The sequence below is a fragment of the Manduca sexta genome, chromosome 26 (assembly GCF_014839805.1).
Source record: "Manduca sexta isolate Smith_Timp_Sample1 chromosome 26, JHU_Msex_v1.0, whole genome shotgun sequence".
Lineage (NCBI taxonomy): Eukaryota > Metazoa > Arthropoda > Insecta > Lepidoptera > Sphingidae > Manduca > Manduca sexta.
Window position 1 is genome coordinate 12,204,234 of NC_051140.1, and position 144,179 is coordinate 12,348,412.

Genomic DNA, 144,179 nt, shown 5'->3' on the forward strand with positions numbered 1-144,179 from the left:
TTATGGTTATTGCTGCTTCTCTCATTCAGTAATAGCCTATGCATGAAACTATATACAAATTGTACTCATTGGTGCTCGTTGAAATGTTCGTAATTCCCAGATGTCTATGGATATGAATATCCATCATATTACTATTATCTATGTATTAATACTTTAAGAGAAAAGATTGTACCCATTTTTAAGTAGGTACATTTTGCGCACGGAGGAGTGTGAGATTTGGTATAAATTAATTGTATATTATAGAGAGTGAGCGTGGAAATACAAAATTTATGTATATTATGTCATACAAATATATTATTAATTCAGACGATCGAATTTGGACCACGGAACGATCTTAAGCTTTACCTACTGAAATGAAATGAATTCTTTCATGTCGGTTTCGAATTTAATCAATTTATTTATTTATATTTTGAAATTATTTACGTTTGAAATGTTATTGTCAATATGAGAAGCACGGTGTATTATTGGTTGGTGTGGTATTGGTACTATTGTGAACCTTACCTTACCTTGAACACAGATCTTTTATAATAGGTAGATAGTACAAAATTATAAGCAATCAATGTAACATAATATTATTTTTAATCTTAAGTGTTGTTTGAAGATACATAATTCCGACTGTGTGCTTTTGTGGATAAATATAGCCTTTATAGATATAAATGTATCAATATATTATATACTATATTTATCCAGAAAATTGACTGCCTCGGTGGCGTAGTTGTAATTGTACATGGTACAAATACGAATACCGCGCTGAGGTCCTGGGTTCGAATCCTGGGTCGGGCCAAAGTAATTGTGACTAGGTTTTTCCATCTTAAAAATTACTCAGTCGCAGCTCGGAGTCAGGAAGCTGGCGGTGCGATACCCCGTGCCTCGGATAGCACGTAAAGCCGTTGGTCCTGCGCCTGATCTCTCTCCGGTAATGTCAGTTCGCCGTCTCGCCGAACTATGAGAGTGGCGGAACAGAGAGTGCACCTGTGTATTGCGCACACATTTGTGCACTATAATATATCCTGCGTACCTGGCTGATCTCCATTGAGATTGGCCGCCGGGGTCGAAATTCCGCTAGGAGGAGTTTATCCAGAAAAGATAATGCTTTGCTCTTACTATTAATTAATATTTACAAACAGCTGAATATTTGGAAAACAAGCGCACTAGTCCTCATAATGAAGATTTAATTTATTTCGCTTCTCATGGTCTCACCAATTACCGGTTGTTGAAAATTGCGCTGGCCAATAAGTAATATTATTCAGTCAGTGCGCTCCAGTGGTTGTACAATCCTGTACTTGGTTATATATTATATTAAAAAAATATAAAAAAATCCTACCCAGTTTGGCAGCTGTAGTATTGAAATTTATAAGGTCAATAGGTTTTTTAAATTCAAAATGTCTTTCGCTGCTCTCCAGTTAAAGATTAGTGTTGTTTTCGCCTTGTTTTTATTCATTGCGAATATATTTTGCTGATTATTCATTGAATGGCTTGACGAGTGAAATAAATTAATTCAACGTTGACGACATCTCCAAAGGTGTTTATAGCTTTAGGTAAAAAGACTAGTCATATTTATATTTACTAATATCATACATAGAGTCCCGACCTAAATATAAAAATAAGTACAGGTAATCTAGAAATAATTGTGTTTACATTGTTATCTTATTCTAGCGGTTATACTGTATGTCTTATATGCATGTTAATGTAGGGTTTATTATTCGTATATATAATTATTGTAATGACAAAAAAAGAAAAAGTTGATAAATAAATTATTTAAGACAATTTTATTTATAATCACACCCCCTTAATCAAAGACGTTATTTATCTAAGGACGGAGCATTGCTGTTATAAGAAGTCTATTTCTCAGCTTTGTTTATCTGACAGCCTTAGATAAATAACGCCTATGAATAAGTGCGTTAGTATTTATAAAGCATTATGCTTCAAACAGGAATATAAACAACAAAATCTATATTTTCAACATAATTTTCTAGAAAAAAACTTATGAATCAGAATTGTTGATAAAAAAAACGGATTGCACATAATTTATTAGTAAATTATTATTTTTCTTGTAAGTCCAAAAATTAAGATAATATTAAACCGTTTAATAGAGAAGAATGAAGAAGTCAGAAACTGCTAAAAAGATTTAGTAGGATTTTTGGTAGACACATTGACTACACCTTGGATTTGTTTCTTTATGTCCTGGAAAAGTAAATTACACAGACGGAGCTGTGAGCAGTACTGTAAATAATTGGGCAATAGATTGGTTAGGTAGAAACAACTTTTATGCTTCATTTATCCGCAAATAGAGCTGCATATTTCAAAAGGTAAGCCTGCACCGGGTCCTTCTCCGATCGGTGTTTCTGGCTGGTAACCGTTTTCATCAGCTACGTAGTGCACTGTGTACTCCTCTCCGTCAGGTGCCACCCACGAGAAGCTGCCCCTTACTACATAGATTTCGTTTTCGGTGCCTGCGTTCTTTAATTCTCCTTCTTGCTCCTGCTGTGTTCCATCAGATTGCTCAAAACTGAAAGGTCAAAATAAAATTTAATTAGCATTAATTTAATAGGATATGGGATATCTTCTTGGTAACTTCAGACTTCCAAGATTGTATATTGTCAATTTTAGTATGCAGGATAAGCTACGGATTTAGGCAGATCAAAGAAGCTCGTCGTATTTTGATCGTATAACGATGTATTTTTTACTATTAATTATTTATTATCTGATTTTAAACGTTTTTAGCTAAAAAATTGCATGGATGAGCCGGTTTGTTCATGGTAGTGCCATTTTGGCACAAGAATTCTACGTTAAATGACAGCTTGCTGTTTAGATTTTGAACGATGAGACTGCTGGAGGTCCAGTTCTGTTTATATTCGTTTTTTTTTTAAATCAGCAGTGCATCCATCACATTTCTAATATTGTGAGTGTTTATGGAGAGTTAACGTCTCATTACATTGGTGTCATTTGGGTGTAAGCCCGTGCAGTTGTAAAAAAATAAAAAGTAATAGAACAATATTTTTTTTTTAACCCAAATTACCAAAGGTTAGCGTCAACTCACAAAAACATCGAAGTGAAAATGTGAAATAAAAATTTTGCGAAAAATTGATTCCATAAAATGGCCAACCATCCCGCAAATTGCCATTTTAAAAAAATATGTATGAGAAAGTTGACATGACTAGTTTTTTTTATTTTTTGAACGTTTAATATTTAATTATAATTGCGTTTTTGATAATTCATAATTGTAGTTTTCATTTCATTCCTTCTGAAATCTAACACGATTCAATCAGGTTTATTTAGTCAAAACTACAAAATAGCAGATGTTATAAATTGCCATTTTGTAAGCACAATGCACCTATTTTCATAATCTTATAGTTTACAAGCATTTATACGACCAAAATCAAAAATATCGTCATTATTCTGGAATAAAAAAGGGATAATTGAACTGTATTCTCTGTTCACCATAAATTCAATTAACGGGAATGGTATTACTAACTCTCAGAAATACGATATAATTAAATGTGTCATGAAAATTATCTATGCACAGGATGCTGCAAAATAAAGGTATTAATTATTAATCCTAACCACAAAGCATGTAATTAGCTGATTATCAGTTATTAGAAGAGGTGAACACAAACATAAGTCATGATTACAATACTCTATTGAATTAATATATTTCGGTTTCGAAATAATTTTCTGTTTGAAAACTAATATTTTTGCTGTGGCTAGTCACGTGTGTTAATTATTGGTACTACATAATATTATATATTAACCTTTTTTCCTGGATATAGGATCACATAAATTTTTTCTTCGCTTTCTATATAATTGATAAGTCAATATTTATAGCCTTTTTTAAGCTATTGAGTAAATATCTGACTTTAACATTTATTTAATGTAAAGGTAAAAACTATAAACAGATTTAGATGAGATTTGGTATACTGATAAACGATATCCGGGATTAATATACAAGAAATATCTACCCCAAATCGTGGGATTTTTATGAGAAAGGTATTTCATTTTGGAGGAGTAGCGAACTGTGTGTAGAAAATATGGATGGATCAATTATTCTTTGCCAAAACGTGTCCCCGATAATAAAAATTCGACAAACCGCAAATTTCTTAAACTATACACTGTTTTTATACAACATCTATTATATGTATTATAAAACAAATTGCCATTTTCTGTCTGTATGTATTTTATCGATTTTCTCAAAATCTACTAAACGGAATTTTTGGAAATTTTGTATGGAGGTAGTTAAAGACCCTGGAAAGGTTATAGACTACTTTTTATCCCGGGAAAATATATAGCAGGACTTTTATCTCGGAAAACTCCTTTACGCGGGCGAAGCATAAACATTACAACACATGCATTTACTTGTATGTCCTTATTCATTTAATCAAAACAAAAAATCGGTCCCAGGGGACGCTATTTGTACTCAGGTTTCACATTCTCTATGATATCTGCCTAATCTAAATCTATCGTATTTAACAAAAAAGTTTATTGCGTAGAGAAGAATGTTTATGCACCCATATAAAGATGAATAACATTTGAGGTTCAGGAATCCAACCAAACATGTTATAACGATAGTTCATATAATGGAACCGATGCCACAATGTCAAAGCCTGATACAAAAATATTTATTCTTAGATAACCGATGTCTAAAAATGTGTACCGATACACATTCTGGAATATTCGATTGTCACAATTCATGCAGTTAGTTTCTAATTGGTGCGTCAATAGCCATGTCGTAGACGGATAGATTTAAGTTATTATATACATAAACTCATGCCGTTTATCCCCGAAGGGGTAGGCAGTGGCGTAACGGCGCATAAGTGGTCCCATGATGTTATGGGGACGAGCCTATGACCTAATTGGGTACAAATCTTAAACTTCTGGCTGATACTGCGTAGAAAACAATAATATAATTTAGCCCGACCCGGGAATCAAACCCGAGACTTCAGTATGGCAGTCGGTTTTACACTAAAATAATGTTTATTTTTTATAAGACCGTGAACTAAGTTAAATGTTTTCTGCAATATATGATGTGCAGACTGGAATGTAGGGTACAATAGAGTTTATGGGATAAAAAAATATTTCTGAGACAAAAAATATATTAGCCATCAGCGAAAATATACCTTCTTATTGGAGAGAGATTCTTCAGAATCAGATCAGTGGCTTCAAAGATTGTCCTGAACGTCTTAAAATTTAAACGAATCAATAATTACACAAATGCGCTACTGGATCCGTGAGAAATAATTTCAACTGGAATATTCGTAATATCTTTTACCTGTAGCGGTGTTTTCCAGGTCCGATGTATTCATTCTCATAAATCAGTACTTGCACATTTTCGGGGTCAGAATATTGGCTTGGAATTGGTGATGTCAACACCGTCGCCACTAAGCAAAATAATAATAACGCCACCTGAAACCATTAATATGTATTGTTTAGATAAGTATATGTTATAATAATAAATAGTTTATTTCAGAAAAATATAATCGAACGGCACCACACAGAATGGACACAAAATTATAAGCACTACAGATCTCCTGGTTCCTGAACTGGTTTAACCTGTAATTTGGGAGTTAGTGTTCCTCCGACCTTTAGTTATACTTTACATATACTATATGGTTATGTATTATTCTATTTAATATAGCGTATCATAAACGAAAGGTGCATGTCGCATATCATTATTATGGTAAAAGGACGACAAAAATGTATTATCTATGTAAAAACAAAATAGTTTTTATGCAAATATCGTTAGTATAAACACTGAGAACATCACTTAGCAACAAAATGGCGTGGCATGGCGTTGTGTGATTATTACTAAATCAATTAATGTCAATCGGCTCGAAGTAAAACAGCACACTACGATCTTAGAAGAAAAAAAATATTGATTACATTTATTAAAGGCTACTGTCGCCACAAATAAATTTGAAAGAAATGACTGTAGTTTACTGATGGTATGGTTTCTAGGCACTACTTAGTAAGTTATTATAAAATCAGAAAATATGACGTTGCTTAATATGATGACTATTTTTACGATTTATACAGTCACGTAGTATTATAGTCCATTTATCTTGACATCTAAAACAAAATAAATCTAGCATTTAATACCGATGTTGTTAAAGAATATTTTAGATAATTACAAGAATGTAAAAAGGATAATAATATTATGAATATATTAATAACATTATGCTTGATTATGTATACATAACAATGAAAGCAATTACCAACAGTTAACTAACACACATATTTGTACGATTAATGGCATAATTGTTTCGGTTTGTAGTAATATAAATTATTAAGGAAATACCTTCGCTGCTAAACACTGAAATCAGTTGCACTATTAATAAACCATTATAATATGAAACTCACCAACTTCATTTTCGGATGAAATGTTTCCTCTATGAAGGAATATAGATGAATGACTCTACGAAATAAATATCTCACTTATATTCCATGACAAACTATGTATATTTGAGCGTCTTTTATATTATAATAGGAATGGTATGAGTGAAGGTAATCTGGTTTGACATAATAAAAATAAAAGAAATGTTATTCTAATGATACCTATATTTGATGATTTAGAAATATTTCATCGAACAGCTTTCTGCAATGGACGTTTTAATTTACTATTTTTAAATATTTCTCTAGTATTTGCCGGAAAACGAGCGATGGAACTTCTGATAGTTTCCCGATTTGATGTTTACAGCACAAAAACATCCAGCATAACGGAGGAACGTCGCCAAACCGCACTAGACCAGTGTGATAGACTAGGGCCTAAGCCCTCTCAGTAGTATGGCAGGCCCGTACCTAGAAGTGGGCAATATATAATACTAGCTTTTGTTCGCGGCTCCGCCCGCGTGGTGAAGTTTTTCCGGGCTAAAGTTTTCAGTTATGAAAGTCACGCTATATACTTTCCCGGGATAGAATGTTGTCAATGTCCTTTTCAGAGTCTCAAACTATCTCCATACTAAAATTTCTAGAAATCCGTTGAGTAGTTTTTGAGTTTACCGCGTTCAGTCAGGCAGACAAACGTGTCTGGGTTCTATGTTTAATAATATATTTTCTTGAATTTTTTAAGAGAAATAAATCCTGTCATACGTAATTGTTGCATAACTTTAAACGTTTATGCATAACATATTCTCTAAAAAAAAAAAATTCCACGTTTTTGCAACATTTATCATTACTGTTCCGCTCCCATTGGCCATTAGGCTATAGGATATATAGCGTGATTCTATATATCCTATAGCCTTCTTCAATATATAGGCTATCTAACACTCAAATAATTTTTCAATTCGAACCGGTAGTTCCTGAGATTAGCGCGTTATAAAAACAAATAAACAAACTCTTCAGCTTTATATAACAGTGTAGATAAGGCTGGTATTATAGGTATTACTATAAACAGTTACCGCTTTATAATTATGGCTATTGCTGCTTCTCTCATTCAGTTACAGCCTATGTATGAAACTACATACAAATTATACTCATTGGTGCTCGTTGAAATGTTCGTAATGCCCAGATGTGTATGGATATGAATATCTATCATATTACTATTATCTATGTATTAATACTTTAAGAGAAAAAGTTGTACCCCTTTTTAAGTAGGTACATTTTGCGCACGGAGGAGTGTGAGATTTGGCATAAATTAATTGCATATTATAGAGAGTGAGCGTGGAAATACAAAATTTATGTATATTATGTCATACAAATATATTATTAATTAAGACGGTCGAATTTGGACCACGGAACGATCTAAAGCTTTACCTACTGAAATGAAATGAATTCTTTCATGTCGGTTTCGAATTTAATCAATTTATTTATTTATATTTTGAAATTATTTACGTTTGAAATGTTATTGTTAATATGAAAAGCACGGTGTATTATGCATCAAAGAATAAGCTTTGGTACTATTGTGAACCTTACCCTACTTACCTTGAACACAGATCTTTTATAATAGGTAGATAGTACAAAAATTATAAGCAATGAATGTAACATAATATTATTTTTAATCCAAAGTGTTGCTTGATGATTCAAAACTCCAACTGTCTGCTTTTGTGGATAAATATAGCCTTTATAGATATTTATTTATTTATTTATTTATCAAATTTACCAAAAATACAATTTTCCTTATGAACTAAGACAAATAACTTCGGTGGTAACATACTAATAATATTAAATTGAGATCATAAGACAAAAACAATACCTCGGCCCCTACACTAGGCACAGCCTGTATCGTAGGCGACTGATTTACATACCTAATTTAATGGAACTATATTGATATATATGGATGGCGATGAGACGAAGGGATCGGCCTTCTCGCTAGTACAGAAGGGATCGTTCGGTTCGCAAACGAAACACTTTTACATTTGCCCTCTATGTATAAAAATAAAAGGTAATCTACGTAATTGAATGAATAAGCGTTTTTTTTTTAAATTAGTAAGTAATGAATACTAACTAATATGAGTTATAGGTACAACTCTTTAAGACCGAGGTGTATTGAAACACCTATATTTTGGGTCCCCTTCGGAGGGGCTGGTTCGTCGCGAGCGTTAGTTTGCAGCCGTATAATTATTTAGGAGGTTCACGGAAGTGCACGCCTTACCTGTACGATTTTTCATCAGGCGGCGCACGCGGTCCCGGCGATGGCGTCGCTGTCGATCACGACGCGCACGCGAAAAGGGCTTGAAACACTTCAAATCACGTCACCAACAGTACATGCAAAAGCGTTCGGTCTCAAAGAGTTATTTGCGTATAAAAGCGAGCGTTATTTATTTATTTATTTAAGGACCTCCAACAAAGGATACACGGCATATAATAAATATAATGTCGTAATATTGGTATAATTAACAATGTGACGTGCTTCTTCAATTAAAGGAGACCACAGCATGCAAATTTATGTATTAATACAGCGGCAAATATAAAAATATTTGTTACTAATAAAATTTAGAATAACAAACAAAAGGGATAAAACATAATAAGAAGTGACAAAACATAAAATAAAATGTGATTAATTATAATTATTAATTGTGAGTACGTAACAGTTGCAGGACTTGTTTCCTGTACTTAGAAATGTCCGTGATATCAAGGTCATGCGTTTTTGCAAGAGCATTATACTGCCTACAGAGCCTTGGCACAGCAGCGAAGTGACCTAAGTTAGTTTTAGATAAGGGGATACTTAAAAGATTATATACGCTTTTTCATGGAATTCGAGCTGGGGCGTTAATACTCAGGACACTTACAAGCTTATTGCAGTCTAACTTACCATTAAACATCTTTTGCAAAAATAATAGATCAATCATCTTTCTGCGTGCGTCTAAGGTACTTATATTGTAGTACTTCAGGCGATCTGAGTAATGAGGTATTTCTGCGACTAATTGATCCCCATAAGAGAGGTGATATAGAAATCGTCTTTGCACACTTTCCAAACGTTTTATATAGACGTCATAGTGAGGGTTCCACACTACACTGGCATATTCTAGGATAGGAAGCACTAAAGCGTTATAAAGTATTATTTTTGTTTTAGTTTCTTTAAATTCCTTACTATTGCGTATAACAAATCCGAGACTTTTAAATGCTTTCGAAGTTATGTTTAAAATATGTGTATCGAATTTCAATTTGCTATCAATCAAGATACCGAGATCGCGAATTGTGTCTACCTGTGTAATTTCCTGACCGTGGATGTAATACTTATTAGATTTAGTAATTTTGTTGCGCGTAAACTGGATGTAATAACACTTACTGATATTTAGGGACATTCTATTATTATTGCACCAGTCGTTCATTCTATTTAGGTCGTCTTGTAACTGGACAGTATCTAAATTTGATTTAATCGGTTTCATTATTTTAACATCATCGGCATATAGATAAAATCTGGAGTATTTAAAACAGCATGTGATGTCATTAATAAAAGCATTAAAAAGAATGGGTCCCAAATGTGACCCCTGCGGAACTCCAGATGTGGCCCGGAATGAATTAGAGGTATAACCGTTTACTACAACTCGAGAGAGCCTGTTTCTTAGGTAAGACGTGAACCATTGTAATAGTTTACCGCCTATGCCGAGTCCAGAAAGTTTATTAATTAGAATAGAATGGTCCACTTTACCAAATGCTTTACTGAAGTCCGTATATACGGCATCTACAGGGATACCCTTATCTACAGACTCCGTTAAAGCTGAAGTGTAGCACGTAAGATTGGTTGTGGTCGACCTCGATTTAATAAATCCGTGCTGGTAGTCAGATATGTATTGTTTGAGATGCCAGGTTAGTCTTCTTGTTATTAGTTTTTCAAGAACTTTACCAAATATTATTAAGATCGATATAGGTCGATAATTAGAAACAATTTGCCTATCACCAGACTTGAAAATTGGAACCACTAAGGCTTCCTTCCACTCATCGGGGAAGATTCCTTCTGCAAGAGATCTATTAAATATTGATAGTAAAGGGGGAGTTAATGATTTCGCACATGTTTTAATAAAAATTGGGGGTATGTTGTCACAACCGGCGCCTTTTTTTGCGTCCAACGACTTCAGAGCCTTATGCACTTCGTCGTAACTTAAAGTAATTGTGCAAAGAGTGAATGAAGTTCTGTCACAATGTAAATGTACTGAATTACTATTATTATAAGGTAAAATGTTATATACTTCTGAGAAGTTTTCAGCAAATAGATTACAGATATCATGCCCAATTGACGCAATTTTTTCTTTATAAACCATTTTAGCTGGATAGGCACTAGAGTTTTTTCGCTTATTTTTAATAAAACTCCAAAATAGTTTTGAATTTTTAGATACTGCATACTCAATAGTACTTATGTAATCGTTATAACAGGTGATTTGAAGCCTATTGCATCTTTCACGTAGAATTTCGAATGATAATCGGTCTAAAGGATTATTATATTTTTTTATTTTGCGATGGTAATGGTGTTTCTCTTTGTATAAACGTATGAGATCGTGAGTGAACCAGGATGGATAGTTTTTACTACATGTGCGTTGGAATTGTTTTTTTTATTACTTTATGCAAGACATCATAAAATTTGGCAACCATGTTATTAGTAGTGGCACATCCCTTGAATTCTATTTCCCAGTTTATTGAATCAAGTAGTTGTTGAGTTTTTTCATAATCCGCAGAAAAGTAATTTGGTCTGATTTTGTATGCTTCAGGGGAAAGTGTATTGTCTTTGTAAATTTCTAGATTAAACTCCAGCGAAGGATGCAATAGGTCCTCATTAATTAAACTGTTAGTTGGGTGTATAAGATTTGTAATGGTTTGTGTACTGAGCACTAGATCTAACATTTTATGTTTGTTGTTTAATATATTATTATATTGATAGATATTATTAAATGCAACAAAATCAATCAAGGATTTAGCAGCTTCATTGTTTCCGAGTTGTTGGTGTAAACGAGAGCTATTGTTATTATTTGTGGACGTCCAACTTATACTACTTAGATTAAAGTCTCCAACTATAACGCTCATTCCGTCCTTATCAATATCTTTTTGTGCAGAATTTATGAACATTTGAAGACTATCCAAGACTACAGGTGGAGGGAAATATATTGCACACAAGTGGATTTTTTGTTTCATTTGTCCTTTAGATATTTCAATGCAAACCCATAAATCCTCACAGCGACTTTCGAAGGAGGTTAACCTATAAGAGGTTAGGTGTTTCAATACAGCGATAAGGACTCCCCCTCCATCTTTTCGATGGCTATTAAAGGTAGTCTCACGATCACGCCTGTATACAATATAATTGTCACTAAACAGCTCGGAATCGTAAACGCCACCATTTAGCCAAGTCTCTGTAAGCATAATAACGTCATAATTATGTAAAAGAACATTATGATAAAACAATGTAGTTTTTGTTTTTAGACCACGGACATTCTGGTAATATATTTTAAGTGATGGATTGAATGTGACTAAAGATATTACATAATAGCCTGCGTATTAGCAATAATATATGTTTTTAACGTTTAAGTAAGTGATTTTAACACAAGATAACTGTTAACAATTAAGCGTTCAGATTTTTCATCTCTTCTTATGTAGATGCGTCCATTGCGCACCCAAACAAATTTGTATCCCAGTTCTTTGGCGCGTAGCCGTGTTGCAGCGTGAAGTGACTTGTTTTCGCTTGATAGGTGTTTTACTAAGTAAATCGGCTGTGGTTTGGCAGTAGCAATCCTAAGGTGACTAGTATTCAGTTTATCGGATTTCTTGTTCTTGTTAAATTTTATTGTAGCAGCAAGGAAACCATCTCGCTGTCGTGGTTGCTAAATTGAATGAGAACAGATCGTGGTCTCTTTCCATGGGGATCTTTTTTAGCCAGGCGCATACACTGAGGTACATTTGAGTCCTTTAGTGGATAATCAATAATGTTTGCTAGCTGGAGCACAGTGTTGAATAAATTTTCTGACTTGTTTTCCGGCAGGTTTTGTAGTTAAATATTATTAGCCCTGTTATATTGTTCCATTAAGGTTATCCGTTTGTTCAGATCATTTAGAGAATTTTGCATGGCAGTGTTATCCTTCTCTAATTTTTTTATCCTCTCCGATTTTTCTTCGATGGATGCTCTCATGTCTTCATATTTTTCATTAAAAAAGTTTAGGGATGTTTGAAATCCTGATATAAGGTCATTGATTTTAGTTAATTGTGTGCTAAGTACCTCCTGCAATAATAATTCCAGTTCCTGTCTGATAACAACGCGCAGAGTGCCGGCAGTTATAACAGAATCATCTTTAAATGAATACTCTTGTTCAATGTTTGGCCGCATACTGCGGTTGGTGGCATTATTTTCTTGCAGTGCAATCTGTGACCGTCGAGATTCGTCGATAGGGATACTATCATTAGAATGCGTGGAGGGGCGTATGGGTGTATTTGTATTATCGCTTTTTGGTTGTTTACAATGACAACCCGGGCATTTCCAATTGTCTCTTTGATTACTCTTCATGGATTTAAAATGTTTTTCCGTTATATTAGCGCAGAGTAAATCAAACCATAGTTGACATCCCATACATTGTAGGCATTGCCTGTTTTTTATAACATTCAAGCAACCCGCACAATTGTGAGGCATTGTTTTCGTCGTAGTTAGTAGATGTGATCAAACTCTCAAGGAGCTTAAAGCAGTGCAACCAGCGGTATGTGTATAGAAATGTAAAATTGCGCTCGCGTTTTGGAAGCGCTGAGTCACGTAACACACACGTTAGGTTATTTATTTTATCACTTGTAAGTTTTGAATATTCGGTTCAACAATTAAACACTCCAGTTCACTTTAACACTAATATGATTATAAAACAAACATTTCACACTTTTATGAATTCCAATCCAATCCAATTTATTTTATTTGGCTGTATCGTTTATACGATAATTATGCCAATGTCAAGTTTGAAAAGCATTGTCATTGGTAGAAGACACACGTGCTATATGTCAAAAAAGGTCTTAGGCCGGGTGAATATGAAAACAATGATAACATATACGAATGAAATAAAAAAGCAAAAGAAAAACCTTGAATAGGAATAATTACTAAATTGAAAGTTCTTAGTAAAACTAAAATAATAATGTTAATTATATCAACCGTGAGAACTTTTATGAATTATATAATATTATCTATTTGTTCATGGGGCTGTCAGCGATGACAGCGACGTTGACGTTATCATCACTTCATGTGTATTTTGCGTATTTTTTGACAGCCAAAGCAATGGCTGCGGCGGCGGCGAGTAGCGAATAGCGATGTTAATATGGCGCCCGCGCGCATGGTTCTGCCCGGGGCGCGTGCGACAGATAGGGTAGGCGTGCGAGTGTGAGGGAGAAGGGTGCGGAAATAGGAAAGACAAGGAAATAGGGAACAGACTGCCAACTAATAATCGCGACTTAAATTATAAAAAATGTGAAGTCATCATGGCGGAACCAAGGTCAATAGGTTTTTTTAAATTCAAAATGTCTTTCGCTGCTCTCCAGTTAAAGATTACTGTTGTTTTCGCCTTGTTTTTTAACCGACTTCAAAAAAAGGAGGAGGTTATCAATTCGACGTGAATTTTTTTTTTGTATGTTTGTTACCTCAGAACTCGCTCATTTATGAACCGATTTGGAAAATTCTTTTTTTATTCGAAAGATTTTCTCTCCAGATTGGTCCCATAAAATTTTTTTCAAGATCGCTTCGGTAGTTTGGTTTTAAAATAAAAAAAACTAGAATAATTATGTCGTCCAAGAAAACGAAATCGCAAATTTTGCTTTCCTGTGACGTATTTAGTTATGTTTTTGAATTGAGTCTGGTTGACTGTACTTCTCACATACTTATACATATAGCATAACATCTTTTCCCCGTGTCAGGGGTAGGCAGAAGCGTCACATTTCATCGCGATAGTCGTACTGTGTATGAAACATATCAGTTGTGTTTTTGGGTTGGGTTTAATTGACTCTACTTCTTACATACATACATATATGTATATAGCATCACACCTTTTCCCCTTTTTAGGGGTAGGCAGAGATGTAACACCACAGCGCGATAGTTGTAGTATGATCGAAATATATCAGTTGTGTTTTTGCGTTAGGTTTGCTTGAATCTACTTCTTACATACATATATATAGCATCACATCTTTTCCCCTTTTCAGGGGTAGGCAGAGGTGTAACATTGAGCGCGATAGTCGTACTGCGTGCGAAACACATTAGTTGTGTTCTTGTGTTGGGTTTAGTGGACTCTACTTCTTACATACATACATACATACATACATATAGCATCACACCTTTTCCCCTTTTCAGGGGTAGGCAGAGGTGTTACCCCACAGCGCGATAGTTGTACTGTAAGCCAAATATATCAATTGTGTTTTTGCGTTAGGTTTCCTCGAATCTACTTCTTACATAAATATATATAGCATCACACCTTTTCCCCGTGTAAGGGGTAGGCAGAGGCGTATAATTTCATCGCGATAGTCGTACTGCGTGCGAAACACATTAGTTGTGTTTTTGCGTTGGGTTTAGTTGACTCCACTTTTTACATACATACATATATGTAGCATCACACCTTTTACCCTTTTCAGGGGTAGGCAGAGGTGTAACATTTCAGCGCGATAATCGTACTGCGAGCGAAACACATTAGTTGTGTTTTTGCGTTGGGTTTAGTTGACTCTACTTCTTACATACATACATATATATAGCATCACACCTTTTCCTCTTTTCAGGGATAGGCAGAGGTGTAACACCACAGCGCGATAGTTGTACTGTGAGCCAAATAATATCAGTTGTGTTTTTGCGTTAGGTTTGCTCGAATCTACTTCTTACATACATATATATAGCATCACACCTTTTCCCCTTTTCAGTGGTACACAGAGGTGTAACTCCTCAGCGCGATAGTCGTATCGAGAGCGAAACACAACTATGCCATTGAGACGGTCTATTTTTTACTAACACAAAAGCAAAAATAAGAATAATTTTAACAAAAATTAAACCGCCTTCAAAACCACTCAAAACCAAAAATAATTTCACATAACAAGTATATATTGGATACCAATTTTGGAGTCGGTGCCTAATTAAAATTGCTAGTTAAGCTAGATAAATACATTAACGAATATACGAAAACAATGTGCTGCTAGCGTACAAAGTCAGCAAGTCAGATCGTCACCGGAGATAAACACATCGCCGTAGCACAGCAAATGGAAGCTATTAAGGAAATATTTAAATTTGTGAACTGTACACTACCCAAATTCTTCCCCTGATACATATAGCTGGTCAAATGTGGGTGTATTACACTCCCTGCCTCGAAAAAAGAGGAAATAAAAAGATGAAACACCATACATGTGCTTGGTATTACACCTTTCACTGTGTATGTTTGTTAGTAGTACACGCAAACCTACTCTATTTTATTGATTTGAAAGAAATTTAGCTCATAGATGGACTATGCAACAAATATAGCTAACTAGCAATTTTAATTAGGCACCGACTCCAAAATTGGTATCCAATATATACTTGTTATGTGAAATTATTTTTTGGTTTTGAGTGGTTTTTGAAGGCGGTTTAATTTTTTGTTAAAATTATATTTATTATAATTATATTCATTGCGAATATATTTTGCTGATTATTCATTGAATGGCTCGACGAGTGAAATAAATTAATTCAACGTGGACGACATCTCCAAAGGTGTTTATAACTTTAGGTAAAAAGACTAGTCATATTTATATTTACTAATATCATATATAAAGTCCCGACCTTAATATAAAAATAAGTACAGGTAGTCAAGAAATAATTGTGTTTACATTATTATCTTATTCTAGCGGTTATACTGTAAGTCTTATATGCATGTTAAATGTAGGGTTTATCATTCGTATACATACTTATTGTAACGACAAAAAAATAAAAAGTTAATAAATAAATTATTTAAAAAAAATTTATTTATAATCACACCCCCTTATTCATAGACGTTATTTATCTAAGGACGGAGCAAACTTATGAATCAGAATAGTTGATAAAAAAACGGATTGCACATAATTTATTAGTAAATTATTATTTTTCTTGTAAGTCCAAAAATTAGGATAATATTAAACCGTTTAATAGATAAGAATGAAGAAGTCAGAAACTGCTAAAAAGATTTAGTAGGATTTTTGGTAGACACATTGACTACATCTTGGATTTGTTTCTTTATGTCCTGGAAAAGTAGGTACATAGTCGGATTTCTACATCGGGAAAAGTATATTACCCAGACGGAGCCGTGAGCTATACTATAAATAACTGGGTAATAGATTGGTTAGGTGGTAACAACTGTTATGCTTCATTTATCCGAGAATACCGCTAAATACTTCATAAGGTAAGCCTGTTCCGGGCCCTTCTCCGATCGGTGTTTCTGGCTGGTAACCGTTTTCATCAGCTACGTAGTGCACTGTGTACTCCTCTCCGTCAGGTGCCACCCACGAGAAGCTGCCCCTTACTACATAGATTTCGTTTTCGGTGCCTGCGTTCTTTAATTTTCCTTCTTGCTCCTGCTGTGTTCCATCAGATTGCTCAAAACTGAAAGGTCAAAATAAAATTTTATTAGCATTAATTTAATAGGATATGGGCGCGACTCTTCTTGGTAACTTCAGACTTTCAAGATTGGATATTGTCAACTTTGGTATGCAGGATAAGCTACGGATTTAGGCAGATCAAAGAAGCGCGTCGTATTTTGATCGTATAACGATGTATTTTTTACTATTAATTATTTATTATCTGATTTTAAATGCTTTTAGCTAAAAATTTGCTTGGATGAGCCGGTTTGTTCATGGTAGTTCCATTTTGGCACAAGAATTCTACGTTAAATGACAGCTTGCTGTTTAGATTTTGTACGATGAGACTGCCGGAGGCCCAGTTCTGTTTATATTCGTTTTTTTTAAAGTCAGCAGTGCATCCATGACATTTCTAATATTGTGAGTGTTTATGGAGAGGGAACGTCTCACTACATTGGTGTCATTTGGGTGTTTGCCCATGCAGTTGTAAAAAAATAAAAAGTAATAGAACAATATTTTTTTTTTAACCCAAATTACCAAAGGTTAGCGTCAACTCACAGAAAAATCGAAGTGAAAATGTGAAATAAAAATTTTGCGAAAAATTAATTCCATAAAATGGCCAACCGTCCCGCAAATTGCCATTTTAAAAAAATATGTATGAGAAAGTTGATATGACTAGTTTTTTTTTATTTTTTGAACGTTTAATATTTAATTATAATTGCGTTTTTGATAATTCATAATTGTAGTTTTCATTTCATTCCTTCTTAAATCTAACACGATTCAATCAGGTTTGTTTAGTCAAAACTACAAAATAGCAGATGTTATAAATTGCCATTTTGTATGCATAATGCACCTATTTTCATAATCTCAGTTTACAAGCATTTATACGACCAAAATCAAAAATATCGTCATTATTCTGGAATAAAAAAGGGATCATGGAACTGTATTCTCTGTTCACCATGAATTTGATTAACGGGAATGGTATTACTAACTCTCAGAAATACGATATAATTAAATGTGTAAGGAAAATTATGTATGCACACGGGATGCTGCAAAATAAAGGTATTAATTATTAATCCTAACCACAAAGCATGTAATTAGCTGATTATCAGTTATTAGAAGAGGTGAACACAAACATAAGTCATGATTACAATACGTTATTGAATTAATATATTTCGATTTCGAAATAATTTTATGGTTGAAAACTAATACTTTTGCTGTAGCTAGTCATGTTTAAGTTAAATATCGGTACTACATAATGTTATATATTAAAATTAACCTTTTTTCCTGGATATAGGATCACATGAATTTTTTCTTCGCTTTCTATATAATTGATAAGTCAATACTTATAGCCTTTTTTAAGCTATTGTGTAAATATCTGACTTTAACATTTATTTAATGTAAAGGTAAAAACTATAAACAGATTTAGATGAGATTTGGTATACTGATAAACGATATCCGGGATTAATATACAAGAAATATCTACTCCAAAACGTGGGATTTTTATGAGAAAGGTATTTCATTTTGGAGGAGTAGCGAGCTGTGTGTAGAAAATATGGATGGATCAATTATTCTTTGCCAAAACGTGTCCCCGATAATAAAAATTCGAAAAAACGCAAATTTCTTAAACTATACACTGTTTTTATACAACATCTATTATACATATGTATTATAAAACAAATTGCCATTTTCTGTCTGTATGTATTTTATCGATTTTCTCAAAATCTACTAAACGGATTTTTTGGAAATTTTGTATGGAGGTAGTTAAAGACCCTGAAAAGGTTATAGACTACTTTTTATCCCGGGAAAATATATAGCAGGACTTTTATCTCGGAAAACTCCTTTACGCGGGCGAAGCATAAACATTACAACACATGCATTTACTTGTATGTCCATATTAATTTAATCAAAACAAAAAATCGGTACCCAGGGAACGCTATTTGTACTCAGGTTTCACATTCTCTATGATATCTGCCTAATCAAAATCTATTGTATTTAACAAAAAAATTGATTGTGTAGAGAAGAATGTTTATGCACCCATATATTTAAGATGGATATCATTTAAGGTTCAGGAATCCAACCAAACATGTTATAACGATAGTTCATATAATGGAACCGATGCCACAATGTCAAAGCCTGATACGAAATTATTTATTCTTAGGTAATCGATGTCGAAAAATGTGTACCGATACACATTCTGAAATATTGGATTGTCACAATTCATACAGGTAGTTTCTAATTGATGCGTCAATAGCCATGTCGTAGACGGATACATTTTAAGTTATTATATACATAAACTCATGCCGTTTATCCCCGAAGGGGTAGGCAGTGGCGTAACGGCGCATAAGTGGTCCCATGATGTTATGGGGGCGAGCCTATGGCCATATTAGGTACAAATTCTAAACTTCTGGCTGATACTGCGTAGAAAACAATAATATAATTTAGCCCGACCCGGGAATCAAACCCGAGACTTCAGTATGGCAGTCGCTTTTATACGTACATATGTTAAATCTTAAATAATGTTTATTTTTTATTAAGAACGTGAACTAAGTCAAATCGTTTCTGCAATATATGATGTGCAGGGGCCTTATTCTCCATCCCGCACGTTATTTAAACAGTGGGTAACAAGCACGTAACACAACGCATCATGTTTAGGACTATAGAAATTTGGCTTACAGAATACCATTCCACGCACATTTCTCGAAGATAACATGACACGGCCGCGTTACGCGTTTACACTATCGTAGAGAATAAGGGCCCAGATTGGAATGTAGGGTACACTAGAGTTTATGGGAGAAACATTTATTTGTGGGACAAAAAATATACTAGCCATCAGCGAAAATATACCTTCTTATTGGAGATAGATTCTTCAGAATCAGATTAGTGGCTTCAATGATTGTCTTGAACGTCTTAAAATTTAAACGAATCAATAATTACACAAATGCGCCATTGGATCCGTGAGAAATAATTTCAACTGGAATATTCGTAATATCTTTTACCTGTAGCGGTGTTTTCCAGGTCCGATGTATTCATTCTCATAAATCAGTACTTGCACATTTTCGGGGTCAGAATATTGGCTTGGAATTGGTGATGTCAACACCGTCGCCACTAAGCAAAATAATAATAACGCCACCTGAAACCATTAATATGTACTGTTTAGATAAGTATATGTTATAATAATAAATAGTTTATTTCAGAAAAATATAATCGAACGGCACCACACAGAATGGACACAAAATGATAAGCACTACAGATCTACTGGTTCCTGAACTAGTTTAACTTGTATTTTGGGAGTTAGTGTTCCTTCGAGCATTAGTTATATTCTACATATTCCATATGGTTATGTATTGTTCTATTTAATATAGCGTATAATAAACGAAAAGTGCATGTCGCATATCATTATTATGGTAAGAGGACGAAGAAAACCTATTATCTATATGAAAACAAAATAGTTTTTTATGCAAATATCGTTAATATAAACACTGAGAACATCACTTAGCAACAAAATAGCGTGGCATGGCGTTGTGTGATTATTACTAAATCAATTAATGTCAATCGGCTCACAGTTAAATTGAAGATTGAAGTAAAACAGCACACTATGATCTTACAAGAAAAAAATATTGATTACATTTATTAAAGGCTACTCTCGCCACAAATAAATTTGAAAGAGATTACTGTAGTTTACTGATGGTATAGTTTCTGGGCACTACTTAGTAAGTTATTTTAAAATCAGAAAATATGACGTTGCTTAATATGATGACTATTTTTACGATGTATAACAGTCACGTAGTATTATAGTCAATTTATCTTGAGGTCTAAAATAAAATAAATCTAGCATTTAATACCGATGTTGCTAAAGAATATTTTAGATAATTACAAGAATGTAAAAAGATTAATAATATTATGAGTATATTAATAACATTATGCTTGATTATGTATACATAACAATGAAAGCAATTACCAACAGTTAACTAACACACATATTTGTACGATTAATGGCATAATTGTTTCGATTTGTAGTTATATAAATTATTAAGGAAATACCTTCGCTGCTAAACACTGAAATCAGTTGCACTATTAATAAACCATTATAATATGAAACTCACCAACTTCATTTTTGGATGAAATGTTTCCTCTATGAAGGAATATAGATGAATGACTCTACGAAATAAATATCTCACTTATATTCCATGACAAACTATGTATATTTGAGCGTCTTTTATATTATAATAGGAATGGTATGAGTGAAGGTAATCTGGTTTGAAATAGTAAAAATAAAAGAAATGTTATTCTAATGATACCTATATTTGATGATTTGGAAACATTTCATCGACCAGTTTGACGGAATGGACGTTTTAATTTACTATTTTTAAATATTTCTCTAGTATTTGCCGGAAAACGAGCGATGGAACTTCTGATAGTTTCCCGATTTGATGTTTACAGCACAAAAACATCCAGCATAACGGAGGAACGTCGCCAAACCGCACTAGACCAGTGTGATAGACTAGGGCCTAAGCCCTCTCAGTAGTATGGCAGGCCCGTACCTAGACGTGGGCAATATATAATACTAGCGTTTGTTCGCGGCTCCGCCCGCGTGGTGAAGTTTTTCCGGGCTAAAGTTTTCAGTTATGAAAGTCACGTTATATACTTTCCCGGGATAGAAAATTGTCAATGTCCTTTTCAGAGTCTCAAACTATCTCCATACCAAAATTTCTAGAAATCCGTTGAGTAGTTTTTGAGTTTACCGCGTTCAGTCAGGCAGACAAATGTGTCTGGGGTCTATGTTTAATAATATATTTTCTTGAATTTTTTAAGAGAATTAAAACCCGTCATACCTAATTGTTGCATAACTTTAAACGTTTATGCATAACAAATTCTCTAAAAAAAAAACCACGTTGTTGCAACATTTATCATTACTGTTCCGCTCCCATTGGCCATTAGGCTATAGGATATATAGCGTGATGCTATATATCCTATAGCCTTCTTCAATATATAGGCTATCCAACACTAAAATAATTTTTCAATTAGTACCGGTAGTTCCTGAGACTAGCGCGTTAAAAAAACAAATAAACAAACTCTTCAGCTTTATATAAAAGTATAGATTTATAATTTTTTTTTTAGGGGAACAACCCTGTCATACAATATTGTTGCATAAATTTAACCTTTTATGCAGCGCACCCAACGGAAGCTCTCAAAAGTAATAAATTTTCCCCGTTTTTGCACCATTTTTTATTACTGCTCCGCTCCCTTTGGTCATAGCGTGATGATATATAGCTTATAGCTTTCCAAGAACAAAGGGCTATCCAACACTAAAAGAATTTTCCAAGTCGAACCAGTAGTTCCTGAGATTAGCGCGCTAAAAAAAACGAATAAACAAACTCTTCAGCTTTATATAACAGTATAGATAAGGCTGGTATTATAGGTATTACTATAAACAGTTACCGCTTTATAATTATGGCGATTGCTGCTTCTCTCATTCAGTAACGGCCTATGTATGAAACTATATACGGATGAACTATATATGGATATGAATATCCATCATATTACTATTATCCATGTATCAATACTTTAAGTAAGTACATTATGTGCACGGAGGAGTGTGAGATTTGGCATAAATGCCGTCCATCCTGGGGATCAACCGAAGATGTGCAAGGATCGTACAGAAACGCACTAAAAAGTGCGTGCTTTAAGGACGGACAATAGCTTTACATACTGAAATGAAATGAATACCTTTATTCGAATGTCTTTTTTTTTTTTTTTTTTTTTTTTGGAGTGTCTCTACGTTTGTTAGCCTGGCAGGGCCGGCTTTTACAAACACACCGGACTTTCGGGTGAATGCTTTAGGCACTCGAACCCTTAAATTAAGTGACCATGCTGAGGGCGACCCTCTAAAGGGTCACGGCCTCGGCTCAGGACGGTCACTGAGAGATGATGTTTGGGGACATCAGCGATTAGGGGGTTTACGCGAGGTGCACGGAGCGACCTACACAGTCTACCTAATCGTCTTCGCCGGCGCGCGGGCCGACGGAACTAATCGAAGGGTCGGGAGGACGGGGAACGCGGCGAGGTCCTCGGCGGCGAGGACGGAACTGCGGTCGTGTGGAGTGTAGGAGCTTTAAGTGCTCGTGCTTTCGGCGGATGGCCAGAGTTATATCGTCCTCTGGATCTGTAAGGACAGAACGTGGACGCCTCCATTTCGCGCGGTCGAAAGGAGTGTATATGGACACGGACCTAATGAGCGGGTTCGGATGATTGACCGCCCGATCGAAATAGCGTCTGCTGGACATGTGCATGAAATGCCTGATGGTCGGCATATCGGTGTCCACGTGGAGGTTGCGATTGCGAACGTACCACGGGGCACCGAGTGCACGTCTTAGGAATTGATTTTGTAAAACCTGCATACGCTAAAGACGAGCAGGCGGTATGTGCGCGAACGCGGGCGACGCGTATGTCATTATCGGCCTAATACACGAGGTAAAGATCCGAATTTTGTTGCGGGTGGACAATTTGCTATTTTTGTTTATGAGCCAGTGCAGCTGGCTCATCGCGAGTGCGGCTCGCGCGCGTACCGCATTAACATGTGGGACGAAGGTCAGCTTCTGATCAAGTAGCACGCCTAAATACTTGACCTTCCTAGTCCAAGGAATGGCCTGTCCTGACATGACTATAGAAGCGAGAGGCGCTTGTACTCTGGTATGCCGAGTGAAGACTATAGCCTGACTTTTAGCGGGATTTATGGTGATGCGCCATCTGCGACACCACGCACCGAATAGGTCGGCTGCGGATTGCAAAATGTGCACCAACTTGTCGGGGTTTCTATGTGAAGCATAGATTGCTGTATCGTCAGCGAAAAGCGCCAGATGGGCGTCTTCGAAGGATGGAATATCGCTTGTGTAAAGCGAGAATAGAAAGGGAGAGAGAGCGGAGCCTTGCGGGACTCCGGCAGAGATGGTGTGTCGGGAAGAGAGGGTTCCCTCCACTCGATATTTGAATCCGCGATTCGACAAAAAGTCTCGTGTGATGTGCACGAGCTGTGTGGGCACATTGAGAGTGTACAGCCTAAAAAGTAAGCCGTTGTGCCACACTTTGTCGAATGCTTTTTCAACATCGAAAAATATCGCGCCGGTAGGACGGTCGTACCTACGCTTAGTATATACATGCTCCGTGATGCGGAGGACCTGATGCACGCAATTGTGCCTACTTCGGAAACCAAACTGTTCCGGAGGGAGCAGATTGTGGAGATGGGCTACTATTTTAAGACGGTCGAGGACGATCCGTTCATAAAGTTTCCCTAACGAACTGAGTAAGCTAATCGGCCTATAAGCGGTCGGTGAGGATGCGGGTTTTCCCGGCTTGTGGATACCTATGACTACTGCTTCTTTCCAGGCCTCAGGAAATATGCAGTTCTGAAAGGCTGCGTTGAAGATTGCAGCTAATATTTTGACTAAATGCTCCGGTAGCATTTTTAATAACCTGTTCGGGATTCCGTCAGCCCCGGGGGCTTTACGTCTTTTGAGTGCCTTGATCAGAAGGATGACTTCTTCGGTCGTCACCGGAGCGAGGGGATCGAGCGGCGGCGAGTCGACATCCGGGCCGACGACAACGATTGGATTTAAGTTTAACGGACGCGGGACTAAGTAGAGGCGGAGGGGTCGCGTTCCTACTTTCGACGTAAGTGTCCACCGCAACGACGATGTCGTTTTCTACGGGCGTATCTGTCAGGGAACATTGAGACTCCAGGCTGGAGGCCAAGAGCTCCGCTTTCTCGTCGTCATCAAACGCCGGGCGTTGATTCGGGCGATCGAGCGGAGGCATGGAGACTACATCCTTTCTCTTGAAGGAACGAACCAGTTGCCAAAAGGCCGTGTGGGTCGGTTTGATTTCCGACAAACGTCTCTCCCATCCCGAATCGACGGCGCCTTGTATGCGACGTTTGGCCTCGCGTTGGAGGAAACGCGCAAGACGTCGTCGTTTCGGGACGGGCCGAGTCGCGCAGGCTTTGAGTGCCGCGTTTCGCCTCCTCACCACCTCCCGCACGTCTTCGGGAAGGCGCCAGTGGTCGTGAACGGCCGCTGGCACCCTCTCGGAGCTTTCGCTGAGGGCGTGTTGCAGGTGGTCGGTGAAGGAGCGAATCGCACCGGTCGTTTCCTCACGAGAAACAATGTTGCTCGGAATCGCGTCGAGATCAGGGGATGAGGTGTCTGCGAGCTTGGTGCCTAGGAGGCGCCAATTCGTTTTCACCGTCATCGGACCGTTAGAGGCGTTAGGACCTGTGCCTGGGGGGTCGGTTTGGGGAACTAACTCTATGAGCACAGGTCTATGATCTGAATTTAACTCTTGTACCACCTGCAGGGAACGCACGCGGAGGCATACGTTCCTTACAAGCGCTATGTCGAGAATGTCGGGTCTATAAGAATCGTCTTGGTCGGGATAGTGAGTTGGCTCAGAAGAAGCCAAGATGCACATGTCTATATCTTCAAGACAACTCTCGAGGACTGTACGCCGACTGTTAGTCGAGTTGCAGCCCCAGAGAGTGTTCTTGGCGTTGAGGTCGCCCTCCAGAAGGACGGACTCCCCCATGCTGAGTAGGGTACGGATATCATTGGAGTGAAGCTCCTTAGTGGGTGAAAGGTAGGCCGAGATCAGAGTGATCGCCGGATGTCCTGTCATCGAAAGCCTACAGACTGAGACCTCAATGTTCCTTAGGTTATCGGGGGGATCGAGAGGTATGCAATGCAGGGACCTCTTATAATAAATGAGAGTGCCACCGAGAGGGCCACTGCTACGATCGTTTCGCACCAGATTGAAGTGCGCGAGGTTGGGACTACGATGAGCGGGTTTGAGAAACGTTTCCTGGAGGAGGAGAACGTCAAGATTATGATCGCGGACAAAATGTAGGAGTTCGGCCCGTTGGCCTTTAATACCATTCAGGTTGAAAAAACCCACTCTGAGGGAGCGGGGTTTGGACCGCGATGAGGGATTTCCGTTAGGTGAAGCCATTACGGAGCGAAAATTGTTTTCATCGTCAGCGAGATGATCCTACGCTGGATTTGGATGACCTCGGTACAGAGAACATCATTGGGGTGCCCTAATGCCCTGATGCGGGCGAGGAGGCTATCTAGCTGCCCATAGAGGGAGAGAATCTCTGGCGAGCAGATCGCGAAGGAGTCGATCGGCGCCGAGTACGTCGCCGCCACTTTCGGGTCGGAAGTGGACTGGGTCGCCTTGCGAGGGGCGACTTTGGGAGCCGGAGGGGCTGAGGGACGACCAGCTGGAGCGGAGGTCGCAGATGTTTTGGCTGGGGTGGCGGGAGAGACTCCGGGAGAAACTCCGCCCTGGGCCTGGGAACGCGTGGCGGTGCGTACCGTGGTGGGAAACCACGGATTACTCACCGGGGCAGGGGCCAAAATGAATTTTTCGGCCTGAGGGGCCTTTTGCGCCTTAAGGGCCTGCTTGGCTTGGAAAGCCTTACTGTAAGATTTTTTGGGTGCCCGGGGGCACCCACGGTAGTTGGCCGGATGGCCAGACTGTCTACAATTAGTGCACGAAGGCGGCTCCGTGCACAGGTTGCGGTCTTTGGGTCGCGGGCACTCTGGCGTGCCGTGCTCGCCGAGGCACTTAACGCACCTAGCGGGGAGCCTGCAACCACGCGAATTGTGGCCGTACTTTTGGCAGTTGTGACACTGCCCTACGTCGCCTTTCTTGTGGGGGGACTCGATGGTGAAGCCACCGAGCCCTGAGATGTCGCGGATCTCATAGAGAGCCCTAACGTCGTCGGGGGACTTGAGGATTGCCAGGACCAACTCGTATTGGATGCCTGGTTTCGTCGCGCGTGAATGGCTGTGCAAGCGGTGCACTTCTAGGGCGGTGATGCCCGTGGCCTGTAGGCCTTGTTTGACCTCATCGGTCAACATTTGCAGCGGGATACCGCGAATGACGTATCTATACCGGCGCTCATCCGGGAGCGCGTAGGTGAAGTAGTGATACTTCATCTTATCAAAATACGAGGTCATTGACCTGTGGTCCGCGATCGAAGCGGCCTGTAGGGACAACAGCTGTTGAGCTCCGTTCCAGCTGTTCGAGGTGATGGCGATGTGTTGGCGACCCAACTCATCGAAGAAATCGTTGATTGTGATGCCTGCAGTGAGCTGCAGGTTCACACGCGGGGGTTTTTTAGGCCCCTTGGGAGGCGATGACGTTGTCGGCGTCGCCGAATTGGCGGGCTTAGAGGCCGCGGGACGCGCTGAAGGCGCGGGTTTAGACTGCGCGGGCGCAGAGGGCGCGGGGGGCGCGGAAGGCGCAGAGGCGTCGGAGCTCTTCTGCTTCTTCCTCCTACCGTTCCTCACAGTCGTGAAGCCGTCGTCGTCGGGGTCCGACAACGCGGCTTCCGACTGCGTAGGGTCGGAGGAGGCCGAGACAGGGCGCTTCGACGCCGCGTATTGGAGCTGGGGCGAGCCCGGATCTGAGTCCATGGGGGCGGCGGGCGCGACGGCGCCGGACGCGCCCTCGGGTGCACTCGGTGCGACCGAGGGCTCGGCCGGCCCCGACGCGATCGTCACCCCCGCGGAGCTCAGGATGGAAAGGACGGCGCCGCGGAACTCGTCGTCCGTTTTCAGTAGCACCAAAAAGGAGCGCATCATCTCTTTTTTCGAGTTGAGTGCCTCCTTTTCGGTGCCTTGGTCGGTCTCCATTGGTCTGGAATCGGCCATTATACGGTCGATGCCAAACCACTGGATACTAATAGATTGGATGGGGGCCGCAAGTGTGTTCGGGACCCGGTGCGTTCCGCCTGGGAAGAACACACAAGAACCAGGCGGCTATCGCATTTGGTTCGGCGCGGAATGCGACGCGAGATGGACAAGAAACACGTGATTTTACGTCCCCGGGTGGGTGTGCCCGGGGTTGTGTGCGTGTGTTGACCCTCCCCGCCGGGAATAGGCGAGGGGGGATGTACTTATAATTAGGTGTGCCCTAAGCTGGTACCCCTTTGCCAATCTTAATGTGCAAAGGGTTCCTAACAATCCGTGTAACGTAAACGGTATTGGGCCTTTTTAGGGGTCCGCACGCTCAACCGTTACACGGGATGGAATGTAAGGAAAGGTAGGGTCGGGAAGGAGATATGCGGGGGAAACTGTGGTGTGTCTCCACAGCTTCCTTATCCGCACCCGTCCGGCTTCGCTTTAGCCCTGAGGGGGCGCAGCGCGGGCCGGGTCACCGCTAGCTCGGCTTGTTAACACCGTTACGTTTACCACCGAGCTAGCCCTGAAGGGGCAAAATTGTCGTAGAAACGATATTCGGGTAGGACCCTGTCCTGAAAAGGACGCGGCCGGACCCAATAAACGGACTCAGGTAGCAAAAGGGACAATGCCCCTATTGTTACCGTCGTCCTTGGCGGCAGCGAGAACGCTGCGGTCGTTCTGAGCAGATTTCTCGGAACTGAACAATGGCTTACCGAGCAGGTACTCGGTAAGTCAAAGGGACCGTTCGAGGCGGCTGCTCAGAGCGGAATGTTCGAATGTCTGTTTCGAATATATTTATATATCGATGGGTCCTATGTATATGGGCCAAACTAACAATTTGGCCATTTTGACTTTTTTATGGTAAACGCATTTTATCGATATAATGAATCAAGTGAGCTATTAAAAAAATGGATTTTTGCATAGAAACACGATTTTTTATTACAGTATAACGGCATATGTAACATAAATTTAAACGTACAAGGTCCTAAGAGTAGTTACAGACTTATACGCGGGGAGTTCCCGCGCGTTTGTTTACGGTTGGGACCAATCAGCTGGTTTGACATTATACGTTGAACGGAACAACGGCCGCACTGTGATGAATACAAATCTAATTGTTGTGTTTTTGCGTTACAATTTAGTTTAATAAGTAAAAGATGGCATCCAATTATCATGTTAAGTTGAGTAGGAGTCGGAATTTTGTGAATTTGGCATTGATGCAGAAAGGATAAAAGTGTGCTGGACCACATCAAGTCCTTTGGACCGGTTGATTCACATTATTGTCGTAAAGACAGTAATAAACTTTATTTAGATGGCTCTTTAAGTTTTATCCGAATGTTCATGTTATGCAAAGAATGGTATGATTCAACTAAATATGGTAGTAAATGTGAGTCGTTACGGCAATACAGGGATATAGTGAAAAAAAATATTAATTTATCATTTCACCAGCCAAAAAAATACCAATTCCATAGTTGTCATTCTTTTAAAAACGGTCCTGTGACTCCTGAGAATAAAATATTTTATGATAATCATATACTTTGCAAAAATCAGGTTAGATCTTTAAAGGAAAAGGATAAACGTGATTCACAAAATGATACGAAAATATTCTGCGCTACTTTTGATTTGCAAAAAGTGTTGTCCCCAATTGGTGAAATTAGTCTATTTTATTACAGCAAAAGGTTGAAAGTACATAACTTATCAGTCTTCGATATTAGTAAGTTAATTGGTACCTGTTACTTATGGAATGAACAAATTGCAATGAAGGGATCGAACCAAATAGCGAGCTGTATTTATAATATTATTACATTGAAAAGTCAAGAAGGTTGTGACGATTTCAGATTTTGGTCAGACAATTGCACTGGCCAAAACCGAAACAGGATTATGTTATTTATGTATCTATACGCTGCTAAACAGTTTAATTTGAATGTAAACCACACTTTTCTTGAAGTAGGCCACACGCAGAATGAAGGCGCCTCCATACATGCCACCATTGAAAAAGCTTCAAAATATAAGAATATTTATACACCCTCTGAGTGGAGCTCATTGATTCGATGGGCGAAATCAAAAGGAAGTCCTTATAACGTCATAGACGTAGTTCAGAATATGATTTATGACTTCAAAAAGATGCAGACAAATACTCAGTTTAACTGGACTAAAAACTCAGAAGGACAAAAAATTCTTTGGTTTAAAATAAAACAAATTCGTAAGCCGAGACGAACCATACGTTTTATACTATAAATATAATTTAGGTAGTGAAGATGCTATTGAAAATTATATTAATATCTTAGAACACCCAGTACAAACAAGAAGACAAATTGCCGATAGACCAACTGATATTTCTCTGCAACTATGTTACAATCAGCTATTACCAATATAACCTTCCAAGAAGAAAGACTTGCTTGATTTATGTCGAAAAAATATTATCCCACCGGTATACCATAGTTATTATGAAAATTTAATAGCAACTAATGACATTGTGACTATTAATGAAAGCGATAATGAAAAAAGTACTAACACAAAAAAGCAAAAAATAAAAATAATTTTAACAAAAAATTAAACCGCCTTCAAAAACCACTAAAAACCAAAAAATAATTTCACATTACAGGTATATATTGGATACCAATTTTGGAGTCGGTGCCTAATTGAAATTGCTTATTTGATTGAAATTATTTTTTGGTTTTTAGTGTTTTTGAAGGCGGTTTAAATTTTTGTTAAAATTTTTTATTTAGGAGTAGGTACTCATTCAATATAGTGAAGGAATAGTGGTGTGTTACGTATTAAATTGATTTATAAAGACAAAATGCGTCCAAAGTATGTACTTTAATTTGGTAATTTTTTAATAGTTAAAGGTAATTTTGCAAAATGTAGTGTGATAAAACCTTTTCACGCAGAGGAAGGAGGTGGCACTACTTGACTGAAACTTCATCTCAAATTAAAACATAGAGGTTTTCCGAACACCCATGTCCCCAAATTAGTTCATCGATAATTATTAATTATAATCGACGATGACGACGAAGGATAGTTAGTAATCGTCGCCCTACTGTATTACATAATATTTTTATTTTACTTTAATCTAATATCCGTACCCGAAACTATCTGAAACTAACGGATAATCCGGAATAATTACATATCCTTAACCGTATCCGAAACCGATATAATTTTATTCCGATATCCATATCCGAAATTTCATATCCATAACATCCCTGGATCAAAATACCTATGAGTAGATACTTATCGCTGAAAATGGCGATATCGCTGAATGCATTATGTTCAGACGACGAACTTCATAAAATGACATGGGCATACAGCGCCTTTATTGCTTTAGCTGAAGAGGGGTTAAAATAATTTGCAATAATAAAAACGCCGCTGAAGTTATTAACATTGTATAACATTCGTCGGTTAGCACTATATTGAAGCTTATAACATATTTATGGCAATTACAATTAATATAAATTTCACGTATAATATCTATTTTTCTTAAACTACTAACTTTAAGATGCTATGGAAGAAGAGCTTAAGGCATTTGAGGAGAATGATGCTTGGACAGCGGTGAGTCAAGTATCTCCAGGCAAGACATTAGTGCAGTGTAAATGGGTATACAAAAGAAAGTTAGATAGTGACAACAGTGTACGTTATCATGCTCGTTTAGTGGCAAAGGGTTTCACCCAAAAACCAGGACAAGATTATATTGCTTTTTTAAACGGTGTTTTGAAAGAAGAAATTTATATGGTTCATCCAGACGTTGGCTCAGATAATAAAAATAATGGCAAAATTGTTAAATTAAACAAAGCAGTGTATGGTTTAAAACAGTCATCTAGATTATGGTACGAAAAAGTTGATAAATGTTTAACTGAATTAGGTTTTAATAGAAGTTACATTGAACCATGTGTATTTACAAAATTTTATGATGATGATAAGATTATTATAGCACTGTGTGTAGACGATTTCTTTGTGTATTCAAATAGTAAATTAGAAACAGATAATTTAACATCCATACTAAGTTCCAAGTTTAATATAAAAGATCTTGGGCAAGTTAAACAATGCTTGGGAATGAGAGTAAAGTTTGATAATAATAATAATAATGCTTGTACTTTAGATCAGGAACAATATATAGACCAGTTGTTAATTAAATACAACATGGTAAATTGTAAAGAGGCTAATACATCTATGGAATCTAAACTAAATATTGATAAAAATGACTATGTGTATGAAGGTAATGTACCTTATCAACAATGAATAGGTAACCTTATGTATTTGTCTGTTTTGACTAGGCCGGATATAGGCTATAGCGTTAGTTTCTTAAGCCAATATAATACCTGTCATACTAGCACTCACTGGAATTATGCTAAACGCATTCAAAATTATTGTATTCATTCATATTATTATTATATATTCATAAAAATTACTGTATAAAGTATGTAAAAGGAAAATCTGAGTTGTCAGGATTTGTTGATGCTGACTGGGCAAATAGTATAGATAGAAAATCATATACAGGCTATTGTTTTATCATGTCGGGTAGTGTTATATCTTGGAAAAGTAGAAAGCAGAGGACTGTTGCTCTTTCCAGCATGGTAGCTGAATTCATGTCAATGGCAGAGGCTTGTAAAGAGTTAATGTATTTGAGACTTTTGCTGTCAGAAATTACTAATCAAGATGTACAACCTGTTACCTTATACAATGATAGACAGAGTGCACAAAATTTTGTTGTTAATAATATTTTACATAGGAGAAGTAAGCATATTGATATTCGTTATAATTTTTTAAAAGAAGCTGTGAGTTATAATCTAATAGATATTAAATATATGCCTTCTGACCAAGTGCCAGCTAATGTTCTAACAAAGGCACTTGGTGTGTGTGATACAGCATTATCAATTTATTGGGGTTATGGGACTTGTTAAGTTATAAAGTTATGTTATATCATGGTTTCATGTGATGTATTGGGGATGTTGAAATTGATTTTTGTAACATCAAATGAAACATGTAATGCCATCTGTCGAAAACAATGTTAAATAGTAATCGAAACGAAGTGCATAATTCATTCGATCTTTGGTTCATTAGGTCATCATTCGGAAAGATTGTATGCTTCTTTTTAATTGTTTTTTTTTTTTATAAATTATAGAGTTCACTGTTCGTCGCCATGCAAAAAACAACGCGTTTTATTACTTTCGATAAAATTGTGACGCGACTCTGCTCATCTTAAGTTAGTTTAGCTTAACTTGTGTAGGTAAGGTATTTTTCATACTTCTGTACAGACCGTAAACTATATAAATTAAACCGTGTACTATGTATAATTTTCTCAGCCAAGTTGAGCTAAACAAACTTAGCCTAGTCTTTGGTCTGCAACCGGCATTTATATAATTATGACCTCATCCTTAGACGCAAGAAAAACTAACAACATTTAATTTTTAACCAACTATCTAAAAAAATATTTAAATTATTAAAGGCGAATCAATTAACCAAATGTATTTACACCTATTAAAGTAAAGCCATAAGTGAATAACAAGTTTGATGTGAACGAGTGTCTTTGTATAAATATGGCCTTTATGTTGCGCTTTATGCATCACAACATTAAATTTATTAATTTGAAATACTAAACACCTAGTATAAAATGACAAAAGGATACGTGTTTTTTTTTAATACGAACTTTAACCTTAAGGTATCTTGATTTGCGAACATAATTTTCTTTTTATGGCATCGTTAAAACCTAGACAGTGTACAAGAAACACGTTTTGTCAAATACCAGAAACTTTTGCATAGAATATTTAATATTATATTTTTAAACGTGGTCGGAAAAGTAACGATACTGCACCTCATCATAAGTCGAATGGAGTCCAATAGAATGTCGACTGATGAGAGATGATTACCCCTCAGCAGTCGGTCCGGTCGGCTTGGCGGACGCCCGAAGGTCAACATCAAATCCAGACGGCTCAACATAATCGCTCGCCCCCCACGAAGGCTGGGCGGTAGTAATAAGGTATTTTCTCCACAAAACCAAAATAAAGTGGGAACATAAGTTACCTTTCATCCAGATAAAAGTGCGGGTCCCGAAGGATAGAAATTGATTTACATAATCTAAATTAACGCCCTCCTTTACATGCGTCTCTAGAGGGACGTCCCCCCTCCCAAGTTGAAAAGCTACGAGTTAAACTTTTAACAATACATCGATAAAAACTGCATTCAATTCCATGCAGTAGTTTTTGCGTGATGCGTATACAAAAATACCGATAGACAAAAATTCTAAAACTATTGTTTTAGTTTCTGCTTCTCTAATAAAGACCCCCACGTCAGTTCTTCTCCAATATCTATAATGTAGATCATCAGCCTATTACAATTGTTTTATGTGTAAAAATGCCAGCACCAAAAAACTATATTTATTTGTTTTTTCTTTTTTTTTTATATGAGTTGAAAGAAGTTTTGTGGTGAGTTTTACATAAAAGATAAATTCACATAAAAGCAATTTTTCAGCTGTTGATGGAACTTTTTCGTTACGGCTTAGAAGGACGTATTTATAATTGATATGGGAAGTTTATTTATTTTAAACTCAGCATGTTCGTAACAGACGTTTCCATTTTTAAAACAATTATGGTTTTAAAGATACTTTGCTTGTTTGTAATAATTACTAATATTTGCACTATAACTATTGACGTATATTCTACTAATAGACACGAACGTCCATAATATAAAGTATTTGTTCGAAATCTGGAGTTAGAGCTAAAGATCGCTGCAGCGCTAAAACATCCATCATCGTGTAACCAAACTTTTTTAAAAACATGCAGTGTTAAAGTGCTCTAAATAAAGAATATTCACAACAATAACATGCATAGAAGGAGTGTAAATAATTCGCATATACTTATCCTATTTTTTCAAATAGGCCAAAACCGTTGAAAAGAACGAGATAATATTATGTTGCTAAGATCGGCTTGTCGTCCACCGCGTTCACCTCTCTGATGCCGAATTAAAAAGCAAATTAATGTCAAATGTTACAACTTGTCAACGCGCAAACCAAATCTAATTACGTCAGTGTCAGAAGGAATCGCAATACAATTAAATTTCTTGCTGTGAAAGATGGTTTACACTCAAATATAGCTCTGGTTTCCTAGAACAGCGGTACCGTCATAAAGCGGCAGTAATACAGCGGTGAATGACGTCACTAGAACGTTGTCTATATCCTTCTATCCTTGTTATTGTTCTGAGAGAGAATAAGTACAATGACAACTAAAACGTCATATAGATTTTACTTCGCAATAGTGACATAATATTTGTACCTACACATATTCATACTCTATTTAGTAGTGAAATAAGTAATAATGGTAAAGTAGAAGAAAAAAATGAATGGATATGTGTTTAATTTACCTCAAATAGAATATGTTAACATAAAACAAATAATCAATAACAAGCGTATATATTAAACAAAAATCGTCAAAACTAAAACACATGTTACGCGCCGCTATCCTAGCCGATGACATCGGGCGTTTCCGGAAGTATTCGGCTGCGCGGGCAGGCTGGCAGAAGAGAAGATATGTCACGCGGCGACTATTCTATTTTTATTCTCTCTGGCTGGACGTTGTCAAAAGAATGTCTAAAATTGTATTCTGTAATTATTTTGCTAATATAATGTTTACTGTAAAAAGAGCGTTTAACACACAGTTGTTCTATATTTTAATGAAATCTTTACTGTTCTCTAAATTGAGGAGATTAAAGGTCAATGATCACAATCCGATTACCAGTTTCGGAGATATGTCTGGAAAAACATAAATACATACATATTACATAGCTATGACTTTTTTATATTTATTTAGAAGCTCTACTAGACTATTATATGCAAATATTTTGCAGTTTTATTAATATTATAAACGTACGACGACATTACGAATCGAATTTATAACTCCCTTTTTAAGTTGGATAAAAATATCAAACTGGTTAAACTATAAAAAAATTAAAACCTTTCTAAAATCACCACGTTAAATCTGTTTTCAGTCGCATATTTTAGGTACAACCAGTTTCATAATGGAACATCTTTTTTTTTTTTTTTGTTTTCGCCGAGAAAGTGTCTTATGACTACCGCTCAGCCTTCGTGGGGGGCGACTGATCGGTTATGTTGGGGTCACCGTGCCTTACGACCCGGTATTGCGCCGCCCGGATTTGATGTCGACCTTCAGGCGACCGCCGGGCCGAGTCCCTAACCTATATACAACGCACGGCATACCAACTAAAACTCCGCGGTGGCCCTCTTCGGCCATTAGGGACGACTGCGAGCTTCCTCTGACGGAAATGTCTAAGTCTACTTCCACAACCGCCCCTGCGCGGTGCCGCCTTTATTTTTTTTGTTTCGCGGAGAAAGTCCCTTATTACTACCACCCAGCCTTCGTGGGGCGCGGTGCCGCCTAGTGCGGCCCGACTTCTATGGGGGGAGGGGCTCAGGAGCCCCCGCGCACCGAAGGACGCCCTCGGCGTCTACGGCAGCATGAGGCCAACTGCACACTGCCATCCATCACGGGGGTCAGCCGAAAATTGTGCAAAGACGCACAAAAATGCACTAGGGCGGACAGCCCCCTGCTGCCCGCCGACGACTCCCATCGTGGCCCCTATTAGTCGCCTTTTACGACAGGCAGGGGATACCGTGGTGAAATTCTCCAAACGCCCCCAATCCACAGGGCGGGAGACGCTGGTCAGTCGTCCACCCGGCGCCTCCTACGTCTCCTCTGACGACGGGAGGGATCCTCTCTCTCCCGATCCCTCTCGGCACTCTCCTTTTGCGAGAGGACCACCTCGCAGAAGTGGGCCACCGCACGCCAGGCCTCCCGGCTGCTGACCACGGAAGCGATCACAGCCGGCAGCGAGAGATCTCCTCTGACGACTGAAACGAGAGCGCTGCGCTCCTCGTCCCAGGCTGGGCAAGACTCCAACGTATGTTGGGCCGTATCGCGCGGGCAGTTGTCACAATGGTGACACACGGCAGACTCCTCTACCCCTACTATATGACACAGATACTCACCGAAGCAGCCATGCCCGGTGAGTACCTGCGTCAGGCGAAATGTTGCCACACCGCAAAGACAGAACGCACTGTCGCGACAGTCCGGAGCCCCGCTGGCGGGGCCTCCAGCCTGAGACGCCACTCCTCCACGGCGGCTTGCCGTAGAGAGGCCTTCATGGCCTCCACCTCCTCAGGGATAATGGAACATCTGCATATTTTGACTGTATGTAAAATATGACTCAATTGACAACTAGTCCATTGAAAAGTTACATTTGGGGTTGCGTTTTTTAGAGGACGCAATTTTATTTTTTTGAAGTGTAGGGGGGGGGGGGGGGGGTCAGTCTAAAGCTAAAACCAAGTTTGTGGGATCGCCGCCCTTGTCCCACGGCCGCCATCTTGAAAATACGGGTTGAAATGGTTTTTACGATGTATCTCTTAAACTATTTATCTGACAAAAAAAATGTATAAACATTTTTTGTTGCAAATTAAATTCTCTACAACTTTGGTCTAGTAACTTTTGTCGTAGAACTATAAATAAAAAGTTATAAGCGAAAATGTTAAGAAATTCCATGTTAAGCAATGTCCATTGCAACGTCATCAGAACGTGTGTTTATAAGGTTCATAATACTTTTTTTGTACTCTCATTAATACGCAAATACCCAAGGGACCATTAGGGAACAAAAGAACATCTGCCTGCTATTATTATTATTATTTCTAACCTCTCTTATTGTAAGAATAGCTGATAATATTGTGTTGAAGTTGTCTTTCAACTTATATCTTTTAGTTGTGCTACATATTTCTGTACTTGCGGATGTATTTTATTCTGTTTTTAATTGTGAAGACGATTTCGAATGATTTTAGACACGATTTTAACTTTAGTGAAAACTACTTATTTTTATATTAACTTTTAAAAGTCTTTTAAGTTGAACGACAACTTCAACACAATATTATCAGCTATTCTTACAATAAGAGAGGTTAGAAATAATAATAATAATAGCAGGCAGATGTTCTTTCGTTCCCTAATGGTCCCTTGGGTATTTGGGTATTAATGAGAGTACAAAAAAGTATTATGAACCTTATAAACACACGTTCTGATGACGTTTCAATGTACATTGCTTAAAATTGAATTTCTTAACATTTTCGCTTATAACTTTTTATTTATAGTTCTACGACAAAAGTTACTAGACTAAAGTTGTAGAGAATTTAATTTGCAACAAAAATGTTTATACATTTTTTTTGTCAGATAAATAGTTTAAGAGATACATCGTAAAAACCATTTCAACCCCTATTTTCAAGATGGCGGCCGTGGGACAAGGGTGGCAACCCCACAAACTTGGTTTTAGCTTTGATTGAACCCCCATACACTTCAAAAAAATAAAATTGCGTCCTCTAAAAAACGCAAGGTAAGGCCTAAAAAATGTAACATTTCAATGGACTAAACTTTAACTCGACTAATTAACGATTTTTACAGTCGCTATGGTAACTAATGTGGGGGTCTTTTAATATCTTGTCTCTATCAATATATAAAGCAGAAGAATTTGGTTATTTGAACGCGCTTATCTCAGGAACCGCTAAACTGAATTCAAATATTTTTTTCATTAATAGGAATCTACATGACCCGTGAGTGCTATTGGCTACTTTTTGTGTCGGCAAAATATCGATCCCGGTAAAACTTTTTCACGCGCTTGGTGCTTAAAATGCTAGTGATGCTAGTGAATATGTTGTATTAAAATGTCTTTAGTGTAAACAGTTGTCGTAGCATCCAGCCACGTGACCAATATCAGCTAATTACGGTGTTACTTCTTGCAAAAATATATTAAATATGGAAAATTTGCAAAAGAGAAATTGCTTCTATTTTCATCAATTAAAATGCAATATTATAACTTAATAATTATTGTAATGACAAAAAAATAAAAAAGTTAATAAGTAATTTATTTTAGACAATTTTATTTATATTCTTAGTATTTATAAAACATTATGCTTTAAACAGGATCATAAACAAGAAAATCTATATTTTCAACATAATTGTCTAGAAAAAAACTTATGAATTATAATGGTTGATAAAAAAAAATGGAATGCACATAATTTATTGGCAAATTCCGAAAAATTACTGATAATATTTAACCGTTTCATACAAAAGAATGAAGAAGTCAGAAACTGCTCAATAGATTTAGAAGGAATTTGGTAGACAGATTGGTTACATCTTGGATTTGCTACTTTATGTCCTGGAAAAGTAGGTATTTAGTCGGACTTCTACATCAGATAAAGTAATTTACACAGACGGAGTCGTGAGCAATACTATAAATAATTAGGTTAGGTGGTAACAACTGTTATGTTTCATTTATCCTAAAACAGACGTCAATATAGGAAACAAGTCTGATCCAGGCCTTTTTCCGATCGGTGTTTCTAGACTAGAGGCTCTAGATACAGCAGGTAGGATTGATCTGCCCTCTTTTTTCAGTTCTGGCTGGTAACCGTTTTCATCAGCTACGTAGTGCACTGTGTACTTCACTCCGTCAGGTCCCACCCACGAGAAGCTGCCTCTTACTACATAGATTTCGTCTTCAGTGCCTGCGTTCTTTAATTCTCCTTCTTGCTCCTGCTGTGTTCCATCAGATTGCCCAAAACTGAAAGGTCAAAATGAAATTTAATTAGCATTAATTTAAGAGAATATCGGCGCGACTCCTTTTGGTAACTTCAGATTTTCAAGATTATGCATTTTCAATTTTGGTATGTAGGATAAGCTACGGGATTTAGGCAGGTCAAAGACGCTCGTCGAATTCTGGTCGTATAACGATGTATTTTTTACTATTAATTATTTATTATCTGACTTTAAATGTTTTATAGTTAAAAAATTGCTTCAATGGGCCTATTTGTCTACGGTAGTGCTATTTTGGCACAAGAATTCTACGTTAAATGACGGCTTGCTATTAAGATTCGTACGGTGAGACTGCCGGAGATCCAGTTCTCTTTATATTCGTTTCATTTAAGACCAGCAGAGCATCCATGACATTTCTAATATTGTGAGTGTTTATGGAGAGTAAATATCTCATTACATTGGTGTCATTTGGGTGTAAGCCCATGCAGTTGTAAGAAATAAAAAGTAATAGAACAATATTTTATTTTTGAACCCAAATTACCAAAGGCTAGCGTCAGCCCTCAGAGAAATTGAAGTAAAAAGGTGAAATGAAACATTAAGTGAAAAATTAATTCCATAAACTGGCCAACTGTCCCGCAAATTACAATTTAAAAAAATAAGTATGTATTCGAATGATGGTTGATATTACATTTTTTTGAGTTTTTGAACGTTTAATGTTTAATGATAAGTGACTCCAAAATTGGTATTCGGTACATACCTGTTATGTGAAATTATATTTCGGTTTCGAAATAATTTTATATTTGAAAACTAGTATTTTTGCTGTGGTTCATCATGTGTAAGTTAAATATTGGTACTAAGTACATAATATTATATATAAACCATTTTTCCTGGTTATGGGATCACATAATTTTTTTATTCGCTTTCTATATAATTGATAAGTTAATACTTATAGCCTTTTTTCAGTTATTGAGTAGATATCTGACTTTAACAATTATTTAATGTAAAGGAAAAAACTACAAACAGATTTAGATGAGATTTGGTATACCGATAAACTATATTCGGGATTAATATACAAGAAATATCTACTCCAAACAAGTATACAATGGGGTTTTTATGAGAAAGGTATTTCATTTTGACGGAGTAGCGAGCTGTGTGTAGCAAATAATATGGATGGATCAATTATTCTTTGCCAATATGTGTCCGATAATAAAAAATCGAAAAAACGGCAAATTTCTTAAACTATACACTGCTTTTATACAACATCTATACATATTATAAAACAAATTCCTATTTTCTGTCTGTATGTATTTTATCGATCTTTTCAAAATCTACTAAACGGATTTTTATGAAATTTTGTATGGAGATAGTTTAAGACTCTGGAAAGTTAAGGCTACTTTTTATCCCGGTGATAATATATTACAGGATTTTTATCTCGGCAAACTCCTCTATGTTGAAGGTTTTATATATATTATATCAATTTAGCTGGCTGATATTGTAAATGTCATTGTAGTTTCTATAGCGATGGAAAATAACGAGAACAAAAATTGTGTTATTGTTATACATACGATGTAGTGTAAACTCTGCTAATAGTAAATAAACTATTCAGTTTATAAATTCTAAGGGCGTTGTTACTCTACTACATATCCCAAGTTTAACACTTTACGCGGGTGAAGTCTCAAGCAAAAGCTAGTTTTAGAATAAACATTGCAACACATGCATTTGCTTGTATATCCTAATTCATTTACTCAAAATAAAAGTTGATTGCGTACAGAAGAATGTTGATCCATCTATATAAAGATGAATAACATTTGAGGTTCAGGAATCCATCCAAACATGTTATAACAATAGTTCATATAATGGAACCGATTCCGCAATGTCAAAGCCTTATACAAAATTATTTATTCTTAGTTAACCGATCTCCATAATATTGCATAATAACGAGTCGAACTATGTTTAAAAATGTGTACTGATAAACATTCTGGAATATTCGATTGTCACGATTCATACAAGTAGTTTCTAATTGGTGCGTCAATAGCCATGTCGTAGACGGATAGATTTAAGTTATTATATACATAAACTCATGCCGTTTATCCCCGAAGGGGTAGGCAGTGGCGCAACGGCGCATAAGTGGTCCCATGATGTTATGGGGGCGAGCCTATGGCCTAATTGGGTATAAATCCTAAACTTATGGCTGATACTGCGTAGAAAACAATAATATAATTTAGCCCGACCCGGGAATCAAACCCGAGACTTCAGTATGGCAGTCGGTTTTACACGTACATATGTTAAATCTTAAATAATGTTTATTTTTTATAAGACCGTGAACTAAGTTAAATCTTTTCTGCAATATATGATGTGCAGACTGGAATGTAGGGTACACTAGAGTTTATGGGATAAAATTTTATTTGCGAGACAAAAAATATACTAGCTATCAGCGAAAATATATCTTCTTATTGGAGATAGATTCTTCAGAATCAGATCAGTGGCTTCAAAGATTGTCCTGAACGTCTTAAAATTTAAACGAATCATTAATTACACAAATGCGCCATTGGATCCGTGAGAAATAATTTCAACTGGAATTTTCGTAATATCTTTTACCTGTAGCGGTGTTTTCCAGGTGCGATGTATTCATTTTCATACTTCAGTACTTGCACATTTTCGGAGTCAGAATATTGGCCTGGAATTGGTGATGTCAACACCGTCGCCACTAAGCAAAATAATAATAACGCCACCTGAAACCATTAATATGTATTGTTTAGATAAGTATATGTTATAATAATAAATAGTTTATTTCAGAAAAATATAATCGAACGGCACCACACAGAATGGACACAAAATGATAAGCACTACAGATCTCCTGGTTCCTGAACTAGTTTAACTTGTATTTTGGGAGTTAGTGTTCCTTCGAGCATTAGTTATATTCTACATATTCCATATGGTTATGTATTGTTCTATTTAATATAGCGTATCATAAACGAAAGGTGCATGTCGCGCCAACTGACGTATTAATATCATTATTATGGTAAGAGGACGACGAAAGCGTAATATCTATATAAAAACAAAATAGTTTTTTTATGCAAATATCGTTAATATAAACACTGAGAACATCACTTAGCAACAAAATAGCGTGGCATGGCGTTGTGTGATTATTACTAAATCAATTAATGTCAATCGGCTCACAGTTAAATTGAAGATTGAAGTAAAACAGCACACTATGATCTTACAAGAAAAAAATATTGATTACATTTATTAAAGGCTACTCTCGCCACAAATAAATTTGAAAGAGATTACTGTAGTTTACTGATGGTATGGTTTCTAGGCACTACTTAGTAAGTTATTTTAAAATCAGAAAATATGACGTTGCTTAATATGATGACTATTTTTACGATGTATAACAGTCACGTAGTAATATAGTCAATTTATCTTGAGGTCTAAAATAAAATAAATCTAGCATTTAATACCGATGTTGCTAAAGAATATTTTAGATAATTACAAGAATGTAAAAAGATTAATAATATTATGAGTATATTAATAACATTATGCTTGATTATGTATACATAACAATGAAAGCAATTACCAACAGTTAACTACATATTTGTACGATTAATGGCATAATTGTTTCGATTTGTAGTAATATAAATTATTAAGGAAATACCTTCGCTGCTAAACACTGAAATCAGTTGCACTATTAATAAACCATTATAATATGAAACTCACCAACTTCATTTTCGGATGAAATGTTTCCTCTATGAAGGAATATAGATGAATGACTCTACGAAATAAATATCTCACTTATATTCCATGACAAACTATGTATATTTGAGCGTCTTTTATATTATAATAGAAATGGTACGAGTGAAGGTAATCTGGTTTGACATAGTAAAAATAAAAGAAATGTTATTCTAAAGATACCTATATTTGATGATTTGGAAACATTTCATCGACCAGTTTCACGGAATGGACGTTTTAATTTACTATTTTTAAATATTTCTATAGCAGTGGCCATTAAACGAGCGATGGAACTCCAGGGGTCTTATTCTCTATCCCGCACGTTATTTTGACAGTGCGTAACAAGCGCGTAACACAACCCATCATGTTTAGTACTATAGAAATTTGGCTTACAGAATACCATTCCACACACATTTCTCGAAGATAACATGACACGGCCGCGTTACGCGTTTACACTATCATACAGAATAAGGGCCCTGATAATTCCACGATTTGATGTCTACATCACGTAAACATCCAGCATAACGGAGGAACGTCGCCAAACCGCACTAGACCAGTGTGATAGACTAGGGCCTAAGCCCTCTCAGTAGTATGGCAGGCCCGTACCTAGAAGTGGGCAATATATAATACTAGCTTTTGCCCGCGGCTCCGCCCGCGTGATGAAGTTTTTCCGGGCTAAAGTTTTCAGTTATGAAAGTCACGCTATATACTTTCCCGGGATAGAATGTTGTCAATGTCCTTTTCAGAGTCTCAAACTATCTCCATACCAAAATTTATAGAAATCCGTTGGGTAGTTTTTGAGTTTACCGCGTTCAGTCAGGCAGACAAATGTGTCTGGGGTCTATGTTTAATAATATATTTTCTTGAATTTTTTAAGAGAATTAAAACCCGTCATACCTAATTGTTGCATAACTTTAAACGTTTATGCATAACAAATTCTCTAAAAAAAAAATCCACGTTGTTGCAACATTTATCATTACTGTTCCGCTCCCATTGGTCATAGCGTGATGCTATATATCCTATAGCGTTCTTCAATATATAGGCTATCCAACACTAAAATAATTTTTCAATTAGTACCGGTAGTTCCTGAGACTAGCGCGTTAAAAAAACAAATAAACAATCTCTTCAGCTTTATATAAAAGTATAGATTTATAAATTTTTTTTTAGGGGAACTACCCTGTCATACAAAATTGTTGCATAAATTTAACCTTTTATGCAGCGCACCCAACGGAAGCTCTCAAAAGTAATAAATTTTCCCCGTTTTTGCAACATTTTTTATTACTGCTCCGCTCCCTTTGGTCATAGCGTGATGATATATAGCTTATAGCTTTCCAAGAACAAAGGGCTATCCAACACTAAAAGAATTTTCCAATTCGAACCAGTAGTTCCTGAGATTAGCGCGCTAAAAAAACGAATAAACAAACTCTTCAGCTTTATATATAACAGTATAGATAAGGCTGGTATTATAGGTATTACTATAAACAGTTACCGCTTTATAATTATGGCGATTGCTGCTTCTCTCATTCAGTAACAGCCTATGTATGAAACTATATACGGATGAACTATATATGGATATGAATATCCATCATATTACTATTATCCATGTATCAATACTTTAAGTAAGTACATTATGTGCACGGAGGAGTGTGAGATTTGGCATAAATGCCGTCCATCCTGGGGATCAACCGAAGATGTGCAAGGGGCGTACAGAAACGCACTAAAAAGTGCGTGCTTTAAGGACGGACAATAGCTTTACATACTGAAATGAAATTAATTCGAATGTCTGTTTCGAATATATTTATTTATGTATCGCAATTATTTACGTTTGATATGTTATTGTCAATATCAGAAGCGCGGTGTATTTGTTTATTCGTCAAAGAATAAGCTTTGGTGTTGTTATGTGACCTTGAACACAGATCTTTTATAATAGGTAAATAGTTTAAAATTACAAGCAATCATTGTAACATATTATTTTTAAACCTCACTAAGTGTTACTTGCAGCTTTACTCGAGTGAAACCTTTTTTGAAATAAAACCACGACTGTGTACTTTTGTGGATAAATATAGTCTTTATGGTAATCGAGGGCAAGGTGTATTTTAGTATAAAATTTACGTTCTGCCGATTTTGCGTTTACTTGTAACAAAAATGTTACATTTCGTATTTATAATATTAGTAAGACATAAGTTTTAAGACGGTATTCTATAATTGAACATAGCGACGTACTTTATGCAGTATACAAACAGCTGAACAGTTGAAAAACAAGTGCGCTAGTCCTCATAATGGAGGTTTAATTTTTTTACGCTTCTCATGGTCTCACTAATTACTGGTTGTTGAAAATTGCTCTGACCAATAAGTAATATTATTTAGTCAGTGCGCTCCAGTGGTTGTGCGATCCTGTAGTTGGTTATATATTATATTTAAAAAATATACAAAATTTCTATCCAGTTTGGCAGTTGTAGTATTGAAATTTATAAGGTCAATAGGTTTTTTTTATTCATAATGTCTTTCGCTGCTCTCCAGCTAAAGATTTGTGTTGTTTTTACTTGTTTTTCATTAATTGCCAATACATTTGCTGATCGTTCATTGGATGGCTCGACGAGTGAAATAAATGAATTCAACGTTGACGACATCTCCAAAGGTGTTTATAGCTTTAGGTAAAAAGTCTAGTCATATTTATATTTACTAATATCATATAATATAGGAATGCTTGTTTTGGCCAGAACCTTGATAAGCGTTTCCTTTCTTTTATACGATTTATTTATTTATTGGTAAAGGATTGCTATTAGTGTTTACAATATTTTTTAAAAAACTACACGTATATTCAGCTTCTTCCGTAATTGTAACTCTAATTACGAGTAACCACAACATCAGGCGAACTACAAATATCAAAACAATACAATACACTGTTATCATTATTAGTCAACACAGTTGAAGAAGGTGTTTAAAAGTATATTAAAATCAATTTCAGTATGATAAAGAGTTTGTGTAATAGTACTTTAAGATAATAATGTAATTCTACATAAGTCTATATATACTACTTATATAAGTAATTTCTTTTGAGTTTTTAAACGTATCTATGCTAATGTAGAACAATAAAATAACGCTTAGGTAGGGTGGCCATCACTTAAATTGCAGATGCCGGATAAGCACGGCAATAATCCCGGATATTTGGCCGAAACATGGGTTTTTCCCCGGACACCTTCGAATAACTATTTTTTGCAACGCGCAGGGGCACAGATGGGGGCGTTCGATAGTCGATTATTTTGACGTGCCTTCTTGAATGCGGGTTATTATGAGTGAATTTTAACTAAGATTTATTTCAATTTATCGCTTATCTATAAAAGAATTTTGTGAAGAAGTGTCCAGGTTCCACCCGGACACTTTTTAAAAACCCCTGCCGGACGGCCTTCAAACTAGGACAAATCCGGGGAATTCAGCACGGATGGCAGCCCTACCCTAAGGTCAAACATCACGTTTCCCGTACGTTTATGTAGTATACTAAGTACACTTTTTCAAGATAATTGTATCAAGTTTTGTTTGTAAGCCAATGAAATCAATCATGAATATAATTTCAAACAATAAAATCTAAACTTCTCCAGATTTATCTGTGTTGATGAGCACTAAATAATTGGTCTTGTTAGAGTTGCACTTGATGGAAAATTAACATTATTGTTGTGCGAATATGTAAATATGTTAAATTAAATTATCATTTTCTAGCATTCATATGTCGTATTGACCAATACTGAGATTATTATTATTTAAAAAATAGTTATCCCTATATTATCGAGTCACTTAGCTTTGATCGTATAAAAAAAATAATTAAACTATAATATTTAACAACATTAATGTAGTCGACCTAATGTTTACCAAACATTATGTAGGATGTACTATTATTATATTTGCAGATTTATAACTCCAGACAACATACAAAGACAAGAAAATGGATATCTCGATGATGAAGGGAATTTAGTCATGGACGGTCACTATTCCTATACAGACCCTGACGGAAAAGAGCATTATGTGTCTTATCACGCAGACAAAAACGGTTACCGTACAATCAAAATACCTGTGAGTAGATAGGTACTTATCGTTGAAAATCTATGCATTATGTTCAGACGACGAACTTCATTAAACGACATGGGCATACAGCAGCACCTTACTGCTTTAGCTGAAGAGGGGTTAAAATAATCCGCAATCATAAAAAAGCGGCTGAAGTTATTAACAAAGGTCACATTCGTCGGTTAACAGTTTATTCATACTTATAACATATTTATGGCAATTACAATTAATATAAATTTTATGTATAATATCTATTTTTTTAAACTACTAACTATAAACATCCACTTAAGTTACTGTAGGTATTTTGTACTTTTTTCTGATTGGGAATTACCATGATATATTTAAACTATTAACTAAGCACTCTTTTATTATTAAACGCATTTAAATATTTTAATGTATATTTTCTTGCAGGAACCATCCATAGTTGTGGCTGCCTCAATTGATCCTAATATCGTAGCGTCGTTGCTTGGTTAACGAGAGTGCGAAAATGTTGGCTCATCAATCGCAGTTTCCTGTACGGATTTTTGGATTATTACGTCATAATTCATGTTAATTAATATACATGTGTTATATATTGTTACATTATATAGTATATTACTAAATATAATAAAGAAAATATAACTAGGTACAGAATATTATAAAACCGTTCATAAGAATTGCAACTAATATATTAAATACTAGCTTTTCCTCGCAGCTCCGTCCGCGCGAAAAAGTTTTCTACGATAAATGTCCCGCTACTTATTGCTCCCGGATGAAATAGGCCCTATATTGTAAGACAGACTACCAAAGTATTTTTTGCCCATGCCCTCGATTTTGTTCAATGCAAGGAAAAGAAAGCCTGAGGGTCTCCAAGTATTCTAATTAATATTATTATGAATGTGAATTTGTTTATTTGTTACGCCTTCGCATCTTTACTGCTCTAAACATGAAATTTTGGAAACTCGATGTCAGAGACACATAAGGTGACTTTCATTCAGTATAAAGTGCTGTACCCGAGGGCAAGACATTAATTGCCATGCTATCCAGATAGGCGCACCTCCCACCTTGAAAAGTAAGAAGTTAGACTTTTAGCCAGTAGTTCCAGGCAGTAGCTTTGGTACGTACTAAAATACTGACAGGCAAATAAAAATTCGAAAATTATCGTTTTGGCTTCTGCTTCTCCAATAAAGACCCCCCATAACAGTTGATCTTAAATATCTGTAATGCAAAGGCATCGGCCTATTACAATTGTATTATATTATAGTAAATGAAGGGCTGAAGGAAGTTTCGTGGTGAGTTTAAGATTTGATAAATTCATAAAAATAAACTACTGAATTTGTGGACGGTACTTTTTCATTTCGGCTCAGAAGAACTTACTTATGGTAGGTACTACTGGTGGTAGATCTCGCATATGTGAGAGTCTAGGTAGGTACCACCGCAATGTCTATTTCTGCCGCCAACAGCAGTGTATTATGATCTGGTTTGAAGGACATTGTAGCCAGTGTAACTACTGGACATGATAAGACTAACATCTCATGTCTCAAGATGGCAAGCACAGTGAAATATCAAACAATACTTTCATCAGGCGAACGGCAAGCACGTCGCGTCATTCAAAGCAATAAAAAAAAGTGTAATTTAAACGTATTTATAATGTACATTTATTTTATACTCAACATGTTTGTAACAGACGTTTCCATTTAAAACAATGATGATTTTAAGAATAGTTTGTTTGTTTGTAATAATGTTTGCACGTATAGCTTTATATCGCAATATCGACAAATGTTTCCCATTTAGCTAATTCTGGTGGCTTTCTCTGTGCATGGGTATTTGGGCTTAGTAAATATAAAGTCACATCTTAACATGATATGTAATCTGCAATATAAAACAAAAATACCCAATGTGGGTTCGACAATTTCTAATAAAAATATTATAATATAACATGTAAGGTCAGTGTCAGTCCAAGACCAGGTTTAATTTACCTTATAAAACGTAGAAGTAAGTGCGAATAATATATTTTAGATGATTCCAAATTTTTTAAACTTTTTTTATGATTATAATTTGTAAAACTTGTAAATGAGATCTCCTAATTCAGTGGTTCTCAAACTTTTTAAATGACGGAACCCTTTTGGGAAGCAAAATACTTGATGGAACCCTACAATAAAACAATTGTTTTTATAAGTGTATTTTTTATTAATCAGCATAATAAAAGTACAATGTAACAGTTACTAATTATTAATGAGAGAGGTGTATTGATTTTTTTTTCTAAATTCTTGCGGAACCCCGACAGAGGTATCACGGAACCCTAGGGTTCCGCGGAACACACTTAGAGTATAGCTGTCCTATTTGCACACTACTTACATTATATTAATTTTATATATGGATATGTTTTAGAATTTATGTGTTGTATTACAAAATTGTCTTACTAATATTACAATCTATGAACGCAGAAGCTTTTGAAAATATATGGGTGTTTGTTAGAAGTACACACAGAAACCGCTAGACAGATTTGAATAAATTTTAAAATAACAATATACATAATATAAGCTATCTATTCGAGAAATTAATTTGCTCCCGTAAGTTATATTTGAATTTTTTATAATGATTTTTGAAGAAATGCCGTCATTTTGGCATTTGGCAGGTTTGTCTAAAAAAGTCACAAAAGTTAAATGCAAAAATTGTGTATAAAAAATCTATTGGTCATGTCGCAACAATGGTTTGGCTATTTTTTCCTAAGAAAGAAGCCACAATACTTAAAGGCAACTAATATAGTTTGGTAGGTTTGCTGGTGTACTAGTCAATTTTGGTTGGTGTGCTTTGGGTAGAACATGGTAATCGGTGTTATCAGCGTAGTAGGCCACCTCGTATTCTACTCCGTCCGGTGCCACCCACAAGAACGTGCCTGATACTCTATAAAACACCTTGTTGCCAAAATATAGTAATCCCCTTCTTTGATACTGCTTTGTTCCGTCAGACAGCTCAAATCAGGAACATGAAAGAAGTACAAAGTTTACATTAACACTGCAATTGTTTACATCGTGTTAAGAAAAAAAATCCTTGGTCTACAACCGTCATTAATATAATTATGAACTCGTTCTTAGGCGCAAGAAAAACATCATTTAGTTTTTAACCAACTATCTAAAAACTTGGAGGCAAATACTCAATTCATGTGATTTTATGATTATTTTCTTAATATATCGTAGACTTCATTCAGATCACAGGCTACTGACGCGCGTCGAATGTTCCAGATCTTTTTCAAATTACCCAGAAAACCCTAAAACACGTTAAACCCGTCGAAAGCACGTGCTCAATTAAACGGTTGTATGGCAAATTAATTATTTTAAAGCACGCCTTAACGCGCGTTAGCAACTATTTGGCGCTAATAAAACATATGTTAAAACGCGCGTTAAGCTCTAAGCATAGCCTTAAGTTTTATATTTTAATTTATTTTAAATTTAAATAATTGATCAATAATTATATTTAAATTATTAAAGGCGAATCAATTAATCGAGAAAATGTATCTATACCTATTAAAGTAAAGCCAAGAGTGATTAACACGTTTGACGTGAACGAGTGTCTTTGCATAAATATGGCCTTTATGTTGCGCTTTATGCATCACAACATTATCTATTAATTTGAAATATCAAATAGCTAGTATAAAATGACAAAAGGTTACGAGTTTTTTTTTTAATACGATCTTTAACCTTTAACATAATTTACTTATTGTAGCATCGTTAAAACCCAGACAGTGTACAAGAAACGGGTTTTGTCAAATACCAGAAACTTTTACATACAATATTTTTTTTTTTATTACCTGACTTACGTTTGTTAGCCTGGCAGGGCCGGCTTATACAAACACACCGGTCTTGCGGGTGAGTGCTTTAGGCACTACGAGCCCTTAAGTGACCATGCTGAGGGCGACCCTCTAAAGGGTCACGGCCTCGGCTCAGGACGGCCACTGAGAGAAGATGTTTTGGGGACATCAACGATTATGGACAACGCGAAAGGTGCGCAAACGACCTAACTGTCTAACATGATTACATCGGCGCCCGGGCCGGAATTATCAGAAGGGTCAGGAGGACGGGGGACGCGGCGAGGTCCTCGACGGCGAGGACGGAGCAGCGGTCGTGTGGAGTGTTTGAGCTTTTTGAGCAGCTCGTGCTTTCGACGGATTGCCAGAGTTATATCGTCCTCTGGGTCTGATAGAACTGAACGCGGTCTTCTCCATTTCGCGCGATCGAATGGAGTGAATTTGGAATTTAATCTGATTAGCGGATTCGGGTGATTGACCGCCTTATCGAAATAGCGTCTGCTGGCCATGTGCATAAAGTGCCTGATGGTCGGCATATCGGTGTCCACGTGGAGGTTGCGATTGCGAACGTACCACGGGGCACCGAGTGCACGTCTGAGAAATTTGTTTTGTAACACCTGCAGATGCTTAAGTCGAGCAGGCGGTACATGCGCGAACGCGGGGGACGCGTACGTCATGATCGGTCTAACGCACGTAGTAAAGATCCTAATCTTGTTGCGATTAGACATCATACTATTTTCGTTCAAGAGCCATTGAAGCTGGCCCATCGCGAATGCGGCTCGCGCGCGTACCGCATTTACGTGTGGGACGAAGGTCAACCTCTGATCAAGGTACACACCCATTTGACCTTACTGGTCCAAGGGATGATCTGGCCAGACAATCTAACTGAAGCGTTAGGCGCTTCTTTCTGAAACTTCCTATAGAAAAGGATAGCTTGACTTTTGGAGGAGTTGACTGTGATGCGCCATTTGCGAAACCACTCGCCGAGTTGGTCGGCGGCGGCCTACAAAATGCGCATCACATGTTCCGGTTCTCTACGTGAAGCGTAGATCGCCGTGTCGTCCGCGAAGAGCGCCAGATGGGCGTCTTTGTATTTAGGAATGTCGCTAGTATATAGCGAGAAGAGAAAAGGTGATAGCGCGGAGCCTTGCTGGACTCCGGCCGAGATGGTATGACGAGTGGAAAGGGTGCCCTCGACGCGATATTTGAAACCGCGATTCGACAAAAATTCTCGTATGATGTGCACGAGCTGTGTGGGCACGTTGAGAGTGTACAGCTTGTACAACAAGCCGTTGTGCCACACTTTGTCGAATGCTTTCTCAACATGGAAGAAGAGAGCATCGGTATAAAATCCTAGCTTAAATTTAGAATAGACATGCTCCGTGATGCGGAGTATCTGATGCACGCAACTGTGCCTATTTCGGAAGCCAAACTGTTCCGGAGGGAGTAGATTGTGAGAATGAGCTACTATTTTGAGACGGTCGAGGACGATCCGCTCATAAAGTTTCCCTATCGTACTGAGAAGGCTAATGGGCCTATAAGAGGCCGGTTCTGACGCGGGTTTACCCGGCTTGTGAATACCTATCACGACTGCTTCTTTCCAGGCCTCAGGAAAGTAGCAGTTCTGGAATGCTGCATTGAGGATGTCAGCATGAATCTTGACCAGATGCCCCGGTAGCATTTTCAGTAACCTAGTGGGGATACCGTCAGCCTCGGGGGCTTTTCGCCTATTTAGTGCCTTGATCAGAGCGACGACTTCTTCAATCGTCACCGGCGCGAGGGAGTCGAGAGGCGCGTCGACGTCCGGGTCGATTGTTTGGAACGGTCGCGGAATAGGCGGTGGAAGGATCGCGTTCCTACTTTCGACGAATGTGTCTACCGCAACAAGATGATCGTGGTCTACGTGGGTAGATGCGAGCGAGCTTTGAGACTGCAGGGTGGAAGCTAATAATTCCGCTTTCTCGTCGTCGTCAAACGCGGGGCGTTGATTCGGACCACTGAGCGGAGGAAAAGAGGCCACATCCTTTCTCTTGAAAGAGCGGACCAGCTTCCAAAAAGCCGTGTGGGTCGGTTTGATTTCCGACAAGTGCTGTTCCCACCTCGAATCGACGGCCTCTTGTATGCGACGTCTGGCCTCACGTTGGAGGTAACGCGCAAGACGCCGTCGATCCGGGGAGGGATCAGATACGCAGGCTTTTAGTGCTGCGTTTCGCCTCCTCAGCACCCACCTCACGTCATCGGGCAGTTGTCCTTGCCCGTTGCCGGTCTCGGGCACCCTCTCGGAGCTTTCGCCCAAGACGTGGTGGAGATGGTTGGTGAAGGAGCGAATCGCGCCGGTCGTTTCCTCGCGAGTCACGATGTTGGGCGGAATAGAAGAGAGATCATTAGATGAAGTGTCGGCGAGTTTGGTGCTCAAGAGCCGCCAATTCGTCGACATTTTCACCTGATCGTTAGGACCTGTGTCAGAGGACCGTTATGGGGGGCTAGATCTAGGATCACAGGTCTGTGGTCAGAGTCTAACTCGTGTAACACTCGCAGGGAACGCACGTTGAGACACACGTTCCTTACGAGTGCTATATCTAAAATGTCTGGTCTGTAGCTATCGTCTATGAAGCTATAGTGGGTGGGTTCAGAAGGAACCAGAATACTCATGTCAATTTCGTCAAGACAGCTCTCGAGTGCCGCACCCCTACCATTGGTACAGTTGCAGTTCCAGAGAGTGTTCTTGGCGTTAAGGTCGCCCGCCAGAAGGACGGACTCCCCCATGCTGAGTAGGGTTACAAGTTCGTTGGAGTGAAGCTCCTTACTGGGTGAGAGATAGGCCGAGATCAAAGTGATCGGCGGGTGTCCTGTCATAGAAAGCCTGCACACCGAAGCCTCAATGTTGCTCACGCTTTCGGGGGGGTCGAGAGGTATGCAATGCAGGGACCTTTTGTAATAAATGAGAGTGCCTCCTTTAGGGCCTTTGGTGCGATCGTTTCGCACGAGATTAAAATTGGGAAGTTTGGGACTGCGTTGGGAGGGTTTTAGGAACGTTTCCTGGAGGAGGAAGACGTCCAATTTATGATCACGAACAAAATCCGAGAGTTTGGCTCGTTGGCCTCGTAAACCATTAAGGTTGAAAAAGCCCACTCTGAGGGAGCGGGGCTTGAGTCGCGATGGGTTATTTCCGTCTGGTGAAGCCATTACGGAGAGAAAATAGAGTCCAGCGTGAGCTGGAAGATGCGCTGTTGGGCGTTGTATATTTGGGCGAGAAGGTTGGAGTCCGAATGACTCAGTGCCTTCATTTTAGACGCGCAGTATGGATCAGCCCGTGAAGATGGATGATCTCTGGAGAAGCCAGAGAGAAGGCGAAATGAGGCGAAGAAGCCGCGCCGCTAGACGCCGGAGTCGCCGCCACCTGGGGTTTGGATGGTGAGGGAGCCTTCGACTTGACCAACTTGGAAGAGGTAGCCTTGGAGGTCGAGGGCGTTGGAACGGGAGCAGGATCAGAGGCCGCTGCTGCTGGTGTGGCCAGGGTGGCGGGAGATCCTCCGGGAGAACCACCGCCCTGGGCCTGGGAACGCGAGTCGGCGCGTACCGCGGTGGGAAACCACGGATTACGTACCGGGGCTGGGGCCAAAATGAATTTTTCGGCCTGAGGGGCCTTCGCCTTAGGGGCCTGATTGGCTCTAGGAGCCCTAAATTGGGACTTATACTTGGGTGCCCGTGGGCACCCCCGGTAATTGGCCGGATGGCCAGATTGCCGGCAGTTTGTGCACGAAGGCGGCTCCGTGCACTGAGACCTATTTTTGGGGCGTGGGCACTCTGACGTGCCGTGTTCGCCGAGGCACTTGACGCACCTGGCGGGGAGGCGACAGCCACGCGAACTGTGGCCGTATTTCTGGCAGTTGTGACACTGCGTGACCTCGTTTGTCTTATGTGGGGTCTCGACGGTGAAGCCGCCGAGGCCCGAGATATCGCGCATCTCGTACAAAGCTTTCACGTCATCGGGGGTGGCTAGGATAGCCAGGACCATCTCGTATTGGATGCCTGGTCGTGAAACACGCGATTTGCGGTGCATCCGGTGCACCTCTAGGGCTGTGATGCCCTTGGCCTTTAGTCCTTGTTGGACCTCTATTACATACAATATTTATTATTATCTTTTTATACGTGTTCGGCAAAGTCACCACTCTACAACTGATCGTAATAGTCCAATAGTCCGACTGACGAGAGATGATTACCCCTCGGCAGTCGGTCCGGTCAGCCTGGCGGTCGCCCGAAGGTCAACATCAAATCCGGGCGGCTCAACGCCGCGCCGGGTCGTAAGGCACGGCGACGCCAACATAACCGCTCGTCCCCCTCGAAGGCTGGGCGGTAGTAATAAGGTTCTTTCTTCATGAAACCAAAATATAGGGGTGCGTAAGGTACCTTTCATCCAGATGAAAGTACTGGTCCCGGAGGATAGAAATTGATTTACACAATGTACATTAACACTCTCCTTTACATGTTGTCATGCCTCTCTAGAGGGACCCTCCCCCCTCAAGTTGAAAAGCAACGAGACTTTTAACAATACATCGATGAAAACTGTATTTAATTCCATGCACTAGGTTTTGCATGATGCGTATACAAAAATACAGATAGACAAAAATTCTAAAAGTATTTTTTTAGTTTCTGCGTCTGCAATAAAGACCTCTACACTAGTTCTTCTCCAATATCTATAATACAGAGCACCAGCCTATTACAATTGTGTTACATGTAAAAATGCCAGCAACAAAAAAAAAAAACTATTTTGCTTTTTTTTATATGGGTTGAAAGAAGTTTTGTAGTGAGTTGTGGATTAGATAAATACTCAAAAGTCAACTATTTCAGCTGTTATCGGAACTTTTTTGGAAGTTAAATGGCAACTAAAAGTCCATAAGCCTCAGAACTTATAAGCACTCTAGATTTTACACCGCAAAAGTGACATAGTATTCGTACCAACACATATTCATACTCTATTTAGTAGTGAAATAAGAAAATATGATAAAGTAGAAAAGTAAATTAAAATGAATGGATATGTGTTTAATTTACCTCAAATCGAATATGTTAACATAAAATAAAAAAATAATAATAAGTGTATATATTAAACAAAAATCGTCATTTGATTTGTAAATGAAATCTTTACTGTTTTACAAAACACAACGGGAGCGAGAATAAATAAAATCTCTGAAGACGTTTTAAACTGCCACATCAGAGTCGAATTTTTTTCCTTGTAAAAATGTATCCAACTTAGGGAAAAAGTTGTAATGTATTGGAGCAAGGTCCGGGGAGTTCGGTGGTGGATGTCACAAACGTTTTAATTGCAGCTCCTCTAGTTTAGCGGCCTTCTGTAACGAATAGTATGGTCTAGCGTTGTCATGAAGCAGCAGTGGCCTAGAATGATTGACTAGCCTCGGTTATTTAGGTGCTAGTTCCTCTTGATGGAGGAACTTGCACAGGTTTGCAGTTGTTGACAAAAGATATCTGCCGTAATCTTTGGCCTGATTTTAGAAAGCTGTAGTGAATGACACCAGCACTAGTCCACCAAACACTCACAAGTAATTTTTATTTGAGTTAATTTTTACTTGGGGCAGGATTTGGTTGGTTCTTCAGGATTCTGTCACGGCGACGAGCGGTTCTGATTATCGTACAGGATTCACTTTTCATCACAGGTAATGATTCGATTTAAAATCCCTCCACTATTGTGTCGGTTGAGCAATGTAACGCAGCATTCGACGCGTGTTTGCTGGTTTGATATTCAATTCGTGCGGTACCCAACTTTCCCACCTTTCAAGCTTTTTTACTTCCCGATTTGTTTCAAGCGGATTAAAACAGTTTTATCTCTCATACAGAATCCTGCAGCTAACTTTGAAGTGGTTTGTGTTGGATCCGCTATCACAATAGCCTTTAATTCATAATTATGCACCTTGGTGTCCGATCGTCCATGCGGCTTGTTCTGAACGCCGAAATTTCCAGAACGAAAACGTTGGAACCAAACACGTGCTTACTGTGTTTTCTTTTGCGACACCAGCGCCACACATCATGATCACACGTACACATCGTTAATCCTTCAAGCTGTTTCTACAGCACTGGTGCCATAGTGGAACTCATATTCATCAATATAGCGATATTTCGTTTTCCATTGTGCGATATGAAAGATGCCAAAAAAAAGGATCGGGAAAAAACACATAAATGCCTATTTTCGCAACCCAAATTTAACGATCCAGAGCACGCATCGCAGGTCAGAATGAGTCGAATGGTGCCCTTTTAAATCGTTATGAAATGTGACAGGGGTTGATTTGGGCGTTAAATTGGCTTGTGTAATTGTTTAGATTGCCAAAGCGACCATTGTCGAAAGCGTTGAATTGGTCAATTTCCAGAGCAATAGTGGCGCCATCTATCATTTCATCGAGGAAGTATTAGAAAAGGAGGGAGGTTGACAGCTGTCAAGGACCGGCCGAATGACGAGGGCTCAGTCTTGTTCCGACGCCCGAACCGATCATATTGTGTATTCCGCTAGTGTCTCTATGCAGTAAATTGTTAATGAAGTAAATAAGTGGTTCAATAACTGAATAACTGCCTGAATAAATAAAGATAGACTGGTGATGCTTCACAGGTCATGTAAAAAGTATTTTTTTTTTACTTCGACATATCTTTTAACATTAATTAAGTACCTATTATATTACTTATGCTTCACCTTATTTCAGAACATAATATTATGCAGGAGGTAGACAAGTACCAGGACCTCATAATAAATATTATTATTCTAACACAATACCACGATTATCTTACTAATATTATAATCTAAGAATGAGAAAGTGTTTGAACATTTTTTGAGTGTTTGTTAGAAGTAAACGCAAAAACCGCTAGACGGATTTGAATAAAGTTTAGCACATCCACACAGAGACACCATGTCGTGAAATAACATAATATAAGCTACTTTTTATCCTAGAAACTAATTTGCACCGTATGATATATTTGATTTATTTATAATGATGTTAAGGGATACCGTCTTTTCAACATGAGACAGTTTAACCTCTCTTTCTTCTTTTAAAAATGGCTCCACCGTTTCATCAGTGATTTTGCTAATGTCGAGTGGCTAGGAGTTTAAAATATTGACGAAAATTTATTAAAATAACTTTCGACCCTAAAAAGGCACTAACGACAAAGAGTAATAGGGATAACACATATGACATTAGTGTAGACTGTAGAACCAAGTACACGCAATTACAGGAGTGGACAGCATAAATAAGAAAATAAACACGAAATAACTAGGAACATAGATTTTTTTTTTTTTAATATTATATTTGGGATTTGGCCCGAGGTTGTCGAAGGTTGTTGACGTGTTCTTGACGGTCTCGGTAAAGTTATTGTCTTTCCATTTTCTATCCACTTTTTTTTTCTTTTTTGTTCGCTTCATTTGGTAAGTCACCTTTTGAATATTTCCTTGTTATTTGTTTGTTTGTCCCCTTTCTAATATGGAAGTTTGTGAGGAACAGCCTCCTGATCGAGAGGGGAGGTGGGCAGCCCTGGGAAACCCTGCGATCGTTGCTTCCATATCCTCTAAAACACTTGTTAAGAAAGCTTCTAGACGACCAAATAAAGATTTTGGTATATCTAATATTACTTCAAAAAAGAACATCTCACCCGCTTTGTCTATCAAAGTTTGTTATAATATTCCACGAATTCAATGACATTTTTTTTATTCTAATTTAGATGAATCTGACTCCTTCATTTAGCCTCTTAAGTTGGTTAGAATATTGTTTTAAGAAAATTTCCGTGATATTGTTCAGAGGAACCTTAAACCGATGGGTCGTGGTAAGATTTCGGCTCTGTTCAACTCTGCTGAATCGGCCAATGATTTGATGAACTCCCAGTTAATCTCCGTTAACAAATGAACTGCCTAAATTCCAAAATACCATATATCGCGTATGGGTATTGTCAAAAACATTCCTACGGATTGGTCTATGGACGAATTTATATCGGGGTTGCCCTAACCACTGTGGTAAAGTTATTAAAGTCCATTATCTTAATGAATGTTTAGCCTCAAAAACGGCCACATAAAATTAAAATTCAAAAATTGTGTAGAAAAAATCTATTGGTTAGGTTGCAACAATGGTTTAGCTATTTTTAACCTAAAGAAGAAGCCACGATATCATAAGGTGCACCAATTGCTCTATCTAGTCCAACGTTGGGTGATATAATATGGTAACCAGTGTCATCAGCGTAGTAGGCCACCTCGTATTCTACTCCGTCTGGTGCCACCCACGAGAATGTGCCTGATACTCTATAAATCACCTTGTTGCCAAGATTCTGTAATCCCCCTCTTTGATGCTGCTTCGTTCCGTCAGACAGCTCAAATCTGGAACATGAAAAAAGAACAAAGTTTATATTAGCACTGCTGTTTTTTACATTTTATTAGTATTAACTGGCTTTAGATCTCTCATATGTGAGAGACCGCCTGGGTAGGTACCTACCCACCACAATATACCACCGCAATATCTATTTCTGCCGCCAAGTAGCAGTGTTTTGTGTTCCGGTTTAAAGGACATTATAGCCAGTGTAACTACTGGACATAATAAGACACACATGTCTCAGGATAGCGAGCGCAGCGGAATGCCAAAGATTACTTTGTAATTCAATGTGTTGAATGATTTTTTTACTGTTTATGGGCGGTCGTATCGCTTACTATCAGTCGAACGGCAAGTCGTCTTGTTATGCAAACCAATAATAAGAAAAATGAAAAAAATATGTACTAAAATTATTAATTATAATTAGACTTCAATTCTCTCATTGCACATGTATATTCGTAGAAAAATCTAGCCTACCGGAATATTTATTATATAATACTTACACAATCGCCTTTACTGTCAAAAATTTATCAGATCTCAATTAAAACCAAGCACTAGGAGGCTATCTACAAATTAACGTAATGTACCTCTACGTACACGATATTAGAAAATATAAAAAAAAATATGCGATTCTAATTATGAAAATTCCTTCTAATATTGAATATGCGCTATATATTTTACCCGTATTTGTATTTTACATTCTCGAAGATTTTGTTTTCATACTTCACCAGTTGCACATTGTCGGCATTATAAGGTTTGTTTGTAACAGGTGCTGCGAATACTACCGACGCTATGCACCATAGTAGTAGCGGCACCTGAAACCATTATAATAACTATTCACTACCATGACCTGTTAACACAACCATTTGTACATTCTAATTGGGAGTGGAACCGTTTGCAGAGACGAAGGTCATGGGTTCGAACTTAGCACTCGAGCGACGCACGTCCAACCGCTTCTAAACTGAAGAAAAACATCGCGATCTACTCGGCACACTTAAAGACTATAAAAAATATAAAACTCACTAATCTCATGTTTGGATGTAATGTTACCTCGATGGAGGAATATTGGCGAATGGTCTCACGAAATACACAATATCTCGCTTATATTCTATATCAAGACTTATTATGTAGGTACTACGTATTATTATATCTAAACATTTAAATAGGAACTTGAGAACCAGTTTAGATGATCCGGCTTAATTCATAAAGTAGATTTATTATTTTAATGATTCGTGAAATCATGGAAAATCTACATTACTCTATAGTATTTGGAAATATTTAATTACTGGGCATTATAATATTTTTTAAACATCGAAATAAAAGTAGTTTGGTATTTGGTTTTTTGCATTTAAATTTTCTCCCGACGCGACGTTTCGAATATTTTACCACCTTTATGGTCAGGTAATATTTATTAATGGTATGATATGTATTATTCTATTTTTTTTCAGTACATTAGAACTTAGGTACTTCAAAAATATGATCAGTATTATAAAAGTGGACTTTAAGTAATATGTTAAAAATATATAAACTATTTATTTAAAGAAACATGATTTTTGTTATCTTACATTAAAAGTCTTCTTACGACAGTGGAGCGAATTAATATTAGGTATAATTTATAATAATACAGGGTATTCCCAGTGGCTTTGGGCGCTTAAAAGCCTTTGCCGGTACAGTAGTTACTAAGTTACTGAAGCACATGTTGCCATATGTGTGATGCCAGTGCCATCTGTTTGATAATTTAAGTTAGGAACATGGCAGAATAGAAATATTTCTTACGGGAGTTAACTACCCGTAAAAAGTAGCCTATAATTTGTTAATCCAGGACACAGTCTGTTCGAGGGTCTTTCATCCAAATCCGTTCAGTACATTCTTCATGTACTTCTAATAATAACCATTTTTTTACAAACTTTCGCATATTTGATATTATAATAAAATAATAGTAATAATGGGGCCTTCCGCAAGCTATTAGGTAAAGATGCGTACGAACAATTGCAATAACTGCATGTAAGTGGTGCGCGTGCCGCAAAACTACTTATATTAAGTTAATTTAGCATACCTTGTATAGGTACCTAAGATATTTTTCATACTTCTGTACAGACCGAAAACTATATAAATTAAGCTATGTCCTATGTGTAATTTTTACAGCCATGTTAAGTTAAACAAACTTAGCTTAATCCTTGGTCTGCAACCGGCATTAACATAATTATGAACTCATCCTTATGCGCAAGAAAAACTAATAACATTTAATTTTTAACCAACTACCTAAAATAAGAAGGTAAATCGACGGTCCCTACGTAAAGTATCGAATCTGCAAAATTGCATTTTACAGATTAAATACTTTGCATAGGGACCGTCGATATTTAGACGGTCCTTATTAAAATGAAATGCATTTATTTAAGACAATAAGGATCGAAGTGCTTATCGCCATAGTAATATAAACAAGCGATGTATATTCGACGGTCCCTAGGTAAAGTATTGAACCTGCAAAATGCAATTTGCAGATTCGATACTTTACGTAGGGACCGTCGAAATACTCAATTCGAGTGATTTTATGATTTTTTTAAATAAGTATATCGTAGGCTCCGTTCAGATGAAAGGCTTCTGACGCGCGTCGAACGTGCGCTAATCTAAATATAGCGCAGAAATAACGTGCGCCTCTCAGGCCTTGAGCGTTCGCTGTCTCATTTTAGTTCCAGTTCTAACCTAATAATTAAGAACTTATTTTTATCTTTGTCATCTTCTTTACGGAATATAAGAACGAGTTCTTCCTAAATCCGTCTCCTTAAATCTTATTTGGATAGTCACTACTTGTCTGCTGCCGTATAACGAGGCGTTTTTCAACTTTATCTATGAATACCTCTCTATTAAAAGCTTCTGTAACCATTCCAGATCTTTTTTAAATCACCCAGTAAACCCTAGAACACGTTTAACCCATCGAAAGCACGCGCTCAATTGAACGGCTGCATGGCGAATTAAAGAGAAAGTTTAAGTAGAAAATTAGACAGAAACTACACATACAATTATTAATATAATAACTTACCTGGAACTTCACATATAATAACTTACCTGGTATCAGCACGGTAGCAAACATCTTCGTTCCGCTTCCTTAAATATGATAAAAATTGCACCACATACCTCGGCTCGATATCGAGGCTGTTTCAAGTTTGCTGCGGCAAGTATATGGAATGATCTTCCTCCGCCGCTTCGGCTTAAAGGAAGTGTAGGTAGTTTTAAAAATAAATATAAATCAGCTCTGTTAAAGAAACAACTTGCCGCTGAAAACGTGAAACACTCGTACCTGAAAAACCTAAGCCTAAAGCCATACCTTCAAGCAGTAGTAAATAAAAAACGGAATTAATTATTATAATATATAGAGAAACCAAAAGTTACCATGCTTTTTACACACATACACACTTTCACACACACACACATACACACACACACACACACACACACACACACACACACACACACACACACACACGCACACACATGTACACACACTATTGTTCTTTTCAAATGATAATTTTAATACGAATGAGATTATGGATTTATGTTTGTTAAAGATAATTTTAACTGATATTATTAGACCTAAGCAGTTTAAAAACGAATGGAGGAGCAGTTAGTCCTAACCCCGCCTAACACCAAAGGGGCCAGGAGTGGCTGAAAACCAGTGCTGGCTGAGTTTCACAGCTCAGACAGCAGTTAGCTGAGCCACTTCCTTTTGCCATTTTTATTTGTAAGATTGTTTTGTTTTTATTTTTTTAATTTCTGTAATAGTTTTAATTTTGGCAATAAACGTTTTTTATTATTATTATTATTATCTTTTTTTTATTTAAACATTCTCGAAGTATTGAAGATACTTCGGTGGTACAATATAACCCACGGGCCTAAGCCAAGTGTGCTGTATGTTCTGGTATTGTTTGGGTGGCGGAATATTCTTGTAAGAATTTCCTAACTATACGACATGTATTTAATATTACGGCTTTCTGCATTGTAATATAGGTATTTTCTGGTAGATTAATTACGTTAAGAGAATGTAACAAGTATTTTGGTATGACGCCTGTGCTAGAGAGCACCAACGGCACGATGTAAACTCTATCCATTTTCCAGATTCTATGAACTTCTTCTTTCAGCTCTGTATATTTGTGTATTTTTTCTGTTATAGTTTTTTGTATGTTATGAGTATTTGGTACCGCTATGTCAATTATATATATTTCTTTCTTAACTTTATCTATGAGTGTGATGTCAGGTCTGTTATTATGTATAGTTTTGTCTGTCAATATAGCGCGATCAAAGTACATCCTGTAGTTGGTATTTTCTAGCACTGGTTTTGGTGTGTATTAATAATATGGCATAAGCTTATTAGGTATTAATTTAGGTTTTATTGCAAGTTTTTGGTGTATAATGTGAACTACTTGGTTGTGTCGGTGGGTATAATCAGTTTGTGTTAGGGTCGGACAGGCACCAGTAATGTGTTGGATCGTTTCAGGGTGACGGTGACACTTCCTACATTTATCATTGTGGGTGTTTGGGTCTTTCACGATATATTTTTTATAGTTGTTGGTATTAATTACTTGGTCTTGAATCGCAATAATGAAACCTTCCGTTTCTGGGAATAAAGATCCTAACTTCAACCACTTATTTGAGGCTTCCATGTCATTATGGGCCTGTTCCAGGTCGTGAAGTGTCTACCATGTAACTCCTTCCTACGCCAAGTATTATTATTATCTTTTTATACGTGTTCGGCAAAGTGACCCCACTGCGTCTGATGGTAAGTAAAGTGGAGTCTAATAGAATGTTGAATGATGAGAGATGCTTACTCCTCGGCACTCGGCACAATTATGCCGGTCTAGTAGAACCGGGTATTAAGGCTCGACCGAGACGGGTTTTTCAATCTCGGCCGGGACCGAGACCGAGAGTGAAATAAAATCTCGGCCGAGACCGAGAACCGAGACCGAGAATAGACAAACCGTGAATAAACTATAAAAATGTTGTTAACTGTTTACTACTGTAGGCACTTTTTTATAAAAAAACGCTTTAACAATCAAAGCCAAATAACATAATGTAGTACTTACAACAAAAAAAAATTTCGGCCTTTTCACCCTTCAAAGAGTGTCTCCTTTCATCGTACAAGTAATAACTCAGCAAAACAATACTTAAAAGTACTTACATTTATACAATTTATACGATGTATTAAATAAAATATTGAATCCCACTGCTGGGAACATCTCTCCTCTACTAGTGAGAGGCTTTAGGCATTCACCAAGCTGGTCTAGGGTGGGCTTGTTACTTACTTTTATTAACTACAAAATTTAAACTAATTTCTATTTACAACAATGGCTAAATAAACAATGAACGAACGGCGTGAAGGCGGCCGCAGTTCACCAACTGGGACTCCAACCAATCACAACGCAGACTGCCTACTCACTCACTCATACCGAGCGACGAATATGGCCGCGTGCTGATTTGAATCTCATTCTGTTCCGTACAAAGTTACATCTCGGTCTTTGCCGAGAATCTCGGCGGTTTTTAGCCGAGAACCGAGACAAATTTCTCGGTTGGATTTATAGCCGAGAATGCCGAGACCGAGACCGAGACCGAGACCCAGATCTCGGTCGAGCCTTACCGGGTATGTATACACATGATGATCCCGGAACGCATTTACGTGGGCCACTATGGCGGGTTTTAACACTTTGTGTATGTACGGTGGTTGCTATTCGAGCGGATATTAAATACAGGATAATTTTGTAACCGAAGACTTAAATTTAACTGCGAATAAGTCATGTTGAAAAAAACAGTTTACAATAAGGTACTCTAACCATAGGTCTAAAATACAAAAAATAATTTTTCAAACATAATAAATATTAAAATAGTACTTTCATTTTTACACAGCCTTTTGCCACTACTACTATACTAGAATTCATCGAAGCGGCAACATCGCACACAAATATTGGTATTATGCTCATGCACACGATCAGGTGATGCACACTCGGAGCGCAAAGGTAGTAAGTAAGTAATACTATATTGCTGTGAACTAATACGTACGTAGACTTTTCATTAATAATATATCATAAATCATGAATCATTACTTATTTTATTTTGTAATACAAGTCTATGTTAAATCTATTAGAAAATCATGTAATAAAAAATAAACTTATATCAATTTTTTTTAAAATCTGTGTCGTTTTAGTAAACTTTTTGTTTAAAGTGTTTATACTGACAGCACTGTGTGTTTAGGCGAGAAAGATTACGACTATTGCAATGTATAAGTGTGATCATCGTGTCACTTTCGCACGCTATTCCGACTCGGGCAAAGACTCGGACGTGTTATCATAGTGTACCTATTGAGCGAATAAATGGTACAGAAAGCATATAGCGTTCGGTAACGTCTACGTAGTCTTCTTTTAGATATTATTACCATCTGAAATATTAATGTTGGTATGAAAATAAATGTCGGACTATTATGTAGAATCTAAAAAAATACGATACCAATAGATTTAAATCTTGTACGTTTAGAAATGATGTAGGTACCTTTTTTGGTAAGAAAACTAATTTATTAACGACAATAAAGTTTATGATTGACAAAATAATCAATACTTTAAAGGCAACAGCACATACAAAAATACTTAATTCCTCTTCATACACTTGCATGACGATATTTATTTATTTGATGTTGTTTTATTATCACTTATTATTTAGGGACTGTTTTTGTAGTATTTTGCGTATCTTATTTAAAATTCTACGACTCAATAAACTGCTGCAACTATATCAGTGAACCTATTGAGAGTTCATTTAGAAGCTCTCCTTCTTAACCCTATAGGTTCGGTGACAATAACATAAGCGGGGACGTAGTTTATTCAATAAAGCTAAGTGCGCTAAGAGACAGCGTGATCAAAATCCCATACATTTAAAATCGTGATTTTTGGCAAAAATATTCATTATTCATGAATAATTCTTTGCACGGCAGAGGTCACCACGAACCGGTGGTTTCATTTAGTAACGCAATGACGAAGACCCTGTATATCCTTCCACCGGCAAATAAGTTTTGCTTACGGCTCCGTCCCCGTGAAAAGTTTTTACAGCTACAAAAATGCTCCTCAATTACTGTAACAATCCATATATAATGTACGACGGTAATGCCATCTTTTCAATAAAAAAAAACAGATGAATATCAATTATTTTCTTTGGGAGCACATTAACGGCTTAAAATGGAGTTAGCCTATGTGTAAATTCAGGAAATAGTCTATAAGTATGCCATTTTTTTTTAAATTTATTCAACTTTTTTTATTTTTACTTCTAAGAAGGATAAATTACAAAGACCAAAAAATTTCATACACTTTTGATTTTATAATATAAGTTTAAATTTCCATTCGATCACCCTGACAGAACATCACTCAAGCAATCCAATACACAATACACACTCAGGAAATAAACACCAACATACATACCCAGAATAAAGCTCTCCTAATCGACTCGTAATAGATTCACCATTATTTATTCGAAACGAAAATGCAGGCAATGTCAATTTACATAAATCGCTTTTGATAAAAATATATTATGTATGTACAAACCGAAACATCCTTAAAATAATTAGAAGAAGAAGAAGCTCATAAGCTCAGAAACCCCTCGCACAGAAGGACGCCCTTGGCGTCTACAGCAGCATAAGGCCAACTATACACTGCCGTTCATTCCGGGGGTCAACCAAAAAATGTGCAAAAATGCACAAAAATGCACTAGGGCGGACCTCCCCCTGCTACCCGCCGACGACCCCGTTCGTGGCCACTATTAGTCGCCTCTTACGACAGGCCGGAGATACCGTGGTGAAATTCTCCAAACGCCCCCATTCCACAGCGCGGGAGACGCCGGTCAGTCGTCCACCCAGCCCGGCGCGTCGTTCGATTCCTCTGACGGCGGGAGGGATCCTGCCTCTCTCGATAAAGATATTATAGACCTGAGTATTTGATATAAATTTCAATTTAATACCTCTACGCATTCATGAGGAAAAGGGTAGTAACTTTAAAATTATAAAAAATATTTTTATTATATGATGTAACTAAAATTTATGGTTATCGCAATTTTTCTTTTATATGTACTATAAGACGTTGCTTCGTACCAAATTTCAGTGATCCTATTAAGATTCCGTTTTTCCTTTCGAGGTATGGAACCCTAAAAAGTTGCGAATTGAGATAAACATTTTTTTAATACATTCGCTATCGTATCTTTTAACATTAATTAAGTACCTATTATTTTATTTACGCTTCACCTTATTTCAGAACATAATATTATGCAGGAGGTAGACAAGTACCAGGAGATCATAATAAATATTATTATTCTGTAACAATACTATGGTTATCTTACTAATATTATCATCTAAGAATGAGAAAGTTTTTTAACATTTTTGAGTGTTTGTTAGAAATAAACGCAGCAACCACTAGACGGACTTGAATACATTTTGGTACAGCCACAAGGAGAGACCAAGTCGTGAATAAACATAATATAAGTTACTTTTTATTCTAGAAAATAATTTGCTCCCGTAAGGAATATTTGAGTTTATTATAATAATTTTAAAAGAGATGCCGTCTTTTCATCACGTGACAGTTTTGCAAAAACTGTCCTAAAAAGTTAAAATTCAAAAACATTGTGTAGAAAACATCTATGGACTAGGCTATTTTTATCCTAAGGAAGAAGCTAGGATATCATAAGGTGCACCACTAAATGATTTCTTGATTCCTACGTTAGGTAGTATATGGTAACCGGTGTCATCAGCATAATAGGCCACCTTGTACTCTACTCCGTCCGGTGCCACCCACGAGAACGTGCCTGATACTATATAAATCACCTTGTTGTCAAGATTCTGTAATCCCCCTTTTTGCTTCTGCTTCGTTCCGTCAGACAGCTCAAATCTGGAACATGAAAGAAGTACAAAGTTTACATTAGCATTGCTTTTGTTTACATTATGTTAAGAAAATTTAATCGGTATCCAATTTTGTAACTACAGGATTGTCAAACTCGGCATTCCGAGATAGACAACTCCGGTCTTTAAGCGGGTTATTACAAAAAATAAAGGCAAATCAGTGTTTTTACGTTTTATAAGTATTTATACTAAAGTTGATAATTAAAATTAGACTTCAATTCTCTCATTGCACTCGTAAACTTGTAAAAAAAAATATACCACCTGAATATTTGTATTGTAAAGTACTTACACAATTGCCTTTACTGTTAAACATTTATCAGATCTCAATTAAAACTAAGCACTAGGAGGCTATCTACAAACAAACATAATCTACTTCTACGTACACGATATTAAGTCACTCTGTTTTCAATAGTCATGTAAATACAAAAATACTCTATTACTAAAAGAACCATTAACAAATGTTATACGATTCCAATCATGCGAATTCTTTTTAAATTGAATATGCGCTATATATTTTACCCGTATCTATATTTTCCATCCTCGAAGATTTCGTTTTCATACTTCACCAGTTGCACATTGTCTGGATTATAAGGTTTGTTTGTAACAGGTGCTGCGAATACTACCGACGCTATGCACCATAATAGTAGCGGCACCTGAAACCATTATAATCACTATTCACTACCATGACCTGTTAACACAACCGTTTGAACATAACTAGTTAGTATTGCCTAGTTGGGAGTGAAACCGTTTACTGAGACGAAGGTCGTACGAAGTCAGCACTTAAGTGACGCACGTCCGACCGCTTCTACACTGAAGAAAAACATCGCGATCTACTCGGCACACTTAAAAACTATAATAACAACCAACCCACCAATCTCATATTTGGATGTAGTGTTTCCTCGATGGAGGAATATTGGCGAATGACCTCACGAAATACGCAATATCTCGCTTATATTCTATATCAAAACGTATTATGTAGATACTACGCATCATTATATCTAAGCACTAGCTTTTGCCCGCGGCTCCGCCCGCGTTATAAAGTTTTTCAGGCTAAAGTTTTCCGTTATAAAAGTAGTAGTTTCCCGGGAGCCTATGTTCTTCCCAGGGTCTCAAACTGTCTCATACCAAATTTCATCTTAATACGTTGGGTAGTTTTTGAGTTTAACACGTTCAGGCAGACAGATGCAGCGGGGGACTTTGTTTTATAATATATTTTTTAGAACTTTTTAAGAGGAACAATCCCGTCATACCTCATTGTTGCATAACTTTAACCGTTTACGCAGCGCACGCAACGGAAGATCTCGAAACTAATAATTTTTCCATGTTTTTGCAACATGTTTCATTACTACTCCGCTCCTATTGGTCATAGCGTGATGATATATAGCCTATAGCACTCCGGGATCAAAGGGCTATCCAACGCAAAAAGATTTTTTCAGTTTGGACCGGTAATTCCTGAGATTAGCCATTACTGCTTCGCTCCTATTGGGTATAGCGTGATGATATATAGCCTATAGCACTTCACGAACAAAGGGCTATCCAACGCAAAAATATTTTTTCAGTTTGGACTGGTAGTTCCTGAGATTAGCCATTACTGCTCCGCTCCAATTGGGTATAGCGTGATGATATATAGCCTATAGCAATCCACGAATAAAGAGCTATCCAACGCAAAAATAATTTTTCAGTTTGGACCGGTAGTTCCTGAGATTAGCCATTACTGCTCCGCTCCTATTGGGTATAGCGTGATGATATATAGCCTATAGTACTCCACGAACAAAGGGCTATCCAACGCAAAAAGAATTTTTCAGTTTGGACCGGTAATTCCTGAGATTAGCCATTACTGCTCCGCTCCTATTGGGTATAGCGTGATGATATATAGCCTATAGCACTCCACGAACAAAGGGCTATCCAACGCAAAAAGAATTTTTCAGTTTGGACCGGTAGTTCCTGAGATTAGCGCGTTCAAACAAACAAACAAACAAACAAACTCTTCAGCTTTATATAATAGTATAGATTTGGATAGGAACTTGGCAACCAGTTTAAACGATCCGGTTAAATTCATAATTAATAAAATTGATTTAATATTTTAATGATACGTGAAAACTTTTGAAGTCGATGTTGCTCTTCAGTATTTGGAAATATTTAATTACTGGGCATCATCGATATATATGTACTCAATGCTGGGCAGTACAATGATTTTTTACGTTGACGCGGATGTTTCACATTCGAAATAAAACTAGTTTTTGGATTGCGGTTTTTTGTATTTTAATTTTCACTATCGAATATACCGATAATCGATAAAAAAAAAAAATCATTTTTATTGTCCGATAAGCGACCCAGGATTATACAAAGAAGAGAACACGCGCCAACCCAAACTATTCCAAAGTCTTAAAAAAAGAGTTGGCGTACCTCTATGCGTTCAGACCGTTTTGATTTTAACTATCAAGCTGTAGTTTCGCATGCCAGTGCGCGTGGTTCTGCTGGGGAAATTCTAAAGATACAAAGACACAGTTGGTAGGTAGAACACGTATAGAAAAGCGACATCTCACCGCAACTGTAGCGAGTTTGAGTTTCTCGTCATGTCTGTATCATCATGCAGATGGCATGCCGCTGCAATCCATCCAAGGTATCGGGCAAGTATTGGGCGTAATCGTCTTTGAGAGACGAGTAGTATTCGATAACCGCGAATTCACAAGAGAGTCAATGGGCTGAACGTGAGAGACCGAAGCATGCATGTTTAGGATTCCAACTTTACGTGACGTGGCATATATTACGCCTTCGATGTGATTACTTGAATTCAGATCACAGCGAATATACACAGAGGATACGCTGGTTAGTCTGCATTGAGTGTGGAATACCCTGAAGATTGGGGAGAAAAGAAAACGGAAAGCTTTTCTACGTGACCGCACAAACCTGCGTTTTCTTGGCACTGAACCCAACTAGGTTCTTGGAACCCCATATAAAAATGAGGCCAAAGTCCGGTTGACCCCAATGACAAGATCCTTGCGACTTCTCATAACGAACCAGGGGGCTCATATCAGTATCGCCCATGAACCGTGCCGTCCTCTGCACAACAATGCATGTTGCCACGCGATAACATATCATTATTTCAGAAGAAATAAGGTAGGCGACAACACCGAACCCGGTGGAACTTGGACATTTACCATCATGTGCTTCGAAGCGTGCCCATCAAATAGAAAATCCCCTTCCACATACTGAAAAAAGTAATAATATAAAACTTTTTAAAATAAACAATGGTATTTGTTAATTAAATAAAAAACCCCCTTCACTATTGAGTATATAGACTCTGTAAAGTAATTCTACATTACTATTAACGATTTCGATCAAAGTTACAAATTGACGAGTACGAGTCCTGAATAAGAATGTGTAAAAACGGCTTATTCGAGTGTATTCATTTCTCATAATTCATAAATAATAATAATAATAATATCAGCCCTGTATAATATACTTGCCCACTTCTGAGCACGGGCCTCCTCTACTACTGAGAGGGATTAGGCCTTAGTCCACCACGCTGGCCTAGTGCAGATTGGTAGACTTCACACACCTTCGAAATTCCTATAGAGAACTTCTGATATGTGTAGGTTTCCTCACGATATTTTCCTTCACCGTTTAAAGCGAACGATAAATTCTCAAAGAATACACACTTGATTTTAGAAAAGTCAGAGGTGTGTGCCCTTGGGATTTGAACCTGCGGACATTCGTCTTGGCAGTCCGTTCCACACCCAACTAGGCTATCGCCGCTTAATATTATATCGCCGCATAATTCATAGTTATATTTTAAAAAAGGCATTAGAGATTTTTTTTTCGATAATCAATATTTATCGGTACCTTCTCCGATAATAATAATCGTTCCTCTTAAATGGCCCGATAACCGATAAATTATCGATTATCGATTATCGGATTGCATGCCCTAATGGTCAGATATGATTTATTGATATCATCTATTGAGGATATAAAATATGTTTTATTCTATTTTTTATTTTGTTCTGCAGCGGGTTTGAGCGCCACAAATAGATTGTAGAAGAGACAATTAAAAATCATTATTTAAGTGGTACGAGCTTAATTTCTGCACAACCGCGTTACACTTGGCACTAGTTGCTGGTACCTGGGGGACCCCGAACGGCACGTAGATTCTGCACGCGACCTCCTCGGGCGACAGCTCGCTGGGCAGTTGGGCGGCCACGTGGTTGAGCAGGTGCATGTCGGCGCTGGGCCAGAGGTTTTCCCCAAATCCATGATAAAGATGAACACTAAAACTTCACTTTTAACTTTTCATAATTAGTGACCCGAGGTATAGAAAATGACTGTGTCTCGCTGTTCAACTGCTCTGTTTAAATACTCTCCGTTAACCGTTACAAAGTTTATCCATTACATTGCTTGAATATAACATGATTTAAGCAAAGTTTACTCGTAATTTAAATTAAACAATTCTTACAATAAATTTTTAATTATCGAAAATATTTTAATCCAAGAATAGGTAGCGATGGGATAGAATAAACAAAGATACTTAATTATGCCGGAATTGGTGACTATGCATAAATAACTTAAATCTACAATTGTAAATTAAATACATTAAAATGGTACAAAGGTACAGTTTACATATAAATAATCAAGTAAAAATTTTAGAAATGTTTCATTTTTATATAAAATCAAACTTATACTAAGGATGTCTAACTAATATAATAATTTGACGAGTATAAAACGTAAGAATTACAAAAATATTCTCTCTATGTAGTAGAGGAGGTCCGTGCCCAACAGTGGGACAGTATAATATAATACCGGACAGTGGGACAGTATAATATATATATATATATATATATATATATATATATATATATATATATATATATATATATATATATATATATTCACGCCATCACGCGTGAACGGCTGGACAGATTTCACTTTTTTTTTGTTGTGTTTGTTACAAGAGAAAGTTGATATGAAAGAAAAAATTAAAAAAATTGCGCGGAAAATTAGAAAATTTAAGAAAACTTAACGACAATATTAATTTTACATAACTGTCAGTGGTTTGAAATAACTGTCAGCGATCGACAGAATGCGCGCGTGCATACATAGTTAAGACAGGACAGCGTCTGTCGGGTCAGCTAGTTATATTATATATGTTTCGTGTCAGTAGATGGCGGTACAAGGGTGCACCCATATGTACGTGGTTGGATTCAGGAAGCAGCTCTCCCGCACCGTCTGCTGCACGCGGTAGGCTCCGGCTGGTTACTAAAGTACATTAAAATTAATTTCAGAAAAAATATTATCACTATTTAAAAGTGGACTTTAAGTAAAATTTTAAAAATGTATAAATTATTATATTTATGTAAAGAAACCTTACATAAATTAAATTATAAAGATTAGGGATAATTGAAATAACAGAGGGTTTTCCCCGTGACTTTGGGCGCTTAAAAAGCCTTTGCTACTACAGTTGTAAATTACTGAAGCACATGGTGACAGCACCATATACTAGATATACATGGTGAAAGCTGTACGATGCCATTGCCAAGTAAGTTATAAAGATGGGAGAATCCAAATATTTTTTACGGGAGTTTATTAACCGTAAAAAGTAGCCTATAATATATTAATCCATGTCATAGTCTATCCGAGGGTCTTTAATTCAAATCCGTTCAGTACATTCTTCATGTATGTGCTTCTACAATCTTAATTATAAACTTGTTATAGCGTTAAGAGGTGGTTAATTGCTCAAATAGCTGTCAAAACACATTTTCTGGTTTCCTACATTAAACTTTATTAAGAGGCAAGATGGCGGGTTTTGATTTACACCTGATCGAGTAAATTTGTATTTTAACTAAGTCTACCTTTGCGAAAATTTTATAAGTAAGACTGGTAATAACAAACTTTCGCATTTTTATATTGTAATAAAATAATAATAATAATATTATATGTGCGCATGGCCCGGAGGCCTTCCGCGAGCCATGAGGTAAATATGCGTGCAAAAAACTGCTTATATTAAGTTAGCTTAGCATAACTTGTATAGGCACCTAAGATACATATTTCGCATACTTCTGGACAGACCTCAAACTATATAAATTAAGCTATGTGCTATGTATATTTTTCTCAGCCACGTTAAGCTAAACAAACTTAGCCTAGTCCTTGGTCTGCAACCAGCATTTCTTTAATTATGAACTCTGCTTTGGCGTAAAAACAACTAATAGCATTAAATTTTTAACCAATTACCTAAAATGAGGTAATAGCTCACTTCGATTGTATATTTTTTTAAATGTATCGTAGGCTTCGTTCAGATGAAAATCGAATGATGCGCGTCGACGCGCGCTAGTTTGAATGTAGCGTGCTACACATGTCGTGCGCCTGTCAGGCCTTGAGCGCGCTCTCTGTCTTAGTTTAGTTTGAGTTCTACCTAACAATTAAGTACTTGTTTTTATCTTTGTCATCTTCCTTACACAATATAAAAACAAGTTCTTTCTAAGCCTATTACAATCTCACCTGAATAGTCACTACTTGTCTGATGTCGCATAGCGAGATGTTTTTCAACTTTATCTGTCAATACGACTCTATTATTTTTATGAAATATCCCAGAGAAACCCAAAAAAACCTAGAAAGCACGCGCTCAATTACACAGCTGTATCGCTAACTAATGATTTTAAAGCGCGCCTCAACGCGCGTTGACAATTATTGGGCGCTAATCTATATATATAAAAATCAATTGCTGTTCGTTAGTCTCGCTAAAACTCGAGAACGGCTGAACGGATTTATCTTATCTTGGTCTTGAATTATTCGTGGAGGTCTAGGGAAGGTTTAAAAGGTGAGAAAAATTCGAATAATTGCCGGGAAAATCCTCAAAACAGCATTTTTCTATTTCCCATACAAACGTTTTCTAAATAAAATGGAGAGTCAATTTGTCCGCTGCATAAAGTTCAAATTCGCGTGCGCGTTGGAGGATCTAATATCGCGTTCTGAAACTCAACAAAAGTGAGTGAATCGCGAATGCGACAAAATTGCATAGTCTCAAAATACATAGTACATAAATAGTGGTCGGCTTCGAGAAACTCAATTTTAGCTAACTTCAGTTGTTAATATAATATATAACTCAAAGGTGACTGACAGTGATATATCAAGGAACAGCCCAAACCATTGGACGGATCGGGCTAAGACTTTACATGCATAAAGCTACTATGACGTAGGCATCCCCTAAGAAAGGATTTTGATAAATTCTACCCTTAAGGGGATAAAATAGGGGATGAAAGTTTGTATAAATGTTCTTAGATTTTCGACTGATTGAACTGAAATTATAGATTGGGGATAAAATTAGTTTGAACCTATAAGTACCGGGAAAATATGTAGCAAGACTTTTATCAAACAGTGGAATTTTATCCTGGAAAACACCTTCACGCGGGCGAAGCCGCGAGCAAAAGCTAGTAAAATATATTATATACTAGTTAAAACGCGCGCTTGTCATCCGATTATAGCATTAATTATTATCATTATGTTTAAATTAAAGGCAAATCAATTAATCGAATAAAGCCATGAGTGTATAAAATTGTGCCTTTATATGTTGCTTAACATAATATTCTCTATCAATTTGAAATACCAAATTCCTAGTATGATGTTTAATATAAAAAGACAAAAGAAAACGAGTTCTTTTCATCTTTAACTTTAAAATATCTTGGTTTTATATTGGATTTTCTTTTTGCGGCCTCGTTAAAATCCAGATAATGTATGTATAAGAAACGTATTTTGTCGAATCCCAGAATTTTTTACATACAAATTGGTGTTTTTGCGGCTTTGTCAACGTGAAAATTGTTTCTTGTTGCAAAAGTTCCTCAATTACTGTAACTAATATGAAGGTAATCGTCTCCTCTTACTCATACTATCTTACTTCTCATTTATAGATATTACACTTGCGATAGTTTGTGAAAATTGTTCCAAGGTTTGTATGTTTGTTCGAAATAAACGCAGGAATCACCGAACGGGTTTGATTTTGAATTTGGTACCCGGATATACCATATCCAAGATTAGCATTTATGCTACTATTTCTCCCAGAAAGAGATGGCGCTGACGTCGTACATATGATGCTATGATCACTTTTGTAGCAAGAAAGATTTTACACGCGGCCGAAGCCGCGAGCACCACCTAGTACTAATATAATATTAGAGCAGATTTTACAATCATCAATTAACTTTTATAAACGAATTTATATTTTCGCATGTTATTTGGTTATTTCGTTATGCGTCTAATGGCAATATTTTAAACAACGCCATCTATCAGGCGAGTTATACTATCGTTTATTTGAGTGCTGAGCAAAAAGCAACACTAAAATACTACAGAATATGATGACATAGAGCCGTATTAGTTATTGCACTATTTCTGAGATGGCACTATAAATCTTGTAACTTGAATGGTAAGATTAGAATAATGTGAAATATAATAATTTTTAAAATTTATCTAGGTTACCCAACAATTAAAAAAATGGTTAATAAACCAACATTGTAATTAAATCACAAAATTACATAATAGTAATCAGAAGTCAATTTGTAACGGGTTCGTCATAATTTTCGCAAACAATGTTAGATTATGGAGCTTTTGTGTGATCAGTAGAGCATGATCCAATAGGTCAGGCATGTTGTATTAAAATGATAAATTGCATGTCAAGCCACCATGATTAAAATAATAATTTATATTAGACTTGTGTGGATTCCTTATGAAAGATATTTTATAACGTTATTTTACAATTTGACTATGACAAACAAGTTAATACAATACACAAATAAAGTTTAAGTAAGTGAAAATTTTGGGAATTAACTACAGAGTATATAGTATATATATAGGAACTGTTATAACCAGAGTTCTATGATTGTATAGAGAAGTCATTAAAAACATTGTCACATAAAACTTCGATGCCATATGGTGTCAGTAACAGTATCTATCCCTAAATAGGGAGGTCACATGTAAAATAGATTAGAATTAAATTAGGCTATTGAGTTACTGCCACTATCGTTTGCGCTAAATGAAAAAAAATGAATATGAAATATCGATAATTTGATATTTTCGATTTTTATATCATAATGACAATATATATTGATCTTTTGACGCATGTGTTCGACCTATACGTATTATGTACCTATCTACCTATGTAGGCCTAAGTTATTAAAAACTAACATATCTATTCAGTTTTATAAAATAATTCTTGTGATATCTAAATAGTTTAGGGATAAAAATTTAATTATGATTGTTAGGTACAAAGTTAATTTAACTCCTGTATTAATATATATTTTTTAAATTGATTTATCAATTTCACTAAACAAAAATTAAAAGCAATAACAAAATAAAAACTTTTTTGATATATCATATTGGATAGCATTGAAAAAAGCACAGACTGGTCAATATTGCCAAATTTGGCATCAGTCATAGAGTAGCAGGCAAGAATTCCATATAAGTAAAAAGTGAATATTATATATAGGTCAAAATTAGAAAAAAAACTGTATATCATAAATCGATAGATTTCATATCTCTTGCTTTTAAATAATCTAAGACATATTAGACCTTTTTTCTAAGAGATGCCTCTTATAATAATTATTAACGGAATGCAAAAGAAACGAGGTTCTCAAATCAACTTGTATTTTATTAAGTTTGTTACTCAGTCATTTATTAACCGATTTTGAAAATTATACTGTTTGTTGAAAGTGTACTTCCAGATTGGTTCCATAGTATTTTTTTTCATGTATTTATCTAGCTTAACTTGTAATTTTAATTAGTCACCGACTCCAAAATTGATAATCAATATATAGTTAATGTTAAATTACTTTTTGTAATTTTTTTAAGGCGGTATAATTTTTTGTTTAAAAGTTTTTAATAAAAGTGTAAAAGTAGACTTTCCCAACTTTTCCCAATATACGTACCTGTTTATATATATATATATATATATATATATATATATATATATATATATATATATATATATATATATATATATATATATATATATATATAATATGTCTTGAATTATATATATATATATAATTCAAGACATATTTATTATAGTTTACCATCCAGTCGTTAAAAATTGAATAATTATAATCAATGTTTGCAAGTCACCTTAAATTACTACTTGTTCCATAATTTTTCTTCTTGTTTACAAGAATAATTAATTAGTTATTAAAACAACTCAGCTGTTTTGTCAATTTTAAATTTTACCATTATAATTCTAATTAAGTTTGTTCGGCTCGATATATCTTTAAAATTATAATAATATTTTAAAGAAATATCGATGGTGGTAGATCTCTCATATGTGAAAATCCACTTGGGTAAGTACCACCGCAATTTCTATTTGTGTCGCCAAGCAACAGTGTGTAGTCACTATTCTGTTCCGGTTTGAAGGGCATTGTAGCCAGTGTAACTACTGGATATAATAAGACTTAACATTTCATGTCTTAGAATGGTGTGCACAGTAAAATACCAAACATTAATTATTCAAGGTGTTGGATGGTGTTTATACTGTTTATGGGAGGTCGCATCGCCTACCATCAGGCGAACAGCAAGCTCGTCTCGACATTCAAAGCAATAAAAATATATATATAAAAACATGTACGTGTTACATCGTAATATAATATGTTTGTAGTTGTTTAAATATAAGTTCTTTCGCGGTCAAACTCAGCTTCCATAACCACAACTTAACGTTGGAGAACCATGACTTAGCAGCCAGGTCACGTCTGTACTGTATGTTTTGTTGGGACATTCGTTAAACATCAACTTGCAACATTAATATTTTCCGGAACTCTGCTAGTTTGACTAGCATCATAACATACTTGATTATATGTTAGGTACTTACTAGAAAACCCTAGAGTTATATTAATTTGAAAAAGAAAGTTCTAGAAAACGCGTACTTGGCTGTTAATAAATAATATAATCAATAATTTCAGATATTAGTTTTATACTTTTTTCTGCGCTTTTCTTTGCAACATTGATATAAAATGATAATTTTGATGTGTTGCACAGTTGTTATTTTTTATCAATTCTTATATTTTGCTTTGTTCACATCTCTAGAGGTAGATATAAAGTTTCTTATTGCATATCTGTTACTCGACGGACTCGTATGTAATATATCAATTTATTCAAATATACCAGCTACTTACTGTTATTATTTAAAATGTGAAATAAATTAATATAAGCTTCTAACTAAATATTATAAAATCTTATAATTATGGGTTTCGTTCAAGGCTTAAAATAAAACATTATATTTCTTTGTAAAATTTTTACTCGAGTCTCATAGATTATTCATTAAATATACATTAAATCACAGTATCAAGCTATATCTATGCGATAAGTACACGTTCACTTAATTTAAGTTGTCACTCCGTCGAGCTGATAGGTACTTGCGTGGGTTTGAGTAAGGTAACAAAATTAACCGCGGAATGGTTGGGGCTGGAAGACTTGTTGGGGTTGCTGGGGTTGGGAAGCGATATAGTTGAGGGAGCGGAGGATGGCCTCAGGAATTGGGGGAGGGGTGGGGAGATGGGCACCTTCAGGACGGAATCCTGTAATCAAAAAAAATATACATGAATGTTTGACTAATTATACATTTCCTGTAGTATTATAGAAAAAATAATAATTTTATTGCAAATTAATTGCACGATTTTTAAGTAGTCAGTAGTCGTTTTAAATTTTTTCTCACAAATTATCAAATTGCAAAACCATTGATATAACATAGTCTTCAAACACCAAGTTTTCTAAATGAGAGTTAGATAATATGTAAAGGTGCGAGTGTCTGCCCATTACATATTTTAGCACATAACTATAGCCTAAACATTACTAAGTCTGACATGGAATGAGCTCTCATGTAATTAATGTTTTATAGGATGCAGTAGACGGCGCATTATTGCCTAACAATAATAAATACCTATTTATAGCAATTGTAATAAAAAAAATATAACATTAAAATTTTGTGAGAAATGATTTTATATAAATACATGTCTTGTTAGAATTACCAACAGAGTAATTAGCTATAAGAAGTGTAAGATGTAAATATGTTTACCATTTTCGTCGGCGATGTAGCTGACGGCAATAGGGATGCCCTCAGGAGAAGTGTAAGTGAAGGAACCCTGAGCGACCTGCGCTTCGGCGTCTTTCACTCCGGGGTTCTTGAGGTAGCCCTGTTCTTGAGCTGCGATACCATTGCCAGTCTCGTAACTATGAATAGAAAAATATTATTTAAGTTTGATTTACCGACACAATTTAAATCCAAACGAATATGAAGGAATTAATTCTATTATAAAGGAAATTACTTAGAATTTTTAACACCGTTTTTTTTTTCAACATCAGATAGCTATCAAATCGTCTACCGGAATATGAGTTACCCGCAACAAGCGGTAGGAATCTTTTACTCACTAATGTGGTTAATATAACTATAAAATATATTATATAAAATCTCTATATAACTTTGAAAGATAATTTAAAAATAAGGAAAAATATCGCAAATCTGCAACTTCACGTCATATTTTATGAGATACCAAATGAGCAAATAAAAAGAAATAGGGAAACTAATATTTGTACACACAATTTCTACTAAATGAGGCTTAAGTATTACTAGTGCATGACATGTCTTGGGTTAAGTATATTGACCCCGTGAAATCCGGTGATTTATGTGTATTACACAAGAAGACACGTTGATATGAGCAAAAGATTTCATAAATCATTCGGACACGGTTATAGCGTACCAAAATCACCAACAGCACACGTTCGCAAAGATCAAATCTAATAAGAGGTTCCACCAAAACGTTTTCAGGTCGTGCAATCATGATGCATTGTCAATCTATTGCTCTTGGGAATCTTTTGTTTGTGCATAAGGCCCCTACCTGCATACCGTTGTGTTGTTTTGCTCTTGTTGCGAAATCACCGTTGTTTTACTTGCAGCAACACGTGTCGTATTATCATAAATTATTGTGTTATGGGCTAACCAACACTTGCTTGCGACCAAATGCATAATATACGCATTACTGTATAAATTATTGTGTAATTTGTCTTTAATGAAATTCAGCTCAAACTTATTTCTAATTTGTATGTCAATTATAATAACAAAATAACTAATATGATTAAAGTACAAATATATCAACAAGAAAAAATATTGTAAAAAACAACAGGAACTTTTTACATATTCAGTATACGTACTTAATTGTTATTTTATTTTACAGTAATGCAAAGTATCCTAAAATAATTCAATTCAAAAGAATAATAATATGCATTCATATATACTCGCAGTGTACTTCAATTATCACGAAATAAATTTATTTTATGAACAATGAAATTCAATCACCTCCCTAACCTTTAAAGTTTTTAATTACATACAAATATGCTTTATTAGCATACGATGGATTTGCGTTTCATTGGTTTCTCACGACTATGCGCATCGAAATTGACGCGCTTAATCAACCATTTGATTAGATCTTCCGAGATGGTTGCTTGGTTCAAAATGCTTATGAGTCGCTGAGCTAATTTGTTGCATAATAAGGGCTTGGCTGAGAACGCCTGCGTGGATGACTCCTACAAAATTGGCATTTAATATGTTTACGACGAGAAGTACCATGTATGATCTCGCCGGTTATTTCATAACAATAATTGAGTTTAACTGCGTGCCTTAAATAGAAGATTAAATATTTAAATAGCGCCAATCAGAATCAGACCTTAATAAAAATATATATTATTGTAGATGTGATATTACTTAAAACCTGCGTGAATTTGTTTTAGTGCGTATAGTTACAAAAATCATTTTATATAACGTCTTACTGTGGTGGCTATCTTAAGAAGACATTTAAAAGATGTCCCAATAAATTAGTGTCATAAACACCGTTGTGATTTGTTCACGAGGGCGAGTCTAATAAATTGCAAAATGGAGATCTCATAATAAAATTTTGATTACGTACATGACTTGGAATTTTGAAGATTTATATAATTTATATATTTTGTAATTTGGACAAACAATAATTCCGTTCAGTTATGGAATAGAATAAAAAATATATAAACTATATATTATTATATTCTACCGTCACACACATACATACTTAAATATTCGTAGAGAAGAAGAAAACATAATATTATCTTTTGGAGTTATCAAGTTGGCCCCACCGCCTACTGCCACACGGGCACTGCGCTTTTTATTATAACCCGCGTAATAATGTCACAACGGCTTAATATCTACGTAGAAATAATTCTGGGTTTATCTATATTTCTAATAAGCAAATAATGGAAATGATTTGCGCTTGTCAGTACTCTGTACACATTAGAAAAAAAAAAAAATGATTAACCCGTGCAGCAAATACTTTGTACGTCTTACGAAGCTAGTACGAAAATTAAGCTGACGAAGGAGTATGAAATGGGGCACAGTTAAAGTTTTTATGAAGAAGGTGAGTAGAAACCTAATATAATAGACGTAAGGAACGTATTAAATTAATAAAAAATATATTACACACACTACTATGCGTTTGATACATATGTATAATTTTCATATAGAGTAGGAGTGCAGTATTTTTCTATATATTTTCTGTGTGTTAGAAGTATATTAAATGCGAAAGAGCGAATTTCAATCACTGCACGACCACTAGTGAAGTAAAATATGCATTTATTTATAAATTCGTGCACGAACACCAAAAACTTTATCAGTGTCTTGGCTTGCTCTAGTAACATAGTTACTTTTATTCAAGAAGATATATATATATATATATATATATATATATATTATTTTATATCAGCGAGTTTATTTGAGTAATAATTAATTATTCTTATATACCTTGACTTATCATAAGCTCAACTATGTTCGCCTACGTGATAAATAAAGCATTTTATTTTGAACCGAGCTGTTTAGTATGCACCAGGATTTTAATATTTTTTGTACTTTATAGAATATATAATCAATAACATCAAGTGCGTTAGATCTTTGAATTCATAGTGTTCTCTTAAATGAGTGGTGTTTGTGACCTTACTTGTATTGGTAGGAGCCGTCAGGGTTAACTTCCTGGAACTGTTTGAGGATAGGGATGACTTGGCCTTGGTATTGCGGCTGCGGTTGGTACTGGAACTGAGGTGCGGCGCAGGCCACCGCCATCAACACGGACAAAATTACGAACTGCAAAAGATTACAAGATAAAGTATTTTCAAACATGTATTTTTTTGATGAATAATGAAGTAATGAGTGAAATTGACCACGGCCGCTATTTGTTAAAAATAAATATATTTTATCGTAGCCTATTCAAAGGACGATTTATTTTTATAATGTATAATTAAACGGTAAATTATATTTTAAAATAAAATCAATTTAAAAAAGGTTGAATCATATTATTTATCTTGCTATTTAATTTGTGAAATTGACCTTCGTTTCATAAATATATCTCAAAAGCTATGTCGTTTCAAAATTATTAATCGATCATTTACATTTTTATGTGCGACTAGGTGTTAGCCAAATGAGTGTAACATCTTAATTTCATAACACTAATTAACATAGTGGGTGGTGGTGAATATTAATAGTAACAAAGAGTGACTTTGAGTGCATAAAAATATTTAAAAATGAATCGCCATTGACAGTGATTTATAATCCTTATTAGCGTGACACTAAATAATTTTAAAAAATGAACTATTTTAAACTTGTAGATGCCAATATTCCGATATAAACCCACATAAATATTTTGCAATATGCCACAATTTAGGTGATATGCCTAAAACAGCAGCATTGTTTATTGTTGCTCGCCAAAATTACATTGTTCCCGTGGGGATAATATATCAAGATATATTTAAATCACTATTAATAATTAAATTAAAAAAAAACTAATTCTGTTCTTGCTATTGTTGGATATTGTTATGAATGATGACATTTAAATCAAGAAAATAACAAAATATCTTTTGGATAAAAATAGGAAGTATGACGAGGGTATAAAAATAATTTAGGAGTGAAGTAATTAACTTTTATTGATAAGATATGCATATTAAACTTATAGGAATTTAAATTAATATGATTACTTATAAATTTATAAGCAGCTTTGGGATAAAATTATGAAGTTTTAATAAAATAGAGTATGGCTTTTTTAAATTCTAAGAAATGTTATCCAGGCATCTTATTAGATGACGTAGTCTTAATAAACACAATGGTTAATCTGTACACCGTTTACTCACCGATTTCATTTTTATTTTATTGAATAAAAATGTAAGTGTAGGTGATCTTCGTTAGATGTGTGTGGCGGGAATGATTTTTCAGATTGCCTGCCGCAGCTTATATACAAAACGGCGCCGCCGCACCTCGTGAAATTGGAGTACAACGCTGCGGCTGCGCAGCCTCTACACCGAACATCAAAGCTGCCCGCCCGCCCCGCGTTGTTCTTGCCTATACTATAAAACAACCATGATTGGATTTATGCAAAAATAAATTGTCAATTTACCAATATAATCAATTTGTGTCAATTTGTCATTTTTAATTAATATGCGACAGACAAACCTGGATACTATGGCAGCAAAAATATATTTTATATATTAAAAAACGTCATTCTAATTAAGCTTTAATTAAACTTTGGACCTATTTTAAGTACGTAGTAACACGTGCTAAATTTTAATTAAAGCTTCGGAGATTTATTATGAATGTCGTAGAGCGGGCTATGCATCATGGGTTTGTGACCTAAAGATGCATTGATCATACAGTAATTTTATAGCTCATAACCAACTTAATGCAAAAAGCTTCAATTTGCAGTAACTATATTGGTGATTACAAGTCATGTATTGATTCTTAATTAACCAAAAAACAATAATAATTGATAATTATATTGATAAAATATTGTTAAAGATGTTTTGTGCCAATTAATTAATATTAATTGCCTTATTGACAGTGCAATCTTCAGTACGAGCAATACATTTTATTGGGTCCCTTTACGTGTAAGATATAGATTCTCAGTCAGCATTGGAATTTATATCCAAAAAGTGGCAGGTTCCTACATTATAAAAATATGGGACAAAATTTGATTGAGAGTGGTCAAGTTACTTGATGAAGGAATAGGCAGTAGATATTTTCTAGGATTGAGATATTATTACTAGATTCGGTATTATTTTTCCCTTTTTTTTAATGTCAAACTTAGATAGTATTAGTATAGTATTTTTATTATTGGTATAATATTTTCTGACTCACTGTTATAGTGGCTTGAAGGCGAGGGTAGGGAACAGAAATTAGAGGTGTAAGGTATTTTCTACCACTCTGATAGAGGCTAGTGATTTTAATACACATACTTTTGAATTTGTGTTGAAATGTTCTCAAATATGCATATAATAAGTAATAGAGTCTATTGTTTTCATGTGGTTTAATTTAGAAAATATTAAATCTATCATTACTCAGACAGATTGTTTAAAGCTTATAATTATAAACAATTAAAAACCAAAATAAATATACCATTTTTAGTATTCATTACCGATTCCGTGAATAATAAAATTTCGATACAAAATGTACTTTAATGCTTATCGGAAGATAGGGTTATTATTTATAATAGAATTAGAATTCATACGTAAAGCATGTTTCATATATGAATTCTTTGTAACATATTGTATAAAATGACAATTACTGAGATAACGCCTTAGTAATTTTTTTTTTTTTAATATCTCTTATGAGAAGTGTCATTCATACAATCTTAAATATTGACATGTTGCTAGGCTTTAATCTGTTAGCCCATTAATAATACCATAAAGTCGTATTAATCCTGGATTTGACATTATATGCGATATACTCAATTAATGTGTGATGCTATGAATAAATTGTAATATTGATGGAGCATTTCTTCAAAGTTCGTAAAGTTATTATGCAAATACAATTCTTAGAGATAATTTATTTGATGAGTTTGTAATTATTGTGATATTTTAAATGTTCACGTTAGTGTAAAGATTAAGCAGTTTCTGCACAAATTTGACAATGACCTATGAGTGAATTACCTCAGCATCAGCAAACTTGTGAAGTATGTGTATTATTAAATTATATTATATTTTTGTAGATATTATTGTCACATTGGTCTGCAAGAAACATTTTTCTCTATAATTAGGATGTGTTTGATCGCCTCTTTTTTTTACAACTCGGTTGCTTCACTAAAATATTTGGACATTATATTTCTATAATGATATTGATATGATTTTATAATAATAAATTTAATATCGTTATATTATTTGAACTCATTAGATGTACCGACAAAATGCATAAAATATCCTTGGTTGAACAATATAACAGAAATGAAGTTACGTACGACATTCTTAGTTTAACATTTTAGCACCTTTACCGAGTCTTAGTGCATGACTGTTCGTGTAAATATTTTAAATTCTACGCCCTGGGTTTTTCTATTTGTTTGTAGTCACTTTCTTTATTCTTGTTAGCATTGGACTACTTTATTTAGCTTGAAATATTATACATAAATAATTTTTGGTAGAACAACCTTTTCATTTATTCTAAATTTAACATATATGATATTATGATAGTAATATATTAATTTAAATGTACATGAAATTATGTAGAGGAGGTAAAGTTTTATTTTGTCTAAGGTACTTAATTTGATGAAAAAGTAAAAATACCGCACCAACACAATATTATTAAATGTATATATAAACAAACGGTCAATATAGAATTGGGAATTTAATTTTGTATTTTTATAGTATTCTATTGCATTTTTTAAAATTATAAGTATTATAAAGGAAATGTGATATTTTTCATTTGTCTTTTTTTCACTTTACGTTTTTCTCTTCTATATTACATAATATTTATAACATAATAGTATCTTTAAAATGTAATTTTGCTACATATTACTATTTAGCCATATTAGTAACGGTGAAGCTATATTATGTTCTTTTATTTCTAAAATTGACTGTCGTCGAATTATAATATTAGATACTGTGCACTATATATAACTTAAAATTTTCCATAAATATCCTAGAAACATTCGTATTTTTTTGTCCAAATGATGTTATTATCATATTGTACTTTTATTTAAATATCACTGAATAACTGCTAAACGGTGCAAATGTTTTAAATGCATTAACGAAAAAAAGTTTCCTTAAATAATACATTTTGTTTTATTTGTATATCCATAACTGCAATTATATAATTGTGCATACAGATCGATATGCAGTTCTTAGGTTTAAAATTAATCATCTTAAATCTTCCCAACATTGATAAAAAGAGAATTGGATTTTGACTATAGTCATCTGTGCAAAATCCAGATGGCGATTAACTTGGACTCAAAGAAAATACGCATGGAGCGACGAAAAATATTAGTAGTTTGATGAAATATATTGAATTCAAAATTATAGTAGCTGAAATTATGTAGTTATAAACAAAAGAGTTCTGGTTGCAACGAATTCTTTAGTCATGCCATCGAAACCATCATAAAAATTCTACTTCTTAAATGCAGGTTCTTGGCGAATTAGGGGCTATCAATGTGAATATTATAAGTTTCCTTATCTTAGTTTAAGGGTTTACATGATAAATATTTTTAAGCAAACGTGAAAAACGTAAAACCAGACACATGACATAATTGGTCAGTTATATTTCAAATTTTCTTTGAAATTATGAGTTATGAACATGTTTTATAGTACTAGCTTTATTTTTTACCGTCCTGTGTTTTTAGAACTAAACATAAAGAAAAATTTGCGTTATAAAAGATTTCAACGCAGTGCTACTACAGTTGTTATACGTGCCATGAATAATATTTTTTTAATACATACTATGATTAACGTTCAAGCTGTAACAAATTAGTAATAGAAAAATTTGAAATTGCTTATTTATAAATAGTAGTATCCTTGGAAAGGATTTACTGTCGGATTTTATAACTTAAGTTAATTTAGGTCTTAAATATATACCTAACATTTTAATAAGAGACTCAAAAACATAAATACTGATTATTTTTGTATTCGCCAATTGAAATGTTTATTAAAATAATTTTATCAAGTAAGTCGATGAAATAATCAATGTACTTCTTGGATTACTTAGTACGAAATATTATAATTATGTTTATTTTTAATGCGTACAAAATTTATTTGTTAATATTTCAACTTACTTCTATTTTGTAACTATCTTTAGCTCGCGTGAAGGATTTTTCCGGAATAAGAGTCTCTCTATATATTTTCCCGAGATAGAAAGTAAGTAGCCTATCACCTTCACAGGTTCCTAAACTATCTCTACGACAAATTTCATAAAAAATCGTTTAGTAGTTTTGAGAAAATCAATAACATATAGACAGACAGAAAAGGCGTCTTTGTTTAATAAGATGTATTAATTACTTTAATTTTAAATAAGAAAATATTTATCTGATTTTTTTTACACATAAAGGTCAAATTGAGTAACAGTGAACAGGACAAGTAAGTAAAACTTGGGTATCAAAGGATCAGGACATCTCCGCTACGTTCTATAAATTTTAAGCGAACTTTTGTGCTTATCCGGTAAGTATGACTTAGTGAGTAAAAACCTGACAGGTATTATAGTCAAAGCATCGTTGCATGAATCAACAAGTTTATTAACAATGCAGTTGTAATAGATTTTTTGCAGCTATAAAAATAATATGAATGATTAATTGATTGTACAAAATGCAAGCAATGAAAGGGAATACAAATAAAATATTTAAGCTAACAGAGTGAATAACAATAAAAATATAGACATGAGGAAACACAACAACGGTAACCTTATAAATACTAACCATGAAGCATCAGTTTGCCAATCATCTATAAAGTTTAGAGGCATGCCCTGAGGTATTGCTTGATATGCTAGCTTTGACTTAGTACATGCTCTTCATAACCGCCGCACAATACATCCCAAGTACAATACAATTTAATATGCCGCCAAAGGTCAACAATTTGTTATAAGGTTTTGGTTCCGGATCACAAACATAATATGCATATGTGTGTAAATTGCTATCAATTATAACACAAAATAGGCAATTATTTTTATTAGCAGATATTTTTTTCAATGATAATTAAATTCCGATATGTTTTATAGATAAATTACATTTGTGTTCACACAATTAAGTTGTTTCACAAAATGATCATTCCGACGCAGACTTTTCTCACGCGTCGTGTGTACAAAAACCCTCAATTCTACATAAAAGACGCCAAATGAAAGGAAATGTAACAAGGGAACCGGTAAAGACAAATAATTACAAACGACACCGAAAGAATGTTAATTTGTACTCATAATAATGGGATTAGTAATTAATATGCGTCAATAAATATCGTACTGGTTTATCATAAAATTAATTTATGCATAATTGTAATCAACATGCTTTCTGTCCTATTCTTTGACGATATTTATATGTCACGATGTAATTTCATGACAGATTCAGTAATAACTCGTTTCTTAATTTCCTTAAGAGTTTAAGAAATTTTGGAAATTGACTATACCTAGTCTTGCCATAAATATTGTAATAAAGAAAAAAGAAAATTGTTAACTGCAAATAACATTTATTACTTTTACAGTGTGTCAGTTTAATACATAAATATAAAACAATTAAAAATATAAAAAGCTTATTCGAAGTGGTCTCCATTGGCTGCAATACAGTCCTTTAAACGATGAGGCCAGTTATCAATAGAAGCACGCACTCTTTCCATGGGAAAATTCTTCACTGCCAATCGTATAGATTGTTTTAGGGACTCAAATTATCATGGCGTTTAGAGCAAGCTGTACTCTCTAAAACTGACCACAAATCATAATCCAGCGGATTAAGATCGGGACTAGACGACGGCCAGTCTTCAGCTCTGATGAAGTCCGAAACGTTCGATTCCAACCAAGACTGCGTGGACCGAGCTTTATGACCCGGCGCCGAGTCTTGCTGGAAGGACCATACTTGGTTATTGAACATGGTGATGTTAAGGGGCTTAACTACCTTCTCAAGAATGGTATCTTGATACACTTGTGCCGATGTTTTGATACCTTTTCACAAAAATATGGCTCAGTCACTCCTTCATAGCTAACACCCCACCAAACCATCACTGAAGTCGGATAATGTCCACGTTGCACTCTGTCGACTAATTGGGAAGCTTCCTTAGAGCTTTGAGCATAAATACGGTCATTTTGTTTGTTAAAATGTTGCTCAATTGTAAAATTTTCTCATCCGTAAACAAAATTTTTCTGTGACCTCCCTTTGCGTACCGCTTCAGTAGTTGTTTCGATTTTACCACCCTATTCTTCTTTAAATTATCAGTTAAGAAATGGCCAGTGCGTCTCTTATAGGCTGCAAGTCCTAAGTCATCTTTTAAAATACGCGACATGGTTCTAGGTGCTATCTTCATTTCCCGAGATAAAATCTTTTGCTTTCGGACAGGATTTCTTCGAATTCTTTCCCTTACTGCTTTGACCACCTTTTTCGTACGAACACTACGTGGACGGCCAGATCTTTTCTGTCACAAACAGAGGAGGTCTCATTGTACCTATTAATAGCCCGGTACACAAACATTTTACTAATACCAAGTGTATGGAGAGTTTTAAAAATTGCATTTGGCTCCATACCTACTTTGTGTAATGCTATCACAGCGATTCGGTTCTCTTTATCACCCCACACCATTTTAATATCGCAAAATATTTTACAATGTATTGGCGCCAAAATGAGAAAACACAATGAACAATCGTATAAAAATGACAGATTCGAAATTCAAATGTAATATTTTTTTATAATTAAGTGTAACAGTATTTATGGCCAGACTAAGTATAAGACGAGATGCTTATCTGATGTGTTTTGTTATTGGAGGAAGTCTAGTGTTAGGATATGAATGTCAATTTCATTCTTCTTGCCTATATTTCGAGTATTTTCTACTTCTAGTTTAATACGGCAAACTTATTGATTCAAACTTCAAAGACCGCAGTATTAAAAATAGTTTTAAAACCTTAACGTCAGTGAACCTAAATAAATATTAGACTGAAAATATAATCAACTCAGTAAATTTGATCTTTACTCAAACTTGAGCATAGGTATGTTAATTGTGGGCGTTAGAAATATGAATCCTCGGCGTCTCATATGTCTGGAGCTGCTATAATTCTATTTTATCAAATCAAGGCTCTAATAAATCGTTGATAATGATAAAACTATTTTCCTTATGTATTATTTTAGTTTTCCATGGTTTTACTTTGTACTTATTAATATATTCAAAAAAGATAATAAATTTTCTAATAAATATTACACCAATCTTCTTTACCTACATTTTTAAATATCGAAATATATGTAAAATTTGGACGATATTAACTGTTGCGTCGACATATTAACGTTAGCGTGTGCAAAATAAAATAATATGCTGTAATAATTTCAAACACTCGAAAGTCATTTAGATTCAAGTTAATATTTTCACTTTAACTGTGATTGAATTTTTATCAATACATTGCTATTCAAGCTTAGCTTACACCGTAATAATGTTCATTCAAAAGTTTTAAATTTTTTTATAATTAGATACATACAAATAAGACACGGAACGTATAATTTCATACCGCTTAAAGTATTACTAAGAAAAACCTAAGTTTTTATAACGTCTAATTTATTACTACTGATTGGCATCTGAAATATTTTGTAGCTGTCTTCATCTATTCTTGTTTTGTTTTATGCTAAAAGCAACATGTTATGAATCGTTTAAGTCATATTTTTTCGTAACGCAGTTGCGGGTTTGAAGTTTACTTCGATCACGTCACGGAACATTATGAAGTTGAAATCATAACTGCCTTTTACTTTTTAGGTTGAAGAACAACTAATTGGGATGCCTTTGACCATTACAATGCACGCATTTAACATGCAATCCACTGACATAGTTGTTTAAATTTATCGCTCAGTTAGATTTAGATGTTCCGCATTTTTTTCTCAAAATTACTTTGTATTTTTTATTAACCTCCAATTCTACCTATTATATTTATTTTTTTGTTCTCCTTTAAATATAAATAAGTATGCATAGGAAATAGTTGTTAATATTCATTGTGATGTTCAATTTCAATGAATAGTTCTTTAAAATAAATATATGGGTATATATATAGCTACAACAACATAATACTAGGATATGGTCAACCTAATTTGCATGTATTTAAAGTTTTATACAATGTCAATCATTTTTGCTGACATACACCCACAGGCGGAAAGCAATACAAACACCATGTGACGACATACAATGTTGATTCGAAACAAATTGACCTATCGCGTGTGATAAGAAATATAGATATTATTACAACGCTAAGCCATTTCGATAATTCAAATATTTTTGTAAATTATTGCTATCATAATACCCTGCTTGGTCTGATGTTTGCATACACAGACTATTTACTCCGGTTCCAGAGTGGAATAACTAAGTCAGACGAGACTTATATAGGATTTTTAACACATTTTTTTTTTAAAAAGAAAAGAAAAATAGAAATAAGAAGTTCATACAATCTAGACCAAATGATTTTAATTATAAGTACCTATCACGTAATGTTGTACTGACCTCATATTGGAATAAGGTATGTGGAGGAAAAGAGGGCTATAAACTTTAACATGTTTGCCAGGCAGTAGTTAAACTACGAGATTTTTTTAGCCAAGCTCGTTAAGTGCCTTGTCTATTTTATAGTTATGAGTCATATTTGCAAGCATCGTTATTTTTTGTCCTAAATTTTTAGAGCATTATGAGACCTAACTAAAAATCTAATGCTCCTTGTCTAACGAAGACTGCAAATGCGTATACAGGTTGGAAAAAAGTAAGCAAAGCACAAAATTGTCATATTATTGTCGTAAACTTAAATTATGATAAAAGTCATAAATCGTAAGAACTAGGAGAACATATCCCGTATCATCCAAGTAAACAAAATATATTTGTAAATTAAGCAAACATTGTCTGGCTGCAGGAATCGAATTCGAAGTTTCTCCATCCTCAGCTGGGTCATTAAGCGTCATTAAGGCAGAAAATTGAGGAATTGATGCCTTCAGTCAGACTAGTTTCTTCTGTATGTTCAATACATATTAGACATTAATATTTCTTTAATTCTGCTGCATTATAATTCTGTCCTGCCATTTGAGATCACACCTATTTCTGCAGAAGCAGCGCTAGGTGACCTAGAAACGTAACCGACGTTGGTCATACAAGTTATTATTATTCTAAAATACAGAACCTTCATAAAGTAAGCATAAAGATTAACCGCCGCATCAGATCGTGCGGTATCATCAAAACTAGGCAACCGTCCTGCATTTTAATGCGAGTATGTCAGAACAGGTCGCGAATTACCGCTGTGCTGCTATTTTTCATTGTCTTCCAAGTCTGCAGATCGTGGTATTATATTAAAATATAAGATTTCGCTTTGCTAGACTAAACAGGTTTGCTTCGAATATATGGGTATTATTTAAGATTTATTTCATCACCTAAATATTATCTTACTTATTTATATCTAGTATTGATTTCCATTTCAAATTCTTAGAGATAAAATTAAAGCATACCCATGGTGTCATGATCTTCTCATATAAATTGAACTCTTTTGAAACATCCACAAGGGCATCGCTGTTACCCAATGAGATTTATTCTAAAATGTTGTAATGTGGATCACACCCAAATATATTTCATTAGGATAGATATAAAAGTCATTTTTGCATGATGACATTTGCAACAGTTGCTACATAGTGTTACTGTGCATATTTGGGTGTTCGGATTTATTTAAACTCTGTCAGTCTACTATAATTTTAAAATATATTTTTTATTCTAAATTATAGTGACAGATTTTCTTTATAGTTAAATGTCACTAAGAACTCATTAAACCACCTTTATTAAACTGTTCAATCTATATGTTAAGGAAAGAAGTTTTGTGATATTCAGTTAGAAAAAAAATCACATACTAGACTAGGATCAGAATAGACGCCAGTTACGACTACAGCCTCGTTTTCCATCACATCATGGGGCAAAAATAATCTTGTTGAACCATAAAAACACTAATGTAATCACAAAATATATGAATAAGAAATGCATTCCTGACTACGCTTTTATAAATATCGCGGAGTATTTATAATTAGAAATAAAAGAGGGTTATTGCAAAGGTAAAATGTTTTATTATTTTTCTATTATGCTCAATCACTATGTGAACGTGTCATAATAAATCAAACAAAAGACTTAACCTATCATGCCTCTATGATTAACAAAAAGGCAAATATGCCCTTACTCATCGTATAATTGTGTTAAAATTACACCAATACAGATACGACATTAATTTGTTTCTATATTTACATAAGAATGCTCAATATACACAGATTATATTAGACGAATCACGTTTCGTAAAATAGGTACGTAATCTAAGACTTGTCTCGCTAAAATCTTCTGCCGGGCTTGAATGGTGCGGGTTGGTATTGTGTTTGTATGTTTGACCCTTGGGCGGTAGGTGGCAGTGACTTCAAATAGTCTATGGCTCTTTGGATTGCTGGTGGAATAGGCGGAGGGGTCGGCAGATGGTCTCCCTATAAGCAAAAAACGTAGTATTATTATTTGTTCCGTATAATTTATATTTTAAATTAATCTGTAATTATTATTAGTAACTATATGGGTTTATGTAAAATTTTCAATAGGAAGCCGTAACGGATTTTTAATGATTTTAATTAACATTCGAAAATAATATTATTCAATAAAAGACAGTAATCACACATAACAATAACCAAATGTTATTGAAATTATTTTTGTATTGTGCCAAAGATTGCCTCGTAGTTTGATTAATATGTCAAACTTATTTAAAAGTCCGTCCGTCTTCTGAACAAAATTGGATATGGTATTAATCATTATCTATTGACACCTAGTCAACCCACGCTAATTCACGCAACATAACCACACAATACAATTTTTTGTCATATGCAAGAGAAGCGACTTATTCACTCACACTGTTGTTATATAACAAAATACCAACATTACTCAATGGACACGGTTTACGGTCAAATGAAATGGGTTCCATATTTATCAATTTAGTAAGATGTCACCTAAATAATAGCTGTTCATCGTGATGTCATATCAATGTCTACAAAAGCCTCCCCATTTCTCAAGAGCGGGTCACTCCGGGTCGCCGTTTGGTATTTTGAAGCGACATTTGTACATACATTGGCTAACTAAAACTCCCACCTTAGAAACGGTACATCAGGCATATTCCTTTTAAGCTTTACGCAAGCATGATTCAGGCTACAATATATTTTCCTAGTATTTTATGAAATACGTGTGATGCGACCGCTCCCAGACAATAACTTGAATTACCAGATTCGTTTTTATAAATATTACTTTTTGTTTTACCTGAATAAATCGTCGGTTACACAAACTTTTTTTTGAAATTTTTAAAGTAAAATTCTTTATGCATACAAAAGTAAACGACATTGTTCTTTTAATGTCCTTAACTTATGGAATATCGGTCGGAGTAAAATAATACGGAGACCTTAATTGATAACCTGACATTTTATTATATTACATAAAGGGTAGGTGTGTGCATCATCAATCTATTCAAAGTTTATGAAACAAAGAAATGTTGCTTTGTTCGCCTTTACGTAGCGTAGGCGCAGTTGACATAAGACGTAACAAGTGACCGATGACCAGTAACATTTTTGATCTGTTTAAACATCAATGTCAATAAAAAGCTGTCATAAGTTTGTAGGTCATGGCTGATTTAGTAGGTTCATATATAATCTATGTGATATTTTACCTTATGTTGAATTTTATTGTCTTTATAATTCGCTTGGAAATTTTCCTATATAAACGATTGAAATTTTTCTGTTTTACTCATTGACTATTCTTAAAATTAATTATGATACTTTGTATTTGGTCGCTATAATAGCGTCTTTGTTAAAGTACTGCCTAACCAGTGTTTGTGAACATGCCTTAACATGCTATTTAAGGCGGATTCCGTGAATTATTCCATGCGGCAAGATGTCAAGGACGAGTCGTTGTTGATTCAAGAATCCTATCAGATATGATTTCATTTAAGATGTTTCGTTTTTTACCGCACCGATGTTTTGTGCAACATATCACAAGAAGAACTAATGAAATCGATTACTCGATAAAATGTTCGATATTTAAGAAATCGGATAGATGTGTAAAATTTCGGAAACCAGTCGTGATGTTTGTTGAAACAATTTTGTAACAATGTTTGCTAATATATTTAGGAATTCTGTGTTTTCTAAATTGGTTGATGCCGATTTGTTCACCTCGCGTTGTTGACGCATTAATGTTTCACGGCGAGTACAATTAGGTTCCTATAGGTGACTGCGATGCTGGTTATGTAATTAAAACAGTCACAAAGACGTAAGTGAAAATTGACATCTTGCATATGTTGTTCCAATTAGATACTGAGCCCGCATATTATAATGTGTTGAAACTTGTCAATGAATCTAATATTAAGCTAAACAATCGTATCACGCTATTAAAATAAAGTATTTAAGAAAGACTTGTATCTGAATCTAAATAATAACTGGGATAAGGATAACCATACAAAATAGATCTAAACATAATGATTAATTAATAACGAAAAATACCTCGTATGAAATTATTTTACGCATAAAACAAAGAGTATATTTGCAAACCTTAATTGGTGTAACGTTTAAGGAATAAGTAAATGCGTATAAGTATCGTTAATGCGATTTTGGTTTCGAAAATGCCAATTATATATAGTTATTTCTAACATGATGATCTTCTCTTAGCAATAATATTGCGAAAACGTCGAATAAATAACGCTTCAAATGGTCAATGATGCGTGTAAGCCCATACCCGTGGCTGGAATCCATTCTCATCGGCTATATACGAGAGAGCGATGGGAGTGCCCTCTGGTGATTTGTAACTGAATCTTCCTTCTGCGACTTGTATTTCTTCACCCTCTCCTCTTCCCAAGTTTTTAACTAAGCCAGACTCTTCTGCGTTAATTTCGTTGCCAGTTTCATATCTTGAATAAAATAACAGTTTATTAGAATTGCGACATTTACTTTATCCGAATTCGCTTATTTCCTTATACGTGGAGAGCATTAAATTTGTTAAGTGAAAAAGTATTCTGCAAATTATCCATCGTTATAAGGAAAACGTATTCTACTTACAACCATTTATATGAACCGTCTGGGTTAGGTCCGTCCGATTCGTAGCGAATTATAGGTATTTGTGGATTGGGTGGGTGTTGTTGAGCATTAACAGCAAACGCTGTCCCTATGAGAAGTACGAGGGCGATTGAAATCTGAAACAAATTAAAATATACATATAGCATTATAAATTTTCAGATACAAGTAACAAATTCGCGTTAGATTAACGCGCGGTGCAGAGATGACAATTTATTTTTTTAATAAGACACGTGCCTTAAATAGCTTGCCGTTGATACGATTTGCAGTAATTGTTTTCTGCCTTTAGGTTTTTCCATCAAAAAATAAATCGTGAAAACTTGAACCTAATAATCCCTAGTTATATGTTATAGAAATTATTACAATAAAGTTCAGAATAAAAATCATAGGAGTAGTATTGGAAAATTAATTATTTTGTTGAAATGGAAAATTACGAAAAAAAATTTAAGTGCTCATATAACTATAGTTCGTCCCTACTTAGTAGAGATACATGTATAATATCTAGACTTTACGATGATGCTTATAACTTCCAAATGAGTTCATGTTATTTGATTAGTAATAATAAATGAATTAATAATTTAATTTATACGTTCATATATTATTTTGCGTACTAAACACAAATATTAAATAAACAGACATCAGTATCTTTAAAAATGTGCCTTTAGTCTATTACAAGCAAAAGTAATATAAACTTTACCCGAATGTTGCTGCTTTACTTTGTACAGGCATTTGTAAAAGATACGTGTTTCTTTTTCTCTGCAGTATATCACATGTTTTAAATAAATACATTTGAGCTGTCATGTATTATAAATATTTGTTACTATTTCGCTTCTTTTATTTAATTTTGATCTCTCGTTGTTGTGATCGTTGCTTATATCGTTTTCGAAATAGTTAAATTAATTTCTATAAAACAGTACTATGCCCTATTATGAGTACAAGTACGACTATGTACCTTACTTTACCACCTAACCTTATATTACCATGATGACCATCTAAAGAAAAAAATAAGGGACTTTGTGTACTCAGCTGAGAGTTTTCACTAATAACATAATTGATCCCTATTATGTTTGCTCAATTACTATTGAAGATTATTTATTGTGAATTATATGCAAACTGCCTCGGTGGCGTAGTTGTACTGCATGCGCGGTACGGCAGCGCTCTGAGGTCCTGGGTTCGAATCCCGGGTCGGGCAAAGTGATATTTGGGTTTTTCTGCTCAGTATCAGCCCGGAGTCTGGAATTTGTGCCCGATATGGCGATAGGCTCGCCCCCTATCACATCATGGGACGGAACATACTTGGCGAAAAGTGGGTGCCATGGTTGCGCCTCTGCATACCCCTTCGGGGATAAAATGCGCGATGTTGTGTAATTATATGCAAACTTTTAACAAACATGTTAAAATCCCAAAGAAAGAATATGCTGTGTCAATAAACTCAACTCAATGTAATATCTAAAGGATAATTAACTTATTTACCGAGCATTATGAATGACATGTGGCACATGTCATTCGTAATGAATATTTATTGTAACATGCGTGCAACAGACACGGAACACAATGACGGAACAGTACAGAGTCGGGAGAGTTGCGAACAGACCAACGTGTTCATATTGAACAATACCTTTATGAGAGTAATGTGATGAAACTGTACACTGCACTTGATTTATGTGCTAAATAGAACTAAGTACGTATTATGTTGTAATTATTTATACTAAAACGTTTTGGAGCTTGAGTTGAGTGGTTGTGTTCATGCACTGTGGTTCGGGAAGTCGTAGGATCAACTCCTAGATCCGATACGATTTTGTCTAGGATTTTCTGGTAGTTTTTTCGGGATTGGATCCCCCAGAAGCGACGTTATGGCCTGTAAGACAGTCCAAAACTATGTCAGATTCTGTCTGCAATATATTTGTGGTGCCGAATCTAAACTGCCATAAAATGAGGGCACAGGAATCTACCTCTGCCTTTAATGTTTAAATTAATTATTATTCAAAAAAAAATACGAAACCATAATTAGTTTGATATTTTAACAGATTTTAGATTAGTTGCATTTTAATTAGCTCTCTGCTCAAAATTCTGTTATTTTATTACAAACATAAAATAGTAAATTTACATGGAAATACTATCAGAAAACGGAAGTACAACAAGAGCTTCATGCATGACGTGCTCGTTAAATATAATCAGCATACTGGAATGTATAAAAGGTTCGAAACAAAGTATGTTGCAAAACGCTGCCACTTTCCTCGAGACAGAACGTGACAATTGTGCAGCTGTCCCCGGATATAGATGAAAGGATACCGTGAAACGATAACAATCACGCATAATTTCGTCCAGTGTTATGCATAAAACATCTGTCTCAGCCTAACCTTTCAAAAACTCAACTGTAATCACGTCATGTCAAATGAAGAGTAATTATAGAAATTAAAAGTTGCAAACAACGAAAGAAACGATAAAATGATATTAATAATTTTAAGTTACTATGTATTTTTGTAGACTTGACGCTATAAATTTTTGAAAGCTGTAATATTATGTTCAATAAGTTGTTATTACAAGTGCGTTGTGATATAACTTTCGTTTACATTTGTGCAAGATCTAATCGAAAGGATTACTTTGTGTTATCAAATGTCTATTTATTACGTAATACATATTATAATTGTGATGAGCCATTAGCTTAGACGCGGCCACCCTTTTACATGAACCGTGGGTTATATAATTACATAACCAACATTATTAACTTATTGGTGAGACGGTTAGTAATTTTAGCAATAATTACGTGATTTCTAATGTTATTTTTTGTATTTGTATACAAGTCATCCTAATATAATATCTTAATCATCAATCTCACATGATTTCAAATGACATATTTCTAACCATCACAAGTATTCTAAGAGAAACTAGCGGTTTAAAATATGTTTAGTTAATACAGTGGTTCTTACCATTGCGTAGGGTGGGGTTCGACACAGAAGTCTGGAAAGAGTCGTCGGCAACACGAGTGTGTGCTCCGCGTCACAGCATAGGGTTTATATACCGTCATGTTTACCTATGAACTTCGTGCGGCCCGATGGCAATAAGGTTGTCAATCGAACTGTAAATTTAATATTTGGGATAGATTTTGTTTTATAAAATATATTTTTAGTCCAATAGTGAATTGGGAATATTACACGTGCCAAGAAGACTATGTCGAGAAAAACAACGGCAAATAATCAATTTTTTTTAAATACGTCTAGTAAGTACGGGTTATAAAGTCGTACCCGATATGGGGTAGTTCGATAATGAGTAGTAGTAGTTTGGGGCACATAATAATGCGCGGGTTATATTGCGTTCTCAGAATGATAATATTTGGTACAATGTCGTACGTAACTCTATTATCCTTTGTTGGATTAATTATAATTGTTATAACGTGTAAGAATTAATTAAAAATAAAATTAAATATCTAATTCAAAGCATTTAAACGGAATATCATTATGAAGAAGTGGCACCTAAGGCGTCGTTTTCAGAACAAATTCAAATATGTTTATTATTTTTTTAATTCTTACTTACTTACTTACTCTAAGGAGTTAAGCTGACGGAAAAAAGTTATACAAGTTAACTTAGAAAAAACTAAAAAAGTAAATATTTTTTATAGCCTAAGCCATTAAGTAAGGTTACCTAATGCTATCTTCACTAGACTTTTAGTATATTTTAGATGTAGCAATAGCATCGTTGTTATTAAAATATTTAACTGACATTTTCAATTTAATTTTGACCAAAGTACTAATTTACCGAATTCAATCTGTATTTTAGTTTAAAGTACTTAATCTATTAATCTAGTAATCTGCTTTTAGAGTAGATATTTTTATTTAATTTTAAATGTTTGCCAACCCTACGCGTCAGGTGCGATGACAAGCACAGCCGCATCCCGGCGATGCATCTCAACCGTCTCACTTTACAGACGTAATGCACACATTCTTCCACGCATAATGCATCTTAAACAATCAGATACTAATGGAAATGAAATTATATAGGTTTTGACGATGATCGGAATACTAATGAAACCGTTTTGTTACTCAATTTATATTTTCATAGATTTTCCAATACATATTTTGTATTTGAGGCAGATGCGTTTAAATATTTTAGGTTGCCGTTATCGGAACATTTTGACGGGAAATAATTAGTCACATTAATCATACGGGTTATTTATAATTATTTACATAGTGCAATACCGAATACCTAATTAATTCAAAGACATTCATGCATGTGAATTCGATTTACCTATTCCTTTTTCCTGTAATATTGTTCGTGATACGATGGTGATTCTAGAAAAAAGTTGATAATTTTTTTTATATTTTACGCTCTTTTTTGTCGTCATAAACGTCTTGGAAACACATTTAGTATAAAAATTATGCTGTGTCACCATTGCTCCAATTTTATTTTTATTCTATTCTAAGATGTTTCAGTGCGTGATGGAAATTGTAAAAACTTGTTTATTTTCATAGTTAAAGCGATATGTGCATTGTGTATGTGCAATATTTATGACCGTTTACATGTGATACTGACAGCTATTATTACTACACCATATAGTTTCTACAATATGCGTGAAAAAATATGTGGCACCGGCGCGCGTCACAACAAAGTGAGGCTAGATTATCTTTTGTGATCTTTACTAATCTGATCATTAGCGATTATTATTATTAAAGACGACAACATTAAAAGCAAAAATAGAAATTATAAGCCATATAATGATTCAGATTAAAAAAGGACTAGTGCATCCTAACAATAACATATTTTATGTCCGCCCAGATACCGACCACCGTAGACAAGGTGTTAAAACCCGCCATAGCGGCCCACGTAAGTTTGTCGCGTTCTGGGATCAGCCTGTGTATATCCGATTCCAAAAAGCCGGCATAATTGTGTCAACTGTTGAGGGGTAATCATCTCTCATCAGTCGATATTCTATTCGACCCCACTCCACTTACCATCTGGTGCAGCGGGGTAATTTTATCGGGACCAAGTGAAAAAAATCCTTTTAATTGTCCTTATCATCCTCGTTGTAAAATAAAAAATCTCTTTTCTAGAGTATGTGCCTTGGAGACATTTTTAAGCAGATTTCAAATTACCTGGAATGATTATTTTATTGACAACTCTACAATTAATGAATTTACAGACGTAATAATAATACGTAAACCTTTACGTACCTAGATAGATAACAGTTATGAATTTAAATTTGTTGATATCACGGTACGTGCATAGTACAATTTTGAAATGGCGATGATAAAAACAGTTAATCCCAAGTTATCTGACATGCTGGGGTCAAAACGATATTATTATAATCTCTCTGTCAGTCAGTTTTCTGTTGCTCACAATAGTCAATTAGGTGAATAATAGTAGTTATTTATTGCTAACACAAAAATGACGATTGCATGAAATGTTACGACTTCCAGTAGGTGGACAGACCTATTGTTATTTGGTGATAGTCGCTTTAATAAAACGTATGTGATGTGACCAATCGTTGGTAGATATAAAAGTATATTTTTCTAAATATTTTCTATATAATTTACATTATAAACAAGCTTATGCTCTCAACTCCGCTCGTCTTGAACGCCTTTCCCAGGGCTTACCCTGGACTATTTCTTGAAATAGTCTTTAATAAAGTATATTATATTATATATATATATATATATCTTCTAATTCAACTCCCCATGAGGGTAAAAAATTTCAAAATTGGAGTAGTTACGATATCATGAGTGGTGTTCTTACGTCAAAAATTTGCTCTTTATTGTAAACATTTTAGGCCAGTATTATTATATACTACGAACACAATTATGTATTATAAAATGTCTACAAGTTCCACATACTTTTGAATGAAAGTAAAATAAATCCGAATAGAATAAAATCATTCAGCCAAGACGTTTATTGTGAAACATGAAACTATCTTCGACACACGTAACCGTTAGAAATCCTGTTCTGTACATGGTATTTTATTGAAACTCATAAAATTTATTCAAGCAATAACCAGCTAAAAGCTGCTGAATTTATTTTAATTTAACGTCAAGTTTAACGCATGGGTTTGGTAAACTTTATGATTGTATTAGATTGATTAAAAGGTCAGCTAAGCGTTGCGCAGTTGTGCAAATAAGCCATAAACACATTGTTGAAGGTGTTTCTTAATTCTTTAACAATGTATGTGTTGAGTTTTTTGGCCAATTATAAAGTAATTAATCGCTAACAGTTTAGCAAAACGCGCGCACAAAAGCTTTAGTAACGAGTTACTGCAGAATATAAAAAATATATTTGTATTCTCTGTTGTAATAATGATTATAGTTTTTTTTAAAACACCAGACAAATTTTGCAGATGTTGCATAAAAACGTTACTTTTGGTAGGATAATCGCATTGAAAATCTTGCTCAAGGTAGAAAGTTTCTACCTTCCTGCTAGGCTATTACATCATCATCATCATCAGCCTACAGCTGTCCACTGCTGAACATAGGCCTGCCCTAAAACGCGCCACGCTGTTCGGTCCTCCACTCTCCTAATCCAGCGTCCACCGGCGATCCTACGAATATCGTCGGACCAGCGGGTCGGAGGTCGTCCTACGCTACGCAGCGTTCTCTCTAATTGTCGGAGATCCGACATCACACTGCGGTCACCAACCCGCTTGCCCAGCGTGGTGACTATGGGCATTTCCCCCTAATCCGAATGAGGCACGAAAAGGCTATTACAATCAGATGATAAATTATTTAGTGCGCAGAAAAATGATACATAAATAGTTAATTTTTTATTATAATTTTCCTTCAATACAACGCATATAAGTACTAAAGTATTTTACCCAGAGCTATTTATGAAGTGAGTTTTAACGTGTGTGCCCATCTTAAATCTTAATATAATATTTTAACACGTTAAATCGCTACGTCAATTATATTTAACATGTGTAACCTATGCTTATAAGTACTAATGTGATTAGATAATTGCGGGAACAAAAGTTTTTGTAACCATTTAGAACATGATTAATGACCATATAAATATCAATTTATCAGAGTGAGCATTAGTAAGGGTCATCGATGGAATCACAAGCTTGCACTCAATTTGCTTGGATAGACTATGATTATGACTACAACAGTTAACCAAAATTGTACATATTTGAAAGTATTTTCACTATATTCTGATCGCTATGCTACGCCATTTTTTTTCTAAATAAGAGTCTCAATGTGTGTATTTCTAAATAAAATAATAAATAAACATACATCACCCCGTTATCCCCGAAGAAATAGGTAGAGATGCGACCAAGGCAAATAATATTCGTAATGCGTGTTGCAATAGAACAATAGCTTGTAGCGATTTTCATTCAGTCTCAACATGTGTATTTCTTAAATAAAACAATAAACAAATGTGCATCACACCGTTATTACTGAAGAGGTAGGCAGATATGCATACTTTCCGCAATGCGTGTTGCCATAAAATTATAGCTTGTAGCTATTTTCGTTCAGGACATTATAGTCTTTTGCGTACCTAGTCAAATGCAAAATCGTCCAGCGGTTTCCAATGTTATTTATAGCTGCTATCTAAACAACTTCAAAAAGTGAAATATAAAGGATGGTGAGTGCAGTGGGACACCGAACAATACTTTGTAATTCAAGGTGTTGGATGGTGTTTCTACTGTTTATGGGCGGTCATATCGCTTACCATCAAGCGAAAGGCAAGCCCGTCTCGTCATTCAAAGCAATAAAAAAAAACTAACTATGGTCGACATGACAGTTTTCTTCTCGTCCACAACCCTTTTCCACGAACAATAAGATCCAATATTCATTCCAATCGGATTTTTATTCCTACAAATATATAACTAGTGCTAAAACTATAATTATTCAACAATATTATTCAGTACTTCCACTAATTACTATACCTTTTTTTAATACTATTTATTTCTTTATTATCCTATATAATTGGATAGTTTGTGAGATAAAATAGATTACGATAATAACCGATTAATGAATTTGCATAATAAAATCATATTGTATTGAGCGGTAGTTAGTCGCCTCTCTGTAGCCTAATGAAGCGTGAAACCAATAACTACACTATTGGTTCCGATAAATTTATGAAATTTTATAGCTACTTAAAGTTAAATTATATAGCAGATAATAATATTATACCACAGAATAATGTTCACGTCATAAAAATAAGACGCCGTTTATAGACGTTTTGACTTTAAAATGTTTTGGGTTTGCATTGATATCGTCTATTATATTTAAGGTAGTAACAAAAATGAGCAGTATTTTGAAAAATATATTTTCTTTTAATAGAGTTACATGTTCATTGCTGTGGTTAAAATGGAAATATTTCTTGCGATAACTTAGCACTCATTTACCTTAAACTAGTTCTATGTCGCTTAATTAAGAAGCTTATTTTATCAATAACATAACGTCGTTGGTTCTCTCATTGCCCTTAATCTAAAAATACAATGCAATGTCGAATCATACGCATTATACTTACAAAAAGTACCGTCAATACGAGTGAACTTGAAATAAATCGTAGCGATCTTGGATTTAAATCTCAAACAAGATACAAATAACATATATTTATGAAATACAAAACGTAGTAGTCGGGGGTCTAGAAGTTTTAAACTATGGTTTCGTACTTTAAGAACAAAGATTACATACGTCAGAAACCGTTATTTGTTGTCACCGCTATATTATTAGCAGGGTTTAAATTTATAAGGGGTGGGCCAAGTTCCTAGTAGTTTCGTTTTTCTATATGCACAAATTCAGAGTTACTATATATGCAACCTAGTTATATATTTACATTTGTATAGGAAAGATTTGCAAGTCTGTATCATTTATAGGTAAAGTTCATTCATAGACTATAATTGAGCCTGACCCACACCTGCGTTTAATAAATTTTGATTTAGGAAAGGGTCTCAAAGACATTTACCATACACGTATCTTTTATATTTGCAACTAATATTCATAGAAAATATTTTGTTTTAAACGCCTCAAGTGTATCTTTCCATTTGGGTATAGGGCTTAATAAATATTATTATCCTTGCGGTAATTCGTTCAGGTAGAAGGTAATTGTAATTAAATAATAAACACAATGCTACTCGTACATACAACGTTTTATTACGAAATATAACATAAGTTAATAAGGTATTTACAAAAGTATATAAAATAAGTACAAAGGTAAAACGCTTTCGTATTTAGGGTTCGGTCACAGCTTTATAAAAGTGTTCGTTTTACAGACTTATGAAAATACGAAATTCTTAGGTGGACTTACAATCAGTGAATTATTTTCAACAATATCTACTAACAAGTAAGTACTCTATTTATTTAGAAGTTTAGAAGTACCTACTAAGCGCTATGTTTTTTTGAATTCACACGTCTTTTATAAAACCGTTCCACTTTGAGTATTTCAAACCTTAAAAATATTGATTGTGTATAATCTAAACTAAATTTAAAGCCTACGAAGTAAACTTCAACAGTTTGTGTTTTGTAAAAAATATTTCGAGACCCATATAGGGCAACTGAAATGTTCTTTATAAAATGGCGGTCTCCCGGTATTTTAGTTAAATTTGTATTATATTTATCAAATACGAGATTTTATGAATGAGCCATATTGTAGGCGATATACGGCCCCTACAACAATTATACAGGCTAGTCAGTCTCCTGTTTTAAATGTGACAAGTGTATTTTTTGTCTTGTTGATAAATGGCAGTGTTGAATCCAGTTGAACACGTGGTGTTTGATTCTTATAACAGAATCTATGTTGTTCCTTTGATTTATTGCTGGTAGTATTGTCCCTTGTAGTCCAAGGCGGCCTTCTCCTCTTGTTGTCTAGCGGCCTCAGGATTGTTCTTAGCTTCGACGGCGGCGCGTTCCTGAAAAATGGTTTTGATAGGGATGAAGCTAACTAGGAATAAGTAGAACAATAATTCATTTATGGCAATGTAGTAAAATATAATACTGAACACTACACGTTTTACAAGTATAAAATTTCTGCAGCTACGACAGTTTATTGCAAAATCGTACATCCTACATCATCTTCAGTAATATTTGTCTATAAACGATGATTCTCTGAATTTCAAACAAGTGTCAATATAATGATGTCGACATAAATTTAATTCATATAGCCAACAGCTGCCATCTAGGTACTAGTAAGTTTTAAATGTTTTTGTTTCAATAATAATGCCTGTTAAAATCGCCATTTCCCTAAAATTATTTCAGAATATTCCCAACATGATCATGACTTTTTTGTCATGTACCTAAACATCTATTTAGGCCAAACACGTGTTCTGCACCTAGCTGAACTGTTTAAATCTCTTTTTTCCCCCTTTTGACCACCTTATTTCAAGTTTTTAAAATTTAAGAACAGATATAATATTACTATTCACCTGGTTAGCCTTAATTCCAGCGTAGATCAAGTCAAGACCTTTCTGGATTTCAGGGGAAACTGGGGGTGGAGTGGGGATGTGGTCACCAGATACTCTGAATCCGAACTCGTCGGCGGTGTACTCAACGGTGATGACCTGGCCGTCAGGGGCGGTGTAGGTGTAAGAACCATGCTGCACAAGGGCAGGAGTGTCCTGGTTCTCGCCAACATTCTTCAGGAAACCTTCCTCTTGAGCCTGGATGTTGTTACCAGTTTCGTATCTGAAAACATTTTTGAAACAGATTAGCATAAAAATACGTTATGATAGGGCTACATTATTCTCATAAATAATTCTTACGATCTAATGTTCTATAATATGGCCACAAAAAGCATAAAAGGACGTAGTTGAAGCAATGAAAGTTGTTCTAGAATTGATTGAAAGGGACACAAAGTAATTGGATAAATTAGTAGAGGTGAAGGGAGTTTATCTACTTTTAAGTTGGTTTTATTTATGTTTTAAAAGTAATGAACCGGATTTAAAACCAGGATACACATTCAATAAAACTGTTTAAATTTAGGTCTCAAGGTTACTCTCGTATGGATTCGTGAACATGTTTGAATTTGTAATTAAAAGTAGAATCTTCATTTAATAAGACAAATAAAAATGAACAGTCATTAATTTTGCAAAAATATATATATAAATAGAATATTATTTATGATTATTTTAAAATAAATATGTAACTACTTACGCAGTCTTGTAGCTTCCATCAGTTCCCTGTTCTTTGTCGAAGCGGATGATGGGGATGAAGGTGGTAGTGTCTAGCTGCACCTTGGGCCTGAAGTCTTCGACGGCCTTGGCCTGTCTGTACTCCTGAGGCTGCTGTTGGTAATTGTTGTAATTCTGTTCCGCCGGTTGTTGATCTTCGATTTCCTGATCAGGCTTCAACGATACTCTTCTTTGTGGAAGAGCCGTCGTAAGGGCCAAGAGTGCAGAAATCACGACCTGAAACATCAAAAATAAACTTACTGCATACGAGTGTATACGTAATAACATATAAGTATCTTAAATAACAACATGATGTCAGACTGAAGAGCTTAATCACATTCGTAATGTCGTAAGATAAGATGAAGCAGATACAATGGGCAGCATCTTGTGAAACCGGCCCATTCGACACGCAGGTTGGGCGAAAGTGGGCTCAGACATAATGTTTATTGACAGTAACATGCATCACTTTGTTTTATTGATAATTTTTATTGCCCTTATCGGTTATTAATTTTAAAGGCATAATTTTTAACAAACGCTTATATTAGTTATTTTAGAATTATATATAATAATTCTATAATACTTAACTTTTTTTGTTTTTTTATATAACCAGAAAGTAGACATATAAAACAGACAAGTGTCATGTAGTACTTTTATAAATTCCCAAATTGCTATCTTTTGTCAAAAAGTAAGCGAAATCGGTCAGAACTAGTCAAACCGCAAAAAGGTGTAAAAAGAATATAGTGTCAATGTCAATGTGTAATACCGTTAATATTATGCAAGATTCCGCGCCTCAGGTAGCTAAAGAAAAACCACTTTACAAAACCAATAGTAAAATAAACAAGTGTTATGATACACTTGCTTCAAATATTACGCGCACCGTAATGTAATGATAATTATTTACCATTTAATCATAAGCTGTTTGTTCGCTTGATCGGCTACTTTCATTAGCAAGGCAATAGTATTATGTAGTTCTTATTTCATTCTGACATAATTTAGATCGTGAATTGTCATAATCTATTACAGAACTATTTGAAACTTTGAATCGACTTATGTCAAAACAAGTTAGACAAGATTCATGAGGCTTTTCAACTTAACCTAACCTCTGACATAATTTTATTTCATTATGACCCAGTAAAACATTATGTAATTTAAAATATAACTTATAATCATGTGTCTATATAGTCAAAAAGTGATTACGTATGTCGGCGTACAGAGTCATAAAGATGGTATGTACGCAAAAATATGCTAATGATTTGTTTTTTCTCTCGCATCGACGCAACATGATTTACACGAGCATGTTCTGTTGCATTATTACGCGCATCGATTAAATAACGGAAACAATTTCACTTGATATGACACGCGAAATTGTTACTATGCAAATTACTTTCAGTAATTTATGTTTTGTTAGGGTTTTAACTTTCTCGAGGTAAAGATGTCACGCGCCTCACATTTTACGATTACACAACATAGTTCATTGTAGTTGTGCATTTTATCGCATTAATGCACTTCGGAATTAAAAATAATGTCGAATAAGCAGGAATGCATTTAACAAAAACAAATTATATAAAATTTCTAAAATCCTTTCCTTCGTAATGTTGAAACACAATTTTGAGAATGTACGATGTCGTATAATCTGCTTCCTACACGTCCTTCGTGTCTACACGTAGGCTCGCATAAGTTTGCGACACAACATCCTTTCAACTCGATATGTAAGGTCATTGCAAATGAAGGATTTAATATAGAAACATTGATTGCACCACTAATTGAAAAAGCTTAAAAAGCAGTCGCAGTGAAGTTTACATGACCTTACGCGTTTCACAATGTTATTTAAGGTATTGGCAAAATTCAAAGATCCCTATAAAAAGTTCAAAACGTCTAAGGCAGAAAATATTTTACGAAAGGTTGATCAATGAGTAACTAAATTAAATGCAGGAATGCATCGGCATTTAAATAGCAAAGTTCAAAAGTCGGCTCCGACGAGCGACCCTATTTGGCGCCGCATCTTGCAACAGCTGATTGCTGGATATCCGTCAAACAAGGAATCACCGCAACACTTATAATATTCACTTAGTAATTGGTATTAGTATGTGACTTTAAAGGCGTGTTAAGGATGTTGTTTCCGGGAAATGAGAAAGATGATACTTTAATGAGCTTACTGAACTTACCAGCAGCCTCATTGTTGTGTATGTGTGGTGACGTGCGGCAGCGACGTGGTACGTGGAGTGTCGTGAACTATGTCAGAGTGGTAGTAGTGCGCTCGCTTTTATACTACACCCCTGCCACTTACCCGCGCGGCTTCGAGCCATCAAACTTTCATGCCCGACCTGCCTCTGCAATACGCTGTAGCCACGACCTAACGTTTGGATTTTTTATTTCAGTTTCGATATCTAAAATATAAAACACATACTTCGTTAGCACCATTATATCCGCACATAGTGATTTCGTTACGCTTTTGACATAGCTCATGTCATACATGCTTTTGTCATTGGGTCATATTTTGTCATTTATTACTGGTTTACGAAATATTATTTTTTGATATTTTAAATAAAAAAAAACAATATTTAAGCTTAAGCTCCGCCAATGTCCCTGAAGAGGAAAATAGGTACGCAAATGTCTGAATAGTGTACCTACGCTTTCAACCTATTTACTGTCTTTAATTTGGTAGGGGACAACTCTATCGCCATATTGTTTAAAAACTATAATTTCGACCTTAAGCCTTTTTTTTTCGAATTCTTATAATAATTAGCATACAAATATTGGGATCGAAACCAGGACGATATTATAATTTTCACAGTCTAGACAGTAAAAAATAAATAATAAAATTAAAAAACAATTAAAAACAGTTTTGAACAAAGTACAACCGGAACATTTGACTATTAAAACGGCAATTCAGTTCACTTTCAAGGTTAAACGTAGTCAGGTTTCCGAATTAAGACTTTATAAAATGCGTATTAAAGCATAAAATTACAAAGTGTAAGTAATATAAACAAGGTAAAATTCATGGACAAGATCCGATTTTTGGACTGTATTATTTTAAAGCACTGTTGTTTACTTACATCGATAACAATTTATAGATCAAATATTATCCCATTTCTGCAAATAAAATTTATATTTCTAAATCGCTATCTGCTCCGCCTATCAGCGAGTGCTTCACATCCACGGACGGTGTTGTAGCCACACCTTTATTCGTAGTAAATCATTATCTTGACAAAATATGTGGCAGAAGAGTACACATTACGTATAATTTGAATACTAATTAATAAGTATGAAGATTTTTGAGGCCTTGTTGAATTCTTGTTGGGGCGTGTTATATTGGCAATAAAAATAGCATTCGTTATGACGTAAGTTTAAAGTCTGGACATTTTACATCATAGAGTGATCTTGATTCTAGAAAGCTCAACAGACGATCATTTCGTTATGAAGAGAGTTCATCGCTTCGGTAAAAAATGTGTGATACGTAATATACTTAGCCATAAGGTACCTACTAAGCTAGGTATAGTTTTAACTATACCATTTATTAACTTACCGATGTCACAATAGATTACTAAGAGATATATAGTGACTATAGATATGGTTTGAGTTGTACGTTTGCAGCACTCTTAGCAACTACTGTATAAATGAAAAATTCGTCATGTCAATTATTTTACCTGCCGCGATTCAAATCATACTTAGTTGCAGTATCTGTATTATTCATAGGATTGAGTCCGGGTAAGCAACAGATATATTATAACAGTTCTGATTAAAAGTAACTATTAGTGTATGTATACATTTGGACAACTAAGAATATAATATAATATGATTTATTGCAGGTATCAGAAACTTTGAGAAACCACAAATAAATAAAAATAAAAATTGTAATATAATGAATATGAATTAAATAAATTTGATTTAAATGTATTTATTGTAAAAAGACTTTTTGTGACCCTAAAATATGAGACAGGACAGCACGTAAAATACAAACCAGGCAATATTACAAAAAAAAACTTTCCTTCGTGACCGTACGATGTGATCCGGGAGTTGCAAACAAGATTTCACAGTTGATAAACTATGTACACATCGTTCTCAGCAATGTTCATAGAATATATTTGTCTTTAATACTATTCTACTATTTTATAGTTACAAAAAATATAGAATATCCATTACAATTAATATTTAAAACCAATTTTATATGAAGTTGTTTTTTAAACAATATTATAAAACCAAAAATAGATTTGTACGTTGCCTTCCTTGCCTCTTTTATGAATATTAATGAGTTGCTAAGAAATTTTAAAGGTATATTTTTTATTGCTTTTAAAGGGCAATCTTCAAATTTTACACACGAGCGAAGTCGTGCCAATGCTGAGCAGAAAACTAATTTATGATGGTATTTTAAACAATTCATCATGGTGCCTAATTTCAAGGATGATAAAGATTAACTGTGTTCAAATTTCAAATTTAATTTTACATTAGAAATTTGGTCATATGTATTATCCTAACTAGAGCATCTACAGTCCGTTTTTATATAAAAAAAATAAGCTATTTTTTTTTTTAATATAATGTCATATGTGAAACATAATCCATGACAGATATAATTTTCATGACAGGTATAAATTAAGAAATCAAGTATTCTATTTTATAATATATTTATATTATGAGAGTAACAATATAATATTAGTAGCTGTTATCAATGCAGTTTTCGTTATTTAACACATACGTGCATTTGTACGGTCACGCATCATTTTCCATTTTTTTTTCTTTTCATTATTATGAATGGAATTGAATGTATCGTTGTCACTTTCCACTTATTAGTGGAAAGTGATAACGATACATTCTTAATTACTTTGTTGTGTTTATTTTACTAAGTTTTTTTTATTAAGTTTATATAACTTACATTTACTTTCCCTTTTCAATGGGAGGTAAACTTTATAATAATTAATATTAATTGCACAAATAGCTTTAAAGATAAATTACCATCACCTAAAATATTATTAACTCTTAGGCAATATATAAAATGTTTTTTCGTTTAAGGAGAAGAAAGTATGGATTTCATTACACTTCTTCATTTTTGTATGAACACTTGCCCTTATAAAGTTGTTCGATAAGGTTTATGGCATGTTATTTTAAATTATGTACGTTGTTATCACATCGCATAATAATATTTAAATACATAAGTAAAATGAATATTACTAAGTCTGTCAGACAAAAATCACATTGAATGTAATTATTTATGTTGTGCAAAAAACGATTTATATTACAAATCTCGGTTTCGCGTCCGACATTAGATGAGTTAGTTACGTAAGAAATGCTGCGCTTTTGAGGTTAGTGACACCAGCGCGTGCCGACCGCTGGCCGAACTCATGGTTTCAGTAGATATATGTACGTTTGAAGGCCTTATAGCGTAGTCAGTATCGCGTAGCGATTGCTATCACGATTAAGCAATGTTAATAGCTATCACTGACAGATGACTAAGTATGTTACATCATCAATGCTGTCAGTCTATGTCAATCCATTGTACTCTAAGAATCCGGATACTTGTAGTGTAATATTTTCTACTTGACTAATAAACTGCTGCCTCAAAAAGCCAATCTAAATGGATAATTTTTGATTGATTGTGAATTTAAAAAATTGTTCCACAATATTACTACCGACAGGTGCACCGTTATAGTACAAGTACTTAAGATCTTGCACTCAAGATCCCGTATATTAATCAAGGTTTTAATTTGTAGAAGTAGATATCCTACTCGGGTGAACTTGTATCGGTTTAATAAGTCGCATTTTTAAAGGCATCTTCTGTATCAAAGAGAACTCTTGTGAACACAATCCTGTGTATAGAATCCGTAAAAATCCTTCATGTCTTGGTCTTCAGAATTCAACCACAAAGACATTACTTTGCCTATAATATGTTCTCCATAGAGCATAATAAAATATGGTATTAATTTTCGCGTAATGTACTTAAATATTTCCAAACATCTGTTAGCGTTTTTCAAGATTTTTGGTGGACCTTAAATGAATCCATTATTAAGAACATTTACTATAAGAAATGTCAGCGAGTAATAACCCAAAGTCATGTTTAGAAAGGAACAATGCTGTGTGACATAATGAACATTAAGTTCCGAGTCATCATATAAATATTTATAATTGTTTATTAACGGTTACTAGCGTATACAACGCGGCGACGCCATAGTAGCTGAAACCGGTTATTAACAGCACTTGTAATACATTGTTGTGGTTAACATGACCATAGTCTCAATTGAATGATATTATGTAAGTGTGTCTGTAACTTGTAACCCCGAATGTATTGCACCTATTGTTTAGTGATGTAACGATATGACCCTCTAAGGTGTTCGAAACTCTTACAGAGCGATGTGTGTATGCGTTGGTAATATTGTTTTTGGATGCAACTAAAACCTCAGTTACGGCTTCAACGTGCGAAAACTCACGTTTTTAAATATTATATAACAGATTCGTCATGACCTCTCATTCTGATAAGATTGCATTTGACACAAGTTTTTTGCTAGTGATTAAGGCACACCTTTCAATGTCTAGGCTTTGGAATTTATAATCCTACGCAGTTCCTTCACAATTCAGTATTATATAAAACTTTCGAACAGGAAATGAAACATCCATTTTTTTTTCAGATAGCATCGTTAATAGATATATGCTGTTGTCTAATTATAATTAATACCATTAAGTCTGTATTTGTTCTTTTGTATTTATTATTCTCCGTTTCCGATACCTTAATTAATTTATACAGTTCATATTACGTTACCTTAAACTTCATTGCATATTGAAGCCCTCCCCCTAGCTAAACGGCGTGGTATTTTTAAAAGTTATCTAATTGAAATTAACGATACATAGAAAAAAATTAAACATTATATTTTTTCAATATGTTATCTTTAATTTGGTTGTTTAAATTTTGTATAATAGATGTATATTTGTTTCACATGTTTAATTTTGAATAAGCTACTAAAATTGACGATTGCGTGCATCCCCGTATAAGGTACAAATCATTTAAATTTGTAACCGACTCTTAAAATAGACAATATAATAAGGAATGTTTTGGTCATTAAAAATTTACAAAAATGATGTAAAATCGTTTTTTTAAAGACATTATACTTAAATCTTCGCATATTCCCGCCCGTAAGTCATGTACCATAAAAGTCGGGGACGTATGGTCAAGGCCGTTTGCTCAGAATAGAGCCTTAAATATCAATTGCAACACAAATTTACACCAGTGATTGTGCAGAAGTACAACGCTTTATGTAAGCATGTAGTATTGTGATGAACGCATATGGCCGTCATCGGAGTATAATACGTAAGAAAGATATCTTAGTTCATTTTCAGAAATTCATCACTAACGTGTACTAGTGAAGTAGTAGTGAAGTTTCTTTATATGAATAAAGTTTATTAAAAATTTACACATATACATTATTTTTTGTATACATTTTTTTGCGACAATGTATTATCATGTGCAATATTTACATTAACATGTTATAATAGTATGTTTTGACATCCTCTGTTTTGATTTAGCTCTATTTAGTTTGTTAGTATCCTATATTTAGGTAGAACGTACTATGCTTTGTAAAGCAAATTGATTTCACAATAAAAGTGAGAGGAGGAATAAGTGCTTCTTCACCGCATGCTTGTACTGAGACCTGAACTGATGATCTTGACCTTTGATGTGGCCTGATATTTCAATTTGCATAGGTACCTACATCGAGGCACGCAAGGTGCTTAGGCGGTCACAAGGCTTTCTTTTATTGTCACGATGTGGTACTCTCGACATTTTATGACGAAATAATTTTTACTTTTGGTTTAAATTTTTGAATAGTATTGGAATTAATTTCATATTTTAAAATTAGTTATTTAATAATGAATTTTACTAACTTCTTGTTACATGATTTTTTCACGGATTGCTTATGTTTTAGTTTTGTGAGGATTTCTAATATCTATTTAAATTATATCTTATCAGAATTACTTGTTTTAAATGATTATTGATTACCTATAAAGGGTATCATTTAAAAAATGAAACAGTTTTTTATGAAAATAATAAAATTATTATTTATTTAATATGTCGCATCAAATTGAAAATAATAAACAAATGAATCATTCTCACATTTACATAGAGTAGGTAACAAAATTAATTCCCTTTGTATGACACCACCACATTTAATGCATTTTACAAAACATTATCAGTAAGGAGTATGTTAATTAAAATAATCTAATTACTTAATATGCTTTATAAAATACATTAAACCGAGGTGGTTTTTAGAACTTCAGTAGTAGGAACATTTTGACTAGTAGTTGGCGTGTCTGAGTCAGTTGTAGAAGGTGCCCCAGTAGTCGAGGTCTCTTCCGAGGTAGGTGTAGAAATCGTTTCATTTGCAGAAACTTCTTCAGTTGCAGCTGTTGAAGTTGTTGTGGTAGTTGAATCATCGGATGGAGTTGTAGAGGTTATATCCGTGGCCGAGGATTCGTCATGGGCAGTCGTTCCCGAAGCTTCAGTCATGGAGGATTCTTCAGTAGTGGTTGCCCCAGATGTAGAAGAATCTATAGAATCTGTCGTTGAAGGTGCCCCTGTAGATGATAACTCTTCTAAGGTTGTTGTGGATGATGCCTCTGACGTGGGCGGCTCTTGTGAGTGAGTTGTTAACTGCGCTTCAGATGTAGTAGGTTCTTCTGGGGAGGTTGTAGATAACGAGTCTCCAGCAGTAGTAGATTCCTCAGCAGTAGAAGTCGATGATGTACCAGTTGAAGAAGACACTTCTGTTACAGATGTTGTATGAATTTCAGAAGCCTCTTCCGGAGTCATCGTTGTTGAAGGAATAGAATTTGATTCAGAAGTAGGTAATTCTGTAGATGAAACTTCTGCGGAGACAGTTATTGAAGGTGACGTCGTAGTAGATAATGTTTCTTGATTAGTTGTTGAAAGTAACTCAGCAATAGGAACTTTTTCAGTGGAAGATGCTTCCGATTTTTCGGTTGTTGTAGACTCTTCGGGAGTTGTCTTTAGAGGGACAGCCGTAGAAACTGAATCTTCAACAGTCATAACAGAAACTGCAATAGTCGTTGAAGGTTCTTGAAGTGCCGATGATGCTGTAGAAGGATGTTCATCTACAACTTCCAGTGAATGTTCTTTAGCTGCTGGGCTTACTGATGTGGCTTCTGTTGGTGATGGATTTTCAGAAGATTTTTCTGTTTGAACTGGTTCTTCTTTAACAACCGCAGGTGATACATCTTCCGTTACTTTATCAGAAACAGTCGTCATTTTTTCTGTAGAAATCGGGGATACCGAACTACTTTCTGGGGCTAATGAAGGTGACGTAGGTTGTAATGATGAATTTTCTTGTTCCCCAGTTAACACATCGGAAGAATAGGCTGCCACTGCAGCAGGCATCTTTTCAAAACTTCTTGCTTCTATTTTTGGAATAGGTGAAGGTGCTGCGACATTTGAGCGCGAGAGAACAGAAACAGAAGCGACTTCATCACTGTCATGTGTGTGCAAATGCCTTCCAGTTTTTTCGTTAACAGATGATTTTACTTCAGTACCATCCGAATTCTTGGAATGTTGAATTATTGTAGGTCGGAATCCATTTTCGTCGGCTATGTAGCTGAAAATACAAAAGTTTATTATATAACAACTCCGTTTAATTTGTTGAGTATATAGTTTTCATAGTAAATAATATAAAAATATGCACAATTAATATCTATTTGTGTTTAAATAACCAAGAAAGAACTTTTTTAACTAGTCCTATAAGTTGAGCATAACATCGGTTTAAATTTAGGTATGAACCATTCGTTATTTGATTTATTAAACTTGATGCGTTTGATCTATATTTTAAACTGATTGCACCTAACCTTATGTGTAATCTTTAAAGAGGCAAAGGCTTGTCATAGAGTCGGTTACGTTACATACTTTCACAATTTTATCAACAATATATTATGATATACTGGATTTTTCTCGCGGCTTCACTCCCCATAAGTTATTTCCCGGTGTAAAAATTAACTTTTAGTATTATCTGTTATGTATATAGGTGAATCATAGGTTAACAGTTTGAAAAGTATATAAAAACACGTGAGAAGAGAATATATAATGGATAACAAAAAGTTCTATAACTAAATACATAAGGCGGAATTATTGGATATGACACGTATTGTGTTAGGTTCCTAAGCCTCGCTATAGGAATTCGTTATTGTATATTTTTAAGTATTATAATTTTACTAGACTTTTTTTATTATTCTTTTATTATCATCTACTCCCATTTTATATCAAAGTGTTGATCACTGGTTTTCTTAATATACAAGAAGAAAATTGTCTCTTATCTATCATCCTAGAACGACAGCAAAGACCTTGAACCACTACCGCACAGCGGCAGGTATGCAGCAACACTTACGTACAAAAAATATTTACACCATGGGTTAGTGGTTCAAGTTGTTTGCCGGTGATTATATCCTTATAGGTGATGCTCGCGACCACACCCACGCCAAATTCCTTTCCCACTAGAAAAGTCCTTAAAACAAAGTAGCAATGAATAGCGCTAGCTGAACGACGCCATCTATTTAAAAAGTACCATAATTTCCCATAGGACCATATTATCAGAACAACAATTAGACTATGTGGCAAATCAGGATGTATTTTAGCAGTGTGCCAAATTTCATTTAAATCCGTTAAGCTGTTTCTATGTTTACTTTTAACAAACATCCAAACATATTTACGAACTATCGCATTTATAATATTAGTAATAAGTATGATGTAGGTTTATATAGTTTACCTAGTCTTGCCATAAATATTGTAATAAAGAAAAAAGAAAATTGTTAACTGCAAATAACATTTATTACTTTTACAGTGTGTCAGTTTAATACATAAATATAAAACAATTAAAAATATAAAAAGCTTATTCGAAGTGGTCTCCATTGGCTGCAATACAGTCCTTTAAACGATGAGGCCAGTTATCAATAGAAGCACGCACTCTTTCCATGGGAAAATTCTTCACTGCCAATCGTATAGATTGTTTTAGGGACTCCAAATTATCATGGCGTTTAGAGCAAGCTGTACTCTCTAAAACTGACCACAAATCATAATCCAGCGGATTAAGATCGGGACTAGACGACGGCCAGTCTTCAGCTCTGATGAAGTCCGAAACGTTCGATTCCAACCAAGACTGCGTGGACCGAGCTTTATGACCCGGCGCCGAGTCTTGCTGGAAGGACCATACTTGGTTATTGAACATGGTGATGTTAAGGGGCTTAACTACCTTCTCAAGAATGGTATCTTGATACACTTGTGCCGATGTTTTGATACCTTTTTCACAAAAATATGGCTCAGTCACTCCTTCATAGCTAACACCCCACCAAACCATCACTGAAGTCGGATAATGTCCACGTTGCACTCTGTCGACTAATTGGGAAGCTTCCTTAGAGCTTTGAGCATAAATACGGTCATTTTGTTTGTTAAAATGTTGCTCAATTGTAAAAATTTTCTCATCCGTAAACAAAATTTTTCTGTGACCTCCCTTTGCGTACCGCTTCAGTAGTTGTTTCGATTTTACCACCCTATTCTTCTTTAAATTATCAGTTAAGAAATGGCCAGTGCGTCTCTTATAGGCTGCAAGTCCTAAGTCATCTTTTAAAATACGCGACATGGTTCTAGGTGCTATCTTCATTTCCCGAGATAAAATCTTTTGCTTTCGGACAGGATTTCTTCGAATTCTTTCCCTTACTGCTTTGACCACCTTTTTCGTACGAACACTACGTGGACGGCCAGATCTTTTTCTGTCACAAACAGAGGAGGTCTCATTGTACCTATTAATAGCCCGGTACACAAACATTTTACTAATACCAAGTGTATGGAGAGTTTTAAAAATTGCATTTGGCTCCATACCTACTTTGTGTAATGCTATCACAGCGATTCGGTTCTCTTTATCACCCCACACCATTTTAATATCGCAAAATATTTTACAATGTATTGGCGCCAAAATGAGAAAACACAATGAACAATCGTATAAAAATGACAGATTCGAAATTCAAATGTAATATTTTTTTATAATTAAGTGTAACAGTATTTATGGCCAGACTAAGTATACACATTAAGTAAAAATAAAGAGATTAAAGAAGCAATTATAGAGGTAAATAGTCATAAAGATATAAATGAACTGAGTACTTTATGAAAAGGTTTTAGCTTATGGGTCAAGAGACCTCTATCTAGTTAACCCCTTTCAATCCCTACTGGTGTTTCACTGCTCCTCTTATTAATTTGTCATAATTATTATAATATATTTACGTGAGATTATACAATGACAAGTATCTAACTTACTAAAACCTTTTAATTGTATATAGGTATTAATAGTATGACGTACACAAAAAAAAAAACACACTGTTATCTTATTAACACGTCTTAACGTATGTTGAATTTGAACATAAATATTTTTTGTTATATATATTCTTTTAAAACAAGATACTATAAAATCTTGTTTAAAAAAATGTATCAATAGCTTGGTATATCACGCGACATTTATTCACTATCCAGAAAATTAAATATAATTTATACTAAAACTTTGGTGGGGAATACTTCATAAAGTATTGGCATTAATTAATTATTATTATAGACGATTGGGAGATAGAAAAAGTTATCAAAGACTCACTTGACTGTAATGAGTGTGCCATCTGGAGCAGTGTAGGAGTACGATCCTCGCTGGACATGGATTTCATCACTCTCTTCGCTGCTGCTACTGGTGTCTTCTCCGCCTTCGTCACTATGTTCGTGGTGTGATTTGGAGTGTTTCGCGTGCTTCGGTAGTACTTTATCAAAAGCAGCTTCTTCGCGTTTTATTCCATTTCCCGTTTCATAACTGAAATTATTATTTTCATATAAATAGAAAAATATATTTATATTTTATGATGTTTCCGTGCTCTTGTTTTATACTATATTTTATACGCTATTTTAATGTTTACTATATTCTAAATTACTGTTCATGATTTTAATTCTATTTTAACCTTTAATTGTGCCGATTTATAAAATTCTAAAAACTTCGTTAATATATAATTAATAAGTAATTACCTAAATCTATAAGCTCCGTTAGCATCATATTCTTCGGATTGAGAAACTATTGGTATCACAGATGATTGTTCCTTCTCGCAAGGCACCACATTCACAGGGGGTGCAGCGAAAACGTGAATCACTGTCAAATATAACAAAATAAATGTATATAACATCTTTATTGTATTCACTCCAGAATTTTACCGAATAATGAATCTCCAGAATACTTGAACACATATATGTAAGGCTCATCTATTTACACTATCCTCCCCCCGCCTTCCGGTGGAGTGAGCCTTAGCAGTCGCTAAATACTTCAGCCTTAGCGCTTGACTGATATGTTCTTCGGAAAATTGCACAATCGTAGAGGTGTCAACAATCAGATATCATCGGATGCGATTCACTGCGATTAAGATATGTCCACTCTAATCAAGGTTTGTCAACTCCTGGAATGCTTGATACTCAGGCTTTCAGCAGTGCGTGGCATGATCAACATTCGATATTCAATGTAATTTATAGATTTGTAAACTTCAAATATAGGTTTAAATATATACCTAATGTAAATATACATTATTTACGACCATTAAATTTTATGTCTCTACATATTTTTAGACAGACCTGATATCTATAATCCCATCAAATACAATAATGTAAAAAAGGGGGCTTAGTTTTAAATTAAGAACATGCGTGGTTGTTGACTTCGTCACCGAAATAATTAAGACCTACATTGGTGCCAAGTTCTGTAGGTAGATATGAAATTTATATTTAAGAATATACAACATTCTAAAATAATTTTACGAATACAATTTCCTGTTTTTGTTTTTCTGTTAAGGAAATGCGTTTAAAAATATATATATTTTTTTAACTTAAATAGTTGAATTATTTATGCAACGCAGATAACAAGTTCAATTGATGCTCAAAATTTGTTTTGGGCTAGTTTGTGCCAACAAATATTTTTTTTAGAATAGTAAGATAAAATGTTGTTCTGAAAAACAGTACCTTGCGTATAACATAAGGATAAGTTGATTACGTAAATAAAAGATGACTTATGTGAAATATAAATTACTCAGCTGGACGCCAAAGGTTTTTGATCTATACATATGTCAGCCAGTATAAATAATATTGATTTTTAGATAAATATTTCAATAACCGTTTGAGCTGTATTTATGAAATTTAAGATTCTAGTCAATCAGGGATTTTAATAACTAAACTAAATTTGATGTGTTTTAGATAAAAAGATTTTAAAGTATTAAAGGCCAAAAGTGGCTCAAAACTTTTCATCTGATAAACAAGGCCTCTGAGTCGCCAGTTTATTTTTTCTTAACTTGAAAAATGATTGATACCCGGTGTATTGAATTCATTATTATAATTGATCCTAAAATAAAGTGCATGCGACAAACGTGTACGTCGGTTTATATTATACCTATATGGTTGATTATTTAATATTTAGAGTATATTTTATACTAAATAGACCCACATTAGCTATTATAATTATTAGTTCATGAATACCGTTAAGCGTTCGTCCACTAAGATATATTACAAGGAAGGATTGCAACGATTGATGTCATTACTAAAATCGACTTATGTCCTTTTAAACATAATAATGCAAATGTATTATTTATACTTAGATAAATTCTTGTCAAACAAGTGATTTGATATCGAATATAAGAAACGTTTAAGCTTAACTGAGGGTACTGAGTCATCATCATTGCTATTTCGGTCGCGTCAGTGGTGCGGTGCACGTTTATAACATTAATACAAATTATATAAAATGCTAATAACAATATTGATGCTTACATCGCTTTTAATACAAGCCTATAGTGTCCCTGACGGTGATAACCAAGACCCTATTGCAACAAAAGGAAGATATCATTTCAATCATCCACCTTCTGTAGAAAATTATAATCCGATTGAAGAGTCTCTTCAGTACAGTGAAAATACGGTTAATAAACCAAGAATAGACAGAGAACTTAGTTATTCTGAAGATGATGTAGTAACTAACGACAAAACATCTACGGAAATAGTTCCAGATCAACTAAGTATTGATAATGTCCAGGTTGTAAAGAAGAATGAAATTAGGGAGCGTGTTCTTAGCAATAAAGAAAATTCTGCTTTAGAAGAAATAGAGTCTACCAAATTTAAAAAGCAAGATGAAGTTAAAAGTAAATCCAAGGATACTGTTCGCAAAAGCAAAGTTAAAGTTCGAAAGCTTTCAAAATCCCTTCAAGAAGCTCAAACCACTACATTGAAGCCTATTGTAAGTTCAAATAGAAAAGAAAGAAGAGAGCGTGATCCAGTCGTACCAATCGTAGAATCCGAAAATCGTGTTTATGGACACAATGGCAAATTTCATTACAGGTAATGTAAAGCTATTCATGGTACTATTTTTATACATATTACTAAGGCGCAAGTTTATGAATATGTTTGCGTAAGCGCAGATAAATTTTATCTGAAAAAATTACACCTTGGGCCTTTAAAATCGGGAAAGTTCTTTCAAGCGGGCGAGGTTACGCGCAAATGCAATAATGTATATGAAGATATTATATTTTATAATAATATAATAATAATATCAGCCCTGTATTATGTACTGTCCCACTGTTGGGCAAGGGCCTTCTCTACTACTGAGATGGATTAGGATTATATTTTAATATTTTTTTTATACAGTTACGTGGGCGGAGACGGCACGAGAGCGCTTGAGGAGGGAAAATTAAAGGTTTTCGATGATAAAACAACTGGTGAGGCTGTGGAAGGAAGTTTTTCATACACTGTAAGTACTGTTTTTTATCTCATTACAAATTGAGAAGATTAATAAAGTCTTCGACGTTCGAGAGCGCTAAAGATATAGTTTTAAATTAAAATAAGTTTGACCAGCATGCACTAAACAGTTATTGCAGCAGTGCAACTGTTTAGTGCATTATATTATCTTCCAAGTTTATATTACATTAGCCAGAAATGTTTTTTATGGTAGTTCATATTTGCATTTTAATTACTGTGTTTCCTTTTACACGTTGATCGTTTTCGTTTAGTGTGGGTTTGATTATAATGGTTTTGTCAATATAGTAATTATTGTATAAGACGTAGGCGCTTAATCGCATCTCATTTTCAACAGTATACTTATAAGAAATCTAGAGTTACAATGTTTGTCTTTGAGAATATTGAATATTATTCTCCGGTGAAATTTTTTGTGGGTTGACTAGACAATATTTCAACTGGGACTAATTGGAGTTTTAGTAGTTCGACTTCCAATCCATCAGATTATATTGACTATCTTAAATAAACAGGGTAAAGTGTCAGACATCTGGCATATTTAATACTCCGCGCATTCAAGTTACTGACCTTTTGTAAAATGTGTTGGAATCAAGGACTAATTTTGGCAGACGAGTGAATAGTTAATAATGAATGATCTGCTAAGGGATACGAGCTATTGACTGACTCTTTACAAGAATTCACGTAATGCGGTCATTAGATAGGGACCAACCCGCACGGTAGCTCTCACTTTATAAAATAGACATAATGTCTCACATAAACAAGTTATTATGAAAGACGTATAAAAAGTATCTCCCCCTGATTATGAATATTTTTCCAACTTACCCTACTATAGTGGACTCGGTAGAAGTAGTATCCCAGTTCTACTTATAAGTAGAACTGGGATAAAGTATATTATAAATTATGTATAATTTTACGAATAACACCCGGGACCTTAAATATAAAGCACAACATGACAATGGAGTGAATTTATCACACTATGACCATCAAATATTTTAAGTTATAACCTCCACTAATAAAGACTATAATGTCAATCTATATTTAAAAAAAAAAAAACTATCTTTCCTTTAGCTTAACAATTAGTTCCGAGGCTTACTCTACAAGTGTCAGTATTACGATATTATACGCAGTTGCCTCATAATAATTTTTAATTAACTTGTTCCAGGATAAAGATGGAAATGATTTCAGTTTGTCATACACTGCCGACGAGAACGGCTACAGGCCGATAGGGGCCCATCTGCCCACTCCACCACCCATACCACCCGCCATCGCACGCGCACTGCAATATTTAGCAACAAAAACTGTCGTCGAATCTACTACTAAAATCTGAAGGTGGTATTTAAATTGATATGTATACAAAACAAACATAAAAATAATGGATCAAAATTTATAAGATGAATAAATATTTTCGAGAAAGTCATGACAATATCTTTTAAGACTGATTTATTTGTGATTGTAATTTTAATAAAGTCTTCGATATTTATCAGAGAAGTGTCTTATTTACATAAAACGCAAATAGAAGTTCAAGAGGTGACCTTAGATAATTTAGACATCAAAACAAAAGATTGAAAGGACAATAATATTATCATATTTGCTGGTGGTAGGATATTTGTATTTGCCCGGAGAATGACCACTGTATGTAAGGTGTTAAACTTGCCTTAGGGACCTATGTAGTGTAACGCGTTCCAGGATCAAACAGTGTATATTCTGTTTCAAACAGAACGGCATAATTGTGGCGACCGGGTGACCAGCTCTCGTCAGTCGACACTCTATCTGGAACTTTCACCAATTTCCATCCAAGTGCATTGAGGTTACATTGCCGTGTCCGCATAAAAAAAATCTATTTTATATAATTATTATGTAATAAAATAATTGTGAAAATACAAATAAAAAATGGCGCCTAAAATATTTATGTTGTATCGTTTAATAATATATTGATATTGTCATACTTGTGTACAATTTTACAAAAATAAAAAACATAAAATTTTTCCCTAATGCTAATTGTCTTATGTTATAAACTTAAATGTAGCTTCTTTTCACCCTTTAAGTTTTATTAGTCACGAACAACGTTTTCCACTGAGAACATAATATTCATATTATCCTTTTTGAAGCCACAAGAAGCTGATGTAAATTATTTTAATAATAACGTTTAAATTATGTTACTTAGTTAATGCTATTGTAATAAGTAAAAAATAAGAGTGGAATATGTAGTAGAAATTATATTTATTTTTACCGCCATATTTCTTGCCTATGACATTGAAATGAACATAAATAAAACAACCAAACAGTCAATATAAAAACAACCACTAAAGAATCAACATGAAACATATAATAATAGAATTAATTATCTATATTTCTTTTCTTATGCAGTTTTTTATTTTAGTTTCTCCCGACGTTTAAAAAACCTCGATAGAATCCGAAAAGTAGTTTAATTTTAATATCTAACATTCGCGTACACATAAGAAACCATGATGTATTAATATTCTGAATATTCTATTAAGTAACATAAGTCAATTCAGTAATTTCAGCGGTATTTTTTACTTTTTCTTCGAAGCCTTGAACTATGATGCACTAGACCTACTAACAATAGTCGCATCTACATAATTTATTCTGTGAGTCAGTGCATTGAAGTTTATATAGAAATGTCTTTGTTATTTCTAATAAATATCATCATTACAGATGTGAAGTGAATCTTAACTGATTGCGTTATTGGTAATACGTTGAAACCTATTATATTAGGTGACTGACAGTAATATTATGTGCAATAGCTTTTGCCTGCGACTCAGCTCGCGTGAAAGAGTCTTTCCTAGAGAAATATTTTACCTCGATATTATGTAACATATTACGCTCAGGAGTAATGTAGCTTCTCATTGGTGACAAAAAATTCAATATCGGTTTAGTAGTTTCTGAGCTTAGCGCGCTCAATCAAACAAACACTTCAGCTTATATATTAATATTGTAGATTAACAAGCACTATAGATAATGAAGTAGCTATTTTAGCCTTTAACTGGGCTTAAGTTGTTACGTGTTTTTTTTTTTTTATGTTTGTAATTATTTTCTTAGGTTGAAATTAATAATATTATAAAATTTCGTGTTAAAAATGAATTGACGACGCTTAATTGTCGAAAACAAAGACTGGCATATCTTGGGACGGGACGCACAAAGTGTCATATATGATGTGTGGTGATAAATTAGACGTCTGCGCAAAGACTTAATGTTTGTCTTCTATTAGCGTGTCACTTCCTTCTAGGAAGGGTGTTAATTAGTTGTTTAAAATTTTTAATTTAAAAACAACGATCACGTGGTCAATTTGTGATAATAATTATATGTACAATGAAACAACATAGATCTAAACAGATCTATGTTGTTTCCTTGTTTGATGTTCAAGACTTGGTTTTTAACGCAAATATTCTTAAAACTACAATCTTGAAATAAAAATTTAAATATGTCATAGATATATTCCTTTCAATATTGTTATTAAGAAAGTTGCAAGTTTTTATTTTCACGATACGTCAATCATATAATACACTTTGCACATAAATAGTCTTATGTTAAACTAAACAATCGGTACTATGCTAATTTAGGTTCAACGGTTCGCGTCGCATACAAAAGTAGCTCAAACCTTTATTTTGGTAGATCACGAACGCGAGATGATGAGAGAAATTAAGTCATTCAGAATAAATTATATCGTAATATGTCCTGACTGTATTTTATTCTTTCAACACGGCACTGATTCACACGCTGATGCTGTCATACAAAAATCTATCTTCTTCCGATAAGTTTAAGTTTCTTGTGTTCACGATCATATAATGTTCTCATCAATGACCTTGCATTAACGTTCACTTTTATAAACAGGTTAGCTGAGGAATGTCGGCTCATTCTTAGGATCACTCTTATTTTTATTATGGCATTTTGAGAATCTCTATCGTATCATCACGTTGCGGTATTTTGCTTTATGTATATAAAAAGAGCTAATTCATCAAATAAAATGGTTTTATATTTTTTGAATTAACGAGAAACCACAATAAAAAGGACTACAAGAAGCTTAGCGCATAATAGTATGTTTAATAAACAATTCCCGTAGTTAGAATTTATAATATAATTTACAGTTGCAATGAAAACTCGAATCGTTATCTATATCAGAAAAATGTTCTCAAGCGGGAATATATTTTCTATAAGAATATGGTCATTATATTAAGTGGACTAGGCTAAAATGCAAGGAAATTAGCAAATTATTTAACAGGCCTGTTTTAAAGAAGTCATTTCTTATTATAAATAATAATGACTTTTAGTTTTTGGTTGCTCTAATAAACTACAACTGTCAACTTAATTTTAGTCTGGAACCTTATCTATCCCAATCTATTACTTTTTATTATATCAATAATTGCCTTCTCTTATATATTGATTATAATAATTAAAGTTTTAATATTGCTTAGAGATTAGTAACTGACCAGTCTATTGAAAAATATAGATGCCGAGACAAACTGGTTAGTATCATTTTAAAATGAACCTTGATGGTGATTTATATAACGACGCAGTTTGATGGAATCACGCACATACGGATCCTGCATACATATTATGAAACTTATTTGACTTCTAGTACTACTGCGGACGTCATGTTCGGTTATAGATACCACTGAAATCATTGATGTGATTTGTAGGAAATGACATCAACATTTTAACACATAGTTGACAGTTTGGATTGTTAAATTTAATGCTAATGAAAATTCTACACCCGTCATTGTTTCTCAGGATATCCTTGACTCGTAGAAAAATAAATTGGTAATTTTTAGTGCGTCTCTGGCACTGATTTATGCTTTTTATTAGGTTAAAAAATAAATACAATCATTTTATGAAACTTCAATCTATCACAGTTCAGTCGTACACAAATTTATTTTTTAAACATTTTTTATTGCTTACAAGTAAATATATTACAGAAGCAGGGGCCGTTTTGTAAAGAGTACTAATAAATTTTGCATCTATTTTGGAAGCTAAACGAATATTCGATGACCCTTTTCAAAGCGGTTCCTGCGTATGTCCGTGGGATATTTATTTATACAGGTTTGTAAGTAGCATGGGTCATTTGATCATTTGTAGGTCTCGTCGGGAGCATAGTTTAGTTCCTGGACTGAGGTGGTGGTGGCGCCGTGGCGAGGTATTCGAGAGCTTTCTGGATCGCTGGCGGTATCGGAGGTGGAGTTGGTAAATGTGCGCCCTGAAAAGAATAAATATTAATAGTACCCGATGAAAAAAGTAAAATGATCAAGGGAGGATAAAATAGTAAAGCCTCAGAAAATGGTAAGTGAATCAACACTGACACATTTAAAAAGATGCTAACGTTTCTGCACTTCGGTATTTTGTAAATTATTACCATATAAATACCAATAACTGTTCTGATTCATGCACCTTATATGTAAATACAGAGAAGTACTTATAGGTATCCTGTTAAATCGTCACTAGGTTTTTCCCCTACTATCTAATTTATTCTTTTATCCTTATACATATCGATGTTTTTCTTTCTAATCATGACCCAAATGACTAAAAGGAAACCGCAAGAAAATATAATGCTGGCTGTCATTCGCGACAATAGAGCAGCGAATATTGTCTTTAAACAAACAAAATACTGAACAATAGCTACTTAAAATGTCAAAGTTGATGTTTTAGCGCGTCGCGTTGAATCTCCAAGGACACACTAACTGTTATTACAGCTTACATCATCGCTATAAAGGAAATGCTAACCCAATTTTAGATCTAGCCTAATATTTATTTGTAGTCAATACATCAATATGTATTATATAAATATATACATCCTTGTTAGCTTAAATATAAATAGACGATGAGCAAATTAGTAAAGGTAGCATTTATGGAAAGCTATCAAAATAGATAAACATTATATTAGATATTTATAATGAGGGTAACACCTACACAAAAGTCAAAACAATGTACGTACAAAGCCTGTATTTCGATTTTAAAATTATCTTTACCTACAAAAATAAATTACAATAATTTGATAAAGCATGCGATGCGTTGATTTCAAGTTTTTCTACAGCAAACAATTTAAGAAATGATAATTGTCTAACATTTGGCTAGAGTACTAAAATATCCCTTAAAGGCGATCCTAAAGCATTGGAGAAACAAATATTTAGGGTATCGATATGAACGCCAAAAAACTAACATCTGCCATAACTATTACATATAAATTGCCCAAGATTTATATAGACATTTCTGGTAATTTATATTTAAATATAACCCCAATAGCTATCCCTTTCTCTAACAAACTGTTCGAAGTTTGATATTATTAAACAATTAGGTTGCAAATTAAGGTCGCTGACGCTCACCTCTGGTTTGAAACCGCCTTCATCATCAGCTACGTAATTCAGAGCGATGACAGTGCCATCAGGCGCGGTGTAGGTGAATGCGCCCTGAGCAACGATGACGTCACTGGCGTCAGGGCCAGTGGCCTTCTTCAGGGTACCTGTCTCCTCCGCCTTAATCCCATTGTCAGTCTCATAGCTGGAAATTAAAAAGGTAAAAGCAACACATTGAGATTTTATCAGATACATTTTAATTGTAATGCGAGGTATTAATACAAGGACGTAAAACGTCCTTATTCTAGTTGTACAATATTCTAGTTTGTTTCAACTACACATAAGTTCAATAACAAATATTTTATGACAAATAGACCTATTACCGTAAATATTCAGATATCAAAACAAATGAATGAGTTTTATTTTACCAATTTGTCGCCGGAATGTGATCGTGACCTCTATGCACACATGCCGTCTTGACATTCGGGGACGGTTAAATCAATGATAACAGGCTCGCTAATTATAAGACAATTCCTTAAAATTATGTCACACGAAATCCGTACGTTAAACTACAACGTAAGTATTCTAAACGTGATAAGTGAATTGTTTTAGAATATTATCTTTAAATAATATGCCTTTTGGAGCTGTTTTTTAGTCAAACCATAGTTTTGTGGCACGTTTCTAGCTACATTGCATAACAACAAATTAGATGATACATGAAAATTTTCTTTCATGATTCACAAGGTGATCGGTAAGTCCGTTCATTGTTTACGGTACAGTTTCATGAAATTGACACGTTTTACTGGACACGATAATTATGTTACAGGATATTTATTACATCAGGTACGAACTAAATTATGTCACGATATAAGTCTGATAATCGATTATAGTTTTTTGATTTGTTTACGACATTAAATTAAGCATCATTTTCCCGTAAAATACTTTTGGTACATTTTTTCTGAATAATATTCTTTATAACGAATAAAGTTTAAATAAAATTTTACGATTAACGACTCGGGAAAGCTAGCATGAGAAACACATTGTATTTTTTTAATTGTATATAATATCCTATATTATAATGTAGGGATAGTGCTCAAATATTGTAAGCGCATTATGCAATTGAGATCTTTCCTTAAAAATATTTTTACAACAAGAGCACAATGTAAATACATACATAATATATCAAACTTAAATGTACAAAGGGAATTTCACTTTCTCGCCGTTTATGGCTACATAACAATCAATTTAGTCACAAAAAATATTTTATATTCACATTTATAAAAGAATAAATAGTTATTACGATGACTAAAAGCTAAAATCTTCATGTAGCATTTACTTCATCGCCAGTGAGCCTACAGCTTGAAATTCTGGGTTAAGGACATCTGTCTAATTCGTCCTACATGTTACCTCACAATATATAAACAATGTTACTACTGATGCGACACCAATACTCAGTGATATTAATTACGCTTCATGTATAATTATAGTTATTCCAGTAATACTCAGTAATATTGTGATTTTGTAGCTAGCTTTGTTCGGGACAAAAACTTGTTATTTTTGCAAAGCGATGACATGATAATGACATATTGCCTCATAACAATAGTAATTAACTTATTTTTTTTAAATATATAATTGTTAACTTCTTTATATAGTTGTCGAAGAGATCATAGATTGTATATTTATCGAATGAATTTTCGGATTATACACTAAATAATAGTTAAAAAACTATTGTTAAGCTTTTTAAGCTCTAAACTTTTGTGATTATGATTATATGATTTCTATTGAAAAAAAGAACACATTTTACAAATCCAAATAACCATACACTATAAGTTTTTAATAATTTTGATAAAACTGTGTGACAAATGTTTTAAAGACATTAGAAATATAAACCACACAAGACAAAAATCAAAAGGTAAGGCATTAATTGTACAACAAAACGCTTACCCTCTATCTGACTTGGTCTCCTCATTTCATTTATGTTTCATTTTTTCTGCTTAGGCAAGTAACATACGTACTTTTAATTTTAATATTTTATTTTCATTTTATGTTATTTTAATATCATTGTTTGTTTACGGTCATAATTTAGATAGCCTTTGTCCTACTTTGGTATCCTTCATTTAGTGGTCGATAATGACTCTACTATTTCTAGAATTCCTTAGAAAAACAAGGAACTGTTAGAGTTTTGCCGTGCGCGTCAGTCCGTACACTCCTATGGCCCACATCTCACAGTACTTAATTTTATTTCGAAACAATTAGAATTAATAAACTTACAAAAATATATTTAAATTTTTAGCTCGCTAAGCTCCGTCTAATGTGATCTTAATTTTTTTAATAATTATTTACATATAAGCGATACTTTGATTACATAAATAATAAATCCTGTTTATAAAATTATTCAGTATTTTACTTGTCTAGTATGTAACTGAGGAGACACGATACTTAGACATACCTGAATCTGTACGAGCCATCGACCTGTTGATCAAAATCTTGACTGATGATCTGCGCTGTCTCATCGGACTTCTGTGGAGCCGCCAAGGCTGTCGCCGCTACGCCGAGCACGAATAACAACACCCTCTGGAATATTAGGAAACATATTTTGATGACTCAGGTATAAATACCTATTCATGATATTTTATACATATATTTTTTAATGGCCCGACTGGTCCCAAGTTAGGTACCACATAAATAGATAAATACTTTAATATCAAGAGTGAATAGAGTTATGACAGCTTTTAATTAGATGTATATACACTAGAATAGAAACTAGGTTTTTCACTTGCATTAGGTAGTAAATTAAGAGAAGAAAAAAATATCTAGGACATATTTTTGGTACCAAAAGTGGCACTGTAACAATTTAGCAAACTGATTATTTTTTGCTTTATCTGTGATGGCTTACAAAATATTATAAGGACAGAAATCAGTTTCTGGACACAAGTTGAGACACCGATATAAAAGTTTATAGTAAATGTGCCGTATATAAACTTTGCGAAGTTAAATATTAAATAAGTGCAGTGCAATACAATATGGCTAGAAATTTTATTTAACTATAAGAGTAGTAAGTAAATGACCCGTGCTGCTCCCCAGCATGATGTTGTTTATAACATAATTTAAAAATATGGCAATTTACCGTTCTAATTTGTAATGCATATGGAAAGTTAAGCTGAATGTTCACATCTAGCTTCGCCTGAACAACCAATTTAACATAAACCGCGCATTATAATTACCACCGGTGATATACAGAAAGAAAACTATGAAAACATAAGAAATGATCGAAAGAAAATTGCGTTTGATATAATTTGACAAATTTGTGCACATATTATAAAAAACTTTAGGTAAAAAAGACTATTAAGCCGGCTGGATGGAATGGCCGGATGGACTCATAATAGATTCGATTAAATACATATATTATTTTTTAATTAGTTCACCCTAATTTTGATTCATAGCAATGTTTTCTTTGGTAGCTCTATAATTATATGTCAGACAATATAAAAAAGTATAAATAACTCAATATTATGCGCTGAAGCTAAAGTTAAAACTTAATAATATTTGTAATCGGTGTTATAAACATTAGTATTGATAAAATAATCTCTACATAAACTTTATATCGAGTCTATATGTTTCAAGCGCCTACAGACTCTACAGAGCACGTTATCTTGCGTGTACAAAACTATTTAAATATTATTAGGCGTTTTATATTGATGTGACTTTTATACTCATTCGACATTCGTATGTTGTATGTATGTTATGTTTTTATATGTATTTTTTGCATGATTTGGCTAAGTGTTTAAAATGAATTATTATATTTTACAATAAATTGTTTATTGCTAGACTTTAAAAAACACAAATATTAGAGAGTCTTTAAATTCTATTTTATCTGCATTTGCATTAATATATTTTTCTCAAATCATTACTATAATAGTTCTATTATAAAGATTTTATTACTGATACTGATTCTATTTTATATATAAATTAATCAATTAATTTTACGTAAATATTATAACAACAAAATACGAAATATAAAAAAAATATACCGGATCGTGATTATACAAAACAAACTATATTTTGTCACTTGTATTGCGCTCTCTTGAATGTCAATTTAGATCACGTGGCACCGTAATTTGAATATAACATAAGCCCAGGTCCTAGCTTAACCGAGTCTTTTTATCTTGTGATGATCATCAACGCATATAATGCCAGAGGAATCGTGCCATCGTTACTTATTTACTATTGTTAGAAATGCCATTGTTTAATTTCGGATTAGTTAGAAGTAAACGCAAGACACGTTGGATGGACGTGGTACTCTTCTGCGAAAAGTCTTAAATCGTGCAGAACTGCGAGCCACACCCAGTGTTAAATAAAGAGACACACTGCGACGGCTTGCTTTTTTAACTCTCTAACAATGCAACTGTTTATAAAAAAAATATTTCCTAAGCTTCTATTTCACGTGAGTTTTGTTTGAGACTGCCATTGTCTCACACCTTGATCGAGCCCATTCATGTTGTAAACAAAAGATTCCAACGCGACTGCGACTTTATACTTCGAAGCTTTATACTACTACTTCTATTTATAGGTTTAAAGATGGAACAAAACAGTTTAGTCGACGACATGCCAGCTGTGTAGATAAACCCTTAAAATTTACTTAGTAATTGTTGCTACAAAACAAAGCAAACACAATTAGCTCAAGTGGCTCGTCAGTGTTTGACACGAAGCCTTCGCATGTCATTCATCTGACAAACAACTGACAGTTACTATTTTGAAAGAGTCGGGAATTGTTCACACGGTTTGTACTGGTAAGCTGAAATCAGGATTTTCAAGCTTGGAAATAATAAATCGGTTATTTGAGTGTAGTATGTAGACTAACTAGCAGCGTAAGAATAATGTGTATCCAGAATATGTTTTATTCCCAATTTTATGAAACAATTTTGTTCTTTAAAATCTTACTAAAACTGATCTTGGACGGTAAAAAAAACAAATCAAAATAATTTGCACATAACGCTTTTTTTCATGGGAAATATCCTCTTAGTTGTTCGCCCACCTACAAAAAACATCAATTTAGGCAATAAACAGATTTATGACATTGTTGCTATATTAACATAATAAAAAAAACAAAGTTTATATTGTGAACTTGAAAAAAAAACAAAGTCTATAATATAAACTTTGTTTCTGTTTATTTTTAAAAGTGATATAAAATGTAAATAACTTCTTTCGGAAGCTTATTGTAATATAATGATTAATTACCTTGTTTTTCAAACAAGTGACCTACAACTGCACACATTTAGGATATCGTAAAACGAACAAGAATCCCACAAATATATCTCAAATAATGAAGAAAAGTATCAGTTATTACTGATAATGAGACTGACAATAAACTCTTGTTTAATTGCCAACCTTGGTGGAAAGGTCACGAGACAAATTAAGCAGTACATGTCCAAATGGGTATTTAATAGACACTTATGTTGTATATTGATGTTCATGTTGTGTTGGCAAATCAATAAAATTTTGCTTAACCATCTAGACTCGATTTAGGTCATTGACGAAGATGCATGTATCGATATCGTGCGTGTCTATTTTAGTTCGTTGGTGTTGTTTACATAGCATCTTGTGTTACAAAGGTTGACACGCTTCGTGGCCTGTTAAAAATATCTCGTTTGAATCTAAGCACTCAATAAACTTATATTGGATTTATTGTTAAAATCAAGATCTGTGCGCCGGGTTTGGTAGAATTTTGGTGTAACAATCAAATGAGACTGTATTATTGTTGAGAATATTAATAAATTATTGTTGATTTTTACTTTAAGTTCTTAGATTTTGTCCGTGGGAGAAATCGCGAGTATTTACGTTCATAGGTAAACATTTGGTCAATTCTCTTAATATAGAGTATGTTGCCATTTAATGCGATCTCTAAATAAGTATTTTTTATGAATATTTAAATACTTTTATCAAAAAAAATATCCAAAAAGTCGTATCCTATTTCCATTCAAATCACATTAAAATTCTAAAATAAATGACATAATTAATATTTTAACACTATTTATAAACACAAAAACACTTCCTCTTTCCCAATTTAGATGGATAAAATAACATTTATACAGTTCAGGCATTTTAATGCTGAGATTTTTTTGTGACAAATCAATTATTGCACGATTTGGACATCTTTATACTATAATCAATTTTTACAAGTAATTTAACATGTAAATGGCCATTACAAATGAAGTCATGATGGGTTTTAGCTTAGACTTAACGATGTTATGCGACCCTTTCACAAATAGTATCTTCAGTACTGAGACCTGCTAAGGTTTACATCACATTCAGAGAAGCAAGAGGTCGCGGGTTGAATCCTCTCACACAGTTAAATGTTTGTGTAATCTGGTAGTATTTGTTACAGGTCGCACGAAAGTGCTTTGTTGAACTTCTGATTCCTAGACAATGAAGTCTAGTGCGTCGTCATTTTTGTATTTGATGGTATTAAACCTCATCTATATTGCTAAAGATATTGCCAATCCACTAGGAATAATTTAATATTTCCGTTTAATCAATGTGACTTTTAAAGGTAACGGTGAAACCCCATGAAAAAATATTTTACGTTACGTAATATAACCAGGTTAATCTGACTCTGACAAGGAAAGGTCAAACATTTCCATTAAATCTATTTTGTAATAACTTGGTACATCACTATCTACAAATCAATGATGCTTCACCACAACTGACCACAAAAGTGTGAATTGAAGGAAAATGTTGCCTTGAAGAAAACATTATTACCTCTTAACGGCGTCTTTTGTTATATGTGCAAATTGTTTTAGGAGCACCTAAATACCTGTGCCACGTCGCATATATGCAGATGTCGGCACTGTGAGTATTTCGCAAGAGTATTGAGTTGTGGGAGAATATGTCGTAGAATTCAAGAGTTACCTCGAAAACACAATGTACTACGTACAAAAACAAAAGGTGTGCACCTAATTAACCGCTCGCACGCCTCTCGCACCATCCAGAGGTGTATTGCGTTACCATTATATGTATTTACTATCGACCGCGCCCGACGTTGCCCGATACAATTTCTCTATCATAAATGTGGGGTATTGCCATACAATAAACGGTGAGAACTTTAATTTGTTTGATGGTAATTAGGACTACGTAACTCCCCTAGGTTTATTAATTTCAAGCCGTGAATTAAATTAGTTTACTTGTTTCTTAAGATTTTAAATGTGTTAAGTAGCATATTGCTCAGTGTCAATATGCTTAAAGTCAGAACCTAATCGTACACATTACTGTTTGATGGCAGAAATAGACAACGCATGGAAGTTAGACTGATTCTCCTATACGAGGATCTGCCACCTACGTGTATCCTAATCACAAGTGTAAATTCTTAATATTTCTTGATTCACACAAATACGTCTGAGGTTTCCTGAAATTACTGAAATTATGCTAATATATGTCATATTCATTCAAAAATACCTTAATGTTGCTTCAAGTTAACTACATTTGCTTTCAATATAGTATTTATCCTAGAAAATATGTAATTTCTTCTATCGTTTATATTCTATTACAAGTATATAGCTTAAGAGTGCTAAATTATATAAATTAAATGAAAATATTAGTACATAACTAAATAAATTCCAATTTCTAGTGACTAATGATATTGGTATATTCAATTTTTTTAATTTTTGGCACTAACACACCAGGACTTTAGGCAAAGGCGATATTCACACGGCCTATACTGTGATTAGAAACTATATAGTTGATTTTAGCACAACCATCGTTTGAACATGCGTGTAACTGTATGTCGCTTAAGTCATAATTATACGGAATACCTATGACTTTAAACGCAACGTTTTTTGTGCGTAACCGACTTATAAGTTTTATTATAAATAGTTTTCTATTCGCTATGAATAGTACAGGATGTTAAATAACTTATTTTTCAATTACCAATGGAATAATTGACTATATTATAATAGTCAAATAGTCGTCTATATTAATAGAAAAATATTCTAAACTATCCTTGTCAATATAATATGTGAATACCACTTTTAAAAACGAGTATTATGTTTTTAAGTATTTATGTGATGAACTTTTTTTTGTTTCACGAAATTCAAAATTATTTTGATTATCTTTTAGGTATACCTAATATTAAATCAAACTTTTTTATCCGCAGTCACCGTTTATTGTTGCCATGCGTGTATTTTCTGCGACAAATGAAATTATAGAGATGACATAAAAAAAGAATCCGAGGACTAGTAATTAACTTGAATATATTATGAATCTAGTTTATATATAAAACATCTATTAAATGGATGATGCGATCGTTTAAAAGTAATTACTTTTATGTCAACTGTTTGTTATGGATTAAAGCATGCATTTATAAAGCATATAGCCATAACACAATTGATATATTATAATGTTTTTTTTTTGTATTTATTCTATTTTTGATATATTAATATATTACGAAAAAAATCCAATTTAGTTAACCCTTATATGGAGTCATGTTGACCAAAGTTACTCTCTAATACAATTACAAAAATTACAAAAATAAAAGCATATAAACAAAATATTCAGAAATTATGTTTTTATAATTTTTGAGAAACAAGAAATTGCATCAACCTCGTTTAAATAAAATTCATTTGAAGCGGATTGCACTGAGCTTTATGGATATTAATGTATTGCTGTGGAAAAGGATGACACACTTGTCACGAAGGTAAACAGCGCAGTCGTCGGCAAAGGTTACCGTGGATGCAATAAATGCAAGATGCGTTGCATAAGATGACACCCGCGAACCCATGCCCTATCCACCAACTTTGGTCACGTCCTTAAAAACGAGATAATGCAGATGTTTCGATACTGATTAGGATGTTTTTACAATCACGTCACGGAAAATGTATTGTAATTTTTATTCTTGATTAATTTATTTAGGGGACGCAAACAGTAAAATTATTTCTTATTCCAATAGCACTACAATTATGAATAAAAAAAAAAGCAAATGCATTTTTTGCAATTAAATTGACTACATTTAAATATATCGTTAATTATCATAATTAATATATAAAGCTTACATGCGTTTTAAATCAAAAATTAAAAAACATATTAAAAACTACCTAAATTAAAATAAATATCAGGACACCTGTTTAAATAAATAAAACTCACCATTTTGTAAGTGCTGGCAGGAATACGTGTATGCTTGTAATAGTTCAGGGCAGATATCCCATGTGGTTGCAGTCGGCGACGTTTGCGCCGGATTGTACTTATTCGTCTAATCACCTGTCCCTTTTATAGAGACGCAGGTTTGTCTAACCATTGCATACAGCAGGGGGAGCTTGTACTGAGTGCATTAAACAGGGCCGCACTCGAACTTCACAACTATTTATTTTATTCGTATTCATTTTGCAGAACTCGTAATGTCCGTTACATTTTAAATTAAAGGTACATCATTTTATGATTTTTTATGGAAAATTAAATATATAATTCTTTAGTGTCGTAATACGCCACAGTCTTAAAGCCGAGTGAATACACAAAGAACTTGAATCATGACGTGAAAGAAAGCGGGCTTAACATATTATTTAGAACATTATCAATACCACTTTGGTGGAATATATAATAGCGTATATACTATGGATTGATTTTGGTCCGATTCCAAGGGAAAGCAAATTTTGTATAATAAAAACTCAATAAGAAAACATAACCAATGTTGATTCCTCATTACATTAGAATAGAGGCAGGAGCATGAGTTTCAGATGATAGTATTAAACAGCATAGTATGACATAAATAGGTATATATTACATTAATAATTATTTATATCCCTGAATTAAATATATTCTTACTCATTGCGATGCGCATTGTGTCAAATAATATTATATGGCAATTTTCATTATCATATTTTTTTATCAATATAATTCTTACAGTACATCTTAAGTACATAGGTGTTTTGTTTGTCTATTATTCACATCACGCATTTTTATAACAATGACATAAATAGAAAATAATGCAATCAAGCTGGCATTTAAAGCTTCCAAGTCATTGGTACATCACTTATTTTATTTACCATTGCAAAGTGTATTAGTTATTCTTGTTTGTTTACTTAAGAATTCAGAATGAAGATGACATTTTTTATTTCTTAGCTCTTATATGGACATTGAAAGACCTACTGTATTTTCTTTGTTGAAAAATTATTCCGTAATAATTAATGCTATAATATAATTAATTTATCACACATTACCATCAATTAGCATGATATATTAATAATATTGCCATGAATACCATCCATTTTCTATTTGATTTTTAGATTAAAATTATTAAAGGCACCAATATTTTCGTATTTTAGTAGACATATGTTAATATAAATAAAATAAATACGGTAAATGACAGACAAGAAATCCAAGTACTTAGAACTCATCCGCCATTCAAAGTTGTCACGCAGTTCGGCTCTTTCTTGCAACATTATCTCGTTCAGGTACAATAGAATAACTATCAAGAGTCTCGTAAAACGCCTAACCAAACCCAACACTTAAATGGTACGCACGCTTTATGTCAAATGCATTGCCAACTGCACCTAGAGGATGCCACTGTGTATGGTATTTTACAATTTTATTTACACATAGATTTGCTAACTGCGCTGACACATAACTCCGTATTAACTACAAACAACTTACAAAAAGGTGTGCCGCTAATCAGCTTGCTTTGTGACAGTGAGAAGCCTGTTTAATTTTATTTGTGGTGTTTGAGGTGCATTTTTTTAGTTTACCAGTTTGTAAAGATCTTTCTATTATAATTTATAAAAAATATACGCATCAATATACCACGAAAGTGGTCATAAAAAGTTGATTGAAGATAGCTCTATCAAAATAAATAATGAATATTTTTTAACTAGTAAATTAAGATGTATTTTTGTTACAATACTATTACTCTATTCAACTTTTTACGATATTTTTTGCTAAAGATTGCTGCCATGTGCTGTCATAGAAACAAAATTAATGAATCTCTCAGACATAATATCTTGTTAGACAGATAATAATAGTTCAGTAATTTTACGATCATCAAAAAGTTTTTACCTTTTCAATTTACAAATTATTAAGTTATTTTGAATTGTATCTTTATTTCACTGATTCACCTTGTCTTATTGAATGTATTTGGAATTTAAAATATATTGTACTATTGTGTTATCTGGTATCCAAAAGCGACACGTCTCCTAACAAATTATCTAAATTTCCTACATGGAAAATAAATTATCTGTGATTGCTACATGTTTCTTTATCTCAGAAATGGACTTTCATTTCGGAAAGGTCCAATACGCAACTGCCGCCTGGGACGAGAAATTTATATGTGTGCACAATATAAATATTACTAGGTACTGCCTGTGGGTTCGGCCGCATTTCCGCTACAAAAGACCCTAAAATACTGTAGTGATTTTAGCGCCAGCGCCTTCTATTTACAAAATTACTACACTACAACAGGAATGTAGTAATAAAAGATTAAAATAATTCTAGCCCTTCGTTATATATGGAAACTAGCTTTTGCTCGCGGCTTCGCCCGCGTGAAGGAGTTTTCCGGGATAAAAGTCCACTGTATGATAAAAGTCTTGCTACATATTTTCCCGGTGCTGATAGGTTCAAACCAATTTTATCCCCATGGGGATTGAATTTATCAAAATCCTATTTAAGCGAACGTCTTCATCATAGTAGATCCAATCTTTAATTTTAGTTCAATCAGTCGAAAATCTAAGAAGTTTCGTACAAACTTTCATCCCCTATTTTATCCCCTTGGGGGTAAAATTAATCAAAATCCTTTCTTAGCGGATGCCTACGTCATAACATCTACCTTCATGCCAAATTTCAGCCCGATCCGTCCAGTGGTTTGGGCTGTGCGTTGATAGATCACTATGTCAGTCAGTCAGTCATCTTTGAGTTATATATATTTAGATGGACTATATTACATGAAAAATTAAAAAAAAAAAGAATCATTAAAAAAAAGAATAAAACGCGTCAATATAATATTCGCACACTCAAGTGCGTAGAACCAAATTTTATAGGTCAACGGATCAAATTTGAACAATAAAACTATTATAGTATTGTTTCGTGCACAAAAGACAATTATATTAAGTCTATGCGAATTCCAGTTGGGAGGTTAATCACATTACTCCACTAGATGCGTGATTAGAGGTATCTTTTTCACACAGTCCGCTCGTTTGGCTAAACTCCCTCCCTTTCTGTATCGCGATGAGGTCGTGTTGTCAAAGTATCTTCGAATAACGTTAGCCGAACCTTTTAAATGGCTATTAAACATAAATTAAACGCGTTTTACGATCATATCATTTCTCAAAAATTTTATAGTGATTATTTTATGTGTTTTTTAATTTATGAAGTGCTATTGTAAAGTTTACAGCGCAAAATTGTATGAATATTAATATATTTATAATGATTTGTCAAATAAATAGTGAAACTGAGATATTAAATGGCATATTATTTCTGTGTTGAATATTTTATATTCTTAAACGTATTTATTAACAGCACGAATAGGCTTTCTCAATGGAGAGAGTATCACTCTCTAGTAAGGCCGCCATAATAGTTTCAATGTAGTTGCCCTCGTAAGTGCGATAGTAGCTGAGACGCTGTTAGGTTAACATTAGCATCTGAAGATCGCTGCTACCTAATAAACAGATTTCAACAACATCACAATGATATTTTAAGATTCAGTAAATGACGGATTTTGAAAGCTGACTTTTATTAATTAAGCACCGTAACAGTTGATTATAAGAAGCCTTCAAATGATAGCTCACGTTTGGTTCTCAAATAGTTCAATTTCCTAAATTCTTACTTAAGATCCTACTCAAAAGTGAGGTTTTTTTTATTAATATGGCCCATAGAAAACCACCGCAAAGTGGCAGCTTTTTGCATTTCGTGTGATGAGTGATACTTCCGGACGCCAACCGCTCTTCTCTACCCTAATTCCCATTTGAGATGTTCCCTTTGGTTTAAAGCCGTTATCGAATTCTTGAAATTTCCGTCATTGTTTGCCTTTATAGGCGATTGAGTTCACATAACATCAAGTGACCAATTTATTCATTTATCGTATGTAAAAAAATGTGATTATATTAACTTTAATGGTATTTCTATTGAGTTAATGAATGCATTTAAAGCTCTAACGATAAACACTACAAGGATAACATAGTTACCACCGTACGTAATTGTTTTATTCTTTCATTAGATGACATACCTGTAATTAATTTAAATACTACAACGGAGGCAATAAGTAGTTTTGCTTGGTATTACAACACATGTTCTAATGATTTAAAACAGTGGATCTTTATATGCCATAATAGAAATACTTACTCGGAAAGATTTTTTATTGATTTTCACCGTTCTGTTTCGAAACGTCTCAATCTTTCTCGGAGTACTGATTTTGATTGTTGAATTTTGTTCATTAAACAACGCCGACTCAGCTGAGAACAGCCTCTTAAATAATACTTATATTATAGTTCAATACATTAAATGACTACTTAAGATGATACTCAAAGGTAAGATTGATAAATGAATATGGCTCTTACTACTATGAAGTAGACTGAGCGTGTATGATCAATTAAAGCCGGCAATATTATTATCAGTATTGGATTGAAATGTTTTTAATCCAACCACTTCTTCATAAAATCAAAGTTTTGTCAATTAGGATCGTAACCGTGGAAGCAACTATTAGTATCGTCGTATTTATATGAAAACAAAATGTTCACAGCTTGTTCACATTATGTGTCATGATGCTGGTACAAAAAATGTCTGCGCAGCGCATTAATGCATTGTTGATAAGACCCTAATGGAACTATACATATGCAACTACCGCTTACGTTAACAATATGTATATTCAATTAAAACAATAATCAT

The 144,179-nt window shown here is 34.7% G+C and overlaps 12 protein-coding genes across 12 annotated transcripts; 2 read left to right on the plus strand and 10 right to left on the minus strand.

Annotated features, from left to right (window-relative positions):
- Positions 1–2,072: 2,072 nt before the first annotated feature.
- On the minus strand, positions 2,073–6,458 carry LOC119190768 (endocuticle structural protein SgAbd-6-like). The gene is made up of 3 exons (XM_037443524.1): positions 6,355–6,458; positions 5,267–5,400; positions 2,073–2,509 (listed from the first exon to the last, which is right to left on the minus strand). The coding sequence occupies exons 1-3, from the start codon at positions 6,361–6,363 to the stop codon at positions 2,278–2,280; spliced, it is 375 nt and encodes a 124-aa protein (XP_037299421.1). The 5' UTR covers positions 6,364–6,458; the 3' UTR covers positions 2,073–2,277.
- Positions 6,459–16,495: 10,037 nt separating this feature from the next.
- On the minus strand, positions 16,496–21,102 carry LOC119190769 (endocuticle structural protein SgAbd-6-like). Its single transcript, XM_037443525.1, has 3 exons — positions 21,048–21,102; positions 19,941–20,074; positions 16,496–16,966 (listed from the first exon to the last, which is right to left on the minus strand). The coding sequence occupies exons 1-3, from the start codon at positions 21,054–21,056 to the stop codon at positions 16,735–16,737; spliced, it is 375 nt and encodes a 124-aa protein (XP_037299422.1). The 5' UTR covers positions 21,057–21,102; the 3' UTR covers positions 16,496–16,734.
- A 17,472-nt stretch (positions 21,103–38,574) lies between these two features.
- Positions 38,575–43,068, minus strand: LOC115455490 (endocuticle structural glycoprotein SgAbd-5). The gene is made up of 3 exons (XM_037443523.1): positions 42,968–43,068; positions 41,849–41,982; positions 38,575–39,278 (listed from the first exon to the last, which is right to left on the minus strand). Exons 1-3 carry the CDS (start codon positions 42,974–42,976, stop codon positions 38,993–38,995), a joined length of 429 nt encoding a protein of 142 aa, XP_037299420.1. The 5' UTR covers positions 42,977–43,068; the 3' UTR covers positions 38,575–38,992.
- Positions 43,069–45,327: 2,259 nt separating this feature from the next.
- LOC115451408 (endocuticle structural glycoprotein ABD-5-like) lies at positions 45,328–48,360 on the plus strand. The gene is made up of 3 exons (XM_037443738.1): positions 45,328–45,633; positions 46,885–47,047; positions 47,450–48,360. Exons 1-3 carry the CDS (start codon positions 45,479–45,481, stop codon positions 47,510–47,512), a joined length of 381 nt encoding a protein of 126 aa, XP_037299635.1. The 5' UTR covers positions 45,328–45,478; the 3' UTR covers positions 47,513–48,360.
- A 3,279-nt stretch (positions 48,361–51,639) lies between these two features.
- LOC119190705 lies at positions 51,640–54,011 on the minus strand. The gene is made up of 4 exons (XM_037443132.1): positions 53,269–54,011; positions 52,870–53,110; positions 52,564–52,755; positions 51,640–51,828 (listed from the first exon to the last, which is right to left on the minus strand). The coding sequence occupies exons 1-4, from the start codon at positions 54,009–54,011 to the stop codon at positions 51,640–51,642; spliced, it is 1,365 nt and encodes a 454-aa protein (XP_037299029.1).
- Positions 54,012–58,905: 4,894 nt separating this feature from the next.
- Positions 58,906–69,053, minus strand: LOC115451402 (endocuticle structural glycoprotein SgAbd-2). Its single transcript, XM_030179700.2, has 5 exons — positions 68,965–69,053; positions 68,613–68,746; positions 68,019–68,082; positions 59,858–59,991; positions 58,906–59,187 (listed from the first exon to the last, which is right to left on the minus strand). Exons 1-5 carry the CDS (start codon positions 68,971–68,973, stop codon positions 58,956–58,958), a joined length of 573 nt encoding a protein of 190 aa, XP_030035560.1. The 5' UTR covers positions 68,974–69,053; the 3' UTR covers positions 58,906–58,955.
- Positions 69,054–79,335: 10,282 nt separating this feature from the next.
- LOC115451403 (endocuticle structural glycoprotein SgAbd-2) lies at positions 79,336–84,359 on the minus strand. The gene is made up of 4 exons (XM_030179701.2): positions 84,255–84,359; positions 83,072–83,214; positions 80,131–80,285; positions 79,336–79,633 (listed from the first exon to the last, which is right to left on the minus strand). The coding sequence occupies exons 1-4, from the start codon at positions 84,261–84,263 to the stop codon at positions 79,500–79,502; spliced, it is 441 nt and encodes a 146-aa protein (XP_030035561.2). The 5' UTR covers positions 84,264–84,359; the 3' UTR covers positions 79,336–79,499.
- A 9,747-nt stretch (positions 84,360–94,106) lies between these two features.
- On the minus strand, positions 94,107–100,146 carry LOC115451407 (endocuticle structural glycoprotein ABD-4). Its single transcript, XM_030179707.2, has 4 exons — positions 100,072–100,146; positions 97,127–97,260; positions 96,807–96,978; positions 94,107–94,528 (listed from the first exon to the last, which is right to left on the minus strand). The coding sequence occupies exons 1-4, from the start codon at positions 100,072–100,074 to the stop codon at positions 94,382–94,384; spliced, it is 456 nt and encodes a 151-aa protein (XP_030035567.1). The 5' UTR covers positions 100,075–100,146; the 3' UTR covers positions 94,107–94,381.
- A 6,056-nt stretch (positions 100,147–106,202) lies between these two features.
- Positions 106,203–110,503, minus strand: LOC115451405 (endocuticle structural glycoprotein SgAbd-8). The gene is made up of 4 exons (XM_030179704.2): positions 110,402–110,503; positions 108,220–108,473; positions 107,493–107,751; positions 106,203–106,979 (listed from the first exon to the last, which is right to left on the minus strand). Exons 1-4 carry the CDS (start codon positions 110,411–110,413, stop codon positions 106,881–106,883), a joined length of 624 nt encoding a protein of 207 aa, XP_030035564.1. The 5' UTR covers positions 110,414–110,503; the 3' UTR covers positions 106,203–106,880.
- A 5,746-nt stretch (positions 110,504–116,249) lies between these two features.
- LOC115451409 (mucin-5AC) lies at positions 116,250–121,478 on the minus strand. Its single transcript, XM_030179708.2, has 3 exons — positions 121,273–121,478; positions 120,857–121,063; positions 116,250–117,826 (listed from the first exon to the last, which is right to left on the minus strand). Exons 1-3 carry the CDS (start codon positions 121,425–121,427, stop codon positions 116,467–116,469), a joined length of 1,722 nt encoding a protein of 573 aa, XP_030035568.2. The 5' UTR covers positions 121,428–121,478; the 3' UTR covers positions 116,250–116,466.
- Positions 121,479–122,927: 1,449 nt separating this feature from the next.
- Positions 122,928–125,500, plus strand: LOC115451401. Its single transcript, XM_030179699.2, has 3 exons — positions 122,928–123,606; positions 123,913–124,015; positions 125,180–125,500. Exons 1-3 carry the CDS (start codon positions 123,020–123,022, stop codon positions 125,342–125,344), a joined length of 855 nt encoding a protein of 284 aa, XP_030035559.2. The 5' UTR covers positions 122,928–123,019; the 3' UTR covers positions 125,345–125,500.
- Positions 125,501–128,797: 3,297 nt separating this feature from the next.
- Positions 128,798–139,564, minus strand: LOC115451399 (endocuticle structural glycoprotein ABD-4). The gene is made up of 4 exons (XM_030179696.2): positions 139,458–139,564; positions 132,772–132,896; positions 130,353–130,527; positions 128,798–129,229 (listed from the first exon to the last, which is right to left on the minus strand). Exons 1-4 carry the CDS (start codon positions 139,458–139,460, stop codon positions 129,131–129,133), a joined length of 402 nt encoding a protein of 133 aa, XP_030035556.1. The 5' UTR covers positions 139,461–139,564; the 3' UTR covers positions 128,798–129,130.
- Positions 139,565–144,179: the final 4,615 nt, after the last annotated feature.

Bases quoted from the DNA above. Each gene is read 5' to 3' on its own strand.
- LOC115451405 (XM_030179704.2), bottom strand. The intron at 107,752-108,219 runs GTAAGTAGTTAC...AAATGTTTTCAG, and splicing joins GATGGAAGCTACAAGACTGC to ATACGAAACTGGTAACAACA. The intron at 106,980-107,492 runs GTGAATAGTAAT...ACCATTTTTCAG, and splicing joins CTGGAATTAAGGCTAACCAG to GAACGCGCCGCCGTCGAAGC.
- LOC115451399 (XM_030179696.2), bottom strand. The intron at 130,528-132,771 runs GTATGTCTAAGT...TTTAATTTCCAG, and splicing joins GATGGCTCGTACAGATTCAG to CTATGAGACTGACAATGGGA. The intron at 129,230-130,352 runs GTGAGCGTCAGC...TATTCTTTTCAG, and splicing joins AAGGCGGTTTCAAACCAGAG to GGCGCACATTTACCAACTCC.
- LOC115451401 (XM_030179699.2), top strand. From the start codon at position 123,020: ATGCTAATAACAATATTGATGCTTACATCGCTTTTAATACAAGCCTAT. The intron at 123,607-123,912 runs GTAATGTAAAGC...TTTTTTATACAG, and splicing joins AATGGCAAATTTCATTACAG to TTACGTGGGCGGAGACGGCA. The intron at 124,016-125,179 runs GTAAGTACTGTT...AACTTGTTCCAG, and splicing joins AAGGAAGTTTTTCATACACT to GATAAAGATGGAAATGATTT.
- LOC119190705 (XM_037443132.1), bottom strand. From the start codon at position 54,011: ATGGCTTCACCAGACGGAAATAACCCATCGCGACTCAAGCCCCGCTCC. The intron at 52,756-52,869 runs GTCCGCTCTTTC...TCCACCCTGCAG, and splicing joins ACACGGCTTTTTGGAAGCTG to TCTCAAAGCTCGCTCGCATC. The intron at 51,829-52,563 runs GCACTAAATAGG...CGCATTTTGTAG, and splicing joins AAGTCGTCGCTCTGATCAAG to GCCGCCGCCGACCAACTCGG.
- LOC115451407 (XM_030179707.2), bottom strand. The intron at 96,979-97,126 runs GTAAGTAGAATA...ATTTTATTCAAG, and splicing joins GACGGTTCATATAAATGGTT to ATATGAAACTGGCAACGAAA. The intron at 94,529-96,806 runs GTATGGGCTTAC...TTTTGCTTATAG, and splicing joins AGAATGGATTCCAGCCACGG to GGAGACCATCTGCCGACCCC.
- LOC119190769 (XM_037443525.1), bottom strand. The intron at 16,967-19,940 runs GTAAAAGATATT...TTGACCTTTCAG, and splicing joins CCTGGAAAACACCGCTACAG to TTTTGAGCAATCTGATGGAA.
- LOC115451408 (XM_037443738.1), top strand. From the start codon at position 45,479: ATGTCTTTCGCTGCTCTCCAGCTAAAGATTTGTGTTGTTTTTACTTGT. The intron at 45,634-46,884 runs GTAAAAAGTCTA...TTATATTTGCAG, and splicing joins AAAGGTGTTTATAGCTTTAG to ATTTATAACTCCAGACAACA. The intron at 47,048-47,449 runs GTGAGTAGATAG...ATTTTCTTGCAG, and splicing joins ACCGTACAATCAAAATACCT to GAACCATCCATAGTTGTGGC.
- LOC115451403 (XM_030179701.2), bottom strand. The intron at 80,286-83,071 runs GTAAGGTCACAA...TTCTATTCATAG, and splicing joins GACGGCTCCTACCAATACAA to TTACGAGACTGGCAATGGTA. The intron at 79,634-80,130 runs GTAAACATATTT...TTTTGATTACAG, and splicing joins CTACATCGCCGACGAAAATG to GATTCCGTCCTGAAGGTGCC.
- LOC115451409 (XM_030179708.2), bottom strand. From the start codon at position 121,427: ATGTTATATACATTTATTTTGTTATATTTGACAGTGATTCACGTTTTC. The intron at 121,064-121,272 runs GTAATTACTTAT...TAATAATTTCAG, and splicing joins AACGGAGCTTATAGATTTAG to TTATGAAACGGGAAATGGAA. The intron at 117,827-120,856 runs GTGAGTCTTTGA...TTGTATTTTCAG, and splicing joins GGCACACTCATTACAGTCAA to CTACATAGCCGACGAAAATG.
- LOC115451402 (XM_030179700.2), bottom strand. The intron at 59,992-68,018 runs GTGATTTATATA...TAATGGTTTCAG, and splicing joins TACAGAATCTTGACAACAAG to GTGCCGCTACTACTATGGTG. The intron at 59,188-59,857 runs GTAAAATATATA...TTCATGTTCCAG, and splicing joins AATGTAAAATACAAATACGG to ATTTGAGCTGTCTGACGGAA.
- LOC115455490 (XM_037443523.1), bottom strand. The intron at 39,279-41,848 runs GTAAAAGATATT...TTGACCTTTCAG, and splicing joins CCTGGAAAACACCGCTACAG to TTTTGGGCAATCTGATGGAA.
- LOC119190768 (XM_037443524.1), bottom strand. The intron at 2,510-5,266 runs GTAAAAGATATT...TTGACCTTTCAG, and splicing joins CCTGGAAAACACCGCTACAG to TTTTGAGCAATCTGATGGAA.